The following is a 144,179-nucleotide window of genomic DNA, read 5'->3' as shown; positions in this document are numbered from 1 at the left end:
GGTGTGAAATTCACACATCAGGGTAGGCGGGCCAGTTCCTTTCCCTGTGACGGTTATGGTTTCCCAGGATGATATGGTACCTGAAAAATTACTTCAGCTTGGGTGGAGCTGCAGGTGCCCAGAGTGCCTTACCCGGGAATCGAACAAGGGACCCTCTGATCAGCAGTCCAACGCTCTACCCACTGGACTATCGCGATCCATATATATGTTTGTGAATATATATATATATATATATACATATATATATATATATATATATATACGTATATATTCACATATATATATATATATACGTATATATTCACATATATATAGATATATTTATACACATATATACGAGCGTCGCGGTAGTCCAGGGGGTAGAGCGTTGGGCTGCTGACCGGAGGGTCCCGAGGTCAATTATATGTATATATATATACATATATATATGTATATATATATATATACAAGTATATGTGTGTGTATATATATATGAAGTATTGAATATATCTATGTACATTGATACATATTAAGGCACATTCACTTCGCAAAAATAATTCGTCATTAAATTACCTATATTTGTAAATAAGGGAAAAATTTTACCTACGAAATATAGTTTGGGAGAACACAGTATTGCTGGGAGAGACTAAAAGAAAGAATGAAAGTTAAATAAAGAGCATTTTGATTGGGGATGGAATGTTGCAAAGGCTGTTTTAGAGGTCAGAACCTTACTAGGTTGAGGAAAAGGATCCGTAATGAAGGTAAAATACATAAAAAATTTATCCAGTAAATATTGGGTGGAAATTAGGGGTCGTGCATTAATAATGAGCAGTTTATTATAGTGCGGGGTGTCAGAGTCTGCATTCATCTGAAACCTACCTTGAACGATAGACTTTCAAATAATACATATAGGTTCAAATGTTTCATTCAGGAATGATATTTTGGGAAATGTAGTCGCTGAATGTTTATGAAAGATATCCCTCTCTTTTTATTGGCCGCCAATTAGCCAACCACTTTTCAAAATATTTTCTATATCAACCCCTTTTCTCCTATTTTCCCTAGCCGTTCTCTTACATACGCTCCATTACTCACGATTAACCCCGGAATGTGACTCAACGCGAAAAAATCGAAATAACTGACACAGAAATAAGCAGGTTTCGAGTTACAGTGGAAAAAAGGAAAGGTACAGTAGTGTTCTTAAGGGTTTCAGAAAACCAGAGACCCCATCGGATCCCCTGCCGTTTGAGCATTAAAGATTTAGATCTAGAACAATGTAGATAACAATGTGAAGTAACAGTCCTCGATGACAAAATGAAGCTACATCTGTTAATACCGAAAAACATCCTCGCCTAATAATAAATAACTAGTGTAAAAATATTATTTGTAAAAAGGTTAACCCGAAAATAAGGAGGAAACATTATAAAAGAACTTACTTGTGGTCAAGGGCTAAAGTTTGTTAGAGCATAAACTCTAGGCGTATTTAAAACCTTTACCTTTACTGTTCAAAATGTAACTTCAATATTGTAAATCCATTTAATAGCAAATACATATTTATAAGTATCCTTACTGAAAAGTTCTATCTGTGGCGAGGGATTTGCATAAATTGATCTGAATATTCTTAACCATAACACACATATAAACATTTTTCCCAAGCCATTGGTTGCCAATTTAATTTCAAAAGTATTGCCTTTGCTAAATATATGGGTACTGATTTTAGTGTGGATGAAATTCAAAGCCGAGGAAAAGAAAAATTTGAAGTCACCTATGTATAGCCAGGATATTGGATTTTTTCCCCAAGAGGTACTTTTATCTCCTTCGGTACTTTTGTCTCCTTCCTCGCACCAAACATCTTTTTCTCCGGGTTCAAAGACTGTAAGATCGCTATACACAGTTTCACTGACGGTCGGCACATAATATTGATATGTGGCATTCAATACAGTGCAGTAAAATGACACCACATGTTTTTTCCATCCTCTCGTAACATTCATAATTCATTCACAAGAAAATAAAGTGCAGGCCAAACTGGGATCGCTGAACCCACCTGGTTTTCGGCCGGAACATCACCCGCCTAAGTCACCCCGGAAGAGTTCAAGAGCGAGCGAGCGAAAGGAGCCACTCGCAACGGTGGAGGGTGAAAATTTGGAAATTTTCCACCAGGGTACGAAGGTATGGGTTCGGGAGGAAGTAAATTGAGTGGGATGGATAGGGAGGGGCAGGGACGACGTGAGACATCCTAATAAATCTCATATTCTCCGCCCTGCAACCCGCTCGCGGAAAATTCGAAAATTCTTAAGCACGCGATAATGAGGGACGGTACGACGGTGTCGTGAGGGAGGTGCTCAACGGGCAGGGGGAAGGGAGTTTGGGGTGAGTAACCAGGAGTAGAGAGGGAAACCCTGGGAGGCGATGGATGTTTGGCCCTTTCCACAAGGCCCTTCAGAGCTACGCGAGAAAAATGTCAATGGATGACGTCGACGCCTCTCACTCTCTCTTGCGCCAACCCGATGAAATTTCGTTGGCGGGAGGCGGAGTGGGAGGGTACGGTCACTTTGACCGGCACTCCCAATACCTACCTCACCAACCCCCATCATTTCTCACGGGCGAAGCAGCAGCTACGCCACCCTCGTCACAACAGCGATCACTGTGAGATTTGGGGAGCGAAACACACCATCGATCATCGGCGAACGGTGCCGACGGGACCCCCTCCGCTACTCCCACCCTCGCACACTCCACTCGCTCCCTCTCGCTTGCATACACCCGCTCAGAGTGCCATGAGGAGAGGAATGGGTTCCCGGTGCTTCCATCCTCACCTCATTCGACGCCGACCGTGAGCGACGTTTCCACCTTCCCTTTTTATTCTCCTTCTTCTCCTCCTCCTTTTTAATTGGGTGCAATTCACCGCCTCATTCCCCGCCCTCTCCCCACGCCTCACCCATCACCTATCCCTGGTCCATCGGACCCGATAAGATACGACATTATCTCTTCCGTGTGGACGGGAACGAGTCCCGGGATGAACACGCGGAATCATTTGTTTGCCCCATCGCTCGCTAGCGAAACCGTTGCGAAATTCGAACGTGAAATATAATTCAAGCAACCCTTCACCACACCTCTCTCTCTCATCCCACACAGTTCACGCCACGGCCTCTCCCTCAAGTGAAGCTTCGCTTTCATTGAAACTGAGAACTGTTGAGCATCGCCATTAGGATTGCTGTGAGATCTCACGGGGCGTGGTGAGTAATCCTACTGATCGCGTAAGACGTAATTTAAAGCATTCCGGTTGTAGTCTCGTTACTCACACATTTAAAAGTTGATCGTAGCACCTTAAAAAATAAACTATTCGCGAGGAAAATATAATAGCTCGTCAAAAATTTAATGTTGATGACATTTGTGTTGCATAAGTGACTGCATGCAGGCACTCCATTCAAGTATACCGCGTCACACTTGTCAAATATTAAAACTCAGATCTTTTTGAACGGTATAGAATAGAATATTTTTTTACCATCAACCATTACGTTGATGAGCATAGTAATTTCTTCATAGTGACTGGGGTAGTGTCAGAATGCAATTGACGATGCTGCCAAAAATTCAATATTTACTACCTGTTTGCGCCATCATAATCTGTCCGATTCCTCACTAGAGGTAGTTTACAAATAAGATATTTTATTGTCTATAAAAACTTGAACAGCATGGATTTCTATAATATTTCAGAATACCTTTTTCGTTGCATTAATTCCTCCCTTTGTACCTTATAATTTCTAAACATTGCATGTTATCATAAACTCACACTCTTTTCCTTCTTCTTTCTTCTTGGTTGAACTTCCTATCTGCCTATTGCATGACTAACAAATGTTTGTAATTCTTCCTATCAGTTCAGCTTATTTTCTCCAATCCTACACTCGCAAAAGCCTTCATCTTTCCTTATTCTCTTTCCGCAAGGATGGTTGCGGGACCGATACCAAAGGTTTCACTATTTGTTGTAGTAGTAGTTTTGAGGGGAGGCGACCGACAGCTAAGGTCATTTGCGCCATAGGGGATGGATAGGAAAGGATGAAGGGTGGAGAGAAACCCGGCGTCGGCATTAGCCTACTCTTTACGAAAGGCGCCAAGGGGTCCGCAGCTTAACGTCCCATCCGACGGACGCCGTACTCACTCAAAGTGCCCTCCACAAAGCACCTCAAGTAGGGATCGAGATACCTCTGAAAAATATTCAACACCGCCGGGATTTGAACCCGCGCCCTCAGGGTGGGAAGCCAGTACGTTAGCCCCCGCACCATCTCGATCCCCTCACTATTTGTTTTCCTTATATATTTTTATAAATGTAATTTTCAATAACAAATATCTTATTTCAATAACTTTACTTGTTTATTTCCCCCAAATAATGCTCAAATGTGTAGTGTTCCACCAGCTGATATTTACTTACCTTGCCAGCCTCAATGGCGGCGGGGTTAAATCCTCGCCTACCAATTCAAGAGGTCGCGGGTTCAATTCCCACCTAGGCGGGTTTTTCTCCACCAAGGCTGTTTTGCGATTGTCTTTAATGTAATATATAAGGGTTAGGTGGAAGAAGGAAATATAAAGTCTCAATCTCGCCCCAATGATGTCATTAAAAAAATTAATAAAATAGCGTTTTTCCATTTCTTTATTTTAATCTGTATTACTCCCAATGACAATAACTCCATAGCTGACCAAGTAACCAAAATGACCGTGTTCACGGAATTCGGAGATCACACATTAAGCCAAAATATCATAAAATTATTTTTCAATTCAAAGCCAGTCTCCAAGGTCACTAATGTTGCATTTGCTCCTACGAAAGCCGTAGGTTCTTCGAATTTCATCACCAAAGTATTGTGTTTCATCAATGATTAATTCTTGGGGCGGGAAAATGGCTATTATGGTGGCCAATGTCCACATAATGATACGTGAAGTTCATAAGATCATCACTACCAAGGGATCGTATTGGTGACCTTCGATGGTTATCATTCTAACAATTTCTCACTGTTTAAAAATGAATGATCTTCAAAGTTCATTATCATAACGATCAAAGCCATCGAACACACTGACTGGAGCTGAAAGATACACAGTAATAGTTAGTAATCAAATAAAAGTAATTCAGCACCCCATTACGAATGGCAAAATGAAATACGGTTAATTTATACTTAGGCATTTTATTTTTACGGCCTGGGTGTGAACATATCGCGTCACATTCAAAGGAGAAGGAACATTTGAATTGGTATACATGTATACAAATTCACTGGGTGGGGGTCCGAGATTTGTAAATGCAAATATTCAGACACATGACAGCTCAAATATTTTATGTCACCTGAAGATGACGCGATTTATTGAAGTCTACGTCCTGAAAATAAAAGTTCTCAGCGGATAATATTTGTTTCGTTCCTTTCCCATTCCGTTATGGAAAGTTTCGACGAATTCCAGCCTTCGACGATGTGTGGCGCTAAAAATAATCAAGTTCCCCAGGAAGGTTATTTTGTAATTCTTACTTACAATCGTCCTTAGTGAAAAAATGCTATTTCAGTTATGATATTTTCCACGGCGTTCTCGATTAATCGCTCTAATTAGGTCACCATTGCGCCGAGAGTACGCCTTCATTTTTTTACGTTAACGCACCTTTCTATTGTCTATTTTTATATAAGCACACACACGAAGTGATTCATTTAAGAGTGATAGTGACAACATTTATAGGAGTTTAGTTTTGGCACTTCAGAAATGATTTAAACCCCGCCCTAAATTGATTCAGAAGATTGATTGACCACATGGAAAAGTCATAGGTTAGTGTACTGTCGAAATAATCAATATGAGGGATGCTATTTTGTGAGCAATTTTCAAAGTTCAAATTTGATCAAAAATTATAAATCTATTTTTGATCAAAATTTATAAATTAATGGGTAAAACGATTCATAGTAATTTAATACAGAATTATCTAATCATTTTCAAAATCACTTGATCAAATGGCTAGTTTTCCTAATGCCTGATCCCCTAACCCGCTTGTCATATGTCAAAGAGGAGGATTGCATTGTAGTACAAGTGTGCAGGGGATCGAGATTGTGCGGTGGCTAAAGTGTAGACTTCCCGCCGAGGGCTCGGGTTCGCATCCCGGAGGCGGTAGATTTTTTTAAGTGATATCCATATCCCTACTTGAGGTGCTTTGTGGAGAGCACTTTGAGTGAGTTCGACGTCCGTCGGATGGGACGTTAAACTGCGGACCCCTTGGCGCATTTCGACAAGAGTAAACTAATGCCGACACCAGATTTTTCTCCGCCCTTCCTTTCCCATCCATCCCTAATGGCGCAAATGACCTTAGCTGTCGGTCACCTCGCCTAAAACTACTAAAACGAGTGTGTAGATTGGTTATTGTATTATTAGAGAAATTAGCTCGGGAGCATTTGCAAGTTTATGTCACTGGACTCTAAAAAAATGTAATCCTTGATGATACTTACTTGCTGAACCTTGCTGAAACTTACAAAACAATAGACTTTTGAAATAGAAGCCCAGAATTTGGCATTTTGTGGATATATAAAATCAAGATCAGCGCCATATAAGCTTTTATTTTTTTAAATAACATTCCCAATTACTTCTTACTTAACCTTCAATTCTACGTCGCTGAATCGTGTCGTCTTTAAAGGATCCTGGTATATTAACTACACATTTAATATTTTTTTATTTTACACAGGCAGTTAAAATGAAACCTCCTACGCATACCGCTTCAAGTAAATCGGAAATCTCGTTGCCTTGCAATTGTACTTTTCAACTATTTTTCTTAACGTCATTACGCATTGATTACCCATTTAGTCGTTCTCATCTTCGTCCGATCTTAAAACCTTGTTACTCATTTATTCGGAAAAATACTGAAACAGAGATTACTCTAATTCAGCATTATGTCCAATGATGCCATTAACTATCACTCTCCATCGGTAATCTCTATAATTACCGACCTAAAACTGATATATTTAACTCCATAAAATGCCTGTTCAGAACTTCTTCTAATTTTCTGAATTTCAGCACACACCTAATCATACGCTCTCACTATTCCATATTTCCGTTTTTAGATTATCACACACTTTTATTCTCCAATCTACTGAATTCAATATCCAAAGGAATTGACCCGTATTCACTACCTTCAAACACATTAATTAAAACTTGACCACAGGTCACCTCTTTGAAAATAATTAGCGCTCTCATTATCATCTCTTTACATGTCTCCTGACACTTTGTGAAGTTTATTTTTATTCTTGTCTCTCTTATTTGTTCGCTATATTCTGTTGTACAAATACCCCATTATATGTTGTTGGCGATACTGGCGTGAGTGGACAGTTTTCAAAATAAAAAGTAACACACTTCCAGTTTTCAGACTAAATAAAAATATTCCTCAGCATATTATTGCATAAAAGGATATTTAAGTTCGTCTGCTAATTTTATGGGAAAAAATTTCGCCGGCAGGCACATTTTGTCAATGGCGAAATTGAAATTCCTAACTCAAGATTTAAAATCAAAGGCGTGCTTCATTAATGGATAAATTAGTAGAGTACGAAAACTATTTAGATAGGAAAATCTTCAAAACTAAGTATCAAAGTTCAATCAGAAATCTTTCCCAATATATATAAAAGCTATGATTGAAAATATGGTAAAACATTTTCAACGCTTTTTATACCCAAAGTCTAATTAAGTCCTAAGGGTAATTATTCAAAACGATTTGGTCGTTTTCTGTAATAAAGCAGCATAGATTGAAATTTTGATAAATTCATTGAATTTTAGTGCAATTTCATTTTAAGTAACCCAGCTATCATTTTATGCTCGTGATGATCAAAATCGCAGATGATATCTTCAAGTCTATCGTAATCGCGGGGGTTCGCCAAAGTGGTTCTTAGGCAATTTCAATGATATTCGCACGATAAATTATCACCTTTAAGGGTAGCAATAAAATAACCTTTGGAGGATCCCATTGTTTACTTTACTGATAGCCCAAAGGCATTTTTTCAGTGGATAATAGTATGTCCCCACCGTATTAACGAAATGGATTACCAAACAGCATGTGATCCAGATGTTAAAAAAGTTATCATCGGCGTAAAGTACTAACCAGCAAAAAAAATAATTAAATAATCACGAGATTGCTGATAATATTTCCCACGACAAGATATGGTATTACAGAATCTTCAGTAATTAGTGTGCTATAGAGACAAAAGAATATAACAAGAGACAATTAAATAAATAAATAAAACTAATTTAAATGCCTTCGAGTTCTGCTACTTACAACGAGGTTTCTTTTTTAAACTACGCTGTGGCGGGGGTTTTGGACGCTCTACTTGGATTTCTTATAGCGAATACTTCCAGTTAAATAATATTATCCGGCGAATGTGACGTTGAAATACGAAACCGTTGGCATTAACAGCAGGTTAATACCTACCCTGGGTTACGTTCCAACAAGTTTTGTCTTTCTTAAATTCCATCGCCTCCGAACTAACAAACGCAGATAACCTCATTTTTAAATTACTTCCCCCGGTGTCTACACACTACTATTACCACATTGAAAATACCTCCTCTCCATTATATTTTATTCTAGCACAGCGCAAGATCAAGCATGTCGAAAATTTCTGACATCTAATAATTAATTCCAATAAATTCGTAATATCGATTGTGACTTTGATAAATTACTCACAATAACCCTGCCGCAAATAATAAAATTTGTACTTGACGATAAATCAGAAATTACGTATCTGACTTCAATTATATTTTATGTCAACTTTAATCCTAGAATTACAAATGTTCCTCAAAATTCATTCCTCATATTTCTCCCATGTGTATTCCCGCAACTGAAAAACTAATTTCAGCAGCACGACGCTACTGCACCGTCTCAAATTTTTTTTATATTTTGAGTAACAGTTTTGCGTTGATTTTGGTACATGATAAGATACTTATCAAAACGCGATTGCGATTGGTAATGAAATTTGACAAGGCTAGTTTGGAATATCTCCTTTAACGTGAAAGAGCTCTTCTGATAAGAGCTCACCATCACACTCCAAAATATTTTTTCCGAATATTTTTTTGTCCGATTCCCTCATATATAATTCTCTACAACTAAACATAAAAAGGATTTTGAGTTAAAACCTTTTCGAGGAAGAAGCGGTGAAAGTATTTCTACGAGGAGCAAATGCTAAGTAATAAATCTGAAATATCCATTAGGATAGCAGGATGTCTTACATATTCCTCAAAGGTTTTATTAACATTTCTATGGCCTCATTGCAATGGCTCCAGAGTAATTCTTAGTCAAAAAAAATAAATATATTTATTAATTTTTCTTTTCATGACTGGCATTCATGATTCGTATCGCAAGCACCGGATTTCCATGCGTGTCTTTGTCAAAGGGGAAATTTCAGATTTCCCCTACGGCTGGTTTGTTTCAATTGACGCAGAGCTTTTTGACTTTAGAAACATAAAGGCAAAGCTCATCAATCTCGTATGTTTTTGAATGATGAGGCGAGCACAATCTTGGCACTGCTTGCGAAATGAAAGTAATGGCTCCCTCGACGAATCACCCATAGCCCGGAGCGGGCTCCGCATTCACCACAGTTGTATTCGTGCGCTGCTTTTGTGAAATAATTCCCTCATGTGAATGAAGTTTGAAACGGTCGAAACCAATTGCGAAGTTAAATATATTAAATGCCAGTGTTTTTTTTGTATCCCTTCACCGTACATCTCCGAGCAAGGGGGTAGGCGCCCACGGACACAAGCCACCTCCCCACAGAAGGATCACAGTCGCCGCGAGGTCTACGTCTTTTGCTGTTCCGAAATTCTAATTACGGACCAAATTCGACGACAGTGCTTTTGAATCTAAACGCTTCAACAATAGCTCTTGTCCCTACATCTAAATCTCCTTCCATATATTTTGCGACTGTTCGTTTGGCATATCTGATCTCTGAAAACATCTTATACGAAAAATAATTATGAAATAGTAAGAGTTTGTACCTTTGGTCAAATTTGTTTGAGAAAAGGAATACACGTGAAAACGCATGGGGATTAGCTTCCAAATTATCATGTGGTAAATTGAAGCTCAGATTACCATCAGGACCCCAGATCCAGTGAGGGGAGATAATTTTTTTGGAGTATTAATGAAGAAGTTATTCATATAATTTTTCCTTACGATGAAGGAAGTAAAAACTTGAATAAATCGTCGTCAGGTTTGAAATAACTACTTACAGTAAGCGAAATATAATGTGGAGTCTACAATGTCAGAAATCAACCACTTGCTTCTTGCTTTACAAATAATAATTCTGTCCCATATTAACTTCCTTATATGTTCAAATTAAACTTTTGCAATGACTCATATTTCTCTTCAAAAATTTTGTTCGTAGGAGGGCGTATGGAAGGTTTTCCCGCGCATTCGAATATGCTCTTTAAGGTCCATCCTGTGCCCCCCGCTACGCACACCTACTCTTGCCATTCCAAAGTTACGAGGATCATTCGACATACAAAAAATATTTAAAAAAAACTACCAGCAAGTCTAAGCAATAGAGTATGACACCAAACCGAATAATACCAAATCATTGTTTTCCTAGGTATTCCATTTATTTTATAAATATTGTTTTAATATCCTTAATTGAAACGATCTCAAAAATATTTCTCTAACGAGAAAAAAACTAAATTAGCAAGTAATGAATGGAACTAAAGGTATAAAATTCAGCTTTTTACCGTCTCAAAGAGGTTTTATGAGGCAAATGAGAGAGAACTAACTCCTAACAAGCTACATTTCCCCACCAATGGAAAATACAGTAGCTACAGACATTTTAAAGAGTATTTACTGAACATTTTACTTTTTTTTCTGATATCGATCGTCGGCTTATTATGAGCAAATGCTTTAACTACACAACAAAACGCCTTTACGAGCATCCACATTGTGTGTGAGCAAAGATAATTCGTAATAGTTCTGTGGTAAGCCTTTGCAGAATTGCATATCTAACAAACCGCGAGAGAATGACGTCAACGGACGAGCGTCCATTACCCTAAATGGGTAATAAACGTGCAATTTAATTTATACGGACAACATACTTTCGGGATCCTCATCTCTACTCTCATTAATTCTATTTCAGAGGATGCCTTCACTCGAACATAGTTTTATCCTTCAGATATTGAGTCTTTCCAGTTGGGTGCCACATAAACATGCACTACCCTACAAACAACAATAATTGGATTTCAAACCAGCGAAACTATTCTTTCTAACTTCGTATTGGCTTTTCATTCATGAACGTAAACAAATTCAGGATAAAAGAATGCAAACAATAATTATCTTCCAACGGAAATAATGCCCCATTTATTCATTCCGGAGCCGATAGCTTCCTCTTAATTTCATGCACAATACCCCTCGTTTCTTTCCCCGGGATCACCTGTTCTCAAAAACACCGGCGTCGATAAAAGATCAAATCGTCGTTTGCTTCGTAACCCTTCGACGTGGCTTGTCCGTTCCACTCTGATAAGGCCAAATAACTTCCCCCTAGATTCCAAGGGCTCGGGTTGGTCCATGATGAGAAAATATGCGAGATCGATAACGATTTTTCCTCTCAAAAAATAGAAACACGTGTAGTCCACCGTAAAAAAATTACCTCGAGGAAGCCCCATAATGGAAACGCCTCCCGCGAGATAACACATGGATTCCTGCGGAAGCCGAGAGGGCAAAAGGGGGGAAGGAAGAGGGCGGAGCGGACTAAAAATACGCGCCTGCAGTGGAAAGTTCAACGGCGACCTTTTGTGGACGAACACCCGAGAACTTTCCGCCGAGGAATGAATCGTTTCCGCTGATTAAGGGAATTAAATATCTCTTTCGAGAATTATTGGAGACTGAGAACATGAATGGTGGGCCCTTCGCCCCTCTCGACAATCCCCTCTCCCGATCCCACGGATAGGTACTCCCGATAACCGGATCGGACGCTACAAAAGCCCCCTCGATGCTCGATGAAGAGAGCCTCCTTATCCCTTAGCTCTCTTTTTTTATCTCTCTCTCTCTCCCTCTATCCTTGCCCTCCGACCCTGAGTCCTCCTCCTCTCCGCAACCCCTACCACCCACACCACGTCTCACAGGTGCCCCACTTCAAAAACTCCCACACCCCCCTCCTAGCCCGCTCACCGGCATCCGGCGCTTCTAAACCCGAGGACCCACTCCAACCTGAGCACCAAATTGAATATTCATCGTGAGTCGTCCTTGGGCGGCGAGGAGGGCTTCTTATCGATTGACTTCCTGCCTCTCCTCCCTTGTTCTCCTTGCATCTCCTTCTCATCCTCACTCTTCACCTGCCCACCCACTCACTCTTCCGCCTCCCGCTAATTGCTGAGCTGCGATGGTTCGTGACGCTGCAGTTTCCACGCTCAGTGGGTCCGTGTGCGTACACTCGAGGGTGCGCACATATGTGAATTAGGCACGTATGACGGAGAACGTGAAATTTTGGGGTCTTCGATACGGAATTAACGACTGTACCCTTATTAACTGTTGAGCTCCGAAGGAAACGCAATATTAAATAGGAGCATTTGCATAGCTCTCTCACAAGGTATGGAAATCACGTGGAAAGTTAACGGTGCATATTTTTAATTAGGAATTTCATGAAATGAACGTTATCTGTCGTTCTTTACACTTAAAAATTGTTGCATTGTACTACCTTGAACAAAAAGTTCCCGGAATAACCACCGTGTGGCGCTCCCATCGTTCCGATTTGAGTTCTGTTTTTTTTGTTAAATTGGTACATCTGTTGTTGATATTCCCTTTAAATCTTAGTGTCATAACTTGACATTTGCAAAAGTTACGTAGCCAAGAGTACATCTATTTCTGTGTGTGTTGGCGATTTTTTACAATTTCAGAAATGGATTTAAATTTGCAACAACGAACTTGTATTAAATTTTGCGTAAAAACGGATTTAGTGGCTCACGGACGTTGGAAATGTTGGAAAAGTGTTTCGGCAACGATTCTCTAAAAAAAACGGTCGTTTACCAGTGGCACGAGCGGTTCAGAAGTGGTCGTGAGTCAATCGAAGATGATGAACGCAGTGGCAGACCATCGACATCGAAAGTCGGTGAAAAAATTGATAAAGTAAAAGAAATGTTGGTCAATAACCGCAAATTAACCATCAGAGAAATAGCGGAGGACTTGAACATTGCCTATGGATCCGCCCAAGACATTGTGGTTAATGATTTGGGTTTCCGTCGTGTAGCAGCAAAGTTGGTGCCAAAAGACCTCAATTTCATGCAAAAAAGAGACCGTGTTGACGTCGCAAAAGACATGATTTGCGAGGCTGAATCCGATCCCACATTCATCAAAAGGATCATTACTGGAGACGAGACGTGGGTTTATGAGTACGACACGCAATCCAGACATCAGGCAAGTGAATGGCGTTCACCAAATGAGCCGAGACCAAAAAAACCACGTCGTTTTCAGTCAAAAAAGAAGGCAATGCTGACGGTTTTCATGGATTACAACGGTGTAGTGCATCATGAATTTTTGCCAGAAGGCCAGACAGTAAACAAAGAGTATTATTTGGGCGTTATGAGACGTTTGCGTGAAGCAATTCGCCGAAAGAGACCAGAAATGTGGGCAGAAAACTCGTGGATTTTGCACCATGATAACGCACCGTCGCACAGTGCTATCATTATTCGTAATTTTTTGACGAAAAATGCAACAAATACCATCCAACAGCCACCGAATTCACCTGATTTGGCTCCCTGTGACTTCTTTCTGTTCAATCGAGTTAAAAAACCATTACGGGGAACGCGTTTTAGCAGCCGAGAGGAAGTAATGGAAAAATCGCAGGAAGCACTGATGGACATACCGAAAACCGACCGTAACTTTTGCAAATGTCAAGTTATGACACTAAGATTTAAAGGGAATATCAACAACAGATGTACCAATTTAACAAAAAAAACAGAACTCAAATCGGAACGATGGGAGCGCCACACGGTGGTCATTCCGGGAACTTTTTGATCAAGGTAGTATTGCGCATTGGCGGATGAGTCCGTTAAAAGATACCATGTTTTTATGACTTAGTTATCTGAAGTTCCTTGGTGAAATATTTGAATGATGATGAGAAAGCTGAACTTTGCAAATTTCCGCCACAAATTTATTACCGTACGATTTCACCAGGAATCATCAGGTACGAACAATTCAGAAAATACTCTGAAATATATAACTGATGACGCCGCATCAGGAAATCGTTCGTACAGCGGTAATAAATATAAAGGGTAATTTTAAAAATTTAAATAATATAAGCCGGCAGGAATTTACTCTTCTTCATTTCAAAATGCTCTTTACCCGAGTTATACTCTTTGATGCCAATAAAGTGGGTCATGAGATAAGGTCGTTATGTAGCCAATACGGAAGTACCGCAACTTTCAAAACGCTCACGGTTCCTGAACAGTAATTGACTTAACGACACGCCAAAGCTTCAAGAGAAAAATTGAAATTTGACTCTTAATAATCTTTTAGAAACGAATGCATTAATTCCGATGCAGAAAAATCTCAACTCAATCCCCCTTCTGCATAAAATTTCCTAATACTCAAACTGTTGACATCAGTGGTTGCTTGTGCTATAAAACTTCTTGGCCTGAAAGTCCTGTACTCGAGAAGGATTTTAATTAATGGTGTATATTTTATTATTTTATTTACCACGGTTTTTTATGGGCCCAAGAGATAGCGTGGACTAAAACGTCCGGGCTACAACAGCGGCAGAGTACAATTCCAACTGCACAATCCCTTCCATTAATCCCCTTTCTCAAGAAACACGTATCGGGAACTCCAATGGTCTCGGGCGTTATCAGTACCAGCTCTCGCAGTATTATTAACATTCAGGGTCTGCAATGGTACACGTACTAGCCCGGATATGTAAGAACCTTCTTTGTACGTATTTGCTTAATTTATTGGCAAAGATATTTAATGGGATTAAAAGTGACATTTCATTAACAAAAATCATTTCCAAACTCCTTAAACGCATAGTGGATGCATGTGCTGGTTTTATGAATAATGCCACATCATGGGAAAATGAGAAATGTTATAAATAACAAAATAAGAAATTTGTAAGCCTAGGTATCGAAATCACCGATAAATGAATACTTGAAATAAAAAATTATTAGCCATCGACAACCTGCCTCCTCATCTCATTCCAATTTGGCCATAAACCGATATCCTAGATCATTTGAGCAAAAATGACTCATGAGAAGGGAGAGTTGATACGCATTTTTCAAGAAATACCCTAAAGAAGTGGGTGACCTATTCTTAAGCCAAACCTGCAAAAATCTTTTACTTATTTTTTCAATATCATCAAATATGCCGAACCCACTTTGTTTACCATTTAACTCAAATGAGCTTCTAGAAGATTCCCATTTCATCCATCAACGGCAGAGACAAGGAGGGAATAAAATGAAGTAATCATATTCACAAAAATTGAGATTGGAGTAAACCCGCAGCCATCCCCCAGTACTCTGAAACTTATGCGAGGTGCCTCTGCTGACTGCTACCGTCAATTACAAATGGATACCTTCGCCACAACCTTCCACCGCTCACAGAAAAAAAAAACCCGTCGCTCTCCGACGAGCCGTGCAGTGGCGCTCGGGTCGTGTGGGGTTGGCTAGAGGTGAGTGAGCGAGCACCCCATTCAAGGCATTGATGTGGGGGCAGGGGTTTGTTCCGCTCCCTCACCCTCTCCGACGACCACGTCTCCCCGGCGCGGAACTTGAAACGCCCACGGCGACAAACCGCATCCTTCTCTCCTCCTCTCAGCATTTTACTAGCCTACGAGTATTATTTCTGAAATTCACACGCAATGCCATTTGATCACGGACACTGTTCTCAAAGCATCAAGCACATGATAGGACAAGTTTACTTCGGGTGTATTTATTTCGGAAATTTGAAACTTCTAGACTCTCAAAATAATCGAAATTACTTGTATATACTTTTTAAATTTTATGAATCTTTCAGGATCTTCAGTGGATTAGTATTAGTAAAATAGAAGAACTATCAGTCGCCAGACGGTCATTTAAAACCTTTATATGCTGCAAATATAGATCAATACAATGAAATCGTAGTAAAATTGAAAGTAGCGGGAGTTGTACTTGAAAATTGAAAGTAGAGATCGTCACACAAGCGTGCACACAGAAAAAGACCACAGGAGTGCTAACAGTGATTGTATGATGCAAACCACTTTTCTCGTGCTTTCCAAGAGCACAGAAAAATTTAAAATAATTTATTTAGTTTAATGTTTTAGCAGGAGCTTTTGCAAAAACATAATACGAGTATGATGCGACGGATGAGCAGTTAACATCAAAATCATGAATATCTGTTTTCCAATCGGCTATCTTGTATTTCGGAAATAAATAGGGTTGTCTAATTTTTTGAAGACAAGTGGATATGGTCCTCAACAAAATTGCGACGAATACTATATGCGATCATCATATCTCTGCAGAAATAGATTTAATGGAATCTTGCATCCCAGATAGGACTAAAATGGTAGGGCAAAATTTTGCCCAGGCAAATGGTTTATAAAATATCCGCTCACGCGTTGCTCATTTGGGGTTCCGGTGTTATTTATTATTGGTAGGGCAAATATCTGTTATATTTATATGAATTTTAGAGAAAACAGATTTAAATATTAAATTATTACGAGGGTTGTTATTTATATTTATAGCCTTGACAACACTAAAACTTTAGGCACCATCTGACGTTTCCATCTGAAAGTTTGACCATTTTAACGCTAACTTTCTCCAGAACATTTTGTCGTTTGTTCATAATTTGTGTTGTTTACAGTGATTTGAAGATTTTGTCTCGGCGAAAAAATGGAGTTAACTCGTGAACACTTTCGTGCAATGATTAAATTACGACTTCCGACGTGGATGATCAAGACAGAAGTGTATCGATCAACTTACTTCCACTTTTGACGATGAAACCCCATCTTTTTTCTCTGTGAAACGCTGGTATAATGAATTCCATCATGGCCGCCGTTCACTCAACGACAAAATTCGTGAAGGTCGTCCAAAATCAGTTGTTGTGCCAGAAAACATTGAAGTGGAGGTTCTAGCAAAGGAATATCGTCGTTTGACTTATCTTGAGATTGAGGCACCCTTGAGGATTAGTATGACGAGCATCAATAAGACCCTGCAAGAACATTTAGCTATGAAAACAATTTGTTCGCGTTGGATCCCGCATAATTTAAAAAAAGCTCAAAAAGATGCTCGAGACAATTAGTGCAAAGAAATGCTCAACAAATGCAATCGCGGTGTATCAAAAGCTATGTATAACATCCACACAGGTGACGAATTTTGGATCTATGCGTTTAAGCCCGAAACAAAACAGCAATCCACTGTATGGGTCTTCCAAGATGAGCTAAATCCGACAAAAGTGATTCGTGCACGAAGCACATCAAAGCAAATGATCGCCTGTTTCATTGGAAGTACTGGACACGTGGCAACCGTACCGTCGGAGCAACGTAGAACCGTGAATTCTCAACGGTACCCGAGCATTTGCTTGCCAGAAGTGAGTGGTGAAATACGGAAAAAGAATCGAACGAAGGATCATTCTTCATCATGACAATGCAAGCTCTCACAGATCGACTGAACCAACTACCTATCTGATTGATCAAAACGTCGAATTGGCGGATCATTCTCCGTACAGCCCTGATTTAGCACCAAATGACTTCTTTTCACTCCCTTTCATCAAAAAAATATTGCGTGGCCAACGTTTTTCGGCGCCTGAAGAGGCCGTTGATGTATTCAATAACCATGTTTTGGAGGTACCTCAATCGGAGTGGAAAATGTGCTACGAGGATTGTTTCGATCGCATGCAAACGTGTATTGATTATCATAAACAATACTTCGATAAATAATGAAGCCATTTCAACAATAAATTACTGTCTTTTCATTAGTAGGCTCAAAATATAAAAGGCAACCCTCGTAAAAGGTGTAAAAGAGAGTGCGATATAATGAGTCATCATAGAAAATAAACTAAATTCACCGATTGCGTTACATGACTGATACGATTTGTCCTTACAACTGCTTTAACTGAACTCCGTGTTTTTCTTTAGCAGAGTAAAGCTCAAAACGATCTGCGGCCCTGATTCAAATCTCTTTTGTCGGTAATAGCGTACCCCTGTATCTCGACTCCGAGAGTAAATCCCGATAAATACTCCTGCAAAGTCCTTAATGCAATGCCCAGAGTAGGGCTAACTTAACGTTGGGCGTACTCTGGGCATTCAGTTGCCCATTACGTACTCAGTATTCTCTCTCCTTCCCATTCATTTTTTTTATTTCCCCCCGGTCACCTCGATATGCGGTTGATGACGGAGATGCAGGCATGAAGTTCCTATTCGCGCGCGTGCCTTGCGAGCGCCCGCGAATGCCAAGCCAGAATGCCGCGGAGTGGAACGAGTGGCGGCGGCGAGCATTTGATTTGCATGCACGGTTTGTTTTAAATTGAGATGTGAACACGAACTTTGTGAATCATTTGGATCGGAAATGGAATGAATTATTCTCTCTCGGCCAAGAAAATTTGAAAAAAAGCGACGAAAACCCGCACGAATTTCCATGTAAATATCCCTGACGGATACAAGCGGTGAATACAATTGATGTGCTTTACCTTCGACGTCATCAAAATGCACAACGGGAAAAAAATTACGGCAGAAAACAATCCCTCAATTGGATTTTTTTTAAACATTCGATTTGCGCAAATAATTTCCTTTCTCGGCGAAAATATTACGATTCTCCAAAGAAAAATTCTTAATGAAGATAAAAAACCTCACCTATCAAGCCGAGAGTTGGCCTGATGCGTGAGAAGAGAATCTATTCCGCACTAAGTCCTACGGAGAGTTAAATTGACACAATCAGAATGAAGGGAAAGCTGTTTTCCTCTCGCCACAGTCACATAAATACATGGAAACCACTTTAGCATCAAAGAACTTGATTTTGGCTGAAAGTGTCCAAAGAAATCATTCAGATTTCCACACCGGACTTCCAAATGAGTAGAACAAATCCCCGACCACTATATGGCCACATATTTGATAATTATTATCGTTATTAGGTGTAGTAAATCGGGATAGTGTTTTTCGCGATGGATATTAGCACTGCAGGATACCATTCTCCTAAACTCTTAGTAACATAACACTAAGTATCCTTGAATCCGACACTAATTATTACGACCCATTCTATCATTCTGCAAACATACCTTCTACCTCCCTTATTCCCATTCAAAATTCCTACTTTTTCTTCCCTCTTCCTTGATTTCCGAACTTACTCCCCAGTACGTCTGTCTTTTCAGCATCCCATTGCCTCTCAACATCCCCTGCATCCGCATGTCTTGCCATCTTCGATTTTCTCTCAGCCAACTTTTATCTTCCCCTACCATGTCTGGAGCTCCATCGTTTGTTTTTCTTTCCGTCCGTTTTATTTTTTCCAGTCTTCCCCAAACCCACATCACAAAAGTCTCCAATTCACGCTTATCCCCTTTCCTCGACGACGGTTTCCGAGATATACAAAACTAAACTCCATACTAACGTTTTAACTGGTCTTTTCTTTGCATAAGATGTTTGTCATCAACTTCTGCCTCCTTTTAAAAGCTTTCTTTCCCATAATTAACTCCGTGTTTTTTAGGATAAATATTTGAGGTGTTTTTTCGTGGCATTCTACAGTCCAATGCTAAAAAAGCTGCCCCACTGGTTAGATGAGTAGGGGCTTTGCAACCAGGTCAAAGAGGAACAGACGCTGCGAGGATTTCGTCTGGCTCTTTCCCTTCTAGTGATCTGACATTGGTAACCCTTCCAGTAGCAATTATCACTGCTCTTACCCACACAGCTCTAGGGATCATCAGAACAAGCCAACCCTTCCAGCTTGTCAAGGTTGGAGTTTATGGGGATGGCTTTGATTATTGTAATTTCCCTAATAACATGTCGCATCAGGTTTAAATTACGTAGTATTTCAATGAAAATGTATGGTTCATCCCAAAATGAAAAAAAAACGAGTTCGAAAATACTAATTAGTCACGACCTTTAAAAGTCTTCAGGAAGTCGTCCGTCTGTGTAGCTATCTTTGATTATTCTATACAGATTTTTCTTGGCTTTGTTTCCGAGTGCCTTGATGATGTCTCAGTCGATTTTGTCTTTTCTGGAGCTTTTTTTTCTTAGAGTCTTTAACTGCTCTTAGGAAATTCGCTCCTCAGTATGTATGGGCCCTGGTTTTCGTCTCCGTTTCACTCTCGTCCTTCATCAGGTTTTCTTCCAGCGGCCTCGGACCCTGGTAGAGTTCTTCGATGCATTGCTTCCGTCTATACGCAATATCTTCACCGTCTATCAGCATATCCCCGTTTACATCCCTGTGGTTGTTGATTTTCATTCCCCTTTCTCCGAAATTTCTCTTCAACAGTTTGCATGCAGTGTCGGTATTCCCCTTCTTCATATTTTCGTTGATTTCCACGCATCAGCCTTTTATCCAATTCTCCCAAGCATTTTTGCATTCTCGGTTGTCTTGGTTCTTAAGCTTCTCGTAGAACTTTTCCTGATCATCTTTCCCGGTGTTCTTGTGATTTCTTCTATTTGTTCCCTTTATTTCGTCGTGATCCATAGTTCCCTTGTGTTGGCTCTCTTTCTCACCAGTTGCTCTTCTGCAACTTCTTCGATTGCCCTCTTCAGTTCATCCCATCTCTCTTCGGTGCCCCTTTCTCCTTCATTGCCTAGTTTGCAGCCACTGGCACCCTATGGCACGAAAATAACAACATGACAAATTAATATACATGCTAAAACTTGACCTGTTAGGGAGTGAGAGTAAGGTTAAACGAAATATAGTGGGAATTTTAAGAAATGTAACAACCCTAAACAAGGACCAGCGTACTGCCACTTTCAACCTGAAATGTAAAGAGTGTGTAAAAAATACCTGACAAGACCGTGATTGATATTGTATGCAGAGTGACAGAGATTTTTTCCGACGACGTATGAAGCAACAATTGACTCAAAAAGGTTGGATAACATTAGGACCCAGCAATGCAGATCACGGAGCAATAATATAATTCAAATCATTCCGTGTTACTCCATTCCAGAATAGAATTGTCAATCCTAATACGATTATCTCGAAAACATTTGTTGGCGAAGTCAAATTGTGAATACAATGCATGCTACATTATTATTACAAAATCTATAGAGAAGAACATAAATTGAATGCCAACAAGATGAAACCAGCTAAAGTTAATAGATAACGCTGGGAGCAGAGGCAAATTTTTAACTTAGCGGTGGAGAACGTAAAGAAAATAAATTGACGTGGGAGGCTTCATTTAGTATACACGCCGGGCGATTAAAGTCCTACTCTACTTTTAGTAACCACTTGCACTATTTTCTTTGGAAGAAATCTCCCCTGGGACGCCCGGGATATCTGTGTCATTCAGCGTTAATTCATCCCATGACGGTTCGCGACTCCGTTTTTCATAAGAGAAACATTTTCCATTCTAATGGAATTTTCAGCGTGACTAGAATGAAACAGAGGCCATAAAGCCCTCTTTCAATCTCTTTTTCATTCTTTCTCCCTCCTTATCCCTTTATCTCACTTTGCTCTCTAGCATTAAGCTCGTTCCCATGTTTTTATTTAATTTTCAGCCATTCTTTTAAGAAATAGTGGTGAAATACTCCTATCCCAAGTTTACCTCTGAAATTGTTGCATTGAAATGCACATTAGCGGATGACTCCGTTAAAAGTTACTGTTGCGGCATCTCCCGCAGTTTCTTTGGAATTTGTCAAAGGGAAAACACCATACATGTTTAAAGTTGGCTTTAACCTCGTGGACAGTGGCGCCTCGCGCACGACTACGAATACATGTGACATTGTATGTACGGTATTTCGTCATAACATCTAGTTCCTTTAAAAGCCCCAAAATTTCAGAGTTTAAGAGGACGCCTCGGTAGCTTAAGTGGCTAAAGCACTCGACCGGATATTGAGGGATCTGGGTTCGAGTCCCAGCCAAGGCGAATGATTTTTACGCTCTGAAATTGTTGCATTGAAATGCACATTAGCGGATGACTCCGTTAAAAGTTACTGTTGCGGCATCTCCCGCAGTTTCTTTGGAATTTATTTTGTAATTCAAATTCAACTAAGCTGTTGCTCTCTATTCTTCTAGAGGCAGTTGTAGTAGAAATAGGCATGCAAAATCTCAAACAAAATAAAAAAAATGAAACTAAATAGCAACTCTATTTTTAAAAAAATACTAAATCCACAGCGTGGTGATACTTATAATTAATTCAAAAATACTTGAATTTAATTTCTTTGTTTTACGAAAACTTAAATGGAATGAACTTTCATTTAAGAAACCGATTTCCCAATCGTCGATTACTAGAATATGCTAGCTCCCCATTGCTCATGTTGGAAAATAACGTCCGTCACCCGCCAAAGAAACGAGTGAGATCATAGAATAAGTATCACTAATAGACTTGAGAATAGTGACACCCAGAGAAAATATCCACTACATGCCTAAAGGAAGGCATTATTGTAACGTATATATATGACAATGTTTTATTTCATACCGCCCCAAATGAAGTTATATTAATCAATCAAAACTTCAAATCTCTGATAAATCTACCAACTTACTTCCACAACAAAAATTCTGAAACCTTTAATAAGTAAATCCTATTTTTATTGACGAATTTGAGTTCCCTTGTGTCCTTCCCCTGCCAGCCAGTTCAGCTCATGACTGAATAAATGTCATCTTGTAATTCTATGTTTAATATTTTTACTAGGTTCAGTTGATATAAAAACGCATACTTCTTTCTCTCAATTAATCCCAAAAATATAATACAAATCACTTGCTTAACTTACTGCGTAGAATAGTTATCAGTTTTAGTATCAGTAATTATGAAGGACTAGCACTACGTCTGCTCACTCTCAGTACCTACCAAATCTGTTTTAATCAAATGGGTATCATGAAAGGTTCGCGGTAGTCCAGGGGTAGAGCGTTGTCCTAATGACCGGAGGGCCCGGGTTCAATGCCCGAGCAAGCAAGCCTCTCTGCCCACCCAAGCTTTGTGATTTTACGGGTACCAGATCTTCCTGGGAAACCGTAATCACAAGAAAAGGATCTGGCTACCCTATTGTCTGAATTTCACATGCCGTCGGGCTTAGTACTGGGTGAACTCTACCATCACCCACCAAACCGACCTTCGGGCTGATCACTGTATTTATGGTTCAGTTAAATAGCTGGAAGTCGGTTACTTGGAAGTACCTCATCATTATGTAGAATAATAAGTAGTGATGGTTTACGCACACAATATATCATCAGCTAAAACAATCATACCAGTACCATGTCCCCACTATTTACATAAGTGAAGCAGTATTTTTTAAGGCATGTGCTCACCTAATGCTATCCACCGCATGGTAACCTAGGAATACATTACAAGTAATTAATTTCTGTGTTAAATGTTTACTCTATTGAATCATTTTTAATTATTATGATAATATAGTAATACCAAATGTATTTAAGTCCTATGAATTCATTAACTTTGACTTAAAGACCTATTTTTTGACTGCCAAATGTGTATGCATCTTAAGTAAAAATGTAACCTGGGTTACAAATCATTACCTATCAAATCGACTTTCGGGTTAATTACTGTGTTTATGGATATCATGAAATGCAACTTTTTATAACTAGACGCCGAATAAACGTCTTTAACATTATTTCACAATTTCATAAACTAATTTCCGGTGTACTAAAAGTCGATAATACATATAATTTTACAGTGTTTAAATCAATGGAATATTGAATAGATATTATTATTTATCAAAGGAAATATAGCCTTTGGAGGACTTAAAAATAATTTTCTCATAATTATATTTATGTTTATCAACAATAGTACGATCCTGAACCATCGCCTCTAAGTCAAAATCGTCAAGCAATCGGCTAGTTAATTACTTTATAAATGAAGTTCATTAATAGATTGATTCAGTACCTTTCCTCGGGAACCTAAATAATTATATTCTATGAAATTACTTCTCACATGTGTACGAACATAGAAGGTCTAAATCTACCTTCATAGTATTGAAGCTTCTATTTGTCACATAAATGCTCCAATTTGGAAATGATTAATTCAAAATGTTTCCTTTAATTACTGAGCTTAACCTAATTGACAAAGAAAATAATTATTTCGGACGGATCAGTGATCCATATCACGTTCAGCAAACATAAATCAATAAGGAAACAGAAAATAATTACATTGCTTCCCACTTAAAATGGGAGAACGAACCTAAAAGAAGCTCCAGATTGCAAACACTCCCAGACTAGTATTTCTGATATCATGGGGCCAGGCAGGAACCATCTCATGCTACCAACCTATTCTAATTTCAAAAAAGCACTCACGATTCTACCGACAGTATAATTTCCGTGTTTATCCGTTAACAATGCATAAGATAGTGAAAATGAGATGCCAACGTTAATTTCAATGTAATAAGCTCGGTTAAATTTCGATTAAGTTTCATAAATTCCTCAGTGGCACTGGACCTAATATAAAAATTTCTTTTTAAATAATAATTTTACCTGGAGAAATCAAAAATTGATTGGGGGATGGGAAATGGCTGGTTTGGAGAGCAAGAGTACGTAGAAGGGCCTCGGACGGTTTGGGAAACCGTGGCCGGTCCTCCCCTACTGCCAGAGATGCTGCTGATACCTAAGCTACTTAATGCCGCAACATAGAGGATGATTGAATTTTCCAGAGGCATAATCCGTGTCCAATTTCACCAATTAGGCGCATAAATGCTCCCCTCGTAGGCAGGAGGCCACCTTTAAGGGCGTCCAAATTCCTTAGGCAGCGATTGACCGCCGGCTTTGGACACCTATCATTGCCATCAGAAAAGGGGAGAGACGAGGGTATCCTTTATACGAGGTCATTTTGGGTGTCGCAACGTAAAAAATTACAACTTTACCCATCTTATGTCATGCACTGGCCAAAATAGGCACAGTATGTGTTGTGAAACTTTGAAGGGAAGTTCCGTAGCACGACGAAAATCATAAATTCATACACCGTATCTCCGTCAAATTGAACTAAGTTTTTTTCATTAAACATCCCACTCCACATTCGTTGCATCAAGCGAATGTCTTCCTAATCGATCCTCCCTTTAGTCATCGTCAATTTAGGTACGTCCTTTGACTAGAGAGTCAGGCATTATTCCTACTGCCTAAACGACTCCTATATTAGAATTCTGAGGCTTATAGGAAAGAACATTTTCATAGCGACGCCCGTATTCGGAGGGGAGATCTTTGTTTTCGCTTCTATAGGAATCGTGAATTTTTTTTGTCATAAGAGCCCCATTCTTTCCTCTTCCTTGGGGGCATATTCGTTGCACACTTTTTTTTAGAGGGCCTGAGAGCAGCAAATAGCGATTGGTATTTCGCATTAGCGCCGAGTCCACGATGCGAAAAAAACTTGCCGCTCAAACTCTTCCACCAGTCGGATTGAGTATGTATGTTCAAATGGCCTTTTCAATTAACTGGGTCTCGTGAAAGCCTAAATAAAAAAAAACCTCCGAGACTGAAGGACCATTCCGCTCAGACTGCTCGGCATGTGGTATCTAAAATAGAGAATGTTGGCCCATTTTTTTTGTCGTGAATGCCTCAGGAGTCAAAATAAAAAATCAAAATGACCCCAGCAATCCACAATTATTTGTGAATGGCGGTGCATGACTATCAATTCTGTGGAACTGAGGATGGGATAACAGATCTTGCATTAAATGATTCAAACGTTAGTGCTGTGTATGCTCGATAAACAATGAAGAATTTAACACTACACGCCTAAGCAGATTTTATTAATTAAACAATTACTTGGGTACAACTATCACATATGACTGAATGAAAGAAGATACAGCATATGTGTGGTTTTACCTTGTAGTAGTCAGTAACTGTGAAAATAATTATGGGAAAATATAACGACGAAAGGGAGAAGGGAAATGCCTTTTTTTCTTCATATTTCGGCGAGCATTTTGGATCATGTAAAAAAAATACATCCGAGAACTGAACGAAACGTTATAAAAAGGTGACTAGTTATTTAAAAAAAACCTGGACTTGAGGAACACAAAAAGGCAAACAATTACTAAAAAACTATGATGGCAGCCGCAAGGGATGCGAATTTCAGATTGTTTCATTTCTCACGGAAAAGTAATTTTTCCAAAACTCATTGCTTACTTATAAGCAGGATTTAGGCTTTGGAAAAATTTTGTATCACAAATGCAAAATTTTATTTGCACAAAATCAGATTTCATTGTGCAAAAATTACGTGTTCCGTCATCTCGAAACCAGCAGAAGCCAAATGCATCACATTAATGAACTTAGTCATTAACGTCAAAATAACTCGTAATAGTGAAGTGCAATACAATTATAACTATTAAAGCTAACTAATCCCCAAGTCTGGAATAAATATCAATTTTTTTATTGTAAGAGCTACCTTTAGACAGTCCACTCTTCCAAGTAAATACATTAAATACTCGTAATTTTACGCCAATGTAAAGATCAGGAAAATAGCTCACGTTACCCTAATATACAGACGCGAAAATATTGACCCATATCATTCATATTACTTCCGTGCAATATTTTTTAACTTATTCCTATGATAAACATCACCACTGAGCTTTTAAGAGGACTAAACCTTTTTTTTTTCAAAAAGATCATCACTGTATCATATGCGTATCGTAACATATCGAAAACGCGGCGGGATTAGTTAATTTTCGTCATTGGGGGAGAAAAAGACAAGTAAAAATATTAATATTAGGTATTTAAATACCTTCGATTAAGGGTTAGCAATTAGGGATCGTGCAATCACCATGCACACAAATTAAAATCAATTTGAATTAATGAAATGAAAAAATAGTAAATTGGATCCCGACTTCTCCATGCACACACAATTGAAGTAATAATTGACTGAAATAGCTCCGATGTTGTGCAATTCGTTCTTCTTTCCCGAGAAAACTTAATTGGTTCCCTCTTGATTTCTCGTTCACTCACACAAATGATATTTATTTTAAATGACCACCAAAATCAGTTTGTTCGCTCTAAATACGGTCACCTGTCGACACATTGATTAATAAAGAGAGTTCTGAAGTTCACTCAAGCGATTCATTATTACTGCTTAGTGTGACGAGTAATACCTGCAGTTTGAACATTAATTGCACACAAAAACTTTTTGACGAATAAATCACATCATGCTAGCACCAATATACATATACGTAATATAAATTTGACTACAATTTGTTGATCAACAATATTAAGAACGAATTCTGAGACATTATTATCTGTAAATCTTTTTAATTAAAAATTTGACAATATACACCTTTTTAACATCATAGTTCATAGCCGTTCATTGTAGTTCATAGTCTATTTCACCAAAATATGCCCATTCATAGCTGAACAATGCAAAGCAAATAAGAAAATTGTTCCGTCATATCGGTATTATAGTAAGCATAATGTGAGGCTTGTTAGCTCATCCCCCTAATGGTGAAAGCATCAGCAACAAATTAATATGGATCACAGCTGAACAATTAACAAAAAAAATTCAGCATTATATCTTTATCTTGGAAAGTGAAAACGTCATGCATGAGTGATCAATTTTTTCTTCCACGGTACATCAAGGTATTTATTCTGAAATATTACTTATATAAAAAAAAGTTGAAGTGGATAATTTGCCAAAGCAAAACGTCCAGGGATATTGAGACCTAAGATCAGTTTTGATTTCAGCGACCTTTCCCTACAATCTGTGAATAATGAAGACCGTTTAAATACCCATTTCTATTGCCCCCGGAATACATGCAATATTTTCATTAAAAATAAGCTTTTATTCAAAATTTTATTTCCTAAACTACAATCAAAGATTTTTGAAAATTCAAATATTAGCATGAAAATTATCTGATTCACTTTCTTTTTGTTAATATATCGGCCGGGAAAACGGATAGCTCATTGCATACTAAACGTCAATTGATTATAATGTAACTCAGCTAAATAGACTAAAATAATCAATCAAATGAATAATAGGTAGTATTAAATTGATCTAATTGTGTATTTCTATTTGAAAATGAGGCATATTGTTTAACCATTATTATGGTTAAAATAAAATAAACCCTCAGACAGGGGATGACGGGGGAATCGTTTACTCCATTGAGCTATCGATGCTCTCGTATATTCTAAATATACAATGATTTATTATGTTAACACAGCCATTTAAGCCAACCACGATTATATGCACGAAGAGAATGGTATCCATGTAAAAGGAGCCCGGGTAAATGGGAAAGTAATGATTAATGAGGAAGCTCCGTCGACCTTTCGCCCCCATACTCCTCTCCCTCCATGACAGCCCGCCAAGGCGCCTGCTAACCTCAACGGCTTGTGAAATTCACGCATTAAGGGTAGGAGCAGTGCTGTTTCTTCCCTATGCCGCGGCTGCTACCGCCATTCAACAGTCGAAAAACTTACTCTTAAAGTAATTTCATTAAGCAAGCCGGCGGAAGTGTTCTGCTGCAAAGGGAATGATATGGTGAATGGAAATAATATCTAGTAATGTGACGTGTGGTATTGAAGAATAATTATGAAAATTAAATGGAAGAAGCAAATAATCAATGGAGAAGTCCTATACACGGAGGAAAACAAATATAATACCTGAGAATGCTGCTATGAGGGAGAGAGGAGCTTAATGGAAATACTCATTTAAGTCATGGCATTGCAAATATAGCGTCTAGAAAGGAAAGGAGATTGGACGAATTAAGTTGTGAGGACACGAATGGAACGCGTCGAAAGCTATGTGTAATATGAGGTATAATTTCAAAGAGCATTCGGAAATATTAAAAGGCAATGAGAGAAAAGAGAAGATTACTGGATCAATTCAATAATTGGCTTAATATCTACATCCGATGATCTAAACAAAACGTAAAATAGAAGACAAATGAGTGATTTTCCAGCTACATTAGGATAAGTATGATTAGTTTTATAAAAGAAAAGTTCACCGACGGAGGACGAGTTTTGGAGGATGGTGGGCAAAGTAGTCGGGACATGAAAAGAATGACTGCGTTATGCGCAGAATCCTTAGAATGAGGCGGGAATGATGACGGGCACCGAAATTAAAATAAAGGATGAAGCTGTTAGCATGGCTGTGGAATAAATACGACTGTTTGGAGAAATTCGAAGAAAGTAGGACAATTGGACGCAGGAGATAAAAATGTAAAAGTATCTATGCTGAAGACTGCTTCGGGAGGGGAATACTGTTTTAAGAAAAGGGGTGAATGCTTGAAATGTTTGGTAGAGGGAGAAAAAGAAAAGTTATTTTGGATAAAATTAAGGGAGGTAGAAAACATGCAATGATGAAGAATGATTTATTTTATTTGACACTATTGTGCTGTACTGTATGCACCTGTTACCCCACTCGTCATCTTGTCAGAGTACCTACAACTACACAGCTCGGTTACCAAAACTTACACAAAAGATGTGTCAATGACGACAGGGCAAGTTATAAACTCAAAGTGAGAAATTTGACTGTAACATCAAACAGCAAATCTGGTATCACTGTTAGGTCTGTTACGCGCCAAGGGGCTTGCGTAAAATATGCATTACGCCACACGCTTATCTGTTTTCAATCCTGGGCACCTTCCCCCAAATATTACGTCGCACTACCCCTTGATATTCCAATATTTTTGCAAATGTTCACCAAATTTATAAACCACAGTGAACTATCTATCCTTTCACGAGAAAGAGTACGAGAGTCACTAATTTTTATTTTTTTGTATGTGTCGTTCAAAAGTTGGGCGCACTCAGTACGACGCCGAACTTTCTCCGACCCCATTCGTGCCCCTCTTTTCCGGGGAATTCCCCTCTCTTTGGTTAGACTGTCTAGTATCATATCGTATGGGGTATTTCCGAGAATAGTGCGAGTAAAATGCCTAGAATGGTCAAAAATGCAGCTAAATAGCTCAGGAAAACTGGTGTGGCGATATACATACATTGTAGGCAAGCACTTAAAATAACTAAGATACTATTATTTAAATGGCGACGCAGTCCGCCCTTGGAGTGTAAGTACAAAACCATTTGCATTTTTTGCAAAATCTAAATCATTTCTTTTCATTGCAGGCGAGTTACCTACTGATTCGCAACGAGGCCAAAATTCACTAACATTGGCGCTCGCACACATTTGTACACTGGTTTTGAATGATACATTCTCTCAATGCTGCATCCTCCCACACTGTACTTTCTTCTCTCCCGTTGTATGTCAGCATAAGTCGCAGCTTCCATGGGAATATTTTCTCCTCAAATTATGCATATTTTCAGGAAGGCAAAAATAAGTTTTTAATATTGAATCATTATGTCATTCCTTGGGAGGCGCGATGTCCTAGACGGCGAGGATGCGTAGGAGAAGTATAATTGTACAATTTCGTTTTGACCGTATCCCGAAAAAATCAATGTAACTAAGTAAAATAAATTAGTTGATACGAGTATGTTTCCATAATTTCCCACGCCTTTACCACATGAACGAAATGCCGAAGCACCCACACTTCCAAATTGAGCGTGACAATGTTTAGATAATTAGCTAATTAGCACCAATGATCGTAATTGTGTCAAATTAAACACAAAGTTGATTAGTATTTTAGAGGAATATTTATGCAATAATATACAATTAGTAAATCAAGACTTGTTCGATGAAGAAGAATAAAGATAAAAATTTCAAATTTTGAAAAATGGCAATCACTGATACCCATCACCTTTCCATTGCCATAAGTACACTGAATCTGGTCGACATAATGCAAATCGAGAAAATAATACAATCCTTGATAGTGCCACATTTTTTTGATTCGTCGAGCAGAGGAATTGGAGTTCGTTTTCGTGTCTTTCTGGGTGTGTATATCATGGTATAGTTCGACGATCTATTCAAAAGCTTATCTTTATGGGTTTCTAACCGAAGATTCGTTTGTAGTAGCCCTCCAATCCCACTGTTCTCTGGAATTCATTTTTCGTTTCCTATCCCCTCCTTGTCCTCCCCCTGAAACGCTTCCCCTCCCCTCGTATGTCTTCATTAGCGGTCTTCAATACGCTACCGTTCCTCAATACATAACCAAATGATTTCCCTCTTCATGTATATGTTCTCCATAGCCATATCTCTTTACCAGACTCAAGCCTACACTCTTCGAGGTGCTTCTTCAATTTTTGCTCTATCCATCAATTTAATTTTTAGCATTCTTCTGCAGCACAATAGAATAATAATAAATATTAATAAGTGATTTAACTAAGTGTTAAAGGGAGCGTACGACTTATTCTTTGGAACTATGCACAAAAAACCTTATGATACACCTAAGAAATCCTTGGATATACCAAAAATGAGTCAACGATAAACTTTTGCAAAGTAAGAAATAGCGGAGGTGTATTTGCCGCCACGATAAAATGAGTACCCTTGAACTAAAATTTAGAAACTAACAGAGATCCAGATTATCATCAACAACTTGAGAAATATTCAATTATTTTTCGATCAATCTTGCAAATACGAAATTTACTTAAACATGGGTGAGAGTAAGGACTATTTCAAATTTTTATCTTAAAATTTTATAATTCGGTCGCAATAAATAACGTCCCTGGTGCACTTCCGATTCCGAATCTTTAACGTACACTATAAAGAAAATATACGTCAAGTATTAGTACATATTTTCACCCTAATTTTACTTAATGCTTACATGCTGACGGAATAATTATGAGGTCCTCACGTTTCATCGTTATAAACTAAATCATAGAACTACAGTGCACATTGCTAGAATAGAGGTAATGAGAATTTAAAGGAGAGGTAAAAGGATAAATTATCCCCGTATCATTGCTAATCATTTGAACAATTTCCCCAGAAATATCTCGAAGATTTTAAATGCTCAATGGAAGACATGAATAATTAATTAATTCCATATTATGATACATTTATTCACGACTAGTAACATTCGCTAAACAAAAATTAAGATCGCAGGAGCCTCACTGTATGGTACAAGGTAACAAGGCCATTCAATAACAAAACTTCGAAACCACGAAGATCCCGCCGATGAAAAGCATACCTACACCACTACCTCATGCTGCCGACACGCCTGAGTGGATGATTGCATAAACAATACCTTCGTATAAGACGCACACACCGCATTCAACTGAATATTTAATGGGTAAGAAGGGAGTTTGTCGTCCTGGGTTGCATACTTTAAAACTTGACGCACGCACTTAACTCTCATCGGGAGTCTTACATCCATTTCAGGCGTATTTCTAAGCGTACAACGACCCCGTCCGGGATAGGTCGTCCGTGGCAAAATGAGTCCTTTTAGCCGAGAACGACTCCGCCGTAAAAAAAAGGAAAAAAATTTCCTTAATTGAATGAAAGACTTGATGCTTTAGTATCCAACGTTACTCTCACAAATAGACCCTTAATTCCGTCGCTCACCGCACCTCTGAGCCCGCATTAGCTCTCGCCTCCCACCACTCGGCAATTTTGTCCGCCTGTCTCCTGCAAAGCGGGTGCACGGCGGCGGGGCCGTCACATCGGTGGCGTCGCCCGTCAATGCCGCCGAACTCCTCCCGTCATCTCCCGCTCAGTCCCTGCGCTCTCACTCCTCACCTACCAGCGTCGATCCCCCCACCCACGTCGTCCGCTGCTTCCCCCGTCACCCGAATAAGAGCGTTCGGTTAAAAACCACCCTCCCCCCCCCCTTCCCTCAGCATGGGACACGGTCGACGTTATGATTCAGGACAGCTTATCTTCCGGATAATATAATATCGCGAGCTTGGAAGTTTAACGGCAATCTCGCTCAAAATTACTCGGGGTCCTATCGGCAGGTCCTTTTCCGTCGAAATTAAATGGCAACTCTCGCAAATTTTGAATGCTAGCTGCTCTAGCCCCGGGCATTCAGAGGAGGAAAGTGGGCCTCTTTTTTAAAGTGAAACGAGCCTCTGGATTTAAATGGAATCCTCGTTCGCTTTTGTTTGTAATAATTATCTCTCTTCATTATTCCACGATCGCCTCCGCCATGATTTTTTGGCCTTAAAGGGGAGAGGGCGATATCTTCCCGATGTCTTCCAGAACAACAACAGTCCCCTTGCGAGTTCCTTTGTTAAAAAACCGACAGTGAAATCTCGTTTCGTCATCACAATTTCATCTTTTATAAATTCACACTGTATACATTCGACCAATATACGTATATGGCGTGTATTTTTTAGTATTGGTTGTGATGTAGTGGAACTGTTAATTTGAGATAAGAAACAAGCTTCAGTTTTACACTCTGGAAAACTACAAGCACGTTTTTTGTTGAAAATGGCTTAATTGATAAAAACACCGTTATTGAGTCATTCATGAAAATACATATATGTACATTAAGGTAAACGAAGGGTGAGATTATTTGACTCCCAAGGAGAAAATGATGGATTCATATCACATATTGTTTGACCATTATTCCGAAGTGATAAATAGTGCCATAGGGAAAATTGGGGCACTTAAATGGACCGATCAATCAATACATTAACCGCTGGACATACGATTACGCGGGATATACAATGGAGAAATCAAATCGTTTTAGTAAAAGCTCCTTTAGTAATATTACTGAAAAATTATTTTCAAAATTAATATTGTTTCATTTCATCACAGTACCTACTAGGGTGATATACGCAATTGAAGGTTCGAACCCGATTCGCTAATATGTCATTTTGGAATGTTAGAGCTTAGCACATGTGGGATGTTCAATATAGAGTGAACGTACAGTTTTATTCGCATTATTTATATTCAACAAAGTAATTTTATTATTTCATCCTCTTAGTTTGTAATGTACACGTGGTACTAATTTCGCTGGTTTGTCTCCAGGATTGCGTCAGCGGCAGTAGTTGGAGCATGTTTAGTTCGAATGCGGTAACGACAGAGGTAACACGCAACGAGCAATACAGTGATTTGAGTTTTGCTTTTTCCCAAACAAATTTTCAACTGAGGCTTATATAATGCCACCGGAGGAATTTGGAGAGTTTTTTCTTTTCTATAGCGCATAGATTGAAGAGTGAATGCAATCAATTTCAATGGTTGGTGGACCCGATGCTCACACCCAAGTGAACATTAACACCCCTGCTGCCATTGTGAGAGAATATCATCGAATTACGTAAATTGCACGATCATAAATATTGAAAATTTCATTAGGTGCCAACCACACGTTAGTAACAGAAAATTAGCGCATGAGACGTGTTTTTACGTGGTATGTTCCGAGATTGTTCATCGTACAAACTCGGCCAGTTGATCATGCTCAAGAAATTACCATTTTAATCCTTTTCTTAATTTTTCCCCGGAATCTCTGTTGGCCGCTGGTATTTCTTTAAGCCATTTTTAGGACGCATCACGTGTTTTTCATGTGACTGACAACCAGTTTTGATTAGCACCCATACCCGAAGCGCGACTCTTAACTCCCGACCCGACCATCGGTGACCTTCGTCTGACCCTATAGAATATCGGGCTACTTTTATTTTTTTTACTTTATTATTTTTATATGCATACCATTTCAGCTAGGATATTGGTATGTAAGGGTCTGATGGCGGGAAGGATTGAAGGTTAACTTTAAAAGGGACGAATAATTAATAACAGTCACACCATCCAATGGGTATTCATCCTTATTCTGTTGCACGATTACTTAAGTTCCCAAGCATATAACTGTCTTCTTTTAGTCTCTAGGGGTAGTATATGTGGTGAGAAAGTAGAACCACGTGCCTTCTCCGGAAATATCTAGCCATTAAGAAGGAAATATCCTTGGCGCTGACTTCAATGCATCCTCCCTGCGTCGGGTTTCGAAGCTCCTCCCTGTTTGACCAATGCACACTTGGTCACACTTGTTGAGCTTCACCTAATACACTCCGCTTTTTCTTTACTCTCCATTGTAGTCTTGACACTTAATATTTTATAAAGTCGTCCTGTGGATCGGGATGTTGCGGTGGCTAACGAACTGGCTTCTCACCCAGAGGGCCCTATTTCGAATCCCAGCGGCGGTAGATACTTTCAGTGGCATCCCGATCCCTACTTGAGTTGCTTTGTGGAGAGCACTTCGGGTGATTACGCCTTCCGTCGAATGAGACGATAAACTGCGGACCCTTTGGCGCCTTTCGTCGAGGGTAGGTTAATGCCAACGCCGGGTTTCCTTCCACCCTACATCCTTTCCCATCAATCCCTCATGGCGTAAATGACCTCAGCTGTCGTTAGCCTCCCCTAAAAACTACTAGCTATACGATCAAGTCATCCTCCCTAATCTTTCTCAATAATGGCAAGACATTTGACGGAGAAGGTACATGGCTGTTCTTTCGTACCACATATACTACCCCTACAAGACGAAGAGAGACAAAAGGAAGACGGTTTGATGATTTGGAACGTTCAAAATCGTTCAGCAAAATTAGAAAGGCAACCCATTGAATGATATGACTTTCATTAGTCATTCAATCTTTTTTGAAGTAAACTTTCAGCCTCTCACGTCATCACACCCTCACATACCAGTATCTTCAATTGACTGATATATTTCACTTCCCCCGCTCCATCTTTTATTACTCTTTCGTATATACGAGTAAGATACCTTCTCAAAACAGCAACAACCCCTCGCACCCACTTTTATCCCTTTCTTTACTTGGCCTCACCCCCGCCCCACGCCCGCTTACACTAGTTCTCTATATAGTGTCGACTACTCAAATACATATTTGCATATATCTGAAGATGACGTAGTACCTTCGAAACGCGTCGTACATTGTAATAAAGGTATAGTGGAAAAATACACACTTAAGGCATTTATTTAAAATAAATTTCCACAAATTGAATACAACCACAGAATCCGAGAGGTAGGTATTATAGTTGGCTTAAATATTTATAACAAAAAAAATAAATTGTGATCTTTTCAAGAATTTTAGGTCGTGGCTTACAATAAGACACAAAATTTTGCAAATATTCATAACGTTTTCTCAAGCGCAGGTCGAAAAAAATGTATTTTGAAGGAGCGAAGGCACATCACTGTATTACCTTAATTTTTATATGATACTCTAGAGATTGGAAAATAATTTAATGAAAATTGCGAGAAAAATATGACACATTCCAGTCATTACGGCTTTAATCGTAGGATCAATGAACCCCCAACTAGACAATACTAGCAGAGAAGTCATCATATGTAGTATGAGCTTGTTGACGTCATCTTGGTGGAATAATCCATATATACAAAGGGTTATATACCGTATGCTCAGAGCTGGGGAACGCGGAAAATGATGACTTAATAGTCCTTAGCCCGAAACCCCGCGCAAAAGCAGCAAGATCCTCTTACCGTATTTTCGGGAAATCATAAGAGCTCAAGTATCCACAGTTCACCCATGTGCATAAGATGAACCATGAAATCCAGTAATTGTATTAAAATCAAATTAAGGGCTTTGGGTTTACTGATGCGATTACACGCTATCGCTACTCTGTCCTGTGTGTATATCATATTGTCGTGGTAATATAATTGAGGTGGTTTCCTGTATCCTCCCTCAATAGTGTTTCTAATACCTCACCATCTCTCTAATGGCCATTCCACCTTAGTAACAGCCTCACACACAAAAGGTGGTTACTATTACACAGATAGGGAAACAGCGACGAAGAGGTAATTATTTTTTACGCAATTGTTTACTTTATTAATCCATAGTGACTATTTGTTTAGTGGTTTTCAATGATAGCCTCCTTCTAGTCTTTAATTGGTAATACCGAAATAGATTTGCCGTCGTTTTAAATTATGACATAACCGACTCGAAAATAGTATATCGATAGAAGAGATCATTAGGAGTCGGTTTGTAATGAGACAGCGCGTAAGGGGATGATTTCTTGTCGTTGATTTGCAGCAGAGAGACGCGAGGTGCTGATTTATTTGGTCGAGTGATCATATAAGTCGCATTACTGCAACGGGTTGTCAACCTTCATGGCATTACCTCGGGAGAGAAGGAAGGATCTGTTCCCCCTGCCAGAGAAATAATCTGATTAGGTCTTCGCCATCTCTTCCAGAGAGGGGAATCATTGCCAAGCTCCGAATACCATAATGAAACGAGGTTTCATCCTCGAGAATGCTCTTGAATAAGACGGATACAATAAGATTCGCATATGGTTCGCAAAGCGACTAGATTCTCCCGACACCCAACCAAATCAAGAAATGAAATCGGAAATATATTACAATGACTTCATTTCATTAAATACATCCACGCTCACGTACCTCCACAACGAACGTATGGAAAGGACGTGAAATTAAAATAAAAAATTAAGCTGAAATACGTTCAAGAACTGCTCTCGAGAATCGTAACAAAAAAAATAAATTTTTCTGAGAGAAATTTCCGTTTGCACTAACCCAGGCTTAAAAAAAATGATCGACCGAGATGGAGAAGGGGAGAGAGAAAGGGTGGCAAAAGAAAGGAATAGACAGAGCTCTATTTCTCTCTTACCCTTCGACGAACTCCCCATTTAAAATGAACGGGACCCGAGAAAGGCATTCTGAACGGGAACTGTCAAAGGCGGGAGTAGAGATTATACTTACGTCCCCATTTCTTCCCAACCCCAATTCTATCTCTCTCTCTCTTTCTCTCACCCTCTAACACGATGGAATAAAGGGAGGAAAAGATTCCTCCATCATTTTTAATTCGGAAAAAGAAATAGAACGAAAATATTGGGGCCACCTTCGGGGAGTAGAAAAGGGAATGAGTTTGAGGACGTGATGAGGTTGGGGGCGAGCAGAAGAAGGTAGGGACAGGGTTGAGTGAGAAAGAGAGGTGAGGATTTAGGGGGAGAGAGGCAGAGAGAGGTGGCTAGCGGAGGTGAGGAGAGAGTCGCTTGTGTTCACAGCGTCCCGGCACCGGTTCGTCACGAGGGGAGGAGGTGAGCGAGGAACAATGAAATTTTTCACTCTCCCAAGTCGAAGGCGTGGACGGAAACAGGCAAGAGAACCAGCCCCCCTGAACCCAACCACCGCGATTCCATTCGCGTTCAATTGGCTTCGCTTTCGTCCTACCTGTGCGGCACCGTGCCTTACGGTTCCTGTGGGTCGAGAGAGAGAGGAAGTTCCCCCTCCATCCCCCGTTGCTGACTTCAAGAGCGGGCATGAAAAATCCCCAACGACGACGATATACAATGGTGAAGAAATGGCAAGCAAAATACATTCCCATCCGGGGCGGTATTCATAGGCTTTAAATTTATTTTTTTCTGTGCCGCTACTCAAATAATTACGACATATAATGAGTTTGAGCCTATCCTATTTCGGACCGGTCTAACTCATATTTTCGTGATTCTATCTCTTATTCTATTCTATTTCTTAAAGGAAAGGCTCCACCTCATCCTATTCTGGACTGGTCGAACTTATATTTTCGTGATTCTAATCCTTCTTCCAGACGGCTGGGAAGTGACAGTCAGCCCTTAGCCATTCATCTTAAAGAAGGGCTTGAAGCCCGAAAATTTAAATATGAGAGTTTCGTGAAGTTGTTTTCTGTATTCCTACTGTTAGTCCTGCCCTCGAGACAAGACTTGTGCATCCGAATGGCTGCTTTCAACAATTGTTATGTGTCCATATATACATCCTAAGGATGATGATCCTTTCTGTGTTTCTGTGAATATGTGTTCTCAACAAAGTTTTTATGTATTTGTGTCGCCGCTGAAGAGCATTCCTTATAGAAGATATATATATATATATATATATATATATATATATATATATATATATATATATATGATGTATGTATGTATATATATATGTATACTACCTTGATCAAAAAGTTCCCGGAATTTATTCAGCAAATTAAAAATACAAGTTTATTCATCTAAATCTATATTGTCCCCTTCAAAGTAATCCCCATCGACTGCAACACACTTATGCCAACGCTTGATCCAATCCTCGAAACATTTTTTATATTCGGTTTTCGGTATGTCCATCAGTGCTTCCTGCGATTTTTCCATGACTTCCTCTCGGCTGCTAAAACGCGTTCCCCGTAATGGTTTTTTAACTCGATTGAACAGAAAGAAGTCACAGGGAGCCAAATCAGGTGAATTCGGTGGCTGTTGGATGGTATTTATTGCATTTTTCGTCAAAAAATTACGAATAATGATAGCACTGTGCGACGGTGCGTTATCATTGGTGCAAAATCCACGAGTTTTCTGCCCACATTTCTGGTCTCTTTCGGCGAATTGCTTCACGCAAACGTCTCATAACGCCCAAATAATACTCTTTGTTTACTGTCTGGCCTTCTGGCAAAAATTCATGATGCACTACACCGTTGTAATCCATGAAAACCGTCAGCATTGCCTTCTTTTTTGACTGAAAACGACGTGGTTTTTTTGGTCTCGGCTCATTTGGTGAACGCCATTCACTTGCGTGATGTCTGGATTGCGTGTCGTACTCATAAACCCACGTCTCGTCTCCAGTAATGATCCTTTTGATGAATGTGGGATCGGATTCAGCCTCGCAAATCATGTCTTTTGCGACGTCAACACGGTCTCTTTTTTGCATGAAATTGAGGTCTTTTGGCACCAACTTTGCTGCTACACGACGGAAACCCAAATCATTAACCACAATGTCTTGGGCGGATCCATAGGCAATGTTCAAGTCCTCCGCTATTTCTCTGATGGTTTATTTGCGGTTATTGACCAACATTTCTTTTACTTTATCAATTTTTTCACCGACTTTCGATGTCGATGGTCTGCCACTGCGTTCATCATCTTCGATTGACTCACGACCACTTCTGAACCGCTCGTGCCACTGGTAAACGACCGTTTTTTTTAGAGAATCGTTGCCGAAACACTTTTCCAACATTTCCAACGTCCGTGCGCCACTAAATCCGTTTTTTACGCAAAATTTAATACAAGTTCGTTGTTGCAAATTTAAATCCATTTCTGCAATTGTAAAAAATCGCCAACACACACAGAGATAGATGTACTCTTGGCTACGTAACTTTTGCAAATGTCAAGTTATGACACTAAGATTTAAAGGGAATATCAACAACAGATGTACCAATTTAACAAAAAAAACAGAACTCAAATCGGAACGATGGGAGCGCCACACGGTGGTTATTCCGGGAACTTTTTGATCAAGGTAGTATATATGTATATATATGTATATATATACATATATATATACATATACATATATATATATACATATACATATATATACATACATACATCATCAACAGAAGAAAAAGGGGCAGACTCCTTGCCCCAAAACGTCCGTGAGGTTAGGAAAACTTTCTACTTTTCTCACAATGTCTTTCTAATGTAAATAATATAACAGGCCCTTCGCTTCGCCCACTTATATATATATATATATATATATATATATATATATATATATATATATATATATATATATATATATTTATTTATTTATTTATTTATTTATTTATTTATTTATTTATATGTATACACACATCTATACATACACATATATTTATATACACATATATATACCGATGTATATATATATATATATATATATATATATCCCTCCCCGGACTACAACCTTGACGTGGTGGAAGGGCTTGTGCGTTCCGATGACCCCTAGAGCTGTGCTGGCGGGAGTAATAATTATTGCTCCTGGTAGGGTCACCCATGCCAGATAGGTCGAAGGTTAGGAGCCAGACGAAAGGTAGTCCACGCAGCGTCTGTTCCTCAGTGAGGCGGCTGCAATGGCGTCTGACCCCAGTGGGGCGGCCAGTAAGTGATGGTGTCACGTTAAAAACACTATTGAGGAAGGCAACGGGAAACCACCTCAATTATCATTCCCTAGAAAAATATGATGGACAATAGAGATATTTTGAGTCCTGGCAACCACGGGGCTCGGCCCAATCGGCCGTGTGTCGTGCCCGGCAGCGGGGGAGGCAAGGCTTCCGCGGTCGTCATCCCACGAAACCCTTGCAAGGGAAAACCAGCAGCAGCAGGACAGAAGACGCAGGAGAAGAAGACCAAATTAGTTAGAATAGGAACGTGGAATGTTAGGACAATGATGAGGACAGGGAAATTGGAGAATGTTAAGCGAGAGATGGAAAGGGGAAATATAGATATTTTAGGTCTATGCGAGGTGAGATGGAAAGATAGCGGGGATTACTGGAGTGATAAGTATAGAATAATATACAGCGGTGGGGACGAGAGCCAACGAGGGGTTGCCATAGTATTAAATGAAGAGGTAGGAAGAAGCGTAGTCAACATAGAGCAGGTAACGGATAGAATACTACTAGTGGAGATAAAAGCAGAACCGACGAACTTAGTTATTATTCAGGTATACATGCCACCGAGCAACCATAAGGAAGAAGAGGTCGATAAGATATACGATCAGTTAGAGGACATGATCGCGTGTGTTCCTGCAGGGAAACATTTGATAGTGATGGGGGATTGGAATGCGACGGTAGGCGAAGGAAGAGATGGTGATGAGGTGGGCGACTACGGTTTGGGCACGAGGAATGACCGCGGGGAGAGAGCAGTTGAGTTCTGCAGGAGACAGGGATTAGTCATCACCAACACTTGGTTTAGACACCACAAAAGACGCAGGTATACATGGAAAATGCCAGGTGACTCAGGAAGATATCAGCTAGATTATATCCTGGTTAGACACAGGTTTAGGAATAGTGTGATAAATTCCCACAGCTTTCCGGGAGCGGATGCGGACTCAGACCACAATTTAGTTGTTATGAAATGTAGCGTACGTTTCAAAAAGATAAGGCAGGGGCGGCGAGTTAGAAAATGGAATGTAGAAGCATTAAATGGGTTGAAAAGGAAGGAATACAAACAGGCGGTAGAGAAAATCATGGAGGATGGTAAAGGGCTTATTACTATCGAAGAAAAATGGGAAATGATCAAAAAAGGGTTGTCTAAAGCCGCAAAAGACACTATTGGAACCGTTTACGCTAAAAGGACTAGGAAACCATGGATCACGGATGAGATGATTACAAAGATGGATGAGCGGCGAAAATGGAAGAATATAAATTCAGAATTAGGCAAAATGAAGTACAAAGAATTGAACAATAAATTGAGGCGGGCAACAAATAAGGCAAAAGACGCATGGTGGAAGACGCAGTGCGAGGATATGGAAAGTCTCCAGAGGAAGGGTGAAATCGGTGCGCTGTACAGCAAAGTTAAATCGTTATCGGGAAGTAAGAAAGGAAGAGCTATGCTAACAGTTAGAGATAAGGCGGGTAAGGTAATAGTTGACGCAGGAAAGATCCAAGAGAGATGGAAAGAGTATATAGAAGAACTGTATAGTAAAGAACTCAGACCAACAAAGTTAGACATTGAAAAAGAATATGACGTAGAGGAAGACAGCTTAGGTCCAGGCATACTAGACAATGAGATAGAAAGGGCATTACGGGAGACGAAACTAAATAAGGCCGTGGGGGTAGATAACATTCCCGTGGAACTTTTAAAATGCTTAGGGAAATGTGGGAGGAAGAGGCTATATGGGCTGATCCGTAGCATTTATGAGGAGGGAATCTGGCCGGAAGACTTTGTGAGAGCAGTTTTAGTTCCGGTTCCGAAAAAGGTAAAGGCCACGTCATGTGAGGACTATAGGACAATTAGTTTGATATCCCACGCAGCTAAAGTTGTTCTCAGGATCATAAACAAAAGGATAGAGAGTAGGGCAAATGATTACTTAGGGGATGATCAGTTTGGGTTTAGGAAGGGGAGAGGTACGCGTGATGCCATTGCAGTAATGAGATTATTAATCGAGAGGAATATAGAACACAACCAGGAGGTATTTGCCTGTTTCGTAGATTTCGAAAAAGCGTTTGATAGAGTGAATTGGGAAAAACTAATGAGTATTCTGCAGAAAATAGGAATAGATTGGAGGGAAAGGAGGCTAATCCGCAACCTGTACATGTCTCAGACTGCTCAGGTGCGGGTGGGAAACGGGGAGACAGGATGGGCAGTGTTAGGAAGGGGTGTAAGGCAGGGTTGCCCATTATCACCGTTGCTGTTCAACCTGTATGCAGAGGAAATGATCAAAGAGGCAGGGGAAGAACTGGAGGTAGGAATGAAAGTGGGCGGGGAATTCGTAAAATCAGTTAGGTTTGCTGATGACCAAGCTTTAGTTTGTCAGTCAGCCAAGGGGCTGCAAGCATTGGTGAGTGAATTGGAAATTCAGTGCGACAGGTATGGGATGAGAATCAACATTAATAAAACAAAGGTTATGCGATTTTCTAGAAAGAAAAAGGGCAAGCTTAACGTTAAAATAGGAGGGCAAAAACTAGAGCAGGTAGAACAGTTTACGTATCTCGGTAGTGTTTTGGACCAACACGGTCAAAGTAGCAGGGACGTAAGGAGAAGAATTGCGCTAGGCAAAGAGGCTTTCACAAGGAGGAGGGAGTTGATGACGGGGACTTTGAGTAAGGATGTTAAGAAAAGACTCGTAAAAACTTTGATATGGAGCGTAGCTATGTACGGCGCGGAAACGTGGTCATTGAAGCAGGAGGATAGACGTAGACTGGAGGCTTTTGAAATGTGGGTGTGGAGAAGAATGGAGAAGGTGAAATGGACAGAGAAGAAAACAAATGAGGAAGTACTTGGTATGGTGGGCGAAGAGAGGGGTTTGTTGGGAGCAATCCTATGGAGGCAGGAAAAGTGGATGAAGGGGGTGTTGACCGGCAGTGGGATGTTGAAGACTGTGATAGAGGGTAGAATGTTGGGCAAAAGAGGAAAGGGAAGGAACAGGATAGGGATTTTGGACGGGATGAAGGGCGGAAGAAAGTACTCAGAGATGAAGAGGGACCTGGTGTAGAGTAGAATTTAGGGTTGTGTTTTGTTAGTAGCCACAAAATATTTGTTTGGTAGTTGTGTCCATCGAAAAACCTACCTTAACCGGTAGATTACCTTAAAAAAAAATATATATATATATATATATACTTTGTGTTTCTATGGTTTAAAAATTAAAAATCTACATCTGTGTCTTTATATATATATATATATATATATATATATATATATATATATATATATATATATATATATATATATATATATATATACATACACTAGTACGTGTAAGGTTTGTGTGAAATTATTCACATATAATTCCCTTAATTTGAAATGTTTACCATAACTCTCATAATATAAACATAATAAACAATTTTTCACGCTAGCATAAAATTCGCGAGCGAGGGGGTTCGATCTTCCTCCACAGTAAACGCTAATGAAGCGAGGGTAAATATAGTATTCTGCACGACACACGATCCCACGTTTTTTGTACACAATTCTTCACTCTTTTGATGCACGAATGCAGCGGAACGTAAACTTTTCTTTTTTTTGGGCGAGCAAAATTCCGCGGGGTCAGTTTAAAAAAACATCCCTCCCTCTCCCCTTCACGATACGTTCTTGTTTTCTCTAAATGATGAGAAGTATCAAATTATGTTCTTGATCTAAATAAAGGCAAGTTATTCGCGTCGCACTCATTTATTCATACATGTATGAATTCAAAGCAAAAGTTCTGCCCGGGCAGCCACCTCCCTTGTTGTATCCCACTCTTTTAGAGCGCTGCAATACATGTGTGTGCTTTGAGGAGGCGTTGCTTTATTTAACAGGCCATGCATATTTTCAAGAGCATTCGAAAACTTTCGACCGAAATAAAACAAAACCAAGAAAATGGTAGGCAGCTCCCGAAATTAAGCAAGTGCATGGCGTGGGCCTATACACGTACAAAGCCTAAGTGAAGCGTTCATTTTCATCGTTATCCAACGCTGCATTTGCAACCCAAATTAGATTACAACGTCCCCTACAGCTGAATCTAATTTAAACTAAGGTTTGACGGAACCAGGCCTGTTACAGAAGTAGAAGAAGCGTTTCTTGATTGAAGTAATAAGTTCGCATTACTATTTGTCCCCGGTTTTCAAAGATGATGCAGTGAATATTTCCATCAAGTAATTCGCAGGTCAACGCTGCTTTCTGACCATTACCTAAAACATATCTATTCTCGTTAAAGACGTTTAATCCTTAAAATATTCCTTTGAAGCTGTTATTCATTTTGTAACAAGCTTAGATTCGCCTAATTACATTTATATACCTGTCAGCAATAACTTATAGCAAATAAATCGCTGCAAATCTAACAACACTCTGCCTATTGAGATTTCCAAAACAATTCAATCTAAGGCGCTGGCGTATAAAATAGATGTTCTATGCTTTTGATCTAACTTTGGCATGTTGAAGTCTTTCGTCACAATAGGTCAAATGCATGGACATTCAAAAAAACTAATTTAGCGTTTAATAATGCAAATAATTGCAAAATGACTTATCATTACGAGCACTAATTATTTTTGTGAGGAATATAGTCTTGAAATCGCTTAAATAAAGGACCCTTTTAGATACTGAAATGCGTTCTCCAATGCGCCTGGCTTGATTTCAGTCAGAGAAACTATGTATGCCTACCAGTATTTCATTTATCCTTGTCTGCCATGTATTTTCAGATAATACTTATTTCCACGTGCTAAATTAAACGAAATCATTATGCGAAAATACTTCTTCCCCTATAGGTGTATTTATAGAAATAAACAAACAGCAAATTAACCCTCAAATGTGAACACATTAGCGCAGAGAGCAAACCATATCCAATTATAAGTTTATTTTTGTCGAATACCAAAGGAGATAATCAAGGAGCCACAACAAAAAGGGGAAATATTCATGATAGGTGTCACCACCATTAGAAACGTGTTCCGTTGGCGGAAAAGCGGGACGAGGTGGGCTGCGATTCCCCCCGTAGCGATCCGCAAGACATTTCTCTCGGCCGAATAAACCAAAGCATGGAGTGAACGTTTGATTGACGATAATGATGGCAAAGATATATATCACAATGAGAGGGCAAACCAATTACGGTCATCGACCTGAAATTTGATACGCGGCAAGAGTTCATACTCAGGCTCCATCAACAACAATGATAACCAAACTGGGTGACAGCTTATTTGGGGGCATCGAATCTAATTAGTAGAGATATAAAAAAATAGAAAGAAACAATGTTAACATTTCACTGTATCCTCTTATTAACTTAATTCGTAAGTCAGTTTTCATACAAGTGAAAATCAATAATTTGGCAATAAACGATTGCTTTTCTTTGGTCATTTCTTTCAAATGGTTATGTTAAACTTATCGAAATTTATTTTCACAACTGAGAGCTACTTGTGGCGCCATCTTAAAATTGCATGAATGATTTGAAGTCCTATCTATTTTCTTAAGTTCCACATGTTCCCGTTACAGTCCGACTACATTTCCCCAAAAGATCCTCCCTCCTGAGCTTTTTTTGGACGAAGAGAGTCGTGAATAAAAAATATCCAGAAAAACTTACGCTCTCTTTTACATTTACAGCTCAACAAAAGCCGAATGGCGAATGGTATTCACACATTCAAGAAAGGGTGTACCTCATCCCTTCCTTGTGCTCTCTTCGGCTTAACAGAAGGTTCAGGCAGTCGGAAAATCTCACAGATCGGGCCGAGCTCAAGAACATGCATCAACCAGATTTGAACCCAGGACCGGCCGGGCGCTCTGCCCAGTACGCAGAGCGTCCTACCTCCAAGATCCCCAGGAACGCCCAAACAATTCCTTAAAATATTTCATCTCCGTCCCCGTAAAACCGAAATCTTAAATCACTGGAAGCTTTATTCAACGCCTTTTATCCCTCCACGACGGCGACACATTCCCTGAATATGAAAAGCGCATCTTTTAATGAGAATGTCTGATGCAAATGTCCCTCGGGGACGTTCCCGCATGGACCGCGTGGTTTCCGATGACGCCTGCGACAACAAAAGGGAAGCACATTGAAACGGTCCTGGCGTGACAGTGATTAAAGGAAAAAAATAAAGAATCGACACGGAAATGGGTCAAAGGAAAGGATCCCTCGGCTTGGTCCTTTTGTCTCTCACTCCCCTCGTGCCATCTCGTTGGCGAGATCCCACCCAGCTGTCTTTGCCGTGCCTTGTTCTCACCCCACTCTTTCCCTTCAATCCCAAACCCTCCCCCCCTCTCCGCAAGGCCTTCACGCAAATGAGCTTCCCCCGGAGGCACCGCTCGGGCCCAGACGGACCTTTCCTTGCCTCCTCCCCCATCCCCGTACACCTTACCTCCTATCTCCAACGACTTGCCACTATAACGCAGTATGCAAGTGTAGGGCATGAATAAAACGCAGAGTACAGAAGACGGGACAAAAAAAAAACAATGAGACGGAACGGGAAACTGATTGTCGACGCGAAGAAGCAGAGGCATGCGGGAGGCTCCCACTGGTTGTGTCCTGCACTCGAAGAACCTCGGACCGCCGTCCGAAAAGTAATTACCAAATGTTCTTATTGCCCCAAGTATCCGTTTCGTTGGTCGTGGAATGAGTGAAGATATAGCAATGCACCCAGTGGAAGACGATGGGTGCGTACATAGAGAAGACCGCATCCTGTTGCACTAACAACTAAAACTTTAACCCGAGGACAGAAGATCATTTAAATGCCTTCGAGAAATGTGGAGAAAAAATGTGTTTTCCAAACACCTTTCAAACAATGTACACAGTAAAGATTTTAATTTTCACTTACTTGAATTGTAGCAATAACAGTTCTAGAGCCTAACACTCTAGAACAGCTGGAAATTTTAGTGAGACTTTGGTAATCTGATATTTCCCTCATTAATGAATGCTAGTATCCTGTACTTGCCCCAATTTCCAAGGTAGTCACCTATTGACTCCCATTTTCTTACCTTCTTTCTTTAACATTACTTTCTCTCCTGTAACCCCCTTCTTCCCAATAAACTATATAAAGCAGGTCTCCATGGTTCATGTTTTTGAAGAAATGGTTTCTTCATTTCTAACACGGGTACTTATTGAACCGCCCTTATATAAGGCCAAAATTAGGCTTCATTTAAGCATGCTTGGTGTTTCAAATTGCTTTGGCCATTGGGTCACATGTTTAACTCATCTATTTAGGCCATAGAGAATTCTAATCAATGATGGGCATTACCTTCAAGCTTTCATCATATAGCAAAATTCTCATGCATTTTTAAATAAATTATCACATGTTAAGACATGTTAGACATGTGAAAGACTTCTATGAGTAGATATCATAGAAATTATTGAGAAAATATGTTCCATTAATGACATAGCAATGCATATATTGCTAAGATGAAAATTTGATTTAAAGATATTCCTCTCTTCCCAGATCTGTCATGGACTAAGTATACATCACAAAGCCAGTTGTGACAATGCAATTTATTGCTAGAATGTAGTGCCAACATAGGCATTGCATTATAATGGGTTAGTGAAGGGATAACTACCTACGAATAAAAGCAGACGTGTACTGACAGATGATCCCTCTACATTTCCCATAGAAAAAAAAAGAAAGACTATACTTGAAAACTGGATAGCACATTTTAAGGTGAAAATAAAAAGATACTTTTATAAAAATTACTTATTATTCTAAATTTGTAAAGTATATTTTCATTTTCTACACTGATCCTGAGACACACATATTTACATTTCACCACCATTTATCCGTAACCATACAACCATTTACATTAAGAAAAATGTAGCCTTCTTTTATTCCACACATAAACGTTCAACACTACCAATCATGAGCCTTTTCATAATATTAAACATAAATACAACCTATACAAGATGCAGTCAGTTCCAAAGGATGATTTGAAAGACAATTGTAAATCGTGAATCTTCTGAGCAAAGAGAGAAAGTTTCATTAAGCCACTTTTAAGCTGCATGCTAAGCTAAAAAACTTGGAATTAAAATAAGCTTTATTTCCAAATTTCTTTGCTAAACATAAGCATTTTATAAATTATTTTATGAACACCTGGATGGATTCATACTGCTTTTGACTACCAGTGGGAATGTTAAAAACAAATAATGTGCAAATTTTATGACCTTAAGGCCCGTGACATTTCTATGACATACTTAATAATGAGCTTGAGCTTCTATTTAATAAAATCAATGAAATATCATTTCATTTAATAGCTAACAAATTTCTTCTCAACAAATGAAGACATTATTGCTATAAAAATGCATTTTTAAATTAGTCAACAAAAATTCCAACAAAAACGTAAACAGCAACCCACATGGACCATCTCTGTACAGTTTAAAGAATTTAATAATTGTTAATTCAAAATGAATATCCAAGTCCACCTAAACCTTACAAAGTTTAGGGTGGTCCACAAACTCTGTGCCATATACCATGATAAAAGCAAATGTTGAAGCAACCATGCTACCCCAGAAGAGCAGAAATAGGAGTGACTCTGTGGTGTATTCTGCAAAGAGAGGACAACTAAGTCAGTCATTTATTAAAGAGAGGACAAACTTTAAAAGTTACTACACTATCAAAAAATATTTTTGTGAACAGAGGAAAACTAAGTCAACCATTCATTTCAATATTAGCATATTTTTGGTGGAAATAATATTTTAATGGTAATGGCATGGAAACTACATGAAAATTGCTAGTGAAACATCAATACAATGTATGTACTTCGATATTACATTTCTAAATAATTGCCATTTCACATTATTGATTTAATTGGTTAAAGTAAGCCTACCATTCCCTTATCTATTTGCCTATGAAACTCGTTAAGGCCAGGTTCTATTAAAAACGACAACCCTTTATCACTGGTGTTAATTTACTGGTCAATGTGATGGCCAAAAAGGGGGAAAAATGTACTATTAACAATGAATAAGGATGACAATAATGAGTAATTTTTAAAATCTTAAACCGGGAAAAATCAATATTCGAAAAATGATTGGGGACAAACAGATGACTGGTGGATAAACTTTTGCCGACCCTGGTGATGCCACGGTACTGGCTTATCGTTTCTCTTTCCCATATTATAATGCACTTTTATGTCATACATTAGAATGTCTGACAAGCAGAAATAGCGTTATTTTCATGAGGGTGCATTCAGTCAATTAAGCTCATCTGTAGTAGCAGTATATTGAATTGACTTGAATTTTGAACTTAAGTTTTGGTTACTCTAGCAAACAAGACTGATTCCACACCTTACTTATTCCCACAAGTATAAATGGTCCCAACAAAATTGGGTATTATCATCAAGATTTCATCAGGTAGCAAAATTTTCATGCATTTTTAAATAAATTATTCAGAAAAAAGAGCGCATAAACAAGCAATTGATGAATCAAGATTTGATGAAGCTATGTTGACAGGAAATAAAACTCCCAGCTCTTTAAGTGAAAAGGCTCAATTATCTTTCTGCTAAGCTATTAATCACCCTTTAACTAACATTACTCAATGAATGATTATTTATTCAAAATATTTTTCAATAGATGGAATCACTTTTTATTGCAAGTGCTGATGATGAATATGTCAAAAACTCACAGGTACTAAATCCAACTTTCATTACTTAATCCCAATCTAACCTCATTCAAAATATGCCCCTTGTTATGCACAGGAATTTAAGTTTAATTCATAATTTTGTTTACTTCCAGGGACCATCTCTCAAAGGTACACATCAGTTTTTAAGTCCTCATATTATTATGCTTACTCATTTACTCCAACCCTATTGATACCACTAGATGTTTAGACATTTATCAAGTATACTTATGAGATGGTACATATGTTTTTTTTAGAATTCTATACACTTACAATAGTTTTCAAATAGTAGAACTAGCTCCAATAGTGAGAAAAAACAAAATTTAATGCACATCTCAAACTCAAAAAAAATATTATAAGTGAGGTTGAAAACTTTAACAAATGTAATGTTAGCTTCATAATGCTAGCAATAATATATTCCTAAAATATAGCTAAAATATATTCCATGGCAAACCTTCAGGATTACCTAAATATATTCCTTTGCTTCATTTTTCTTGTAGTTCATTATCTGAATTCAAAGGTTTCAAGCTCTCCTTAGTGAAAAATCATCATTACTGAATAAGTAAACTTTGTATTTCTTCACAGTCAACTTTATTTCAATTCTACCAGTTGTGAAACACAGAATTGAAATAAAGTTTAAGAGTGAAGAAATACAAAGTTCACTTATTCGGCGAGTACATAATCTATTCATGTCCCATTTTTAGAACAGATCAATCATGTTTTACTTTTATGACAAGAGGTAACATAAACCATTTAATGCAGCAGAAAGAAGTGCCAAGTTTGATATTCTAAATCATCATTAGGCAAGAGATAAATGACCTATCTCATATCACTTCAGACCTGAATAATCTGACTGCAATGCCAATAAAATGGACATGGTCAAACAGAATAATGTGGGAGCAACCCAAAAATCCTGGCGTCATCTGTACATAACCATGGAAGCCTTGTTAACAAATCTTAACTGTGTATGGTGACTACAGGATCTTTTTCAGTTTCTTTGCCAATAAGAAATGCTATTATTTGGTAGAACTAAAGTCAAAACCCCTACCTTTCCAAAACAATATCAATATAAATATGTACCAGGGCACTACTGATTAAGCATTTATGATTAATTTTACCTGTACCAAGCATACCTGAAGGTGTAAGAACACTGGCAAAAAACATAGAAATTGCCACCAGCAGAACCAATGGAAACTGAAATGTAACGAAAGGGAGGTAGATAATAACAGCATTCCTAATGCACTGAAATAATTTTTTAAGCTATAAAATGTACATAGCAAAAGCCATCATACATTAAATCCACACTAATTCAGACCCATTTAATCCAGATACACAATTTGTGTCTGACCAGAGCAGGTGGTTTATTATGAGGGCTCAACATACCTGCACTGAAGTGCTTTGCCAAAAAAATATGTATTGGTTGAAATTTTCAATGGACATGGATGAAAGCCACATTTAAATCAATCATCACCTTTCCAGTTGTGTTGTAAATCATGAATTACCAGTGCAGCATGAAGCAAATAATCCACATGATCAACAAAATGCCACATGTTATGTAAATATGACATTTGTTTACAATAAATGGTCACTTCTTTAAAAGTGCTTTTGTGACTTCTGAACCAGATACCTAATTATTTTGAGTTATTCTGGCAGTAAAACGAGTATTAAAAAAAGACAAAAAAGTGTGGCATTAAAATAGAACACATAAATTAGAACTAGTTCAGTTTGTGAGTTTGAAATCACTAAACAGACAGTCAGATCTGAAAAAGAAGAAATAAAATAAAGGTAATTGCTCCCAAGTTACATGCTAGCACCCCAGGATATCAACTAGAAACTTCCAAAAACACAAGATGAAAAGCAGGAAGAAATTGTCCTGCGGTAGTATGCACAGCAGCAATTTAGTGGTGTAGGAATTAATGGTACAAAAATTTAAGATGCAGCACAAAAATTTGCCAAGCACCTCCCTGCAGAGAAATTCAAAGGAAGTAGTGGTTGGTTATCATGGTTTAGGAGACAATTTTTGTGATGAAAGTGTCTGGTGAAGTCATATGTGGGGTGAGAATGATTCAGTTGAGTCTTTAGGATAAAATTACACAGACTATTGGCTGAATATAATTTACAATTATATCATTGACATAATACAGAAGTTAATAATTGACAAATTGGACACATACATGCAAATGATATTATGGACAGGTTGTCTTTCGATGGAGAACCAGAAGAAAACTAACAGATGACAAGAATGAATTAGTACCAACTCTAGCAAGTTGTACACTTTAAATACCGGTGGGGAATTTTCCTGGGTATAATGTGTCATAAACTGATTTTTCCAAAACATAGACCAAATTCCCAGGGATTTACAGAAAAACTAAGTCCCCTTAGTTTTATAGGTTGGCAGAGACCCTGATCATAGGGGGTTCCATAATTTAAGAATAAAATTATTATGTATTTATATTTTGAAGAATTTTTAAGATTTCAAGGAAAGGAAATATTGGCCTACCTAATGAAAAATAAAACTTCCCTCCATACAAATTCACTCATATTTTTGGGACAAACTTCCAAAAAAAAAAAGGAAATAAAATACAAAATTTATCACATTCACACAGATAATTATTGTATTTTTATGTCCAGCACTTATTATTTTCTGGGCAAATAAATTAATGAAATGAATATGCACTCACGGTAATATATTTCCATCCTTTTTCAACTTCCAGGGGACATGGTTTATTTAACCCCTCACCCTCTTCAACCACATAGTTGCCAAGGAGAAGATCAATGGAGTCCTGGAAGAGCAAATTTTTAAAAAACCTTTAACCATTATTCTATCAACAAAATACGCCAACAATTATCACAAACAAATGCAAAAAAGGAAAATAAAATATACACAAGCTTAAGTCCTGAATCTAAAGAAGCAAGAAATAAAGTCAGCAAGCAAATAGCTCAAAATATAAAACAAAATCATTAAGATATTATCTTCTCGCAACACTGCCATATTTATCACGCACAGGCAGCACAGCAATGTCATGAAAATGCAGTGTTCTTTAAATGTAATTATCTGAGTAATAATGATGTATACCTACATTGATAAAAATAATTTTTATCCATCAACATCCAATGCCTTTAACATTAATTTTTGAAAAATATGCATCAGGTCAAATGAGAACAAAATAAAAATGCATATGAAGGTAATCCTTCTCCCAATGAAGTCGTGTCAATTGAACTGAAATCTTGCCTTTTTTAACTTAAAAAATTTCAACAAACACTAGATGACCCAACAATATTTATAGTATTGAAGAGCTAAAAAAATATTCAATAATATGGGTTAAATTCAGGGTATGGAAATGGGCACGTTTAAAATGTACCGTCCTCTTAGGTCAAATTTGCAGGAATCATGTTTTAAAGATGAGAACTGACAATGCAGTGAGTGTCAGTCAGATCAATAGAAACATTAATACATAATGATGAACCCTATGGGTATCAGACTAAAATAATAAATTGTACCAACAATTATTCTTAACCATGGAATGTCAAGTTATTGTGCATTACTTTGAGTAGTTTTGCAAATAAAGATACAAAAATATACATCAACATCATTTTCGATAGCTCTAAATGACTGGGTACTCCATAACCTAGAGAAGAATGATAAATACTGAATAGATAAGCTAAAAATAACTTCGAATATTTCACAAGGAATGCATTACTCGGCTGGATTTTAATGTGACATACGTTATTTTCACAAGGTAAAAACACCAAAAGATCATTTATTAGGCATTCCAAAAACCAAAATAACCAAGCAAAATAACACATATTCACAACTAGTCAATAGTATCCCATTTCAGAGCTCATGACCAGAGTCAAGGACTCATTGTAAATTAAACTATTGTCCCATTGATGCACACACTAACATTCCAATTTTTTTAGGATGGTATTAGTATTCACCTAATTATGTCCATTTTACCGAATATCTGTCTTCCTCATAAATAGTTGCCAGCCCTGGCGATGGCATGGTAACATCTTCGCCTGCCAAGCCAGAGGTCGTGGGTTTAATTCCCTACTAGGGGGGTTTTCCTTCACTTAGGGCATGGCAATTGTCTTCATTGTAATGTGTAGGGATTAGGTGAAAGAAGGGGCTAAGAAGTCTCAATCTCACCTTAAGTTTTTAAATAAAATATATAAATAAATACTAAGAGAGTGCAAAATTTTATTAAATCCAGTTATAATAAAACCAAGAAAAACCATCGGGGAGAATTATTAAATCTAATTCCCTTGTCAGCCTGCCATCTCGAATGGAGGTTATCAACCTAGCTTTCCAGAATTTCTGGTTCCTAGATATCATATCACCTCTCAATGCCTATAGCACATAGATTCAGCATTCATGGACACTTGGTTTCTCCAGACTTGACAGTTTCTGGAACAAAATATTCTTTCATCCAATATTTTCATTACATTGGTCCTAGGAAACACTTTTTAACAATATAAATTCCACTGATATAGTTTTTTAAAGCTCTTTTACTCTGTATGAAGATATTCCACAAATTCAAGCTTGGAACATAATACTACTTTTATCCTAAATTTGCTTCAAAAGAATTGGGTATTTAAAATGTTGAACCACTAAGATCTTCTGCACATTTATCCTCCTTTACCTAAGTCTTAACAACTCTAATTATCATATTCCCACCGAATTTATTATGGATGGATATAATCTTTCTTCATTAGCCTCTAAGATTGGAACTAATCACCAAAAGTGAAAACCCTCCAAGTCTACAGCATTATAAATATTCATTTAAAGAATGGAATCAAATATACTTCTTATTATTATGCATTATATTTAAAATATTTTTAATACAATTAAAACTTCAGCATACAAAAACATCAAATACTGTTGAGCAGTAATTTACATAAATACTACCTTGATCAAAAATTTCCCGGAATTTATTCAGAAAATTAAAAATACAAGTTTATTCATCTAAATCTATATTGTCCCCTTCAAAGTAATCCCCATCGACTGCAACACACTTATGCCAGCGCTTGATCCAATCCTCGAAACATTTTTTATATTCGGTTTTCGGTATGTCCATCAGTGCTTCCTGCGATTTTTCCATTACTTCCTCTCGGCTGCTAAAACGCGTTCCCCGTAATGGTTTTTTAACTCGATTGAACAGAAAGAAGTCACAGGGAGCCAAATCAGGTGAATTCGGTGGCTGTTGGATGGTATTTGTTGCATTTTTCGTCAAAAAATTACGAATAATGATAGCACTGTGCGACGGTGCGTTATCATGGTGCAAAATCCACGAGTTTTCTGCCCACATTTCTGGTCTCTTTCGGCGAATTGCTTCACGCAAATGTCTCATAACGCCCAAATAATACTCTTTGTTTACTGTCTGGCCTTCTGGCAAAAATTCATGATGCAATACACCGTTGTAATCCATGAAAACCGTCAGCATTGCCTTCTTTTTTGACTGAAAACGACGTGGTTTTTTTGGTCTCGGCTCATTTGGTGAACGCCATTCACTTGCCTGATGTCTGGATTGCGTGTCGTATTCATAAACCCACGTCTCGTCTCCAGTAATGATCCTTTTGATGAATGTGGGATCGGATTCAGCCTCGCAAATCATGTCTTTTGCGACGTCAACACGGTCTCTTTTTTGCATGAAATTGAGGTCTTTTGGCACCAACTTTGCTGCTACACGACGGAAACCCAAATCATTAACCACAAGGTCTTGGGCGGATCCATAGGCAATGTTCAAGTCCTCCGCTATTTCTCTGATGGTTAATTTGCGGTTATTGACCAACATTTCTTTTACTTTATCAATTTTTTCACCGACTTTCGATGTCGATGGTCTGCCACTGCGTTCATCATCTTCGATTGACTCACGACCACTTCTGAACCGCTCGTGCCACTGGTAAACGACCGTTTTTTTTAGAGAATCGTTGCCGAAACACTTTTCCAACATTTCCAACGTCCGTGCGCCACTAAATCCGTTTTTTACGCAAAATTTAATACAAGTTCGTTGTTGCAAATTTAAATCCATTTCTGCAATTGTAAAAAATCGCCAACACACACAGAGATAGATGTACTCTTGGCTACGTAACTTTTGCAAATGTCAAGTTATGACACTAAGATTTAAAGGGAATATCAACAACAGATGTACCAATTTAACAAAAAAAACAGAACTCAAATCGGAACGATGGGAGCGCCACACGGTGGTTATTCCGGGAACTTTTTGATCAAGGTAGTACGGAAGCCATTCATCTTTCTCTAAATATTATCCAGTATTCAGTGAAGGTTTTCTATTATGATAATGCAGACAAACCTGGCGAAATCCATCAGCGAAATTATTCTTATAGTATCGAATGGAGGAATTGACACCATCTCTTAGGAGCCCCCATCGAGTCCTCTTTCCAGTACGTGTGAAGTCAGTTTTCAGGGCACCAGTACCAGAATACTGAATGCTAACTATATCAGCATTATCAGCCCAAACATTTTTAAAAAGTGTTTCAAATCCAAACTGACTCTCTACCTGCTGACCAGGTGCCAAGATGTCCAATTTCTGAAACATTGAAACAAGTTACAAGTGAAAAATTAATTCACCATTGAAATACAGAGGTAATACAGCAATGCAAGATGTTTTTGACAATATTAATCCAAAGCTTTCCATTCAATTAACTCTAAGTAAGCATTATTAAAATTTCACTGTATCTCTTAAGAGTTTCATCAACCAGAGGTTTTAATAGCTGCAATTTTCACCTTAGCTTTCCTGTGCCCTATTGTTTATTGCAAAGAATGTTTGAATTAGAATACATTGGATGATATTAACACCTTCAGTAAAAAATGAACGTTTTAAATTATGAAACAATATCCCAGCAGTTAATAAACTAATAATACAAAGCTATAACCCACCAACAGATTAATGTAATGTTTTTGTTTCTGTGAAAAGAAATGTATGGCCACATTGTGACAAACATAAATAAGGACATGCAATAAACAATTAGACAATAAATATTTTGCAACCTCTTTGTATGACCAATTATCTGAGATACAAACTGATCATAAATCTAATTGGTCTAAGGAACACTGGTGATTTGGACAAAATTGGTGTTACATCTTATTGCAATACACTACATACTTCAAGAACACGCTGAAGACTTCTTCTGGCAAGCATGCTCTGGACTACATTTGTCCGGTCCAAGCAATCAACACAATTTGTTCTAAAAACTCCATCCTGTTGGGAAACAACAGCACCATCTCTTGTCTGCAGGAAGCAGCCCATTTCATCCTGCTCATGGGCAACTCGGTCAACCAAAACAGTCAACCTGTCCCACCTCATTTTACGACATTCATGGTGGAAATCAAATGACTCATATCTGTAAAAAAAATCCATCTGATTTTAAATATGATTCCCTGCTTACAATTTCAGTCAATTTTCAAGTCATCATGACTATATATCATTAGGCAAAACATTTACCATATATCATGGCCCATGAGATGCACCTTTTTACTCCAATATATGCTCTAAAATAAGCCCGCATTTTATGGTCCATATACAGGTAACTTCGACCTATAAGCGCAAGCTGATTTTCTAGAAAACTACCTATACAGTGTTTTTTACCAAATCGGGCAGAGAAAATTGTTGCCTTGATTACAAATTTTGATCATAACGGTGATTTGAACCAGAAGTAACCAATGAAGTAAAAATTTAGTAATATTTAAAACTTTAATAGTTCCTTGACAGTACTTCCTAAAAAAATTCCAAATAAATCTTAAATGTATATAATGTAGCACATTTAGTTTCATCTCACATGAGGTGCAGCTGCAAAACTCAATACACATAGGGCTAACAGGAATGTTGCCCCTCTGCTAATATATACATACATTATACCTCTCATGACTAACTCCCAGTCTACAGACATTTAAACTTTAGTAGTAGGAAAGTGTTGTAAATGCATAGGAAAATGGTTGCTTTTAATACAAAGTTCAATGATATCACAATAATAACAGACACTTAGCATCACATAAGATAAAATGATAAAAACCTAATGGGATTTTAAGAGAGAAGATTTTTACACAGCATTGCATTTAAACGATAGTTTGGTTATACTTGGGTGATAACCCCAGTGAAAATAATAGTGGAGATGATTTAGGAACAGTGATGACAAATTTCTAGGGTTCTACAATTAGTAACAATAGTAAATATAAGTAATAATAATAAAATCGATTTAGGTGAAGGTGCTAATTCTTTAATGTATCTAATCAATTTTCTTCGATTTAGATTTTTTTCGATTTACATTATTCTATGATCCTTTTCTGTCTGATTTAAGTATTTTTCGTAAATTCTAACCTCAAAAATCAGGATGCACCTTATGCACCCTGTCTTATGCTGCGCATCTTATAGGCCGGGAAATATGGTAACCAGGGCCTGAACCCACCAAGAACTCTAGCTCTGTGAATGATCCTGGGATTGACTTCAAAGCAATGATGCCCAGCTAGTTCCAAGATTGATTTTTCAAATTCTAGGATCCACTAGTACAGGTCAGAATTTGACAATTTTTTTCTCAGCAATTAAATGAATAAATTACCATATTTCTGGGTTACGCTGTTAACATTTGGGCAGCCAATTGAAGAAGTCAATAGTAGTAGGTTTAGGGTAGGTGCCTGACAGCTGAGGTCATTTGTGCTATTGAAAAAGTTCCTATGAAATTTGTGAATACAACCATAAAAAAAGTTGAGCTATAAAAATTAAAATTTACTCTACAGGTAAAAAATGGTCAAAAATGACCAGAAAAAATCCTAAAATGCACCATTAATAAAGGGTTATATTAACCCCCTACTCCTTTAAGTTAAGCTTAATCAGTAAAGCATTGAACCCAGTGCAGATATTTCTTTTTTGCTAACTTAATTACTTGAATTTGAACTGTGATCTTGGCACTTGAACTAAAATACAGCTAGACTATTCTAAAATATTATTCTAAGTCTATTCTTTAAGTCTATTCCATTACAGGTAACAATCCCAAACCATCAAACAACTTCTTTCTAACATGCACAAGGGGCAATCATTAATGTATATGAAGTCACTTCTAAGCAATCACTGTCACTTCCACTCGAAGTTTCAACAGGAGTGGCTGAATATATTAGTAGCTGACTAAGGAGGAATGTAATGAGGGGGAAAAATACCTCAATTTTAATTATCATATCAACAAAGAGAAAAAAGGAGGTCCAATATGTCTCTGTGGGACACAATCTACAACACATGAATCAAAAATATTTTAACCCAGCTTAATAAAGATTTCTCTGGTTCAAGATTAATGTAGAACAAAAATTTAACAATCATCAAAGTGTTACTCTTTTGTTTCATCTATATCGCAAATCATTACACCAATAAACTAAATTGAAAACAATATAATATGAAGAGTGATTACCAATTGCAATTTCCAGAACAATCTCACAAGGGCATTCATTCTCATTCATATCAGTCGTAAAACTTAATGGATATTGTGACAGTGAACTTAAATTTGCACAAAAAACAAATGAATACATTGGAGGTAAAGGTATATTGCAGAGTTAGAAAATATTTCAAACACTATACCTAATATTTGGGTTTCCTAGTCTGTCTACTTCTTCTTTAAAAGCCTTTTCAAGGATATCTTCTGCTCCCCTATGGTCTATCTGAAATTGATTATCATTTCTCATTTAACCACAAAATTAAATTATTATTTGATCAAATACATACTTCTTTAAAGATTTACACCTACTGCAATGACTAATTCACTACCAGGAAGTTACAATAGCATATGTTCAACTTCTGGTTGTGCAATGAGTTTTCTCCAAAAAAATACACTGCTGGCAATTAATGACACAATAGCTGTTAATAAAGGAAACTAACTTAAATTAATCATACACACACATATATGTATAAAAAATTTTATAATATTATGAAAACAATTTTTCCAACTTTATTAAGACTTAAAAGAAAAACATTGTAGAATTTCATATTTTAAAACCACATAAATTTGAGATTGAAAGTGATAGTACACAGAGAACAGAGAGATAAAAATGGATCCCATACTACCTATAACGTTTTTAAACATTTTGATGAACTATGTAATTTCCAGCAGGTAGCTCTAATTCTAATTATGAGTAATGAATTTAATTGCAAGGGTATAGCCTTCTTATCAAATGTCTTATGCATGCTAGAGGTGGCCAAATTAACCAAAAAACTCAAATTTTCATTCATAAACAGCACCGCACTAACATTGCTATTGAGGTGTTGGACTCTGTCCACGACGACCAAAATTTCCTCGATGCTATGCTACGATTGACGAGATAAAGACTGCATCGAAGGAGGAGCTGAACAAGATCACAAAAAATGATTTTTTGATGTGCTTTGAGGATTGGAACAAACATTGGCACAAGTGTATAATATATATTGGGGACGACTTTGACGGGGACAAAATAGATATTCATGAATAAATAAATAATTTTTGAAAAAACACCAAAGTCGTGATACTTTTTGAGCAGACCTAGTATATGATAAATACCAATAAATGTTAGTTCTAAAATTCAGCTGAAAACATTATGGAACCAATTCATCATTTTGGTGAGTAATACAATGAGGCAACCAAGATTTTTGTTCTCTAAATATTTTAAATTCTATAAACAGGGACACAAGTTTTGCACAGTCAATTAATACCCGTTTGACTTTCCTGGATATCTTTTCATAAAACTACTTAAGAAATATGGTTGTAACTACTCAGAGAAAGTAAGAAAATCACTACAGTTAACAATAGTTTAGAAGTAACAGAATGTGTCAAAATTCATTTCATGTTATCTTTTGATTTTAACTTTTTCATTTAGGGGCTTAAAATATTGACTTAATTTATAAGTTACTGAAAATATGAAGATTACTCCTTTGACTATTCTGACAACCAAGATCTTTCTTTACCTGGTGATTATTTATTTTCAGAATGAGTGATAGTCATTGTTGCATGTAAATTCTCCCCTCTATGCTATATCAGTATTTTTTGCGAAATACAAAAATAAAATAGGTACATTATAGCAATTAGTAAATAAATATCAGAGAGAGGGATAGTTTTGAAAAATACACATAACAAATAAATAAATATAATTTCAAAGGCCACCCCTAATAATTACCATTATTTTACTAAGCCCACCTTCTGACAACTGTAATTTACTTGCACAATATTAAAATTATCTGATTGCTTCCTTTCGGATCAACTTTAAAACCTTTGACCACTCTCTCTATTTAATTTCTTTTACTCTACTAGATAAGCTTCATTAATGATGATCTATAACTATGTATTTGCAAATGCAGCGGTAAGTGCATGGATTTCAAAGTGACCAAGAACAAGCAATATAGGAGTCTCTCAGGCATCACTCTACAAAAATATATGATTTTTCATTGCAATGAAATGATATACCACATCAATTATTATAACTAATTTAGCTTACAAAACAATACTTCAACAAACAACATGGTTTTCAAAGTAAAATTTCAGTTAGGCAATCTCATATTTATATCTAAGGGGCCAATAAATGTGAATTTTACCTTAATGAGAGCACTCTGGTAAGAAACTATGGTCATTTAATTGACTGCGAACATTTTTTCTTGTGAAACCTTTCTTTCACAACTTTATTATAATGGAAGATTAAGCAACAATGAGGACAGCAAATGCCAATGTTTAGTGAAGTCAACAGAGTAAAAGATCATAAAAGTATGATATATGGTGTAAGAGTAAAATAGAGCATGCTATGTGCAGGGGGTTTTGCGGTGTGTCCCTTGCTGTCTCTTTTAAAGCAAAGACAAAGCAGGACAATGGGTAAGCTCCAGGAGCCTACTGCCCACCACTGAAACCACCGGTAGCTGTACCACAGGAAAATGGTTTTGTAACGAAATATTTCAAGTCTTACCAAGTTAATCAGGACCTGTTTTCCATAGTTAAATATCAAATTATCAAAATGTCTACAAAAAGCTCCTCCATGGTTAACATTCGGGCTCAGTTTTGGCCTAGGCTTGTACTTCAAATTGGGATATTGACTCCAGAAGAGGGGAATAGAGCCTCTGATCTGAAAGGAGTAAAAAAAATTAATTGAACAACATACACTCAGCTAAATTTAAGTTGCATGACTTGCTTTCCCTTTACATCACAAACCAATGAGAGTTTTAAAAGATTTCATTATTATTTTAATTTAAAATGTAAGCATCCAAAAAGGACAGTTCAATTCATAGAAATGCCATAGGAATAATAGCAGACCATTATAACAACACTTTCTCATAACAAATAACAATGTATCCGACATTATTCAGCACAATACTTCTTTTATACCAGCATGAAATTGGATGTGGAAAAGTTGGGTGAAGTTGGCCTCAATCATATCAGATTTCTTGTGGGTGGTTGGAAAATGCTTGATAAAAACAACTTGTCAAATTTTGTGGATATTTTCAAGGGCAGATGTCTCATCACTCAAGACTCATCAATTTCAATCAAACTTTGACTACCCTTGAAATGTGAGTGCCAATCTTTAAGCTGTCTACCAACTGAAGCCTGATGAACAAAAGCTTGACAAAGTAGTCCAGGTGTCTCTGTTTATAATTTTTCAAGCTTTATACAGAGACTTGATACACACACACTGACTCATTTTTGTAAGACATCATGATATGTGTGGATACTGACTTAAACATAAAAAACATAACACAATTCACTGATCACATCAACCTTCAACTTTATAATCAATGAATAATAAAGTATGCCTGAAAAGTTTGACAGGCACATAAACTTGGGAAAAAGAACTAATGACATGCAACTGCTGCCTCAATACTAAGCAGTCAATGCATTCTGACCAATAAGCAAACTTACAGCAATTAATACGAAATAAATACTTTGCCCTTTTTTATAACCCTCATGAGTAGTTCAACTTGACCACTAAAAGACTACAATGTTTAGCCACTTGAAAATGAAGGTCACAGACTCGATGCATTGGAGTAGTAGTAGTTTTAGGGGAGGCATCTAACAGCTGAGATCATTCACACCTTAAGGATGGACAAGAAAGGATTAAGGGTGAAGATAAACCCTGCATTGGAATAAGCCTACTCTTAATGAAAGGAAACAAGGGGTCCGCAGCTTAATGTCCCATCCAACAGAGAGTGTACTCACTCAAAGTGCCCTCCACAAAGCACCTCAAGTAGTGATCGAGATGCCACTAAAAAATACCTACTACCTCCGGGATTCGAACCTGGACCCTCTGGGTGGGGGAAGCCAGTACATTAGCTACTGCACCATCTCGATCCCCTTGATCAATTGGAGTAGTTGGAAATTTTAAAACGTGTCCGTTGCAAGGATGAACTTGTCATTGAAATTCTGTATCCCTACCACTCCCCACTTCTAGATCTACCCCTCTTTCAAATCCAGTGCTCCCCATCCCAAACAAACCCCCATCAATAGCCAACAATTGCCACCATTAGCTGTAATTCCATTTCCCATCCATTTACATTTCAACCTTTTCAACCCTCCTCCCTCTCTGACCAACCTCCCTCCTCCAGTCAGAAGGCATACCTTTATACAAAGTTGGTTTCTGTGAGTACCATCTGATGATGACGTTCAACATCGAAACCTGGGTCATGTTCTAAATAAAGTGTGTGTGGAATTACAAAGTCAATAATTTCATTTCAATATGTTATGTTAATTCCATTAAGTTAAGTCGGAGGCAAAAAATTTTACAATGATTAAGACCAATTCATTTTCTTTGCCAAGTATTTATTTGGGAGCCATAATATTAGAGCTTTCCTACATATTTCCACATGCTGAAGCACTACTGAAGAAGAAAAATAAAGATTCAGCTTTCCTTTACAACTTATGACTTTCAAAATGGACTTATGATAATTTCTTAGAATTGCATTGTATTTTTTCCTGTGAATTAATTTTTAAAGTAAGCTCCATGACGAGGAAGCATAATTTATTTTAATGTTTTGTCTTTTCATTGTTGGCTTCACACAGCATGGATTTGAAATCTCAGGATGAATATTATTATATAAATATGGCCACAGCTATTTCATTGAATAAAATCTCAATTAGGTCAGTCATCATTAACTTTTGTGCTAATTTATATTGAAATAAACACCACTATTCGCAAACAACAACTGTCATACTATTAACTCATGCACACCAATTTTAAGTGTTATTCTGATACTAAAGGCATTCGAAATATTTTTTCAATGTGCAACACCAGCATTTTGATACAATCATAATGATAAATATCACTCTCTGTGAAATATGTCATCAGAGTACCATCACTCAGAATGTAAACATATATTAATGCTGCAAATTTGAAAAATTTGATATCAATTAAGTATTTAAAAGGAATTTTGATAATCAAACAGAAACAAAAACATGCTACAACCACTAGTTACAATACTATACATTCAGCAGTGGTTTTTGAAGCATGCTAATGAGCTCTTAATCCAGCTTTAATATAGAAATTAAAATCCATGGTCGTAATGCTTAGGTTACAAGGCATCTCTCGAAGAAAACTCAAAATGGTGGGGAAAACAGCTAACTCATTATGAAAGGCCCTCCTTAGGAGAAAGACCAAGAGAGAAGGTGAGGAGAAACTGAGAAAAAGGATAAGTGAGATCAGGAAAGGGAGGAATTGTTGCAGGGCAACACATAGCTTCAATATTGTCAGAATCTTAGAATAAGAATTTCACATAATACACTTGTTTGCTCTTAGACATGGATTTCAAATGCTTTTCAATTATTCACAATGATATTTTTCAAAAATAAAATTTCTGCAAAAATAAAAAGTTCTGCCAAAAAATTTTCATCTAAATATATTTGCATTTAAAATTCAGACTTGGAGAACAATGAAAATATTCAAGTATTACAAAATCCTTTTGATGCATCACTCACTTCTGAACACCCTTCAAAATATTTTATTTGCTGATAGTAATTTATATCATTACTTAGAGTGATCTACATGGAAGTTTTAATTGAAAAACATGTACTCCCTCCAATAATTGTTTGGTGGAAAAGTTCCAATTTTATTCATTATCCAAGCTCAATGATAATGACATTGGCCTCAAAAAAAAAGATAATGGAGCCGTCCTAAATAATCCCTGATTAATCTTCAAGGGTCATCATTTACTTTCAATTGATTCATTTACATTTAAATAAGTACATATATAATTTCACTTTGGTCATAGTCTTAAAAGGATGTAAAGACCTATTTACAGCATTCAAAATAAACTCACCTGCACAAATGAGCTTCGGTCACCATTGTACTCCACAATTTGTTCTGTTTCTACAAAATTAGCTACTTGGCCCTCAGAATCCACACCTCTCATGAAAAGCCTTGTCCCTGCTCTGTAGCAGCATCTCCTGGACACCAAAGTCCATGTAAAAGGCTTTGCATTCAGACAACCCTGATTGATGGAAATAACTGATATATAATGTTAAGGAATATTTTTAACACTTCCATTACCAGATAATGCACTAGTTTTAAAAAAAAATGAGAACCACACTGAAAACAATAAGTAATGTACAATTGCAATATCAAAAAGAAATGAAGGAAAATTTTGCAAGTAACAACAAACAGCAGGAGAGTTTTCATTGTGGCAACACAATCTTATGTTCACCAGACAAAATTGTAGACTAAACGCACTCTGCATATGCTCTTAAAAAAGTTGTGCCAATAACCTTCACAGTTGTAGACCATGTTTGGGATCTGGAATCAGGTCTGGAACCTGTATGGAATGTGTTGCCATTAATGCACTAGAAGATTCTACCATTGGGACAATCTCATACAGGTCTTTGACCCTGAGAAAAGATATGCATTAGATCTTCTACCAATAAATTGTGATAAAATTGAAACAAGTAGTGAAATGAAATATGGGTGGACTGGTGGAAAGAAAATCAGTACTGGAAATAGTCTGCTGATGATGAAAGATACCAAGTAGCCCACAATTCAGTGTCCCATTAAACAGACGGCACACCCACCCTGACGTGATCTCCATATGGCACTCAGATAGGTACAGCTATTACTAATAAGTTTTGACAATGCGAAGATTTGAACACAATCCCTCAGGAAAAAGCCACCACAGTACCCAATCCAAAAACTTCATTACCACTTTCAGGGATTTCCTATTTTACCCACAGAAAAGGAAATATATTTCGAAGCTAAATCATCTGAAACACTAAAATGGTTCAGCCATAGAGACAATTTAGGCACAAACTACTCTCTCAGATTTTATTATTTTTGAAAGCCATGCATGCAAACTACAGAAATCACAATAATTTTACCAGTGCACAACAATTGCTAATCCAGTTATGTATAAACTTTTTAAAAGGGAAAATAAGGATGTTATGAATATTTTATAGGTCAAAGATAAAACCCATAATTAAGTGAACACAAAATTCTAACTCTAATCCCATATCCTCATATTGGAGGTAGCTCCACATTTGCCAAACTTACCCCAAATTTTAAACAAACCCTTTACGGCTTAAGGAAAAAACATTTAATACAGTCTTAAAAAATTAATAAGAACCTCAATTTCTCCTTTCCATTACCACAACTTATTAGTTCAAAAAAATAAGAAATTCAATGGCACACCCGATGAACCTTAGTATCCACAAAAATGTATGAACTCTCTGAAAGAATCCAAATACATACCACAAATTTCCTCAATGAGTTTTCATATTATTCAGAATTTTGCTACTGATGGTATGGCCATGGGTTCAAATCCAAGTCACTAGTTTCTAGACACAGTCAGGTAAATCTTCGTCTTTTTGATAGAGTATTTAATTTTCTGAAGACACTTTAGGAGAAACAAGGAAAGGAGATTGCTCCCATATCTTGATAAATGAATTTCACATGCCATAGGTTTATGACCAAGGAGAGCTATGCCCCCGCCAGTCAATCAAAACTTGAGCTAATAGTTGTGGTATGATTCAATATAGATTTAAACTGAAATGATTGCTTTTGGTAGGTATCCACTTGAGTGTATTTTGGCATGGATGTATCATTTGGTGCATTCAAACGAATAATAAGTCATGTAAACATTACTGTAGTACTTTTATGACTAATCGTATTGACTATAAAATCTTAAACATATTAAGGCATTGAAAATGTGATATTCCGCTTAAAATGAATAAACGATCATTTCTCTAACGAAATATGAGCATATATTCAAGAACGAAATAAGTAAGGATACAACCATGCATCACCGGCAAACAGTATGGGTGAAGTTCTTGCTGAACGGAAAACTCCTGTAGCAAATGGCCATTCCACACAAATCTAGTATCAGCACGTTCATGTATGGGCATCTGAAACATCACAAGACATTAATGGATGGTTTGGCCAACAAAACTAAATTCCCAAAAGATCCAATACAATGTTGTCTGCAGAGGATACATGGCAACTCGGGATTCGTCAAATACCTGTAAGAACTCCGGTGAAGTATTGTGAAGCCTTTGCAATGTGTGAGTAATATCATACGTATATGAAAAATACAGGAATGGGACGTTCAGGGCAGCTTCAACCATTGAGAGATAAACTTTATTTTCTTGTATCTGTAAAAAGTACTGTTTATTAGCGTCGTAATTACGGAAGAACACAATTATTGAAAATTATATCACCTGACCTGTTTTTCAGTGATATGTGACAACGTCCTCGTATACGATATAATGTCACATTCTGCAACTTGCCAGATAGATTGGCCATTAATTTCTCCTACTTTATTTTTATTGGTTATAACTATTAAATACTGGCCGGCTAATAACCGTATTGTTCCCATTACTCCACATATTGGCTTCCCACTAGATATCGGAAGGGTTTGTCCCTGATTAGCTGAAAATTAAAATTGTTGAAGATAAAGACACACTGTACTCAACTATTTATATCTAAACAAACATGCGGAGGTAAGGATCAATTCAAATTTAATTTAATTTTAGTTCCAATACCTTTAACACAGACTTCTTGGCTAACTCGGTCAATAATAAGAAGTTCATTCGAAGCACAGGTTGGTTCGATGAAAAACTTTTCTGGAGTAGTGTATCTGAAAAGGAAGGCCATGGAAGTGAAGGATAATATTTGTGGCACAATAATAACCAACAGACGAAAGAGTAGCTCAGTAAATTCCTTACAACATAAAACCATCGTGTAATTTGGCTAAATAAGCCATGACTGTTCAAGTGTACCGTAATCAGCTGGTTTGCGTACGCAATTTTCGCTTCGTGTGTGAAAGAAATGACACACGATTATGTCATTCCAAGGGTAGGTCATCACAGCCGTATGGTTTGAATCCAGCGAATTAAACAAATTGAATTTTAGAAAGACATTAAATAGCAGGTAACAACTCATATTGAAGCTTGCAACTGCTTTAAAGGTTTTATCCTGTTGTTTTGCTGCTGAATAGTATTTTTATTCCAATGCTTAGAATTGCTGCTGGTGTACGTTTATCTGGGACTGGGTGCTATTACTTATCAAAAGACTTATTGGCAGTCATGGCCTCGAAGAAGCGACCAATATCTGATATGGCAGCTTTCCGTAGGCAATTGGAAAAATCTAGGAATGTAGTAATTCTTAGTGGCGCTGGAGTTTCCGCAGAGTCTGGTGTCCCTACTTTCAGGGGCGACGGAGGATTCTGGAGAAAATATCAAGCGCAGAATTTGGCGACACCAGGAGCTTTTACTAAAGATCCATCATTGGTGTGGGAATTTTATCATTATAGAAGAGAGCTGGTTTTAACTAAGGAGCCAAACCCAGTTAGTTTCTGGTTTTTGTCCGGAATTTTAACAAGCAATTAACATTCCAAGAATGTATAAGGTAATATAAATTCGCAGGCACACACAGCAATTGCTGAGTTCCAAAAGAGATTCTTCAATGAAGGAAAAAAGGCTATCATTATCACGCAAAATATCGATGGTCTTCACCAACGGGCAGGAGGTCAGAATGTTATCGAACTTCATGGTTCCTTGTTCAAAACAAGATGTACAAAATGTGGTTCCGTTAAGGTCAACACTGACAGCCCTATATGCCCTTCGCTGAAAGATAAAGGGTAAGTATTGATCCCTCCTTGAATTTGCAGTCGCACATAAGGGTATTAATGTTTTATATATTTCTTTGAACAGAGCTCCTGATCCTGGTGCGACTTCTGCAAATATAAAAATAGAAGACCTTCCTCATTGTGATGATTGCAAAGGGTTATTGCGTCCTCATGTGGTCTGGTTTGGCGAATCTCTCTTTGATGATGTTTTGGATGAAGTTGGTTGGTATCATATTACATGTATACTCATTCAGACAAATAGGAAATTACGAATCCTATTAAATTGTTTTATATCATACATTAAATTACTAAGTTAAGTTTCTTAATTTATTTCAGCCGGCCATTTGAATTCATGTGACCTCTGCTTAGTCGTCGGTACATCATCTATTGTGTATCCAGCTGCCATGTTTGCACCTCAAGTAGCTGCCAGAGGTGTCCCTGTGGCAGAATTCAACCTTGAAACAACACCTGCGACGGATAATTTTCAGTGAGACATATTTCTCATGCATATCATGGTTAAATGAATATCTAGACAAAAATACAAATGATCGTAATTGAGTTGACCTGTTGGAACAGTTCCTATGTTTGTTCTGAATAATGAAGGGAAATGGGAGAAAACATTTCTAGTAAGGAAAAGAATTGATATAGAAATATAAGCATTTACAAAAGGAGGGAATCAATTACTATTTATTAAACTTTTTAAGTACATAAAATACTGACTAAGAATTTGTTATAGCAGGTACCATTATAATGGTGGTTTATACTCAAGTTTTTTAGAAAACAGGTTAAACACAGTAAGGATTTTGTTATTGTGTTCAAAAACAGTTTTAAAGTAAGCTTGATATAGAATAACACAAGTGAACTATTCTGTACTTGCAGCTAGAGAAAAGAAAAACTATGAAAAGGAGAAAGAGGTTTTGAGATATCAGATTAAGTAGACTGTTGGAGTTCTAGAAGTGGATAGGAATGCAAAGAAATAGGGTGCTTCATGAGTTTTTGAAACTGTGGTAATAGTTTTGCGTGATTTTCGAATCTTTGGTTTTATGCAGTAAAGCTGTCTACATTGTAATAAAATAATTCCTGATTCTCTGGATTCTTTATATGTAATTTTTCATATGCTTAAGCGTGTTCTTTTGGAAAGCGTTATTTTCCAGTTCACTTCTTTAGATGAAATGTTGTAGTGAGAAATATTTAAATATTTATCTTCATTATATATCGACATACTTAAGTTTTAAAATTTGCTTCACCTAACATCGTATCCCATGTTTATTAATATATCCCCTTCATTGAGCATGTTAACCACTGACTTCATTTAATGAAGCTATAGCATAGCTGTTTTAAATTTACTATCAAAGGTGTCTTGTTATTAATTGTTGGAGTTACTGTGTAGTAGTGGGATGTGTGTGTGTGTGTGTGTATATATATATATATATAGTACAATACACAGTAACACGCAATATAGAAACACAAAAAAAGAAGAACACTCACACGTTATTTCTTGATATTTCGACGGAAACAATCCGTCTTCCTCTGAAGATATAGAACTAATAACTGCTGGAGTTGTTGAGGTGAGGGGTGCGAGAGAAAGGGAAGGGGGCCAGGAGAAGGGGAGAACGGGAGGCAAAGGAGGGGTGAGGGTGGGCTTCCACAAAGTAACAATTTTAGGCCACTCCCATCAGTGAACGACATTGAGGCCCGGATGCTGATAGGCCATACAGATGTAAATGAATGCCATTTCAAGTGTTTTTAATTGTATAGGGTTATCGGATGTGGGAAGGGAGGCCATGACGGAAACATTGTAGCACAGGTTGAAAGGGGTATTATGATGGGAAGCATGTTTAGGGATGGGGAGACCTGCGGACGGGGAGGAGGGATTGCACGAGGCGCGGTGGTTATTAATCCTAATGTTAAGTGGTGTGGAACATTGGCCTATGTAAAATGACGGGCAGAGTTTACAGGTAAGAAGATAAACTACATTCTTGGAAGTGCAAGAGGAATAGGGGAAGGGCGGGAGAGAGTTAAATGGTGGGATGGAGTGGGGTGGAGTGGTGAAAATAGGGCAGGTTTTGCATCTTGCTCGATGACATGGAGTGGGTATGGCTCTGGGGGTGTGAGGGGATTTTGAGAGCGGCCTGGTGGATTTGAGGATATTTGCTAGGTTGGCGGGACGTTTGAAAGTGACAGAGGGGCATTTGGGAAGAAGGTTGGAGGAAGTGTTGTGATTTTTGAGGATGGGGAATAGGTCTTTGAGGATGAATTTGAGAGACTGAATGCCTGGGAAGTAGGTAGTACAGATTGAGAGAGGCTGGGAGTCTGTGGTTGAGGCAGGCTTGGGGGTGTAGGAATGTTTAAGTATTTTTTTATGGAGGAGGGAATCAGGGTATCCTCGTTGGAGGAGGGAGTGGTGAAGGTTGTTGAGGTATTTCTTAAGGGATTCGGGATGGTTGCAAATGCGGTGACCGCGGATAGAGAGGGAGTAAGGGAGGGAGCGCTTGGTATGGGAGGGGTGACAACTGCTGTAATGAAGGTATTGCTGCTTATTAGTGGGTTTGGTGTGAACAGAGGTAAGGAATTTGTTATTGCTGAGGGTAATATTAACATCGAGGAAGGTAATCTGAGAGGATGAAATGGTCGAGGTACATCATCAGGTGATGATGAAGCGCAGCATCGAAACCATGGTCGTGAAATATTAAATCTTTATTGTGAAGGTGTAAAGTTTCTTTTTTACCCTCATCATGAAGGAATTCCACAAAGTTAAACCTAAAACTGTTATGTTTAAGATAGGGATGTTGGATTGAAAGTAGGGAGGAAGTACTTATACAGAGATTAAAAGGAGCTGGTTGTAGTGTGGGATTCTGCGTCTGTTTTTGGTCGGAGAAACTAGAAATTTTAATTGGTATTTGTGTCCATCCAAAACCTACCTCAACCAGTAGATTACCTATTTTAACACATTAATGTTTTCGATAATGGTTTCGATGCTGTGCTTCATCATCAGGTGATGATGAAGCGCAGCATCGAAACCATGGTCGTGAAATATTAAATCTTTATTGTGAAGGTGTAAAGTTTCTTTTTTACCCTAATTCCTATCTTATTCTTGCCCCTCTGTCATTTGCCTAGCATTCTTCCCTCTTTCGCAGTCTTCAATATTCCATTACTGATAAGTATGCTTTGCATCCATTTTTCCTGTGTCCTTATGATTTCTCCCAATAATGCCCTCTTCCCCCCCCCCCCCCCCACTTTGCCTAGTACCTCCTCATTTGTGTTCCTTTGTGTCTACTTAACTTTCTCCATCTTTCTGCGCAACCACATTTCAAAAACCTCCAATCTTCACCTATTATCCTACTTCACTAAGTGACCATGTTTTCAAGCTATACAATACCATGCTTAATATCAAAGGTTTGATGAGCTTTTTCTTAATGTCCTTACTCAAAGCCCCTTTCATCAGTTCTCTTCTACTTGTGAAGGCTCCTTTGCCTAATGCACTTCTTCTCCTTACGTCCCTACTACTTTGTCCATTTTGGTGCAAAACACTTCCTAGATACCTAAACTGTTCTACCTCCTCTAGTTTGTGCCCCCCTATTTTAACTTAACCTATCTCTTTCTGGGAGAATGAATAACCTTTGTTTCATTTTATTCTCATCCCATATCTATTAGTGTATGGGTTAAATGGAAGAAGGGACCATTTGGTCTCAATTTTGCCCAAATAAAGACCTCTATCTATCTTTTGCAGTCTTTTTAATGCATTCAGGAGAGTTTGCAACCTCTTGGCTGAATGATAAACTTAAGCTTGGTCATCCACAAATCTGATTTTATAAATTCCCCACCAACTTTCATTCCTATGTCCAGTTCTTCCTTGCCTCTTTAACCATTTCCTCCATGCATGGCTTGAACAGTACAGTTGACAATGGATACCCTTGTCTTATTCCCCTTCCTAACACCGCCCGTCTGGACTCTCCATACATCACTCATACCCGAGGTGTCTAAGACATGTACAGGTTGCGGATTGGTCTCCTATCCCTTTAATCTATTCCTATTTTTTGCAATATGTTTATGTCTATGTATAATTCTTCAATTTTCGTGTATTGAATATTCAACATATATTATTTGCACAGTGAAGTAAAACTGATTTCTTAACTTAAAACTTAATTTTGTGGGTCCCTTCCTCACTAGCTATGTAAAAGAATATCAGAGAGTAAACTCATTTCTCTAGCAACACCACTACACAAAGTTATGTATCATATGTAATGAAATGGGTGTGACTCCACATCAATTTTGACATTCTTGAAGGAATTTGAAACTTCCTTGAAACTTGTAGCGCATAAATATAGTTTTTCTGACAGAATAGCAACCAGGCAGCACTGAATAGGCTAAGTTTTCCATAAATTGGAGTTTATATCTAACATCTCCCTTGGAATCTTATTTAAGATAATACTAAATGGTTAAGTAGCCTTTCATAAATTAGATAAGCCATTAATGTCCAATAATTATAAATTAATATTCTCATGCTCTATCTGGTTTACTTCATAAATGTAGCATATAATTATGTTCCTTGATGAGTGAAGCATTTTCTCACTAATTTTGTTGGGCATGTATACTTGATAAGACTTTAGATAAGTCACCTTTACCTTTTCAGATTCCACTTTGAAGGACCATGTGGGAAGTCAATGCCTATAGCTCTGGCCCCTTGAACGTTAAAAAGGAAGGGAGACCATTATAAAGTGAGTAAAATTATGTGACAGATTTGATAAATTTGTGGCTATATTTAATAATGTACTCTACTAAAACCGAGAAAGAAAATACTCTCTGTGCTGGATAATTAATACTGTTATCATATGTGAGAAGCTGAATCCTTTGAATATATATATCCTGATGCAGAGTGATAAGAAGTATTTTTATGTATTACTTTCAGAGTGCAAAATTAAATTGGTTTCTACTTCTATACACCATAGTATTTCCTTTCCGTATCTTCATATGCTGCTCTTTTTATGTGGCAATTTTCCTTTAAGAAAAATGAAAATGTAACCTAGTTAGGATGTTGGCAAACTGTGGAGTGTATTCGAGTTCTTTCATTTGGTTTTTTGAAAAATATGTAAGCGGTATGTTTAAATAAAAATAGGGAAAGCAAACCATGGCTTTTATTCAGTGAACCACAGAGAAATATTGTATTTACTATCCAGTGCCGTGTTACACTACAGCATTACTGCTGCAAAGGAAGCTACATCCTCCCAACATTTCCTCCACAAATGATACAGATGCATCATGCCTGTATCTAAACTTAGTCTTACATATATACTTTACATTTTCATGTGCCACTTGGGAGAATTGTTTGATGTCCATATTAAATGAGTTTGTAATTTTCCTTGTATCTTATTTTACAGTATGCAATTCACAGACTCGCAGCATTATCGTGTCGTTCAAACTGGATAGGAATTTCAAAACACAAGCTCAAGAACACACCAGGTGTCGCAAAAAGTAAAAACCCAATTCCCTAAACACCTCTGAGATTGTAAACAGAAGTTCAGTTTTTTCCCAGAAATGCTGCATATCCTCATTAAAGGATTAAAAATGGATGCTCTGAAGCTGAACGAGATTAGTAGGTATTTGGCAGGCCACAGGTGTAGCAAAAAGTAAAAACCCAATTCCCTAAACACCTCCGAGATTGTAAACAGAAGAGCAATTTTGTCCCAGAAATGCTGCATATCCTCATTAAAGGATTAAAAATGGATGCTCTCTAGCTGAACGAGATTAGTAGGCACTTGGCAGGCCACAATGCAATACTTTGTAATGAGCAATTATACGCCCATCCCTCCCCTCACCTCGAGGGTATATAAATCCAATGATTCAACGTACTGAGTTGCATCTACACCATGACCAGACTATGTAACGTCACAAACCAAGACACCACCATTTTCCATTTTGTTTTCTCTTTCCTCGACCACCAACTTTCACTTCCAAAAAAATCAGCACAACCACCTCTCTCCTTGAGGGTAAACATATCCAAAAGTTCTACATAGCCATCTGCCCCTAGTCCCCACCCCCCCCATAACCCTGAACAAGACCTGATGCAAAGTCACAAGTGAGGCGTCACTGCCTCTTCTTCTCTAACTGGGAAAGCCACGACCACCGACTTTGAAGTACCAGAAAACCCGACCACCCACACCTTCAACTTCCCCCTCTCCTCTGTCCAAAGGGTATACATTCAACAGCTATATGTGTACCTTGTACCTGATAATTCTGAAAGTCGGTGTAACCCATTGCACCATAAAATAAAGTCTGCGAAAAATAATAAACTCATTTAATATGGACATAAGTCTTACATGATTATTCAAAGAAAAATAATAAACTCGCAGAAAAGTCAACAACATGATTTATTTAATGCTTATGAATTGGATGACATATGCTTAGATGTGAATTCAGATTATTAACAGATTTACAGGCGAGAGAGAATGAAGAGAATATAAATCCTGAGTCACTGTTCTTGTCAAGTTGATTTCACCTAAATCCCATTTTTGCTGAAGATGGCAGTTTATTTTTTTCTGAAAATCCCCGAATCTTCCATAAATTCAGCAAGTTAGCTTTCACTAAAACTGTGTGTCTTACGTGCTGTCATAAACACAAAGTCCTTAAAATATTAGCATTTAACAAAGCACTTCATTGGCTCGGTGGATCCTGGATCATTGCCTCCTCTGGTTCATTTTTCACTTGTTCTACTTTAACAACTGAAGGAGAAGATATAAACATAGACTTTACAGCAACCGTGGAGCCTGGCTGGCCAACCTGCACAATTAAATGTTTTGCTAAGAATCATTTGTAATCTATAAATATGCATATAGCAGGCCTAAGCACTGCTTACATCCATACAAATATTTTAGTCATTTCAGAATCAAGCTTAACCATCATCATCATCAAATATTATACTGCAGTTAAATCACCTGTGTGATTGTAGATGTAGATGGAGTTATCGAGGCAGTGGCTTGCCCACCCATTCCAACGACTACCAATTTTGGAGTGCCGACAGACTGCTGCCCTGCGTTTGACATCACCACCGTTGGAGAAGATGCAGACTGTACAGATGAGGCAGGTGTGACTGAATGAGCCGAATGGGATAATCCTACAATGCTCACAGCCTTCTGAGTGATGCCACTTCCAACAATGCCAGCTCCAGCACCACCGAGCGTGACAACAGCAGTGCCTGCTGCTTGCCCCGTGGTGTTTGAGGCCTGAAGTATCTATGGAAGAAATTGCAACTTCAAAATTTAATGGGAACCCCAAGTGATGCAGTTTTGTCGTTGTACTATCTTTTTTAATATAGACAATTTTTTCTCACAAAACAAGTTTGTGATAATCTGGGGACAATGCCATTCAACTTCATTCTATATATACATACAACAGTCATGCCCCTTTCAAAGTTTTTGAAGGAATATTTTAACATTTTAACGTTGAATTGAAATGGCTCACCAAATAAGCATCAATGAGTCTGGTGTGTAAGGCAATCAAAATCCAGTTGTGGAATAAAATTGAACTTCTCCAAGGGATGGCAATTAAGATGAAACTCATCTTTAAAATATTAATGTACTGAAATACGATAATTCCAGGTTAAGGGAATCCCTCTGTATAATTGTATGATGCAATGTTACCCTGAAATTAAAAGGGCTGCAAAATTTGTACATTAAATAAAACCATAATGTGGTATGTTATACCTTAAACATTGAGAAAACATCTTTTCCTCTTAATAAAAGAAACAGTGCCGATTAATTCAAGGTATGTAAATCATTTCCAGAAATAAAAGAAATCGAGAAAAAATTTGTAACATGAAAAAATGAAAAATTCATAAGATACTAATTAAAAAGTGCTCTGAAACGTCTTTAAGCATAATTTCAAAGGAACTGAGAAATGTCACAAAAGTAACCGTAACAGATGGGAACACACATGAAAGAATTTCAGTGTAAAAAAATGATTTTGTCACAGCTTGAGAGCAAAGAGTACATAAATATAAAACAGTAAATTCTCGATCATATGTGCTAATGGATATATGATGATGCACAAATAATCAAAAAACACTTAACCAAAATATGTAGAAAATATGATCATGATATAAACTTTTTCAATTCTTATTGATCAAAATAATTTTTTTAAGCAATTAACTGTAATTATGATAAAATGATCTCTCCCTTTAAATTACTTGTTAATAATTTCAGTTTATTAACAATGGACACAATTAACAAAAACAAATAACACATTTTATCTCATTTTTTTAAGGGTAGATTTACTGTTTTAGAAGAATAAAACCATCACTAAGAGGATAGCAGAGTGTATTGCCTGAAAGCTATAATAAACACGTAGGCAGAATAATTGGACAAAATAAAAACAATTGTCTAAGGACGAATACAGACAAATTCGTCCCACCATACTCATTAAAATAATGCCACACTTAATTAATGGCATATTTGTTGCAGACAAAACAACAGGAAGGAGTGAATAGTACAATAACAAAGAGAGATTAGAAACAAATAAGCCACAAAACTGATAATTGGCACATGAATTATCGAGAGTTTACAGTACCAGGTGATGCACTGTGTACAAACTGTTTTCTACAATGCAAAATGATTGTTGTTTTGCGGAAAATTATTAAAGGCAAAATAATAAAGCAAATTTTCAAACCAGGCAAACAAACTAGTATAGTTAATTACTACATACAACTTTTAGCACACTTCAATTGCAAAATATAAAAATCAGCATTTCCAAGACAATTCCAAAATTTCTAAAAACATGACCTGTAGAGAGGTTTACTATGTGATCAACCTTTCTAGGGGTCACAATATTGGAGCAATTCATATTACCAGTGACAAACATCACCCACCAATAAACCCATTACTGGCAGGAACTCTACAACTGGAAGCTGATTCTCCATCTGGTGCATTGGTGATGGATATTAAAATCATTTCGGTAGAGTAAACACAATTTCTGACTTGCAGATATCAGCCAATGGAGAATGAACTTGAGATTTAATAATGAAAAATTGACGATCAGGTTGCAATTTCAAATGATGTTAAGGAAAAATATTAATTCTACACGCTTTGTATTATTTCAACAGGTAATCTTCAAATACATGATGTAATATATGTAGGGTGAAATCTAAAAATTATAGCCTTGTTTATTTGAATAAGTGAATTTCCAGTTTTATCTTATGCTACTGTCGGTATTGAACAGGAATTATAATTAACCACAAACATAAACAGGCAATTGATAAAAATTTGCCTCATTTAGAATACGCATGTAGCGTATAGGATCCGAGTAAAAAGGCTTCATTCGAGAAATTGAGAAGGTTCAATGCCCAGCAGCCCATTTTGTTAAAAATTCTTTCAATAAAACGAAAAGCGTCACCGAAATCCGAAATACTTATGGAGTTTGGGTGGGAATCATTAGATGAGAGACGATGCAATGCAAGATTGAAATTACTAAATAAATTCAGATCTGCATGTTTCAGCACCAAGGTCTTGCAAATTATTTGCACTGTTACATACATTGGTCACTTGGATCATCATATAAAATTCGGGAAATAGATGCCAGAACTAGCCGACTCAAGGACTCCTTCTTCCCACGGACAATACGGGATAGCAACTGCAGGGTTATAGATAGCAAAAATTCCACTTGCCACCCTCACATCTAGGGAATAATTAGTTCTACTCAATTGCATGCTCTTTCACTAACCTTGCGTGTTTTGTTGTCATAACTCATTCTTCCCGAATGACCTCATTAGGGTTCTGTTCATCTGTTATTGAGTCTCCCCTTCAATCCCTCCCGCGGGAGGAACAGCCCGCTACCTGCAACGTTAGGTCGCATTTCCTGCCTTTGACAGTCTCCTCGGGAGTGAGAGCATTTTGTTTTGCATGTTTATGTAGTGATAGAGTTTCGCATTCTTGCTTGTGTCCTGGCTTGCATGTAACAACATACAAGCCAGGACGGCTTTTGTGCTACATCCTGAGGTGCAGTTGTTTGTTGATTTAAGGTATATGTTATATAGGTTTGCATGAGTATTGGATGAAGGGATTTTTGCATGAGTGTGTTCGCTGCTGTGGGTTTAGTTTTCCATGTTGTTGTTTTGGTACTGTTCCTTTTTATGGGTGCCGACCTAACACCCCGCACTACATGCCCTTGCAGCAGCTTGTGGGGTATTATGTAGATGTAGATGATCATGGATTGGGCTGAGCATATGCAATGTGAACTTCATTTCCTTTGAACCCTGAACTTATAAGAATAAGTCCTGAGAAAGTGAGTGTTCCTCGTATGGCTTGCCAGTCCAACTACCTTTAAACTACAGAATTTTTAAATATCTACAACCTGTCCAATATTCCCAACAGCCCTGAGATTCATAGGCATGCCACCAAAGTACCCACTGATCCAATTTGAAAAATGTAATTTAGAATGTTGCTTAACTATAAATATTTACACACTATAGAAGATATTCAGTGTTAATCTGTGAATAGGTATAAATGATGTCACTAGTACGTAGTTTGAATGAACGGCAGAGAGGCTTTGGTAACTATCAGAAATGCCACATTACTACTGAGGTCCCATTAAAATTTATTAAGAGATTATATAGTTGTGGTACTTACTTGACTTGGCGTTGATGGTCTTGACGTGACAATGACATATTTCTGAGACCCACCCTGTGCCTGCACAGTTCTTGAGCCTGGACCCCCTACCACAGCATTCACACCTCCAGTCACACTGCCAGCAGCACTCCCTACTACTATAGTTCTTGTCGCTTGAGGCTGCACCTGCTGGTTTGCTGTGCCTCCGACTGAAAACCCAGGCAGTTTACTGATTTGCTTGATAGCTAGTTAAAACCAGATGGAAAATTTTGTGAGTAGTCGGAGGAAAATAGCTTAATAGAAGAGGGCAACCACAAGTTCCCAGAGAGAAGCAGCTTTGATTAATGCAAGCCCAATCCCATTAAGCTGATGTGCACATAATATGTGATATAGCAACTGATGATACATAAATGTGAATGTGCAGAGATACAATTTAATCCTCAAAGTTATACATGCTAATCTGGGCCTGATTTATCCCTATTGAGGTAACAACCCAAATTGCCACTAAATACACTAAACCCTATAATCAATGCCTGGCTAATCTGGACTCCCAAACAGTACCGTCATGAACTGCCTGTCGCTCATCAAGGGGTAACAAGATGCAGCAGTGATGTGCTCCACGCCCCTTACTTTCCTGATCTCGCTCCATGCGATTTCTTCTTGTTTCCTCGAATAAGGAGGGATATGACAGGACAGCATTTTGATAATGTGGAAGCATTAAGAAAAAAAAGAGGCAGGAGCTGTCATGCATCAAAACAGATTACTTTAAAATATGTTTCCAGGAAAGGAATTGCAGATTGGACAAACGCATTAAGTGTAACAGACTTTACAGGTGATAAGGTTGTTTTGTAAAAAAATTTAATACATACCTTTTAAAAGATAATTCTGGATATTTTTTAGTACCCCCTTTTATTCCTTCAGGTAGTGTTTGTCAAAACCCTGGTTAATCTAAATTTTGCCTCATCTAGAAAACCCCCAGCCCAATATGGTCCAGATTAGCGAGGGCTTACTGTAAATCATAAATAAAATCTAAGCTGGAGATTCATATGAAATAATAATTAAGTGACAGTGCAATAAAAAAATGTGATTTTCAGCTTCATCAATCTCAGATAACCTATTTCAAGTTAACCAGGCCCTGGTTTAGTTGATTTCCAGCTTCATGCCATAAATTATATTGATTAAAACTGTGACCTTCACAATCTTAGAATTGTGCATTAGCATAAGCACAGACACCTGCAACCATATCATAGGCAACAGATATTAAAATTATTGGGATACAGCAGAGTTACAAAATGAAATGGACTGAGCAGTGTTAAAGTGATATTATCTCCAATCAAATTTCAAAGGAAAGAAACCCAATGTGCCAATTCTCAAATATAATGAGGAGGTATTTTTTTTAAACAAAATATGTCACACTCCATACAAAACTCCCACTTCATTAATTTCAAAACCATTCACCAATGTCCATGCAAGATAAACACTATATGTTTTTACAAAAGTTCATGGCCCCCATGTCTACATGGAAGAAATGCATAATTTACCCATTAACTCATACCAAAATACTTATGCACATTCCATCTGAAGTAAAACCTTGCAGTTATATATGAAGAAAAGAGGTGGGAGAAGACCAAGGAATGTCATGAATGAAAGGAATCAAGGGTTACAGTGTAAAAGAAAGACAGATATGGTCCAATTTGATAGCTTCGAATAGCAATAGGCTTTATCAAGAGGTTAACTTCACTCTCTTTGTTCTCAAAATAAAAAGAAAAAGATCAAAAATTTTTCAACGCATGTAATTTGACCAGGGTCAAATTGCACCTCTATAATGAATACCTGAAAGTTTGCAATTGAACCTATTGCCAAAAAGTCAAAGTAATTTTAACATTGAAGTAAAACCCTATTTCAATGTTATACAAACTATTCAACATAATTGATAGTTTTAAACAATTATACGGTACAATAGGGGTAAAAAATGGAGAAATAACCACTTTTTTGCTGGAAAAGATATTTAGAGCACTCATAGATTTACTAAGTACATTGCGACTATACGAGGGGGGACCCAAAAATAACAGGAATGTTGTAATAGATTATTTCGTTCTCAATATATTTACATTAAATTTTGTTCACCTTCTAAGTATTCCCCATTGACCACAATGCACTTCTCCAAACAATGCTTCCATCATTCGAAAAATTTCTGAAATTCATATATCAGGATGTCCTTTAGGCCTTCTAGGGATTTTTGTTTTACCTCCTTCACAGTGTCAAAACGCTTTCCTTTCATGTGCCTTTTGAGTCTGGGGAACAAAAAGAAGTCACAGGGAGCTATATCCGGTGAGTAGGGGGGTGGACAATCAATGTCATGCCGTTTTTTGTCAAAAACTGCATCACAGATGGGGCAGTATGAGCCGGCGCGTTGTCATGGTGGAAGAACCAGTCGCCTGTGTGCCAAAGATCTGCTCTTTTCTTCCGGATACTCTCCCTCAATCTCTTCAAAACCTCAAGGTAAAACTTCTGGTACACAGTTTGACCTGGGGGAATGAACTCCGAGTGCACAATACCTCTGCAATCGAAGAAACAAATGAACATTGTCTTGAATTTTGATTTCACGTGGCGAGCTTTTTTTGGACGAGGAGAGCCAGCTGTCTTCCATTGGCTTGAATGCTGCTTCATTTCAGGATCGTATCCATAGCACCATGATTCATCACAACTAATCACCTTGGAAAAAAAATCAGGGTCCTCTTCAAGCTGATTTTTAAGCTCAAAACATGCCTGAACTCGACGCTCCCTTAGCTTGTTAGCGAGATGGCAAGGGACAAATTTGGCTACAACCCTTTTCATACGCAAATCTTCAGATAGAATCCTCTGAATTGACTCCATGACATCCAGACATCTCACAGAATTGATCGATGGTTCTGCAATGGTCTTCACGAATGAGGGCATTGATTTTGTCGACATTTTCGTCAGTTCTTGATGTTGAAGAGCGCCCTGAACGGGGTTCATCTTTAATTGACATTTCAACCATTTTTAAAAGATGTAAACTACTCATAGACTTTGGTTTTGCTTAGGGCAGCTTCCCCATAACCAGTCTTGAGCATTACAATAGTTTCCGCAGCCAATTTCCCCAACAGGAAACAAAATTTCACTGCAGCATGTTGTTCTTGATAATCCGCCATCACATTTTTCGCTGAAATGATAGAAGTTGTTTCACTGAAACAGCTCTCACAGATGGACCAATCACAGCGACGGCGCTGGGCATACTGATGTAGGCAAGAGCCTGACATACGACCGGCCAAGCAAAGGCTTCCCCCACTCTCGCTTCCCACCGCAGCCCAATTCCCATTACTTTTGGGTCCCCCCTGGTACATTTTTGTGCCTCAAGTAGTACCCTATTTGAATTCATATACCCTAATGAAAATGATTACATTATAATGAATGTCAAGGTACTGAGAGGAATACAACTACAACAAATAATAGAGAAACATTACTTGCATGTACATGAAAATGCAACTATGCACACACCAACTACTACAGATTAGGTGTAGTAACTGAAATTCAGAGATATTTAAACTAATCACCCTTCAATTATTTTGTTCCAGGGAGTAAAATCTGGAAATAAAACTATTTAAGGAAGGCAAAACCTGAGGAATTCTATGAAACTGGGGGAGATGCCACAACAGTAACTCTTAACTGAGCCATTCGCTTATGCGCCTTACTATGCAACAATTTCAAAGTGTAAAAATTATTTGCCTTGACTGGTTTCAGATATTGGTCAAGGTGAATAATTCTCACACTTTGAAATTTTTGCATTGTAAAACCCAAGGAATTTAACTTCAGACAAAATGAGGCCAGAGCCAAAATTAGTTCATGCTAATGAAAATGAACGTAATGCAACAAAACAAGAGTATATTCTTTTTTGAGTTCCATATCCTTACAACATGATTCATATCGACATAATGAAAACTTCGTTGCAATTTTCCACAGTTAAAACTTTATTGCCGACCATGGTTTCGATACACTGTATCATCTTCAGGTCAAACTTTTCGTTCATATCGACAATTTACTTTTTATGGCATGCCTGTGAAGAGTGAGAAAATATTTGGTTGAATTTAATATTCCCTGGCAATCATACCTTGAATTATTATTTGTTTACCTTATGCAATAAAGTTCAAAATAGTAAAATATTAGGCAAACAACATTTGATTTCTTCAAATTCAAAGAAACTCAGGGGATACAGCAACAGTAACTTTTAACGGAGTCATCCTCTAATAAGCATCACAATGCAACAAATTTCAAGGTGTAAAAATCACTCGTTTTAAGGCGAATGATTTTTACACTTTGAAAATTGTTGCATATGAATTCTTACACTATGAACACTATATATTTTGACTTCAATTCCAGCAAAAAGGTTTCTATATTATTTCATGCTTCATAATATAGATATGAATGGAACTACAACACTACTGCATTAACTACAGAAGTCATGGTAATGAAAAATGTGCTTAAAATAGGTACTGTAAGTGATTATGCTGCCAAATGTGTTAAAAAAAGTCATATTAGCCGTGTGCCGTCACTGTAAGATCTTTCATGCCAATAATGCATACAATGTTCTTGCTAGTGCAGTCAGGCCAGAAGGTTAACTGTAAAAAATTACATTAAAAGAGGCCATAGCCTTTGGAAAATTAAAATTGAGTTAGGTCAGTAGTTTTAACCACGGGAAATGAGAATTGTTCATAGAAGCTAATAGGACAAATGAGTCTCCTCTTCCAGGAAAACCCAGGCAAGAAAAGCAAGCATTTCAATTTGATTCGCTTCTCAAAGATTCCTAACAATGAATAGCATAAAGGTATAGGGAGTTAATATGCACCCATTGCAGGGATTAAAATATTAATTAGCATTCAACCATTTAATGTATTACCACAGAGTGGCTCTGTAGTATACATTACACTTACAACATCCTTCTATTATCATGAGAAGAATATCTGTGAATATTCAACTTTTAAATGTTACAATTTTACTATATCAAATAAGCATTAGCCTCACATGTTTCAGTTCTTGAGATGATTAATCTCTGTAAAATAAAACTATAATAACTAAAATAATAGAAATTTTTCGATATTAAAAAGCTAATTCTCTATTTCATGAAGTAAATAAATATGTTGGTCATTCTAGAGGTCCTTAGAAAATCCAAGAGATGGCACTAATAGTATTGCAAAAGGTTTGCTTTTAGTAAGCCTCCTCTCTTATTTGAATGCTGTTCAAGTTTCAGCCACATCCTTCAAGTTACTTCCTTTTGGTAGTTGATTTAAGCAACAAACATTTTTTTAACCAGGAAAAATGAAAATAAAACACGTATTTGAAAAATGATGAGCCGAAAGTATCAAAAAAGCTTTCAGCTCAGGCATTTTCTTAACAATGAGCATTAAACTCAGGGTAGCAAAATTTCTACATTGACACTAAATATTTATCTTATATAAATCTTATATTTTAACATGAGAGAAGTGTACATAAATACACTAGACATAGGAATTTAGGGTATTGGATAATTGCTGCATGCATTACTCACTCAATGAACCTACTACCTTGATCAAAAAGTTCCCGGAATAACCACCGTGTGGCGCTCCCATCGTTCCGATTTGAGTTCTGTTTTTTTTGTTAAATTGGTACATCTGTTGTTGATATTCCCTTTAAATCTTAGTGTCATAACTTGACATTTGCAAAGGTTACGGTCGGTTTTCGGTATGTCCATCAGTGCTTCCTGCGATTTTTCCATTACTTCCTCTCGGCTGCTAAAACGCGTTCCCCGTAATGGTTTTTTAACTCGATTGAACAAAAAGAAGTCACAGGGAGCCAAATCAGGTGAATTCGGTGGCTGTTGGATGGTATTTGTTGCATTTTTCGTCAAAAAATTACGAATAATGATAGCACTGTGCGACGGTGCGTTATCATTGGTGCAAAATCCACGAGTTTTCTGCCCACATTTCTGGTCTCTTTCGGCGAATTGCTTCACGCAAACGTCTCATAACGCCCAAATAATACTCTTTGTTTACTGTCTGGCCTTCTGGCAAAAATTCATGATGCACTACACCGTTGTAATCCATGAAAACCGTCAGCATTGCCTTCTTTTTTGACTGAAAACGACGTGGTTTTTTTGGTCTCGGCTCATTTGGTGAACGCCATTCACTTGCCTGATGTCTGGATTGCGTGTCGTACTCATAAACCCACGTCTCGTCTCCAGTAATGATCCTTTTGATGAATGTGGGATCGGATTCAGCCTCGCAAATCATGTCTTTTACGACGTCAACACGGTCTCTTTTTTGCATGAAATTGAGGTCTTTTGGCACCAACTTTGCTGCTTCTCGACGGAAACCCAAATCATTAACCACAATGTCTTGGGCGGATCCATAGGCAATGTTCAAGTCCTCCGCTATTTCTCTGATGGTTAATTTGCGGTTATTGACCAACATTTCTTTTACTTTATCAATTTTTTCACCGACTTTCGATGTCGATGGTCTGCCACTGCGTTCATCATCTTCGATTGACTCACGACCACTTCTGAACCGCTCGTGCCACTGGTAAACGACCGTTTTTTTTAGAGAATCGTTGCCGAAACACTTTTCCAACATTTCCAACGTCCGTGCGCCACTAAATCCGTTTTTTACGCAAAATTTAATACAAGTTCGTTGTTGCAAATTTAAATCCATTTCTGAAATTGTAAAAAATCGCCAACACACACAGAGATAGATGTACTCTTGGCTACGTAACTTTTGCAAATGTCAAGTTATGACACTAAGATTTAAAGGGAATATCAACAACAGATGTACCAATTTAACAAAAAAAACAGAACTCAAATCGGAACAATGGGAGCGCCATGCGGTGGTTATTCCGGGAACTTTTTGATCAAGGTAGTATGTCCTTTTAACTTGAAAGGATATTAACTTTTCATGATGTCATGATTTACATCTATTTATACTAGAAGCACAAGCTTCCCATAATGCATGCATATTATATATTAGCATAAGATGTGAATAATTTAACATTATCTGATCAGACAATGAAGATATTTGCATATTAAAATTAAGTAAAATGGGATGGACTACTTTTTCAATTGGTTCAACATACTTTTGGGCATGACAGCTTGTACTACTTTAAAATTATTAATAGCTTATTCCAAATCCAGATCACTCTACTCCAAATTAAGCTATAAATTTAGATGATTGCTACATAAATCTTTCAAGATTGAAAAATAAGATCAAATACCTAAGCTTTGACTTTGACCAGAATCCCTGTTCCTCTACATGCAAGTCCGACATAAGACATACCAGAAGAACCACCAACTGATGATGATGATGGAGGAGGCGGCTGTGATCTGGCTTTCACAACTGCAGCATGTAGTGCAGGGCCCAAATAACCATACTCAGCCTTGTACTCTTCCACTAGATCAGGAGGTTGCCGCATCACTTTTAATAATGGAGGTAGAACTTTCTGTCATAAAAGAAATACATTATCACAAAATTTTGCATTTCCTTTCCAATGATCCAGGTGGCCGAAGGGCTCACTGAGAATCTTTTAAGCCCATTTTGTCTTGCCATTAAGTTTCCCCGGGGTTGAGCCATTCAAGCTGACACCACACATACATTCAAGGAATTGAACCATGACCTTTCAGTTGGCACATGGGCCTGCTACCAATTATACTGGCACAGCTAGTAATAAGCATTGGTTTAACAAAATACTATTTTGAAAAATCAGATGGAATATGGACCGAATTCTTTTTTGATTTCCCTATCAATGTATCCATATCATGAGAATTCATTTATTTTAAGTCCACCCTATAGAACAATTAGATTGTAGACTTTTTTAAAGCACCCAAGCCCTAGGCTGAGAATAACTAACATAGATGCAAGGCAAAATGGGGGCTGGGAGGATGTTGTTGAACAAAGAAATCACCAGATTTTTGACAACTTTTTGGCCTCTGAATAAACTAGAATGTGTCTAGTCTCCTCTAATTTATTTCATTTCAAGTTGAACTCCACATCATTCCCTTATCAGGATGGCCACTTATTTCATGGTTTCTCATTCTCTAATTTTCCCTGACAAATACGGCATCCTTTTTCCCAATCGTTCGCCAGAGCGTGGAACCTAATCAGGTATTTTTTCATGGATCATCCTCCTTTGCATGCCACCAATAACACTGAATTCTATCCAAAACTATAATTTTTGTTTCTTCCTGGACCTGCAAGCATGATAGCCTATGGCTAACATGAACTGGTCTCTGAACTAAACTTTGGTCCCAAACAATTAAAGGATTATCATTCCCAATTCCCATATCATATTCCATATTCACATATTAAATTCTCCGCACCTCTCATTTTTTCCCAAAATTGGAAGTAGCGGACCTTTTCCCGATTTTCCCGACAAATATGCTGTTCTTTCCCTGAATTTTCTCCCAAGTGTTATAAATTGAGGTATTTTCTATTTGGAACATACTTATTCACTGCACAGGCCACTGATATCAATGAAGTTCATCCTACTTTATAGTTTTGGTTTGTGCCTGCATGCATGATGCCCAATGACAAACAAACTGATACCACAAGTAAAGGGAACAATATACTTATCAGGAATTTCTGATTCACATTTTATAATTGCAATACGACAATAAAATTCCTGACTTTTCTCAAAATATTAGGCTCTTTTCTCATTTAGCCCCTAATTTAAAAAATTAAGTAATTTCCAATTTTTTCTCAATTTCCCGACTGACTGAGTGGCCACTTAGTTACTTAGGACCTCTTTGATGAACTATTCCTTTTCCATTTAGGCACAAATTATCTCAGAGCAAATGAAATTGTATGCATGAAAAGGGATGAAAATAATTTTTCTACAGATTTTTAATAAAGCAGACTTGAGAAATGATGATTGACATACAAACATATATTTTTAAGAGAATGGCATATTAGAAGAAATTATGTTACACGATTTATCTAAAAAAGAAAGCTGCAGATAGGATTAAAAGGAGGTATGCCAAAAATCATTGTAGCATCAACTATAAAACATCACTTTGCTCACTTCCATACATAACCTGCCTAGTCCTGATTAATTACACAGGATCAGATGTCAACTGATGGAGGCAAACCTGCCCAACAGTAGCAATTAAAATTAAGCATAACCATAATTCAGTGACTGAAATTAAATATGTAATTATTCTCTGTCATTACTTGCATGCAACCATAAATTGTAAATCTTACCACAAGGAGATGCTTCACATGGCCAGCAGCAATTTTATCAACATTGCTGAGTAGAGGACCTTCTAGGCAAGTCTCTAGCCTTTCTGACACAACTTTTAGCTTTGGAACTATAAAGGCCTTCATTACTTCGGGACCCAACTCAGCAAGTCCTGGAAAATAATGAAAGAAATGCATGCATAGTTTCATTTATCAGCTTCATACTAGTCATGATTGAAATAAGGACCAGAGTTTCATTCTTCAAAAGAAGTAAACAGTAGTATTATTCTTTCAATGGGTTAGGGGCAATTGACATCTTGGGACTTCTGATGGAGTGATGAACAATGGCAATGACTAGGTTAGGATTAATTGTTGATCTATGATCCAACAAGCAACTAAAATTTTAAAAATATTTTTTTACAGCCATTTGGCATTAATATACCATGATGTTCCTGAGAACTTTCTTCGAATAGCATTTTACAGTTTACATTACTTTTAGCCACAGAAAAATTAGGGTTAGGTCACATTCACAGTTGTGGGCTCATGTAATCCAGTTAGTCTCCGTAAAATGCAGAGTAGAATCAGGTATGATATTGTAGAATTGGAATACAAATAATCACTGAAAATTGCACTTTCCCACTGGGTTGACATATCTCATATTAATGCAAAGTCCCTTTTACAACATCAACAAGTGATATTATATGATCATTACAATTAATTCTTTTAAAGGAAAATTGCATTTCTTTGGACTTTCAGTGGACATTTTACATGTTGATATCATCATGAATGACTTTAAGTAAAAAGAGAAGGTACTTTACATGCCTTAGGAGTGAAATAGGTACACTTGTGAATAATTTTCGATTTTTAGAAATAGCTCAAATCTAGCTTGAATTTCTCCTTATTCTAAAAAAGTATTGTGGCCAGGCAACTACATTCATATTGGTTGTTCCCAAAAATTGCCAAAATACGGGTATTAATAATAGAAGTTCAAAAAATTCTACAATGAATTCAATGGAAATTTAGTCAAATTCGGATGATGATGAAACTTCAACAGAATGTAATCCTAGTAGGTTGAGTATTTTTTGAATAAGAAGAAGGTGTCTCATTGACAATCTGGGTAAATCCATAAAATTATTATGGTCTATGATCTGGTTGATACAACATTGTAGACAGCAAGGAAAAGCAACTAGCCTTCCTACACTGAATATGTTTACTTCAAATCTACCATGAGTTACTAAGATATGAACAGGAACTGAAAATTTTGATGCATTTTAGCAGAAAAGGGGAAACACATTGGGAAATTAAGAATGGGTTGATTAGAGGGTTCTGACGGTGAGGTGGCTTATGTACTGGCCTCCCACCCTGAAACTCCAGGTTTGAACTCTTGAAGTGGCAGGGTTTTCACTGATATTCCGATCCCTTCTTGGGGTTAAACGTTGAAAGTACCACAAGGAGTACTCCACCAATTGGATGGAACATTAAACTCCGGACCCCTTGGTGCCTATTGTTAAGAGTAGGCTAATGCTGATACCAGGTTTCTTTTTACTCTTCCTTTATTCCCTGAACACCTCACCCTAAACAAATTAGCCACCTATCCCTAATTGCCTCATCTGTCAGTCATCACCCTTAATAGCTAAGTGTTGATTATTTATGAAAATCAGTAAGCTGCAACTTTACAAATGATCCTTCTGATGACAATACAACTGAGAATTGCATCAGATCCTTATATGATGTTACTCACCTTCCAAAGCTCCATATAAAGATGCAAGAGGCATTTTATCTCCTTGCAATGCTCGGCTAAACATCCTAGTCACTCTTGTTTGTATATTATTTGTAGATGTGTTGAAATTTTTACAGATCTGAGCCATGAGACGGGATGCAAAGTCACGGAGGGCCCAGTGGTTATCCATCTCTGGCCTCATACAGAGCTGACGACTGACTATACATGTTGCCACTGATGGGATCAGCTCATGAAGCTAATATAAATTGCAAGATTAAAAAGATAATTACTATAAATAATGCTTTCACAGAAAACTAGAAAACTATTACCAGTACTAGATTCAAAGACAATATGACTACAATGAGTTTCCTTGGCCTTCACTGATATTGAAACTGAGGAGAGTAATCCATGCACAAAATTATTCTGCACACTTCCTAAAGCAGCTGGCAAGAAATCTGGATGAAGAAAGTCTTGGTCTTAATAATTATGAACTTAAATTAACTTTATTACACACAAAGAGGAACATATGATCTAACGGCAGTGAAAAGAAGACCACGGAAACACTCAAAGCGCATTGTCTAATGACTTTTGTGTCCATTACATACTACTCTACATGGTAAAAGGTACAGAGAATTACTCATAAAGAATTATTTATTAATTTAAGATATTCTAGGGTTCCATGAGCAAACAAGTGACAGTTACAACAATAATGATAAGATGCATGGAGGACACTCAATTTAAGATTCTATTGAGTAAGGACTTTTTTTTCAATTTCTTCACAGGCACTGCCAAAATCCTAGTACTTAACACTACTTTTCAGTACAGTTTTGCAATGTTGAAAGTTAAACATCCTATCTCCCAAGAAATTACAAATGTGATCTATAAAGGGTGCGGCAACATAACTTCCTTTCTTCAAAATGCAATAAAACCCATGTTATGAAACAGAATCTTATTATTATTATTTTTTTTAATGTAGGGGCATATTTAAAGTTTTGTTGCGCAGTTTTGAAAATCAAATCAAGTAGGTGATGCCCCCCATTGTCCATACACTGAATAAGCCCATTTCTGGTGTTTGTCATGACCCTTACCAGCATAGCAGCGGGTATGTTGGCAATATCTGACCAGATATTGTCTTTCCGGTCTTCTAGGGTCTATAGCCCCATTAAAAAATTGCAAGGAGCCAAATTGTAGGAGCACGCTGGCCACTCCAAATCGCCCTTTATTGAGATGAGGTGCTCTGGGAAGCGTTCCCTCAATACAGCCATCAGTGCCCTTGAAGTATGAGCCGTTGCTGTCCTGTTGGAACCAAATGTCCCCAAGTCCAATTCATCAAGTTGTGGAAACAAATTCCTCCAGCATGCTTACATAGCAGTCTGAATTCACTGTCACTGCGACCTCTTTTTTCTTCAAAATACCAACGACCAACAATACCGACTGAAAAAATTGCACACCACACTGTGACTTAAGTTGAACGCAAAGGTATTTCATGCAATTCTCGGGGATAGGTGTCAACCCAGTAGTGCATGTTCTGTTTGTTGACATATCCACTTCAAAAAACAAAATTGCATCCTCAAGAATGTTTTCAAGAATAGACTCACATGCGCTCCTCCAAAAATTGAAATCACGTTCGGAGAGTTCCTGCACAATCACCAACTTGTAAGGATAGTAATGAAGGTCATTGAGAAGAATTCGCCTCACTGAACAATGAGAAAGTCCAAGGGCTGATGCATGTTTGCACGCAGAACACTCCGGGGATTGCAAGATGGCGGCTCTCACTGCCTCAATGTTCTTAGGTGATCTGATGGGCCGAGAGACTCGTTCTTTGTCTTGTTGCACTCACGGGTTGTCTGAACGTAGTGACCCACGTAACAATTGATTTCTAGTCTGGTACAGGGCCCAACGGTGCCACATTTCAGCAAGCAATTTCCGAAGGCCTGCTAGGTTGCAATCACAGAACTTCCATTCAAAAAGTAGGCCTCGACGGCAAACACATGCACCTTGTTGTTCCAAGACAAGATGGTGACTGACCGGGGTGGGGGCAAAACTTTAGAACCCCAGCTATCAAATGAGACCACTCTTACCTAGCTATGACCTCTACAACCTGATTGGCGTGCATTTCAAAAAGGAAGTTATATTGTCTCACCCTGTATATCATAGTTATCAACCTGAAAGTTGATAATGACAAGCAAGGGTAGAGCTCACCATGTACTTGGCCTTTCTAACAACCAATTGGGTTTTATGTGGGGTTGCTGGTCATTAGCTCCAACCTGTACTCAACATGCTAAACATATGGCATCAAGCTTTGATGTTAGGAATAATAATGTTGGAAAGCCATAGAATTAAAAGTGGAAAACTTACATATTTCTCCAAGTAGAGTGAATGGTTATCTAGGAGAGCCTTCACCATTCTCATGAGATAAATTAGAAGAGCCAGATTGCTTTGAACTACATTCACCCTAACTCCCTCTGCAATAAAAGTGCTCATCCTGGGTAGCATTTCATGAAGACCAGGATCAGAAGCCAAACTCTGAAGTGCTTCCTGATAAAAAATAACATCAGTAAATATTGATTATTATAGAATAAATTTTCCACTAATCCAAGAGTCACAATGATATCCATAACAAACAACATGGCTAATATCATTTCTTCCAATTTTTCATTCCTTGAAATTATACAATCAACTCCAAAAGCCATTTAGAATCTATTACTATTATGATGTTTAAACAGATCAGTTATTTATAGCAGTTTTGCTGCCTTATTTTACATTAGTCAGCATATCAGGCGTGAATATTACCACAGATGACTTTAACTTGCATACACAATAGAGAAAATATGGAAATTATTTTCACAGAAGAAGATTGCAAATGGTAACATCTCATTTAGCTGTCAAGATTCCAGCATTTATGGTTACACATCATCCAATGTATAGTGAAAATCAACTGGCATACACCAACGAGACAAATTAAATATTTTGCATTGCTCCAGGTTATTTATGCAAGCAATTATTCGACATTAAGCCTTACAGTTGAAATAAAAAAGGAGGTATGAATTATCAGCATACTAAATTCTCCTGTCAACCCTAAATAAATAGACTCAGGTTGCATGCAACTTTCACACTGGATAAAAAATTGTTTGAGATAAAGTGAACATTTTTCTAGCATGGTCACAATACTTACCGCCCTTCTCCCTTCATCAGAGCCAACACAAGCTTCTGTGATTTCCTTGTAATAAAGTTGTTGCTCCACAGATAGCTCATGGGTTGCCAATTGCTTAACCATGACTGTTTCTACATTCCTTAATTTCTGTGCTCTCCTAGAGGAATGATAAACAACAATTTGGTTACAATTTTATAAGGAATTCTCCATCCTTTACACACACATTTTAGAGTGAAAATTACACTTCTTTCCAATTAGAAAATTTAATAAGAATGCATTTTATCATTCTTATCTCTTAGCCTAGTTTCTGTTCCCAGACTTTTTTATCAAACCCTTCTCTGATATTTGATAATTAGCTGAATACACCATAATTACTCAAGTTAAAAATTATTCTACGCAATTCCATTATAGTTGGATTCAAAACTCACTAGATCTGCAAGAGACTATATGTAATAATGAACAATTTTCAACAGAGAGCATTTCAAGGTCTGGCTACAGTTTTTACAAAATTCCTGTGTCATTTAAATTCACTTGCGACATGGATAATATTGATAGTTTAATGTACACATTTCATGCTACTACTTGTGTTCAAATGAGGCAAAAGGAAATGGTTTGAAAAAATATTATCGTGCATCTAATTGCCAATCAAAATTCAAGAAAAATATTTAATGAATAAGTTGTCAAAGCAATCAAAAAATACATTCCCAATTGGTGCCTTAATAAATGTAACACATATCAAGAGGAGGATTTGTAACAGACCAACCATCAATTCGAAAATAGTGCACTGTAAATAAATGATTTGATTCCAAAGGTAATACCTTCAAATGTACATCGGAAACTATTGGTTTTGAATTTAGAGAAATGCCAATTTCTTTGCTATGAATAATACTTACTAGCATAAGGTAAAGAAATGATAACAAGATATAGGGCAAGGGAATATGAGGAGCAGACACTCCAGATATTGAGACATCTCCTCTCCTCACTCTTTAGATTCCATCATTCTAGGAAACTATCATTTAATTAGTAGGCTAATACATTTATATTCTAGCCTACTGATTTTTGGTGAAAATGCAAAAATCCAGGACAATTGCATGATACTTCTGGTTCAGGAAAATATCCTCAGATTATCCTGATATAACTGAATGTCATTCATCATAAGGAAGAATTAAGACACTAAACATACCCAGTGGTAGGCTTTCCAGGAACAGAATCAGCTCTATCATTTTTGGCTGATTTCCCAAGTTTGCTGGCAGGATCGATTCCTTCAAGTTTCAGTTGCTCTTTGGATATAGGAGATGGATTTTCAGGTATTGTAGGCTGGACACCTTCAATGCTCAACCAGTGAGCTAAGAAATCACAAGATGAGATACTTCGTCAAAAACACATATACAATACAACTAAATTGGATAAATTACACCTTTCACTGAAAAAAATACATTGGAACCTTGATAAAAACAGCATGGTATTGAAGTATAGTGAGAAAATGTGTTAAAAACATTACCCAAGGTAAAGTTTATTGCCCTATGGTTTACAGGTATAACAAATAATTAATAGTGAGGAGTGAGCATGTAACTTGCTGTGGTTATTCGATATTATGAGTGATTCAACATATCTGCAAAAATGGAAATTGCAAAATTATATCTTTCTTTTACAGCCAAGGGCACATACATGTGCAAAATGTTCAACCATTTCAGACTGCCTGTTCATTATTTCATGGCAAATGTGCTTATTGTGGCTTGCTTTTTTCTGTGGGACAGAATTTCAGTTGGTTTGAAACATCCCCACTACTCGTAAATGGGTTTGAAATAAAACTGGATATTACAGAACTGATTTTGTCATGATATCAACAGCCTGAAAAGGTGTTCAGAACCAACTATATAAGCAGCATAAGTGAGTCACCAATTATGGTGAAAGATGGTACATTAGTTACAGACAAAATATTTTGATAACCCTAACTTCGATCAAAGAGTTAATGTGGTTTGGTTGCCAAAGTCTGACCCATATCTAAGGAGGATATCAAAACAAATAAACTCAATTTGGCCTATGAAATGGCAATGAAACATGATTTTGTCCACTTCTATTAACATAGCAACAGCAAATGTAAATGGCATGCAATTTTGCACAAGAAATATTACTAAAAATATGGCATGATATTTGTACACCGCTAAGAAATATTGGAACTAGTGTTTACAGGAAATGAATTACATTTTTTTAAACCGAACATTAAATTGTTAGTCCCTGCACTAATGCATTACAATATCAACCAATTCACTTTTGTTATAGCTAGCCAATGTTAATGAAATAGATGCATTGTTAGTGAAATCAAACTAGAGTAGTCACTTAGGTTGACTGCTAAAACATTTTATACATATTATTACAATGGCAATTAAACTAATAAAAAAATGCATGACACATTTTTAGTATTAGTTTCCTGGTTTTCATGAATCTATCAAGTAAACTGCCCACCTTAATGGCTATAATATCCAGGAGTCATAGGTATTCACTAATAAGTGAAATTACATACAATAGTAATGCCATTTACAGAAAGTACCGCATACTACATTGCTAACTGAAACTAAGTATATTCCAGGCCCAAGTATTACCTAGTGGCCAATGTAGGATGATGACATCTGATTATTAACTCAGGCCATTTGTTACTGAGTATTCCTATGGTCAAATTTATTTTCTTGGGGGATCTGATTATTCAAGATAACCACATCTTTTCCCCCATTAAAGGCATAATTATTTCTTTATCTCCCATCCAATTTTGGCCATTTGTTATCCCAATAAATAAAACAAATGAAGCCCCATGTGGGAATACCTAACCTTTAGGCTTTCCCATGCGTTGGTATTGGAAAGGCATTCACTGAAACTAGAAGTTCAGGATAATGGATTCTTCTCCCTCAATGTCCTTCATCCCAGAAACATATAAAACTCCACTAGAGGACAAAAATGCTAAGCTGAATGTTGATCATTTCCATAAAAATTAGGCTGCCGTTGAATTCTTATTGTGGAATTCTAATCATTTTAGAAGGTTTTTACAATATTTCAGTCTATATCATATGTATTCTTGTGGTAAAATTGGTAAATTTTCAAGCTGGAAGCTTTGGAAAATGTGTGGGGTGTACTATCAGGGCAAAAGGGTTGGGCATACTATTGAGGAAGCTGTGTGAATGAATGTGGTGAAATTTCTACAAATATCTACCATTATTTAATTTATAAGATTAAAGTTTCATTCTGATAAAGAAAGACTGCTTTGAACTACATAATCATTTGAATAACATGAAACACTAGTTAAAAAACACATCAATTATACTCAAGTAACAGCATGTGCATTTAAAGATAACACCCTGGATAGATCGAAAGATAACACACACTGATACAATGCAAGGAAAATCTGTTGCATAAAAAAACCCCATGAATGAAACCGAAGTCAGTTTGAAAAATAAATCAGGGGAACTGTTCTTTGATTCATTTTTGTTCTCCCAAAGTGTTTCTTTGCCATGATATTATACCTACTGGCCACAAAGTTAATCTATTCCCTGAACTTCAAATTGCTCCTATTGATTAGTACATGAAATTACATTATTTTAATAAGAAACATATAATAAACTGGAACAAAAAGGTCAAAATTCATCCATAAAGATTGGATATTGATGTTTTGTCACACAAAAATTAGGAAAATATACAATAATTATACATTTTACGAGATACACTGAATCTTTCAGTTTTACCTCTCAGAGTGACGTCCAAAGGTAATTTAGGCAGGGCTGAGTTGGCTACCTCACTTAAATCTATCTCTTTCTCATCGTTGAAATGAAGCTCCCTTCCTCCACCAGATGCAAACCGAAATGGTATATGGTCCTTAGTGTTAAAACCATACAAAGGCTAAGGGAAAAAAATAACATGTTATATAAAATATTTTCAAGGAAAACTCATAGAATATGAATTATAAATTGGTAGATACGTGATAACAAATTAATTGAAGATGAATGTTTAAATTGAATATTCCCAGTTATAAGGATGCATTAAGCTCAGGTAATCATGTTAAATCAATCATGGATAGATCTAGTATACCAAGCATAATGTTACGGGCAACGTACACGTATGAATGTAAATATAAATGTGCTATGAATATGAGAAATCTTATCGCAATGATTCTAAATGATTATTAAGACAGGAGTAGCATATTGAAAAATTCCCGCTGTTACGGTAATAAACAAAAATAACGGCTCCTTCTTCAAATGGATGTACAAATCATGTGTGTTCCAGATAATCAACCTAATTCTTGTACAGGGGGAAATTATTCGGCGATTTCACCCACTTTACCCGAGCAATTTCCTGTAGGAACACTACTCACTGTTTTTGCCACATTAGTGACCATAAATTTAAAAAAGTAAAATTGTACCAAACTCAAACCACACAAAATTACCAAGAACTTAATCTCATAATGTAGCTTAAGACATACCTCAATGTTTTTAATTTTCAATGAATTATCGACATCAGCAGTTGTTAATTTCTGCCGCTTTCCGTGATGCATGAATTTAGCAGCATCCTAATTGGATGAAGTAACAATTACATCACTTATGAATAACGTTCTATTTATATAAAAACTCACGCTAAAAATACCCATTTCATGCAAAATTACCTGTATGACTCTCTTCAATCTGTAGGATACATCGTCGGCTAATTCTTTTGCTGCTTCGTCCGGTAAGTTCGCAATACCAATACTTTCTGCGATTACTTTCATCGATTCCAATGAAAGATTAGTTCCGATTAAGTCATTATCACCCATTTTTAGCCACTTTGAAAGGATATCATCGAAAGTACCTCGTTAGCGTCAGTCAAACAACGCCATTAACCTCCATGTAAAACGTAAACAATAACAAACCTAACAAACGAAGTCCGCCCAGCGCATTAAAAATGAAGTTTGAGTGTGTTGAAGCTGAGGAACTCCGGTGCGGATTAATAATGAGGATAATTCCGAAAAATTTCAACAAAACTAAATTATAAAGAACTTTTCGTGACGGAACTATTGTAGAGAGTAAAGAGATTTTAAGAATAGGGTGCTTTATATTTATGTATTTCAGCAATGTAAGGCTAAGGAAATAACAGCGTAACCGTTCACTCCATAACCTTTATTATGGAGTGAGATGTTCAAATTGTCAAGAAAAGGGATACAAAAATGACCTCATCAAATTCACTGAAGCTCACAGTTTTAGCTGATAATTTAATTTTTTTATTGTTTCGCGAGCACAAGCGCTAATAGGTCGATCTTTTATTTCGATAATTTTTGTAGAATTTAACCAAGAACTTTTTATGGTATTGCTAATTTCCATCAAATGCGAACGATGGATAAAGAAGAATATTTCTTTACTCTTATCATACGATAGATTTCGGCAGTTCAGAGAGTAGCATTTTCTGGTTAATTAATGCGTAGCATAGTGGACAACGTAATTTGCTCGATCAGAATCTGATCAACGTGTAGCAGTCACGAACTTGATAGCAATGTAGGAACCTCCTTTTTACTGTAATGGGGCATGCCCAAGACTTAATATCAAAGATACTTAATCTATTGAAAAAATCATTGTTAATATGGTGGGTCCACATCAGCTTCATCTCTAAGGAAGTACTCTGAGATGAAGAGGGACCTGATGTAAACTAGGTTGCTGGATTTTGTTTTTTTAGGAGTCACAAAATATTTATGTTATAGTTGTGTCCATCAAAAAACCTACATTAACCGGTAGATAACCCTATAATAATAATATGGTGGGTAGATTTGTCGAAATTTAAAGATATCCAAAAGGTGTTATAGGTTTTCATTCACTCCAGGAATCCATCAAGCAATTTATCTGGACAAAGAAGATTCTCTTCTGATGAAATGAACACTAAAGAAAAGACTTGGTTTAGTCAGAAATGATGAATCCTTAATTGTAGTGTTTATTACGCAACGAGCCTTGCGGCTCCAGCTCCATCAGCCTATAGCTTCTTATGCCTTGCTTTGCTGGATAATTTCTATGAATCCTTTAGTGCATAACAGAGGGATTGTAGTGACCGGTTAAGGTTGGACGATGATGCCAAAACATTCCGTGGAACTTGTTGAAGGAGACCAACGCCACTCATTGGAAGTTGTTAACTACTGTTAATTTGAGGCATCTGGAATCACCCTACATGTTGGTCTTGCACATTTCAATATGTAATTTTTAAGCTAATTTCATGGGATCGTAAATATCGATGCTCGTTTGAATTTTTACTCCCGGTCTTGAGGAGTTGCATGGCAGCGTATTTGTAATTGGATAACTCGGCCGGACATCGAAGGATCCGGGTTCGAATCCCGGTCAAGGCGCTTGATATTGACCCACCGAAAGTTTCCATTGTAATGCACACTGTGAATCCGTAAAAAATACTGTTGCGGCATCTTGGAAGATATCTAGGGTGTGCAGATGATTTAGGTCCAATTACAGTGTAAGCTACCCATGATAATTCTATCGTGTGATAGTACAACGTTGACAGGCCAGGTATGGTCTGTTTGTGGCCGGGGTTATATTGTTACTTGAATGATATTGTTATGGGATTGAAAGCCTCCTACACTATATGGTAAGCATTTGGGGTTGGTGAAGAAAGGAGAAATTTATTATATTAGAAGTGTTGCAAAAACGAGCCCTCCAAATTGTGTTTATTTGGGCTTTCCAGACACCTGCATCATTTGAAAGTCCAGTAACTAATGTTTTCTGTTTAAATCTATTGTTCAACGTTCCTCAGTAACCCTCACCCTTAAATTTAAATACGCCCTACTACGCTCAAACAGTGCAATTATTCTGGATTCTCCTATACATGACCATGGTACAAGAACTTCCATTAATGCACATGTTTTTTATCAGCAAGAAATGGCCTTAAGTCCACTTGGTCCGAGGTTATTAAAACAATGATCAATCTTATGGCATGAAATATATTCATTCTATTAGAGTATTCTTACATAAATTATGAAGTATCAACAGGGTTGTCTTAAACAATGTTTAAATGGCTGTGCTACGTAATCATTTATTATTTTCTTTTCCTGTAATCAGTCTTTACTACTCACCTTAGTAAATTTTTGTCCTTTTCACGTTTTTTACAGCTTAGTTTAAGCCAATTTGCTGACATTTTATTTTAGATCTGTCATCAGAAACAGTTTCAGTGCTCCACTGTATCTATTACTTGCTGTGTTCCTCTATAATCTAAAGGCTCCTTGGAGCATGCATTACAAAATATCCTATTTTGTATAAAATTGAATTTTATTGAGTTGTAAAAATATGAAATGATAATATGAGTAATCAGTTTCCCCTCTTGTTTACAGTAAACATTATATTTTTATGACTAGGTGATTATTTTAAAGAATTTATCAGTTGGACTATGTTAAATCAAGAAACTATATTTAAAATGTATATCAATGAAAGTTTTTATCAAAAATCACACGGGAAGGTCCTTTTCTCACTCTGGATTTTCTCTTCTGCAGAAGACATTATAATGTTAAACCAACTTAAGGTACTGTCGAAAAATAGGTTCTATTTCATATAAATCTCTTCCTTAATCTTTGATTTGTATATAATATCAAATAACCATATCATGTGTGATAAATAAACTTTGTTTATCATGGTGCTTACCAAATGACTTGATGCCTATGAAGATTGTCAAAAAGTGAAATTGGTCATGATAAACTGTTTATCCCATAGTGATGTTTACCATTTGTGACTCAATTTAAAGAATATACAGCCAATTTAAAAAAAAACAGTCGAAGGAATAATGATAATAATATGTCGTGGACAGGTGATGTGGCAGTCCAGTGGATAGAGAAACAGTACTCTTGACCGAATGGACCGGTTTTGATTCCTTGGGATGCCTCTGGGTACCCTCAGCTTCATACAAGATGTATGGTTTTTCTGGTACCGATCTTCCTGGGAAACCATAGGCAGCACAGGGATAGGAAATTGCCTTAATAGCTTGATGTGTGAGTTTTTTTGCCATTGGGCTTATTAAAGGGTCAACTCTACCTTCACTTACAGGACCAATCTTTGGGATGATAACTGTGATTGCTTGGTTTATTTTATTGACATTTCATTTTTGCTTTTAATTAAATTATATTGTTTCATTTAGGGAAGAACAACTCTTTCATTTTTCAATACATATTGGATTTAAACTTGGTGTCAAACAAATTTATTTTTTAATGCAGTGGAAAATTTATCAATTGGTTGTTGATATTAAATATCAGTATTTCATAATTTTCCCTATGCCCCAGGTGACGATGAACAAATTAGTAGTCAAAGCTGTTAGGTAAGCTTCTGGTATTTTTTATTACCTGAAATGACTGCAGATAGAATGATGAATTGGCATTAACTGAGTGATAGGAGCCAATTATTTGTTAGTAGTTCATAGCCATTTACCTACTAGGGACGTATTTTGGGCAGTCCCTGTAGACAAAGCACTAACACAAAGGTAATACTGTCACCTTAGTGACTTTATTTCACATCCAACTTCATTACAAATTTGATTTGTTTTTGTGGATATTTAGGATAAAATTGTATTTCTGATGCATTGTTCAAATTCTTCATTTCAATTGCTAATGATCTTGTTTTTCTATCCGGTCATTTTAAGTAATTAGGATACTAATGCCATTGTAGAAAGGAGTAAACAAATCTACTTACTTGGCCTGGACTCGTAAGAAAGATGAAATATTTCCAGGTGTTCACAAGCTGACATGACAGATGCTCATTGACTGATAGACTTGTGGTTATCCAGTAAAGGTATTCATGGGGTCCAAAGTGTCCATTTGTGCTAATGAAACCTAAATGACATCCCACAAGCCACTGGCAAGGTGTGTGGCAGGGCCTTTTCTTAGCATCCTTACTCATAGTCCCTGTCATCAATTCCCTCCTTGGGAAAGCTTCTTTGCCTAATGCAATTCTTCTCCTTACGTCCCCTACTACTTTGACCATTTTGGTCTAAAACACTTCTGACATATGTAAACTATTCCACCTGCTCTAGTTTCTACCCTCCTATTTTAATGTTTAGCTTAGCCTTTCCCTTTCTGGAAAATTGCATAACCTTTGTTTTATTGATATTGATTCTTATCCCATATCTATTGCACTGAATTTCCAATTCACTCAGCAATGCTTGCAACCCCTTGGCTGACTGACAAACTTAAGCTTGGTCATCCGCAAACCTCACTGATTTTATGAATTTTCCTCTGAATTTCATTCCAGTTCAGTTCTTTCAATGCACCTTTAACCATATCCATCAAGCACCATTTCTTTTATGTATCTTAATTGAGCCTGTGTCTTTGCTCCTTTTTGACGTGCCTTATATCATGTACATACACCACCTACCTGGTATTTTTGTATTGTGATCTCTGGGCAAATAAAAAGTAATAATAATAATATTCTGTATGTACATGAATATGTTGAACAGTGTGTATGACAATGGATGCCCCTGTTTCACTCCTCTTCATAACACTGCCCATTCACACTCTCCATCTGCCACTCATACCAGAGCTGTCTGATATATGTACAGGTGGCAGATTAGTCTCCTATTCCTCCAATCTACTCCTTTTTACTGCAATACAATCATTAATTCTACCAAATTCACTCCATCAAATGATTTTTTCAAAATCTACAAAGCAGACGTAGTATTCTATGTTCCTCCCTATTAGTGACCTCATTACTGAAATGGTATCAGTGTCTATCCCCTTCCTGAACCAAAAATGACCATTCCCAAGTAATCATTTGTCCTGCTCTCCATCCTCTTGTTGATGATCCTGAGAACCACTTTAACTGCATGCAAAATCAACTTATTGTTCTGTAGCCCTCACATAATGTAGCCTTTGCCTTTTTTTTGGAATAGGAAGTAATACTGATGTGACAAAGTCTTCCAGCTAAATTCCTCACTCAAGTAAATCCATAAAAATTAGTCCTTCCACACTTTCCTAAACCATTAAGTTGATCTGCAGGAATGTTTTGTACCCCCTCGGCCTTCATTGAGTATAATTCCCTTTATGTCCTTTCAGTCTCACCGTCAAGGAAGGCTTGGACTTCAGCTATCCTCATCTGCATCAGATTCTCTCTCTATGTCTGATGTCTCCGGTTTAATTTCTTTCCCATACAAAATCCTCTCTCTGCTGTTAGTTTTTCTTTGCAAGAATTTTGTGAGATGCCTGTGGAAGCTCCTGTAGCGTACCTTTTCATCCTCTCTGTGGTGTACTATCATACTTGGAAATTTTTTTCACCAAAATATATTAATAACAATTTTCCATTAAATAAACAGTGAATCTAGATTAATTTTATTATTTTGGCATAATAAATATTACAGAGACACAATACCATCTGTTTTCACCGCATGTGAGGAATAGGTTTCCAGAGAAGGAGCCACAGTGAAAGGGTGAATATTTCTTAAGTCTTCATGTATCCCAATTAACTTTGCTTTAGGGTCCTTTGAAAACACATTGTAAATGAAAAAATATCATAAATCATGATGGTGCTCAGCAAAAAATTGGCATTGTGAGTCACACATTTTTCTGGTTCATTGTAGTGTATCTATTATGTATTGTAGTTATAATGCCAAATCCACTAAAAATGTTTATTTGACCCATCAATGTTCATGTTTAAAATTTTTTAACCGGCCAAATGAATTTGGCAATTCCTGCATGAAAGAACCATAAACATGGGATCCCTGACGTTGGATCACTTCATGAGATTTTAGTGATAGTCATTTCTAACATTCTATAATAAAATGGATTTTCAATTATTTTGAATTTTAACATTCATATATTGACTTACCCATGTGCTGTATATTTTTAGATTTTCTTTAATTATGCCTCCACTCTTTCTGGACAATAATTTTTTAATAATGGGGTATTTTATGCATATGAATTTCAACGATGACAGCAATAATTTCTGAAGAGAACATACTCTCTAATCAAATTGATTGCAGAGTTGGTTTCATGCTATTAATATAGCATGTGATTTGACCCAATTAGTAAACAAAAGTTAATGCCATTAATTTTTTAATATTTTAATTGAATTTGTAACATTTATTTACACATCAATCATTGATGGATTATCCTAGAAAAAATGGTTATTATTGATAGTTTAGGCCATTTTAAAATTGACAAATTTTTAATAGTCTAAAATTGAGCAAAATATTTAACCGTATCAGTTCCTTTGGAAGATAGTTTTCTCAGGCAAAGTCTTCCAGTGGGTGAGCAGATTTGCTATTTTGGTTGAAAGGAGGCCATCAATGCCATATGCAATTGTTTTTCCACCAGAAAGAAGTGCCCCCCATGTCCCAAATGAACCATAATCCAATATAGTGTGGTTGCACAATGCCATCAGAGCGAGGTCACTTTCAGGCACCCCTGCTAAATTCTCTGTTTTCTCCTTCCAACCCTCAACTGGATCCCAGGCTATGAATATATTTTCATGAAGATGCATAATATTATGGCGACACCAGGAAATATCATCACTTATAACAATAAATGCCACTTTGTCCCCACCAATGAAATGGTGGTTGAAAATGTTGATTGCTTCCTCAAAGTATGAGATAGGAGCAAGTGATGCGTTGTGTTTGGAAGAAAGATAATCACTGTAGTCTCCACGACGAACATGAACACTGATGAAGACTGAGGCCTCAGTCTTTTGCATAATTGCAGCCAGAAATGACGTGGCTAAATCTGTGAGATATGAGTGAAATCGGAAATCTTGTTCCCTTAAGAGGGTTAGTCGAGGAAGAACCAATTCAGGCAATGCAACCCACCTGAAACATGGAAAAAGGAGTGTATGGTACTCAAGAGTGACAAAAAACAATTTTAATGCATTCTCAATTCAGTATATTATTTTGTGATCATATTCACCACATTTACAGATTTCTGTCTCTGTTTAAAATTACCACTGAGCGTACATGTACCAATATGCACCCATCAGTAACCAAACCATTGCGTAACCAACTTCGTAGAGTTTGGGAAAGTAAGGTCATGGATAAAATTTTGTTGGTATTTGTTCATTGGTTTGTTTCATTAAAATAAATAATCATTCATAGCTAGGTGTTTTCTTGGTGCATATAGATATATACTCTCAATTTTTGATAGCATGTGAGGCACTTTTTCCAAAAGAATTACTTAACAAAATCTCCAATGGGTGTTGTATATGAAAGTAAGGCCTTCCAAAGGTTAATTCTTGCCCCGATTATCACTGCTGTAGGCTAATTTTACCCAAAATGGTCAGCAGGCATTACTTAACCTGGTCCTAAAATATTATGATTTACTTTAATAATGTTATTAGTTTTATTATTACCAGTGCAGCAGTCAATTCATTAGGTGAAGTGTTGGAGTGTAAAAACCATTTTTTTCCTGAATGTGCCCTCCTTAAATTAGGGTGTGTCTTATATGCCATGCATATGATATGCTGTTAAATATGGTGCATATTAATTAATACATTTTTAGCAGAAAAAGTTTTCTAGTAGTTTCATTTAAGCTTCAACTAATAAATTGATGATGGACTCAATATTTCAATGGGTTATTGGACTACTGACTGGAGGGCCCAGGTTCAATTCCTGGGATGCCTCGGGGCACCCTCAGCATCACCCAAGCTGTGTAATTTTTTGGGTACCAGAACTTCCTCGAAAACCATAGATGGCACAGGAAAAGGAACCGGCCCCCATTCCCTGATGTGTGAATTTCACATTACATTGGGCTTAGTAATAAGTTAGCTGTGCTCTCTCCCTTAAAACTGACCTTGGGGTTGATAACTGTGGTTTTGTAAAGTAATGGGATGGATCTTAACTAAAATGTCCTTCGAAGCTGCTGATGCCATTGATATAGGAAACTAGTTCATGAAATGAAATTAGTGATTCTTGAATTTAAGTTTTATTTGCCCAGTCTATAAGTGTTGGAACAAACATTGGGTATGTTTCTTGACAACTATTGAAAGTGTTGAATAATGCTATGGTGAATGTTCCAAAGACTTTTTTATCATATCATGAAAATATCATTATGGCTAAGGACAAAGAGGAAGGCTAAAGATATTAATTCCATAGCAGTATTATCAACCACTTAATTCCATCAAAATTTATTTTCTACTTGAAAAGCCATGGTGAATTGATATTTTCATGAATGTTTTGGGTAATGTAACATTTATTTCTAATTTTAAAAAACAATTAATTTACAAAATGTAGTTTTTGTAGGTGAGTGCCTACTTCATATTGTACTTATTTGCATTCAACTATGTGACCTGATATCCAGTGGCAGATGTTAATTTTTGCCAAGCAAAATATTTTTATTTGTTGTATTGCTAAATCTTAGCAAAAGTTAAATAGACTATGTTAGTATACTGTGATGAACTTTGTGTAAATAAGATTCTCTTGGGAACTTTTTTAACCTCTCCATTAATATTTTTTTTATAAGTTAAAAGAATTTTACAATATGACCAAATGATTCTCACACAGGTGAACCATGGTTTTATTGAATATGAACATGAGAATATTATGAAATTCTGAAGCTGAACCTGGAAAGCTATCATATCAATGGTACCCACCCACCTTATGGTCTATGAATGAACCATGCCCAGAAAGATTCTTTCAATCCAGATAATGACTAATATGGAAACATCTATAAGGTAGGAATTTAGTCAAAATTATATTGATATAGCTTATTATTGCCGGTAGCCATAGTCATTAAAAATAATGAAATTAATATTTCGAGAGACACAGTAAGCTTAATACAAATGAAACTAGGTAACTAATGTGTCGTATGGTTTTGATTTGAATGTGATTTGCTAATTTGTCCTAGTATTCATAACCTGATGAACTTAAACTTCGCAAAGGAATATTTTGCACATCAACATAGTGTTGTAATATTTTGACAGACTTTAAATAATTTGGGCATGTTAGAGTGAAATATTGGTTTTTGAAATAATGAACAATACTTTAATAGGGATATAAGCATGCACATGCATTTCTGTGGTGGGTCTATCAAGCATTTGAAATCTTCTTAATCACATAACTCCTCGTGTGCCAATTTTGAAGAGAAATATGTTAATATATTTTTGTATTCCAATTTAATACCCAAAGAATATGCAGGATTTCATCATGAAATCAAGTTTTTTGGGAGCACACACACTGACCTTGGAAAAAATGCATTCCACACTATCAGTTTTGAGAGCATGAGGTTGTTCTCATGGGTTGTCCCATGTGCACTCACCAACCTCCAGTAGTGGTGCAATCATGGTAGCATTACCATATTGGAGCCTACTCACCTCTCTAGAACCATGTTCTGTTGGCAATGAAATGAATTCTTCTGGCCAAAGTGAGTGTCGCTTCTTTCCTTCTGGCAGTCCTGGAGGACCTGTAATACATCCTTCTGGGAGAGGGTGGGTTCGGGTTGAGCAATGACCCCACTGTTTGCGTTGCATCCCCTCTGAAGGGTCGGGACCTTGAGCTCGGGCAAGGTCAGGAAAGGGAACGCGTCGTCGATGGCCCTCAGGAGGCACCGCGGGATGGCGGGCGTCAGCCAGGGCACCTCCATGGCCAGACCCCAAACCGACGCGTATTCCCACATCTGATTCCCGAGTCGCCCCCCCTGCTGGACGGTCAGGATCCCGGCATTCGGGCAGAGGTGGAGAAGGCCCGCTTGCTGCTCCTTCGCGGCCGCCTGTCTCGCCTCGACGAACCACGGGAGGTCGCACAATGCGACGCCCCCGGGTTCCTCGAGTACTGGGATGGAAGGCGAGAGCGTCCCGGCCCTCGCCGCCCCGACCGAATGCCGCAGAAGGGATGAGCCGGGGATCTGCATCATCGCTATTTGGATCTTGAGGCTCAGGCCGAAGAGCAGGCACAGGGCGACGAGGATGAGCATCACTAAGACCCACCATCGCTTCGCTCGCGTTCTCATCATCACGTGGAACGTGCTCGCTGCCTCGTCAGGGCATTTCTCCTCCTTCAGTCGCGGACTGTGGTGCTATCCTCGCCGGTTGACGGGGATAAGGCTACTCGCAGATCACTCGACGCCGACATGAGCCTGTAACCCAAGACACGTCTCGGAATTAAGAACGCGGGTGTCCCGGAAACCTTAACCCTGATCATCGCTAGCTTTCAAAATGCCTCCCCTTTGCACCCCCTCCCGGCGACCGCATACGCACAGCTGATGCGACTCACTGCGATCAATAGTGTTGGGATGTTAAGGACGCGTTGCTGTCCGATCAATACAATAGAAATTGACAGTACCAATTGTATGTGAAGTGAAGCATCACAATAGTCGGGCTTTCGCCGGCGTGTGAATTTGCTGGAGCATGCGGGTTTTTCATAAATCAATAGTTTGCGCGTATGTCTACCAGGAGCAGTGCAAGCAGACGAAATCCTAACGGCTGCGCTGATGGCGGGATTTCAAAGCAGTGCTGAACTTATCATGCCAAAAAATCACAAAATTAGGAATGTGTTGGAGGATCTTTTGCAAAAACATCGATTAACCTTATTGGGTAATCAGTTGCTATTTTTTAAAAGTCACTTTTATAATTCACAATGTTCTCAATTATTGCTCTACAAAGTATAAAACTAAACAGTTGTGTTATGGTTTCTCAAGTGATTTCGGTTCTGGTAGTGTCACGTGATTTTAGAGCAGGAATGAGTAGGTGAAACTGTAAAAATAAGAAACTCATCCTAAAATCTATCGGCTTTAAATGCATATTCCTATGCATCAAGAAATGGAAATTTTGTGAGCAATACGTCTCGAAAATGGCATCTGTTTCACCAGGCGGCAGATAAGGATGCATCGTGGAATTCATTTTTATTTACTATTTTGCGCGACGATAAATTGTAAAAATGAAAGATTTATTTTTAGAATTGCGATGAGCTGGTGCTTTTTTAATAGGTGTCCCATGACCCTCAAGCTAGAACGTTGAAGAGGCACAAAAAATCGTCCTTTTAATAATTATTGTAAAATATTTTACGACTCGTACGTAGTTTTTCAAGTCTTTTGTATGTTATTTAGAAGACTCAATTTAATAGTTTAAATAACAAAGAAATTCGTATTATTTTTTAGCAGCTTTATGCCAAGTATTTTAAAGCGTGAAATATGTATATGTACTTCGTTAAAAACGAAGTCATAAGCGTGGTGATACTTTACGGTGAGCATTGTACCTCCCAGCAGTGATTGATCATGTAGAAATCTTTTTTTCGTGAACATTCTACCTTAAAATTCTCCCCTATCGGTAGGAGATAACCTTAATGCCGATTATCATTTAGCAGATAGAACACTTCATAGTTAAGCAGCATATTTGGGGAAAGTTGGTGTGAAAATAAGGCCATTTGTAGAAGGATTGCGTTGACAAAAGAAACGTTTGCAAAATAGTGGGAATTAATGACCTACGCCAATAAAGAGGCAATTAAGATATCATCAAGAATTTAATATGGAGCCTAGCTCCGTTGGGTCCCGAAGTTTTGTCTGTGGGACGAAGGGATGAGAGTGGATTGTAGGCTTTTAAGATGTGAGCATGGAGAAAACATGGTGAGCAGAGAGAGTGAAGCTTTACATTTAGTGGGGAAATAGAGGTAGCTGATAGTCTTCTATTTTCTTCAAGCGTTAGGCATTAAGTTTGTTACGACTTTCTTCTCTCTTGGTCTTCCCATCCCTTGCGTGAACTTCCCATAGACCTTTTGGCTCTCGCTCTGTATTTCCTTATGTGTTTGGTATTCTTTCCTCATCCATTCGTTCTACGTGTTCTATCAACGTCTGCATTCTCGTATCGGTTCGCTGATGCTTTGCACGCTGAGTTCTTGTCTTGTGCCGTGTGTTTCTTTTCCTGCCCATTCGTTAATAGCTAGCAGCTCTTCCAAAAAATTTAATTCCAGATGTTTGCAATCTTGGTTCATTAGCTATTGCAATTTTTATGTGATTTGTTTGCGGAAATAATTTTCAAGTAATACTTTTGTAATTGTCCTGTTCTCATTTTCCTATTATATTTTACAAGGAATTGGAATTGCAATCGTTGTATAAAAGTAACCGAGGTGTCTTTTCTTACCTTATTTTTTTAAAGTTCGCTGTATTGTATCGTATATGTAGTTGAATCTGTCAATTTTATTTCCTCTCCATTTTGTGACGGTATGATAACGATTATACAAGATAGGTAAAATGTGCGACCGATTGGTCCAAGAAAGGTAAAATATGTGACCGATTCTACATCTTGATTGTTTAAAATTATTTTATTTCTGACTGATTCATCGCTTTTGAAATTCGTTGCTCATTGCTTTGATTTTTTGGGTCGAGAACTTGTTGTGAAAGGTTGTATTTTTGTGCCGTCTTGAGAAGCTTAAAAGCGGATGTCTGGTGTGCGTTTTCGTCGTTGGCTATTAGCGCTTGGTTGTCTTCAAATTGTAGCGTTAAAACAAATTTTGGGCTGTTAAGATTGTGTGTGTAGTAATTTAATCTTCTCATCCATTGTCGTACCATGTCATAACATCAATGCTTAAATGAAAATATATGGGCTAAAAACTACATCATTGCCCAAGACCTAGAATAACTAAAGCCGTTTTATTTTCGTTGCTGGCTATAGTGATTTATGATAGTGGTTGTTCATATTTTTTATTACTAAAATTAAATGTGACAGCAGTCCTATCTGCTGTAAATTCCCGAAAGTAGATTTCTGTTGGCTCAGCCAAAATTTTTTTGTATGAACTACAAGTAACATGTGTTTCTGTATTTAATTCTCAGTGTTTTTCAATGATATTCGTAGATGTACAAACATTGTCGGTGTCGTGTCCGGCAGTTTTAATAATTTTTCCACCTTCTTAGTCATTATCCTAATTCCCCAGTGTTTTCATTTACATTTTTTTAGTTTTCTTCTTCTTTCGTGAACAGATTATTAAAGTAGCCCAGCAAATTGTCGTGACTTATGGTCTCGTTCTCAGCGTTATCTACTTTAGCTATTGAGAATGGAGACAGACAAAAAACATGGACGGGGGCAGTTGGATGTTGACGACCGTGGTAATGTTAGGCCATAGGGAAGAGAGAGAGAACAGACTTTTTAGGTTGAGGGAAGGCTGGAGGAAAACATATACTGTGTAGAGAAAAAATTTAGGGCAGGTAAGAGTTTTGGCATTGGAGGAAACACTCAGCGAAGATGTGAAATTTTGTTTACGAACCAAAACCTACTTCTAATTGGTACTATTATTTACGATTAACTGCTAAGGGATAGAAATCTCTAATCCATGAGAAGTGCCCTGTGTTGTGAAATAGTTTTAAAAATTAATCTGAAACCAACCTCTCATGTGATTTTGGCAGCGGGGAGAAATGGTACAACTATGCACACTTGCGGAGCGTCCGTTTCTTCAGGATCGAACATTGACCCATGCAAAGGTAAAATGTCAAAGTTTGACCTTACGTGAACGTTGACCTCACAGCAGATGACTTTTTATCTTTCTTTCCACTCTTTCCCCGAGTTAACTACAGCAATCATTCTGAAGGTTGCTTTGTTCGTTGGAGCTAGAGCTCACCTCTGTATAATAACAAACCCACCGGCATGTAAAATACGCACATTAGGGAACGGAGGCGTAGTCCTTTTTATGTGCTGCCTCAGGTTTCCCAGGATTATTTTTGGAAAAAGTATACAGCTTGGTTAAAGCTGGTAGTGCCTAGTAGAGAAATGAAAAAATAGTAACTTTTTGATTCCACTGAAAATTTATAACGATACGACCCGGGTATAGACGTTCAGCGTCATCTTCAGGTACCTTCGGGAACCTGAAGATGGCGTTGAACGTCGAAACTCGGGTCGTATCGTAATTAATTATCAGTTAAATGGCAAAGTCTCTGTTTTTCATTTCCATTATGAATCGATTTCATAAAGTTACGCCGGAAACCATCATTTATACACAGGAGGGTATCCATCTGTCAAACCTATGGGTAGTAATGGAACGCTCTACCTACCCACTAGGTTATTAGGCCTCACAGTACCTAATTTGTTTTACATCACGTTAAAATTATATATATTTTCCACCAGTAGGTATTATGTTATTCAGAAAACTTCATTATTAGAAAAAAATTGCATGATACAATAAATATACTCGTGTTTCATCATGATTCTTGGCTTGAAATGTCATTTTGATTCTGTTTTCGGATTTGCCAGTTCGCTTATCCAGTCAGAGTCCAGGGATGGCAGTTGTCGGCTAAGAGGAAGGGTATTGTATGCATATATCCTCACTGTAGGGGAAAGGGAGGATGGTGAAACCCTATGGATTCCAACGATCAATCATATAACTTCCTGCTTCCCTAGTTTCGGCGAGCTTTCCGCCAGTAGTATGAGCAACATCCATTCTTTTGTGCAAAATAAATGCTCGTCACCGCAAGGGCTGGCCCCTTGGTCAATAGAGTAAAGAAACCCAACCTTCCGCCACATCATAGGTCCTACATAGTCGACAGAAAAGCAATTGTCATCAGTCGGTGAGGAAACATACTCCGTATTGTATAACGGGTGGAAATAATGCACTCCGTTCAACCGTTATGCCAAGTTACCATTATGATTGACGGGCTTCTTCGCTGAGCAGCCAGTCTCTGACTGAACAATCTTTAGGCTTTGAGGAGCCCCTTTTTCCTCTTTCGCTTTATTTTCAGGGATCGGTACCAGTGCTGGTGGCTGGGAACTGATAATTACTTTGGATGTTGGCCCTGGATACCAGTACCTTTAACAGAGACAAAGCAAAGCTTTTTCCACCGTTATCTATCCAAGCGACCAGTTTCGCCGGGCAGATGACATCTTCAGGTACAGATACAGGTAGTTGACGAATATATATGTATACCCAGATGGATGTGGTTGGAGAAGATTGGTAGGTGAAAGGGGAGAGGTTGTTGAAGGTTGAGTTGTTAAAGTGGTGAGAGAACTGGAAAGTTTGAGAGACGAAGAAGAGAGAGAGGAGATGGGGAAGTGAAGGAAGATGCCGATTGTTCGACGAAGCCGGTCGTTTAAATAAAAAAATGTAGAACCTATAAAGTTTGTTTTGTCCATATTCATCATGAAGTTCCACGAAGTTGAACTTAATATCATTGAATTCACCAGCACCTTGGATTGTGGTCCAATCAGGCAGAGAGAGTTCAACAGGCATCAATGATAGGTGTCTTATCAAAAGAGGCAATGCAGAAATGCATTAGTACTTAAATATCGGGTACTTAGGATTCCTGACCTGGATATTAGGACCGAAGTACCTTTACCTACTTTTCTTAACCTTGGAACCATTGCTGATGTTATATTTCAAATGGTTTGTTCCAATGTAGAAAAAAATTTATTAATTGGTATTCCGTCCAGATATATTAATTTTAGCTACAGAGATTCTTCCTCGCTACCGAAGGATGTTACCCTGGTCAATTACACACTATCATAAACTTGAGCAGTTGCCAATATAATTTATATTTTAAGCAGGATTGTTATTGACAATGGTGCCTCGGTAACGGGAACCAACTAATATTGCTACCCTGGGCTACAGTTGCAAGGTAACTGCCGGCACCTAGGAATATTGTCTTAGGTACTAATACTGAGATCTTAGGTTTCTTTCCCCAGATATCAGCGCCTGGATTTTTTCTCTGCCATCTATGATACAATGTTTTTAGCCGCTATTGTAAAGTTTTCCCCGAAGGAAAAATTCCTATCTCACAGTTAGTTCATGCTACGTTTTTATCCATCGCGATCGGCTCACTGTCCCCACCCTTGCCCCACTCCATGCGCCAAGCCCCGACCACAGTCGTGACAATGACGCAAAGGCTAACGCATTCCCCCTAGCCTTATCTTATGCCGACGGGAGAGGTTGAGACTGGCGAACTGGGGATTCACCGCCGACGAGAATTACTGATTCCTTTCTAAGTTCCCTCGCTCGCCGTCTCTCTCCCTGCCCAGTCGATCGCTCTGACTATGGAAGCAATTTTAAGAGTCTTGAGGATGAACAATTCGAGATTAGCATTCGCAGCAGGGCCTGAGTCAAGTTGGTCGCCTGCCATGTGAGATGACGCAACGAATCGCTCGAACCCCCGCATTCGGAAACGGAAGATCCTTCAAACGCCACTTGTTTTCCTCTCTCATCAATATGCCATTGTCATTGGCTGTTCTTCGCAAGCAGCGAGCGTTTATTGCCTATTGTCACGGCCGGAGTGTCATCCAGTCGTATTTGTAGTTTTTTTTTCGTGGGGTAAACAAAGATCAAGCACAAGTAATATCTCCGTGCAGGTTGCACACTACCATTTACGTGCACTGTATTATAGTTTATTCAGATTGATTGTGGCATAAAATTGCGAAAGAGGTGTTGAGAATACAGTTCTAACTTCAAGTATAAAGCAGTCATAGGTTAGAGAAATGATAGTCCAGCTAGTTCACTGGGTAGAACGCTCGACAACTGACCCGAGGACTCCTTTGGGCATCGTCAGCTTTACCCAAGCTGTACGATTTGTCGGGTATCAGATATCCTGGGAAATTATTGGTGGCACAGGAAAAGGAACTGCCTACCCTGATTCAGGTGAGCTCTGCCCTCGCCTTTCAAACCGACGTACGGAATGAAAACGGTCAATGGGAGAGTCGAGTAATAAATTTAGCGTAAGATTCGTTTGTTTGAGATGAGCCCGCCCTTATTCTGAGGGCTTCTTGGTTGATAAAACCCCAAATAAGGAAAAGGAATGAAAATCAATCTCATTTATTTCAAGCGTCGCATTCCTCCAGCCACCGCAACCCAGAAACCCATTTACTCGTATTAAATTGAATTATATCTCCACTTCCGTAATTCCCTTCTTTACTCCGGAAAAATGTGTCAATAAATCCAACGGTTTCTGGCTTAAGTAATACCATGCTATTTCGTAAGATCTACTCGAACCAATTTCTCACAAAAAAATACGGTGGATGAAAATTTTGATTTACACTCGATTAAAAAAGGCTAATTAATTTTTGGCACAATGAATGTTAACCTGTCTTGGTGAATAGTGTCGCATCAACGAGGAATTTGAAATAGACAAAACTGGGTATTAGTGCACAATTTTCTGCTCCCCACGAAGCATGGAGCCCCCAATAAGTAATAATATAATTCTTGAATTTGAAAAATGTCACCAAGTAAATACTGATATCTCACCAAACTTCTACTATTTCCTACTTTTTTTAATAAGATCACATCGTAGAGTTTGAGCCATTAGATCTTGATTGTCATGTATGATATTCAGTTCGTTATTATTGTTAACTCGTGTATCAAGTTTGTATGTGTTATCGAAAATCTATCAAATATTATTTATAATAACTTTCATTATTTTTTGCTATGCGATATCTACGAGCTCGTATGCCCAAATGTGCAGCATAGAGTCTTGAATACAATAGCTTTTCATGCTCATCGCAATGTAAATTGTTCTGGGGTCCTCTCAGAAGATTAGATTAGGAACTCATCGCGTATTTTGTCAAATATAAATTGTAGCAAGGAAGTTTCACGTTATATTGATCATAATTATTCGTTTATAATCACACTTTAAGGGAGATTCAATGTAATCTTCGCAAAAGGTAGCCGTAAAAATGGTTCAGTTATGATATTCAATGAATATAAAAATTCATAATGGCCTAAACATACAAACCCCTCAAATTTCCGTCGCTCAAGTTGGGATATGTTGCTTTATATGCTTGGATATGATATATGCTTGGATATGTTGCTTTTTGGAAATTAGCGCTGTGGTTTTGATTTGTTTTTGGACCTCTTCACGGAATGAGGTTGGTCAATAAGGTAAACTATAAGATCAAGGACATCTTCTCCATGTGGTCCCACATCCAGGCTGGATTTCTTCGGAATTGCAAAGATAAAAATATAAGGCTATTGGACGTAGTATTGATGTTACTATTTCCCTCAAATGGGGTCCTTGGGGTTATTTGCATAACAGATACCCTGCCCTAGACATATCTAAATCGGCTGACAAGGCGAAGAAAGAAGAATAGGTATCTGACTTTGGCTTCTCAAAGTATCATTGTTCTCCGGTATCCCCCTCCAACGCCAATTAATGTTTTATTTGTGGGTCCAAGCACATTAGTTTGCGAGTCGGTGGCTATTGGCCGTGTGTGACCACCACTGTTGTAGACGATCAATCTCGATACTAACTGGTGAAAATATGAATATATACATATATATATATATATATATATATATATATATATATATATATATATATATATATATACTACCTTGATCAAAAATTTCCCGGAATTTATTCAGAAAATTAAAAATACAAGTTTATTCATCTAAATCTATATTGTCCCCTTCAAAGTAATCCCCATCGACTGCAACACACTTATGCCAGCGCTTGATCCAATCCTCGAAACATTTTTTATATTCGGTTTTCGGTATGTCCATCAGTGCTTCCTGCGATTTTTCCATTACTTCCTCTCGGCTGCTAAAACGCGTTCCCCGTAATGGTTTTTTAACTCGATTGAACAGAAAGAAGTCACAGGGAGCCAAATCAGGTGAATTCGGTGGCTGTTGGATGGTATTTGTTGCATTTTTCGTCAAAAAATTACGAATAATGATAGCACTGTGCGACGGTGCGTTATCATGGTGCAAAATCCACGAGTTTTCTGCCCACATTTCTGGTCTCTTTCGGCGAATTGCTTCACGCAAACGTCTCATAACGCCCAAATAATACTCTTTGTTTACTGTCTGGCCTTCTGGCAAAAATTCATGATGCACTACACCGTTGTAATCCATGAAAACCGTCAGCATTGCCTTCTTTTTTGACTGAAAACGACGTGGTTTTTTTGGTCTCGGCTCATTTGGTGAACGCCATTCACTTGCCTGATGTCTGGATTGCGTGTCGTACTCATAAACCCACGTCTCGTCTCCAGTAATGATCCTTTTGATGAATGTGGGATCGGATTCAGCCTCGCAAATCATGTCTTTTACGACGTCAACACGGTCTCTTTTTTGCATGAAATTGAGGTCTTTTGGCACCAACTTTGCTGCTTCTCGACGGAAACCCAAATCATTAACCACAATGTCTTGGGCGGATCCATAGGCAATGTTCAAGTCCTCCGCTATTTCTCTGATGGTTAATTTGCGGTTATTGACCAACATTTCTTTTACTTTATCAATTTTTTCACCGACTTTCGATGTCGATGGTCTGCCACTGCGTTCATCATCTTCGATTGACTCACGACCACTTCTGAACCGCTCGTGCCACTGGTAAACGACCGTTTTTTTTAGAGAATCGTTGCCGAAACACTTTTCCAACATTTCCAACGTCCGTGCGCCACTAAATCCGTTTTTTACGCAAAATTTAATACAAGTTCGTTGTTGCAAATTTAAATCCATTTCTGAAATTGTAAAAAATCGCCAACACACACAGAGATAGATGTACTCTTGGCTACGTAACTTTTGCAAATGTCAAGTTATGACACTAAGATTTAAAGGGAATATCAACAACAGATGTACCAATTTAACAAAAAAAACAGAACTCAAATCGGAACGATGGGAGCGCCACACGGTGGTTATTCCGGGAACTTTTTGATCAAGGTAGTATATATATATATATATATTATTAGGTAATCTACCGGTTAAGGTAGGTTTTTGGATGGACATAATTACTAATATAATAATTTGTGACCCCTAGCAAAACACAACATCCTACCCTACATCAGGTCCCTCATCAGCTCTGAGTACTTTTTTCCTCCCTTCATCCAGTCCAACATCCCTATCCTGTTCCTTCCTTTTCCTCGCTTGCCTAACATTCTCCCCTCAATTACAGTCTTCAACATCCCACTGCCGGTCAGTACACCCCTCATCCACTTTTCCTGCCTCCATAGGATTTCTCCCAACAAACCCCTCTCTTCGCCCACCATACCAAGTACTTCCTCATTTGTTTTCTTCTCTGTCCATTTCACCTTCTCCATTCTTCTCCACACCCACATTTCAAAAGCCTCCAGTCTACGTCTATCCTCCTGCTTCAATGACCACGTTTCCGCGCCGTACATAGCTACGCTCCATATCAAAGTTTTTACGAGTCTTTTCTTAACATCCTTACTCAACGTCCCTGCCATCAATTCCCTCCTCCTTGTGAAAGCCTCTTTGCCTAGTGCAATTCTTCTCCTTACGTCCTAACTACTTTGACCGTGTTGGTCCGAAACACTACCGACATAGATACAGAGATACGTAAACTGTTCTACCTGCTCTAGTTTTTGCCCTCCTATTTTAATGTTGAGCTTAGCCTTTTTCTGTCTAGAAAATCGCATAAACTTTGTTTTATTAATATTGATTTTCATCCCATACCTGTCGCACTGAATTTCCAATTCACTCAGCAATACTTGCAACCCCTTGGCTGACTGACAAACTAAAGCTTGGTCATCAGCAAACCTAACTGATTTTTCGAATTCCCCGCCCACTTTCATTCCTACCTCCAGATCTTCCCATGCCTCTTTGATCATTTCCTCTGCATACAGGTTGAACATCAACGGTGATAATGGGCAACCCTGCCTTACACCCCTTCCTAACACTGCTCATCCGGACTCCCAGTTTCCCACCCGCACCTGAGCAGTCTCAGACATGTGCAGGTTGCGGATTAGCCTCCTTTCCCTCCAATCTATTCCTATTCTCTGCAATACACTCATTAGTTTTTCCCAGTTCACTCTATCAAACGCTTTTTCGAAATCTACGAAACAGGCAAATACCTCCTGGTTGAGTTCTATATTCCTCTCGATTAATAATCTCATTACTGCAATGGCATCACGCGTACCTCTCTCCTTCATAAACCCAAACTGATCATCCCCTAAGTAATCATTTACTCTACTCTCTTTCCTTTTGTTTATGATCCTGAGAACAACCTTAGCTGCGTGGGATATCAAACTTATCGTCCTGTAGTCTTCACATGATGTAGCCTTTACCTTTTTCGGAATATGAACTAAAACTGATCTCACAAAGTCTTCCGGCCAGATTCCTTCCTCATAAATACTACGAATCAGCCCATATAGCCTCTTCCTCCCACATTTTCCTAAACATTTCAATAGTTCCGCGGGAATGTTATCAATCCCCACGGCCTTATTTAGTTTCATCTCCCTTAATGCCCTTTCTATCTCATTGTCTAGTATGCCTGGACCTAAGCTGTCTTCCTCTACGTCATATTCTTTTTCAATGTCTAACTTTGTTGGTCTGAGTTCTTTACTATACAGTTCTTCTATATACTCCTTCCATCTCTCTTGGATCTTTCCTGCGTCAACTCTTACCTTACCCGCCTTATCTCTAACTGTTAGCATAGCTCTTCCTTTCTTACTTCCCGATAACGATTTAACTTTGCTGTACAGCGCACCGATTTCACCCTTCCTCTGCAGACTTTCCATATCCTCGCACTGCGTCTTCCACCATGCTTCTTTTGCTTTATTTGTTGCCCGCCTCAATTTATTGTTTAATTCTTTGTACTTCATTTTGCCTAACTCTGTATTTACATTCTTCCATTTTCGTCGCTCATCCATCTTTGTAATCACCTCATCCGTGATCCATGGTTTCCTAGTCCTTTTAGCGTTAACGGTTCCAATAGTGTCTTTTGCGGCTTTAGACAACCCTTTCTTGATCATTTCCCATTTTTCTTCGATAGTACTAAGCCTTTACCATCCTCCATGATTTTCTCTACCGCCTGTTTGTATTCCTTCCTTTTCAACCCATTTAATGCTTCTACATTCCATTTTCTAACTCGCCGCCCCTGCCTTATCTTTTTGAAACGTACGCTACATTTCATAACAACTAAATTGTGGTCTGAGTCCGCATCCGCTCCCGGGAAGCTGTGGGAATTTATCACACTATTCCTAAACCTGTGTCTAACCAGGATATAATCTAGCTGATATCTTCCTGAGTCACCTGGCATTTTCCATGTATACCTGCGTCTTTTGTGGTGTCTAAACCAAGTGTTGGTGATGACTAACCCCTGTCTCCTGCAGAACTCAACTGCTTTCTCCCCGCGGTCATTCCTCGTGCCTAAACCGTAGTCCCCTACCTCATCACCATCTCTTCCTTCGCCTACCGTCGCATTCCAATCCCCCATCACTATCAAATGTTTCCCTGCAGGAACAAACGCGATCATGTCCTCTAACTGATCGTATATCCTATCGACCTCTTCTTCCTTATGGTTGCTCGGTGGCATGTATACCTGAATAATAACTAAGTTCGTCGGTTCTGCTTTTATCTCCACTAGTAGTATTCTATCCGTTACATGCTCTATGTTGACTACGCTTCTTCCTACCTCTTCATTTAATACTATGGCAACCCCTCGTTGGCTCTCGTCCCCACCGCTGTATATTATTCTATACTTATCACTCCAGTAATCCCCGCTATCTTTCCATCTCACCTCGCATAGACCTAAAATATCTATATTTCCCCTTTCCATCTCTCGCTTAACATTCTCCAATTTCCCTGTCCTCATCATTGTCCTAACATTCCACGTTCCTATTCTAACTAATTTGGTCTTCTTCTCCTGCGTCTTCTGTCCTGCTGCTGCTGGTTTTCCCTTGCAAGGGTTTCGTGGGATGACGACCGCGGAAGCCTTGCCTCCCCCGCTGCCGGGCACGACACACGGCCGATTGGGCCGAGCCCCGTGGTTGCCAGGACTCAAAATATCTCTATTGTCCATCACATTGTTCCTGGGAATGATAATTGAGGTGGTTTCCCGTTGCCTTCCTCAATAGTGTTTTCAACGTGACACCATCACTTACTGGCCGCCCCACTTGGGTCAGACGCCATTGCAGCCGCCTCACTGAGGAACAGACGCTGCGTGGACTACCTTTCGTCTGGCTCCTAACCTTCGACCTATCTGGCATGGGTGACCCTACCAGGAGCAATTTTTATTACTCCCGCCAGCACAGCTTCAGGGGTCATCGGAACGCACAAGCCCTTCCACCACGTCAAGGTTGTAGTCCGGGGATATATATATATATATATATATATATATATATATATATATATATATATATATATACACAGTATATACAGTATATACAGTAATCAACCCGAAGGTCGGTTTTTAGGTGATGGTAGAGTTCACCCAGTACAAGTTGTGAAATTCACACCTTAAGGTAGGGGGACCAGTTCCTTTCCCTGTGCCGATTATGGTTTCCCAGAAAGATCCGATATCCGAAAAATCACATAGCTTGGGTGTAGCTGTAGATGCCCTTTGTTTAATTTTAATTGTAATTTTTTTCTTATAAAAAATATACAGATACGTGTGTGTGTATAAATATATACATACATATACTATATATATACACACACACACACGTATCTGTATATTTTTTATAACAAAAGAAATTAAAAATTTTCTTCTAATATGGCATCGATGAAATTATGCTTTCTAATTTAATCAATTGAAATTAATGTTAACGGTCTCAAAACTACGTTTCTGGATCTTGTGTCTACTTTCAAAACTCGGGGTCGTTCAATTTGGACGTTTGAGTGGCGTTAGTAAATTTCGCTTAAATAATATTTAATGACGATAGGAATTTAGCACAATATAGAAACTTTGCCTTCCACAGAAAATATTTTTACCCTGCAAATAGTTTCACTACAGTGTAGCATCTTCAGCCTGAAAAATATTTATCGTAGTGACCCAATAACGCGATGTCTGCGTATTATGTTAATTTCCTATTATCAAGGGAATTCCTCAGTGTCAGCCTTAATCATTATCTTACATTATCATATCTTACTTATTATATCGTTATCTCACATAATGATATAATGCTACGAAACACTACTTCAGCGAGTAAAATATTCCTCGCGAGCCATAATTGTGAGTTAAATAATTCACATCGTGGACTTGCACCACTTCGAAAGGTCTAAATCATACCAAAACGTATTTATGAATAAGAAATTAGATTAATTTGCTTCATCTAGAGGACCGTGGGTGTACCACTAAAAGGAATTTGAATTATTTGCAAGATTTGCTATTGTTTTTTGATCACCCAATTTTTTCTAATTGTTCTTCTTTATCTCTCCCTACTTCATTATTGACGTTCACTTTAGGCGTCAGTGATGCCGTGGATCGCGGGGCTGAGGAGATTCTACGTTCCTTCAGGGAATTGAACTCAGAAGCGAAACGGGTGGGTGGCATCGATGGGGTTGATGTGATGCTCGCGATCTGTAGCATTGTCCCGAGGGTTGATCGTGGACCTCTGGTATGCCGAGCCGAGTAGTAGGCATAAATCAGAGGTTGCGTCATTTCTGCATGGATATCGGGGCGTCCTTTGTTGACCTTCACCCGGCGATCCAATCGTGTAGTAACCCTCTGATCCGTTCTTGGGTTCAATACATGTCTGAGGCCACCAGGTGTGTAGCGGGTGGGATATTAGAGCAATTCAGGGCATTTTTAGATTGACGTGTTGGTCAGCGGGTAGATCAAATAGTGGGTCTCTAAATCCCTATTTGTCAAATAGTTTAGCTTTTAATGCATTGAGGATTAGTGCTAGATAAGCATACAATAGATCACTTAATATGATTCAGATAGCGTCGGACAGAAAATTGTATGTGAGATTCGATAATAATAAAAAAAACGATCCCTGTTAAATATTCGACCAACCGTAACTTAAAGGTAACATCATATTTGTTCGTAGTTGATTGCCGAAGTTTAAAAAATGAAGTCACTGAATATCATAATCTTATACAAAGCACAGGTGCAGATATAATTATTGTAACTGAAAGTTGGCTATCCACTGACATCACCGGCAGTGGAATTTTGCCATATTCCTTTTCTGTTACAGAACTGATAGAGTAAATAGAATCGGGGGGATGTCTTTATTGCAGTTAAAAACTCTTTGAGTCACAGGGCTGAGGAAATTCCGGGTAATAGTTTGGAAAGCGTTTGGTGCTCAATCAAAAGTCCTCAATCCAAAGCAATTTATGTATGTGCATTTTACAGATCGCCAGTCGACAGAGACAATTTAATACTAGAATTAGATCAGCAAATCAAAGGTTTCTTATCCCAACATAATGATCGCGATGTTATAATCAGGGGAGATTTCAATATCCCACGCCCTTGATATGTGTACATATACTTCTAATTGCAGGATACTAAAATTAAAAAAATAAAGATTGGGCGAAAGACAAAAATACCTCGGAGGCGCTATTACATTCATTTACGTTGAACGCCATACATCAACTTGTCGCTTCACCACCTAGGAGCGGTAATATCTTTGATATGTTAGCAACGAGCATACCCGAGAAAGTCCTAACTACAGAAGCTACAAAAATAATTAGTGACCACATAGAGGTAAATACGTAGACGCTTTCCTTATGAGGAGTCTAAAATAAGAATCCTGGAAGAAAAATTTACTTGTTTAAAGAAGGGGACTATAATGACCTAAAATGCAAGCTACAGAGTCAATTTGCAAATTTTAAGAAATGTAGTAGTCACCAAATTACTGAGGATACGTGGAATCACTTTCTTGACATCACGCGCTCAGCAGTCGACGGGTTCATTCCAAGTAAATATATTAAAGATAAAGCGGAACCTATATGGTGCAACGCGGAGGCTAGAAAAGCATTGCGACGTCAAAGGCTATAAACCATAAACACAGTAATCAACTCGAAGGTCGGTTTTGTAGGTGATGGTAGAGTTCACCCAGTAAAAAGCCCGACGGCGTGTGAAATTCACCCATCAGGGTAGGGGGCATTCCTTTCCCTCTGTTGGTTAAGGTTTCCCAGGAAGAGCTGGTACCCGAAAATACATAGCTTGGGTGGAGCTGCAGGTGCCCAGAGTGCCTTGCCCGGAAATCGAACCCGGGACCCTCCGGTCAGTAGTCTAACGCTCTACCCCCTGGACTACCGCGATGAATTTCGGAAAGCGTTCAACGAATTCAATTGAAAATTATCGTATTAATAGAAAATGTAAACGAGAATTCAAAAGGATTTTGGTCGCATGTCGGAGAGGTTCGGGGAATTTAGTCTACAGTTAATTAACACAAAAACGATAAAGGGGAAAGAGTAATCAGCAGTTTGGAAGAGGTCAACTTATTAAATTCCTTTTTTCGAAGCGTCTTCATCAATGTCACATCGAATGTATCAGATAGCTTACCAAATCGTTCCCGCCAACCAATAAGCCTAATCAATCCTCTAGGCCCGATCAAATACCATACCCGCTCGCATACTCGTATTTAAGGAACGATCATTGGATATTGCACCCTATCTAGAAATTATATTTGAGAAGCCCTTAGTAGATCACAAGTTCTCAGTTACTGGTAAATGGCTAGTGTAACACCTATATTTAAAATCCGAGACACCGAAGAACCGAGTAATTGCAGACCTATTTCCCTAACATCCGTTGCATGTAAGGGTATGGAACATATAATTTTAGTTCGATAATGATACCCCCCGATAGTTAAGAGTTATTGAAAACCAGCAAGGTTTCCAAATAGGTAAATCCCGTGAGATGCAGCTTGCGCTTAATGTTCATAATATCTTTGCTTCGGAAGAGGGTAACGTACGGGTACCAGTGGACGCGGTTTTTCTAGATTTTAAAAAAGCTTTCGTTTAATAGTCCAGAGAATTAGGTAGCCTTAGCCGACGACCGCAATGCTAAACAGCTTTGGTGCCACACGTGGAAATTAGAATTAAACTTTAAAAAAGTGTGTAGCGATGAATTTTTAGACTAAGAGTTGTTCCCTCCCGAATCAGGAATACCGAAATAGAAAGTGAATCGATTAAACGCATAGGCGTTACCCTCACTCACGACCTCTCTTGGGTGAAACGTTCCGGGTATAGTGAGCAGGCTAACAAAAATTAAGATACATTAGAAGAGTATATGGGAAATGTGGCAGAAAGGTTAAAGAGCAATGCTATCATACGCTGCGCATAATTTTGAATAGACTGCTTGGCCTCATTTAGACTATATGGGATCCTCATGAAGTTGGATTTATTGCCAAATTAGATCGCGTGCAGCCTAGAGGAGCTTAGACATCAGCAAGTGTCTCTATTCAATTTACTGCCGCGTAATTTTGAACAGTTTCTTTAAATTGGTGCTGAATTCATTGTTCCAGAACGCTTTATTCTCTTTTGAAAACGTTTCGAATGTAAATTAAACACCATAAAGAAATTTGACTGCGTGACATAATCGGTGTGAGCACAAGCGTTGCATCAGTAATCATGCAAGTTTTTCATGCTTTCCTGCATGAATTAAGAATTCACAGGTCCTTTAAAACTCCTTGTTCTTATGGTTAATTGATAGGTAACCACAGAAAAGGGCCGCGAAAACTGAAGGCAACTATATAGCTTAGACTTCAATGAAACACGGGCCTCGGAGAGCACTGTTCACATCTCCTCAATCAATCTTTTTCCGATTAGGTTGTTATAACCTAAAGTGCTCGAATTGGTAATCATTTAAGTCTTCATTTTTGTCGCTTTCCCTCTCAATGGTCACTCCAATTAAATCCTCCTGCACAATATCTTCTAAATCTTAAGATAGAAGATCAAAATACATTGGCGTTGCTAACATAATTGTAACACATTAGGAGCATCCGCGAAGCTGAATTACAGGAATTTGATTTTATAAAACAAACAGTGTGGAAATACTGTTGCTGGGAAAAGTCAATGAGATTTTGTGTCAGATAGATCTCATTCAGAATATGCGTCGTGCAGTTGGCACACACGCAGAAGTACCTGTAGGTGATTTATCAGTTCAATGAGATACAAGAAAGTGTGGACCGCATCTTGGGAAATCGTTATTAATGGACAGAATTGCACCATTGTTGAGAATCCTGGGAATGGAGGTTGGGAGTCAGGCGAAGCAGGAGAAATAAATGCGCGACTTGAACTACTAGTTTAATACAAATGGCGTGAGTTTATTGCCAACACCAAGGGAATCGTTCCAGCTCCGCATGACATCGGTAGGCGAGACTAAAGCAAGGAGTGAAAGGGAATTGACTGGCGGACAGACTGACATACGTAAATAAATAATATTTTTCCTTTGCAAAGTTTTTTTTCGAAAAAGTAGAAAACTTCCCGCAGAGAAGTTCGAAATACCCGAAAATAAAATGCTAACTAATTTTAAATATCACCATACACTCCAGTTTCTCGTGTCCGAGAACCCTTTCCCATACTCCATTCCGAGGTTATCGCGATTATCTTTAATTGTAGATTGATATATATATATATATATATATATATATATATATATATATATATATATATATATATACTTGTAGCTTTCTAATTTGTGTCCTAAGTATATGTTCATCGGTGTTTCTCATAGCACAGTTAAGTTCCGGAAATAAGAAAAATTAATACATAAATCACATATAGTAAATAGGAAAGTGCCAAGAATTAGTTGATTGTTATTTTTGTTACATTAAGTGCGTTATTATGTTTATTGTGTACTATTTTACTAGCATTCAGGTGTAAGTGTGGTTATTAATGTTTGGTAATCTTTTGCGAGGCAGGCATTCCGAATGGAATTTCGACGCGCGGGTAAGACGGAACACCGGAGTAGAGGGACTCCACTCCGCAATAAGAGTATGTGTTACTGAAAACTATGGATAATAAGAATTGATATTAAAACAAGATTATTTCCCTATTATCCTCTTAAATCATCCTACGGTGGAATTAAGAGTTTATATTGAGGGTTCCTTCATAATCCTCACGCCTGATGTCAGATGAAAAGAATCGGCTGCCATACCATGAAGTTCCCTGTAGTTTATGTTGCATCGAAAAGTTCCACGGAGGAATGAATCGAAACGATATCTTTTCAATAAAAATGGAACCGGATTTGATGTGGAGTTAAACCGTCGAATCGAAAATCAGTTAAATGAAATTGCGTTCGGGGATTACATAATTGAGATTCCATTCCTAATGAATTCATCATCATTCCAGTTTTGGTACTCCCTAGTACTTAGTGCCATCGGTAAGGATTGTTAAATGATTTCTGCCATTGTTTGCATCACACCTTGCGATTTCCAGTAAATGAGAATCACCAGGGCCGTTTCATCAGGTTCATTTAGGGGTTCGATTACAACGGTAATCATCATTCAGCAATACCAATTTTCAATAAATCAATGTACCTCGAAATAATATAATATTGCAAACAGTGGGCAGCGGGCATGATAAATGAAAAAGACATACGAGTACTCATCGATCAAAAGGATAAATTGAGGCTAAAATGCGATGACCGCGGGTTAAAAGTTATGGACATATAATGGCCATTGGTTATCGTTTGATAAAGAAATTCGTTCAGTAAATAAATTTAAATTCTACAAATTCATTTGTTTGTTCTAAACCAAATTCATATCAAAATCTAATTATGTATTCTTTTTCGAAAATGTGCGTAGACTTTCTGGAAATATTTCCCGAAAAAACAGCAATCCTAAAGCCCCACCACCAACAATGTGTGCCCGGACTCAAGCAGAAAAAAAATCCTTATTGTCCGTTTTGGTTCGCTGGAACATCCTCGCTTATGCCTCCGTGTTCGCGTGGTTTCGTATCTTAACTGCTTGCCCTCGCCGATTGCTCCCTCCCGGCTCCCGACAAGGGGCAAGCACCCCTCCAGCCGCCTCCAATTTTGCTGTTGCCAAGCGATGGCGTGCCTCGCCCATTGAATGGGCCTCCACCCCTCTCTTCTCCCGGCAACAGAGGCGGCCGGCTCGCCGTCTCTATTGGCACAATTCCACAAGCGACGCGCGCGCGAGTGCTCACGCGTTTGGGTCCGTGTTTGTCTTTGGATGGTCGGAGGGTGGAAAGGGTTCCTCCCAGGCTTCTAGAAGGACATGGAAGGTCATTGAGTCATCGGGTCATTGATACTCACCCCTCTCGTCGCCTCGCCGCCGGCCCGGTCGCCGAGGGGGGCGCGAACTGCTTAGCGCGTCCCTGGGTTGGAGTGTGTGCTGTCCGAATTTGAACGTCCAAGTAGATTCCATATATTGGATATCGCAAAAAGTGTGGATGTGTTGACATTGTGATGTAAAAGGAAGGTACACATGCGATGTTGGCTCGAATGGGTGTTCACTTTGAAGCTCAACTTGTGCAGCTTTGAAGCCCACTCCTTTTACATGTTCACTATCGACCACGGCTGGGTTCCATACTTAAAGTCGGCGTCCTAATCGCTATACGAGCGAGAGTGATTATTTTGTTCAAATCGTTCGGATGGGAAGAGTAAACAGCGTGAAGCCCTCTCATTTTATTTGTTTTTCCGAACATGAAATTAATTATTGAGGTATTTAACTACCGATGTTTCATATACGGGCAAACATGTACCTGTAATTTTTGAAAATAGAGTATAGTTTCACCGCTGCAACTATGTTGGTGATGGTGTTGGGTGTTGTGGTTATTATTGACCTCTCAATTTTCCATTTGATAAAAATTAACCAATGACGCGCCTTGTATGCCCGAGACTTTAAGGGGGTTAACACGAAACTGTTTATAATAGTACCTCATAGATATCGCAATTTCTGTGAGCAATTCTTGCGACCGGCAAGGCCATATCGTCAATCGAAAAAGATAGCTCTCTTAGTATTGGTAACTAGGTAACGAAATCTAGTTGCCTAATTTCATCGCATAAAAAATACGCTGTTAGAGTAATAGTTGCTATTAGTTTGAGAGGAAATATTTTCATTCGTTCAGTTTTTTTATCAAATGCCTCTCCAATCTCAAGTTTAATGGTGCTCTTCAGTGGCATATAATTGCAGTTAGCAAGCTGCAGTGTATTTTTCAAGGTCATTGGTAAACAGAAATAATCGATAAAATAATGATTAAGTACAAGTTTATCTTTTGGGAGTCAATATGAAAAGTGAACATTTTAGGCGAGTAGGGAAGTGCGAAGATAAGTCGCGGATTAACCAGCAATGGTAGATGATGTTATCGACTGGCCATATGCGTTTTCCAATAAAAAGTGTGTTTAGAGACTTTGGGAAACATTGCCTTGGATTTTTTCATGTTTTTTGTTGATATAAATGCATACAAATCCTTCATGTCCTTCTTTTTTTGGGGTATGCTGCTTCAAAAAAGCCTAATTTTTTTGCTATAAAAAGAACTTTGCCTTCTTTTACGGACTTAAACCTTAAATACTATCTCCTCAAATACATTCATAAATAGTTTCACCCATTTTTTTGTACCTGAGATTCCTAATATAACTTATATCGAGAATCTTATTTCAACCACGTTCACCAATCGGTTTTTCGTCCCCTTACTTCCACTCCCAAACCATACGCTCTTCTCTCGGGCATACTATATTTGGTGATTCGCCTCTCATCCATTCTCTCGAATTGACCAAACCAGTAAAGCACACTTCTTTCATATTCATTTGACACCTCTATAGCCAACCCACATTCTTTCATGAACCACTCCTTCTTCACACTCTCTCTTTTCCATATTTATTCGAAAACACTCCCAAATTATCATACACCCATTAAATTTACCCTTAAGCTCATACTGACGTACCTCAGTTTAACTTCCATTCATTGATGTGGAGTGGATTACATCTGCTGTATGCATATAGTTTGGTCGACTTAGTTGGACATTCATTTTTTAATATACTCCACTTGTCGAGTCTTCTCAATCTCTCCTGCCAGCATTCACTAGACTTCTGTCAACGTATACAAAATCGTCAGATCATTCAATAATTTCGCTGTTTACACACGCTATGAAGTAATCCATCCTTCACGTTATTAACACAGCTGTATTTTTTGTTTCAGCATTTATAATTAATTTTATTTTCGCTGTTGTCTCATTAAAGTTCAAATGGGCCTCTGCAGGTCTTATGGATACTCAGCAAGCAGCATTGCATCGTCGGAATATAATAAAACTGGCATCTCTCCATCCATTGGTAATACTTCTTCATGAACTTAAACATGAAACAGCAATGGTAGCATTAGGCTTATTTTTTCACGCCATACTTTGTTTTAAACTTGTCACTCTAGCACAGACCTTTACCCATTTGCATCCATCCATATACTTGGGGGGATCGAGATGGTGCGGGGGCTAACGTACTGCATCCATCCATATACTTGGGGGGATCGAGATGGTGCGGGGGCTAACGTACTGGCTTCCCACCCAGAGGGCCCGGGTTCAAATCCCGGCGGTGTTGAATATTTTTCAGAGGTGTCTCGATCCCCACTTGAGGTGCTTTGTGGAGGGCACTTTGAGTGAGTACGCCGTCCGTCGGATGGGACGTTAAGCTGCGGACCCCTTGGCGCCTTTCGTAAAGAGTAGGCTAATGCCGACGCCGGGTTTCTCTCCACCCTTTATCCTTTCCTATCCATCCCCTATGGCTCAAATGACCTCAGCTGTCGGTCGCCTCCCCTCAAAACTACTACTACCCCATATACTTGCCTTAACCACACGTATTTTCATAACTCATATGTCATTTGCTTCCTCCCCATGTACTATAAAACTTATCGTGGCGGATGGGCTATTGCATTCTGATGACTTAAAGAGCTGATCTGGCGGAGGCAATAATAATTACGCTCGGTCACCCATGCTAGTTAGGTCGAAGGTAGGAGCCAGACGAAAGGCACTCCGCGCAGAGTCTACATACATATTCCTCAGCGAGATGAGTGCAGAGGCGTCTGACCCCAGTGGGACGGTCATTTTAGTGATGGCGTCAAGTTAAAAACATCATTGAGGAAGACAACGGGAAACCACCTTAATTGTTTATCCCACCAACTTATAATGGACGCAATAATGAATATGAGTCCTTGCAATTGATGGACTAGGTCCACTGGGATGTGCGTCGCGCCCGACACTGGGAGAGGAGATGATAGATAGAATTCCCGTAGGACTACATAGGGGTTTAGGAAAACGTGAAAGCAAGAATTATAATGGGCTAATTCATAGTATTTACGAGTGAGGAATTTGGCAGAAAGATTTCGTTAAATCAATGTCAGTTCCTATCAAAAATAAAGGAAATGCAGCGAAATGTGAAGACTATATATCAATAAGTTTTATTTTATATACAGAAAAAGTGGTACTTAGGGTCATCTATTAAAACATTAATGGGTAGATAAAAGATTACTTAAGGGATGATGAGTTTAGGGCAGGAAAGGGGGCGCGCGATGCACTAGCAGTAGTGAGGTCACTAATAGAAGAGAACATAGAATAAAATCAGGGTGTATTTAGTTCTTTCTTAAATTTCCAGTAGACGCTGGAGAGAGTAAATTGGGTGGAATAAAGATTGTATTACATAAAATAGGAGTCAATTGTAAGGATCGGTGACTTATCTGTATATTGTAAACGTCTTAAATTGCTCAGGAGCGTTTGGAGGATAGAGAGTTGGAATTGGTAGGGTAGGAAGATTAGTTGTAAAGAGATGTCCATTATCGCTCCTTTCCACCAAAATTGTAGGAATTAGTAATGTACTGGTCACATTATTGAAGTTTCGGTAAGCTAATTACTTTTCATCTTTCTTACGAGCTCTTAGAAACTCTTCCATATCGCGCTAAAATGTTTGCCGTCATATGGGTTGAAATCTCAAGGTCTTAAACCTGAAGGTTGTGCGATTGCGGATGTACATTTATATTTTGGGGTTTTTAGAGGCTGTTTATTACTGAAACATGTATAAATGATATCCAAATCTTGGAAAACTTTTAAGGAGGCGAGATACGAGATAGACTCACACCTCCATCATTCGAAGAAATAGCATTCTTCCTATCTTCCGACACGCCCTCCCAGGGGAAATTTACACGGTCCATATCTCCCTTTCTGTTTTTATGAGACGTTCAAGCCCCGTTCTCCTAGTGAAGCAGATTCGTTCCTTACTCTCTCTCCCCCTCGGAAATTCCCAGACACAATGTATCAGTTCAATCATCTTTATAACCACCTCAAATATTGCCCAAAAAGTAAATAATTTAAAACACCATTTTAACAGGCCAAATCCCGAGTAAGTAATAATTTAAATGTAAATTAATATCATTTTGAAATCTCTGTAATACTATCGCGAAACAGACAAACGCATTTATAACAGCTCATTTGTGCTTATGGGCAAATATTTTCATTGATATTTCAGAAGAGTGTTAGTGGCCAAAAATATTTCCCACATTTTGTCGTTGGCGTGATTTTTCAAATGAAATGACTATGCCACGGCAATCAATCCGAAAATCAGTTGGAAAGTCGAGAATAGAATTCATCTTGCACCACGTCAATTGGCCTGGAAATTCATACCTCAACATAGGAAATATTCTGTTTTCCATTTCCTTCCGAGTATCTGTAATCGAATGAATCCTGTATAAAATAAAACAGTCTATAAACCGTTACTCATGCTCATGCCTTCGAAATACTAGAATATCCTTGAATGAACTGTGCGTGAAATTTACATCTTCATCTCTTTCCAAATTACTTTCTGAATTCTTTTCCATGACTTAAACTCAAAAGCCTCTGATCTACGCTTGTCCACTGAATTCCAAGACCATGTTTCGTGTCCGTACGATAATACGATCTATATTAAAATCTTTAACAATCCTTTCTTCACTCTTTTACTTGACCTACCTATCATTAGTTTACTTATTTTTGCGAATATGTCTTTCGGCAATGGTATTCTTTTCCTAATTTCCCCATACTACGCCCTTGTTTTCTTGAAAATGTTGCCCAAATGCGTTTGCTGCTCCACCTACTCTAGTGTATTCCCTCCTTTGATGTTCAATTCAGCCTTCCTATTTCTTGAGATCGTCATCATTTAGCTTTTATATTAATCTAATTTTCACACCATATTCCTAGCTCATTTAAAGCACTTGACAAAAATTGCGATGGCTTGCCTTTCTAAACAATGCTGCTAATTTGCAAACCTAACTGAGTTAACCACCCGAGGCCCATTTTCACCTTAAAGTCAAATCCATTTCATGCTATCCTAAACATTTCCACAGTATGTGAGTTAAAAAGTATCGGTTATAACGGGCAATGGATTCTGACTGGCCTGCCTATCACAACCCATTCCGATTCTCTATCCACTGCTCTTGCCTGTGCCGTAAGAATTCATATTACAGACTCCGAATACTTAAGTAGCCTAACCATCTATTCTACTCCTATATTCCGCAACTCTTCTGCTGTGAGCGGAGTTAACAATTTTCTGTTTTCAGGACAAATATATTCACCATTTGTTGAAATGCCACCTCTGATATAAAGACTACATAGTATTGAGTGTGCTCACATTGCGCCAATGCAAATATTATTCCGTCTTCTTCGGAAATACTTGCCAAGGGCTCTCAAAGAAAACGACAGATAACGCGCAAAATAGCTGAACTTTCAAAAAGTAAGTTCGTAGATGCAATTACGTTCCTATTATCGAGATGCGTCAAAAGTGAGGAAAGAAAATATTGAGATTTCTGTCGTTGAATGACCTTGAAGACTAATAGCGCGGGGAGGTCGTGTCATAATCAGTTTTTATGTTGAAACTTCATTTCGGAATGTCATCTGGGGGGATCCCTACTTATTAACAGCTTACTGATAAGGAGAGTTTAGCGGTTGCCGAATCGTATTGCAGTAAATGGGTAATCCCAGTAGCCTCCTACAAAATATTCTTCTGTGAAATATGCCAGGGAATCATCTGCGGCCGGGAATTTCTTCTTGGAAAATTCCAGCCATGCATTATCACCCATTAACCGGGCATTTTATTCTGTCATTATCTGTTGTTTATCACATCCAGTGTAAATAGATAATAGCAACAATATTTTTGGTTATTCGCTAATATTTGTCAATAATCACTCTTCTTCAAGTTATATTAGAGTTAATAGCAATCGATAGTTGATTGTTTTATTACCTCCGTTGTCAACAGTATGTGTCGGCTAAAATCGGCTTTAATGTATTGCCGAAAGTCAATTGAATAGCTAGCTTTCAACTACCGCTTTCAGAATGGACAATTAAAATCTTAAGTCATTAATGAACCGATTTTTACACGATTTTATGCACTTTATATGAAAATATAACTGTACATTTTATCAAAAATTATTTTCAAAAGAAATTCACCGTCTGTACAATTTACCATCTACTTAAACGGCAGTAAAAATAATCTTTCATTTTCCATCCCGAATTATTTTAGGGGAAACGAGTATTGCACTTAAATGTTTATTCTAAATCTCTTTCACGTCAAATTAACAATACCCACACCTAAAAATGGTTCATCCCTTACTAAAAACAAGCAGAAAGTGATTTAAGCATTTATTACTAGATTTTTTTGGGGATTTGAGTATTTATAGGGGTTGACCCCTTAGTAAATTGTCAACCTATCCCCATATACAAAATTCATGGGTAATAGAATCCTGGTAACGAAAAAGGAGGGAGAGACTTGTAAGAAAAAGCATCGAGGCCTGCTATAAACAATCGTTTTGGTCAATCATGTGTATTTAACAACACCGTTCATAGAACATGTTACCCTGCAAATATTCCCTTTGCATGTAAGTCTGCAAGTCCCTCCACTTGGGCATGTACCACTTCATGTCAGGACGCGTGACCGTAAAACTACGCGCAAACATCATATGTTAATTTTCTTGTCACTAAAAGTGTCTAAATCAGTGATGATGAAAAATAAATTTTGGTGTCCCTATTTTTGACATTTTGATTTTTAAAGCTAAAAATCGATTTCATCGGTCCGTGAAAATAGCTATCCATCAAAAAAGTCTATGTATACTGAAAAACAAAAATCCATTTCATAGCTTCCGATTTGATAAAACCATTTGAGCAATTGTCGACTGTAGAATGAGTGTTTTATTTAAAGCCAATTATGGATTGCCAAGCATATTACTTATGATTTCATTTAAACAATCAGTCTGGTCTGGGAATCACAGGAGAGGAGTTGCAGGACAATGTAAATTTCTTCCGCTATTGTTTATTATTGATTAATATTTAGATAATATTATGTATATATATTTATATACTATATATATAGAAAAATGAAAATTTTATATATCCGGAGAAGAGGTCAAATGTGCTCAGATGCCTGCCCCTATAGGATCTGCTGCTGCTACCTATTTTAAATATTTCTGTCGGTAAATATAACTTCGCAAGCAAGTTTTACGCATTTTGAAAACGTTGCTTGTTAATAGGGTAATAGTACTTATTTTATTACATTTAATGGAATATTAGTGTACTAAGAGTGCTGGCGAGTGATGAAAATATACGAATACTAATAAGAGTCACTATGAGAAAGATTAAAGTAAATATTCTGGGAAAATATTAAGAAACAAGCATTTATAGCCTCTATTGGTGTTGGGTAATTTTGATGCTCCCAGATGAGTAGAAACCTTGAACTTAGATATCGTCGAGGCAATAACAATATGGCTTTTAATTTAAATTCATTGGCTGTTTTGTGCTCTTGCATCACACATAATGGAAACAGTGAAATGGAAATGATCACACTCTAAATGCTTACCGAGAGGGAGTTTTTAATCAAATTATGAAACATTGGAGAAGTAACAAAGGGCATTGATTTTAATAGGACATATTTTCAACTCAAAATATCATTATGATTGCAAAAATACCTCAAGTTTCTTCAAATAAAATTTGTGATATAAGCATATTGTTTTCCAATTATTATTCGGAATGAAGTCTGATCCAATGATTTTTCAGGGTCTTTCAGATGTGCTACACGTAGACATATAGGCCAGGGGAAAAATTGGTAAATTTTGAGAGTTAAGCGACGAAAAAAAAAATGCAGAGGAAAATTTATCAATTCAATCCCGGGCTTGGATGCATTTGAGTAACTCAAATGAAACAATCTCGTTCAAATAATTCTAAGAGTTATTAAAGTAAGTAGTCTTAACGTCTAATTAATGAGGAAGCACCCCGTTTAATGCCCAGTGACAGAGTGTGCGGGTGTGTTTATTCGCTCCCCCCTCCTGACTACGCCATCCCTCGCCGTTTCTCCCGATGTCTACATCCATACGATTCTCAAAAACAAAATTATTTTATAAAAAGAAGCAAGCTTGAAAACCTACTATAACTGAAAAGCTATAAGCGTGAGAAGTAGTAAATTTTATATTTCATATCTTTCTTAAAAGTAGATTAACTGATTTGATTTTAACCCAAATTCAACGACCTAAATTGACCGTTCATGCGTATCATTTAGCGTGCACCAATGGAACCGAGATAAAAAACAAAACTAGAAGGGGAGACGTTTTCGAGACTATTCATAAGATTGAATGCGGAGGCCTTAACTTTATGAACTTTCAACTCTATGTTAACAGAAATAGAATTACTGAGTAAAATTTCATAATTGAATTTTGAACATGATTCGTTTTTCGATTTTAAGACGTCATCATATATCATTTTGTATGTAAGTACAGGCTGTGTTATAAAACATTTCACTGGACGATGAAGTTGAAACGTCTAAACTCGTGTAGTGTTAAAAAATGAAATGGGGAAATGTTACTCATATATTTTATTTCTGCCTTCATTTTGCCTTGCAGAGGCTCTAAAGAAGAATTCTCAATATACCTGGGTATGTACGAATCAATATTCGTATGCACCTGCGTGTCAATGCAATAAAACACAGTAATCAACCTGAAGGTCGGTTTAGTAGGTGATGGCAGAGATCACCCAGTATTAAGCCCTATGCAGCGTGTGAAATTCAAACATCAGGGTAGGGGGGGCAGTTCCTTTCCCTGTGCCGGTTATGGTTTCCCAGGAAGATCTGGTACCCGAAAAGTCACTTTAGCTTGGGTGGAGCTGCAGGTACCCAGAGTGCCTTGCCCGGGAATCGAACTCGGGACCCTCTGGTCAGCAGTCCAACGCTCTACCCCCTGGACTACCGCGACCCACTCAATGCAATTAGTCACCTTCAAATACTAACACTGTCTTTATCTTTGGTCATTAGAAAGAAAACTATGTAGAGAAAATAATATACAAGCAACGTCAGAAGTATATGTTCACTCAATACCGCTTATGTCATATTAATTTAAGTTCTTTGACATTTATCAATTTTTACTTGCTGCACATAAGTTTTAAATAGAAATGCAAGTACATATGCGGAAAGTTATTATCTGTGTACCTCACGTGTTTTGAATAATCAAAGGAGAAAATGTGAAAATTTGGTAACGGCGACGAGGGTTTCGGATAGGCAAATGTGTCAGAAGGAAAAGGGATATTTCGAAATCAGTGATCAGGAATGCGCACTACGTGTCTTTTTTATTTTAATTTCAAGAAAGAGGATGAAAAATTCGCAATGAAATCATTTTCTGTTAAAATTAATTTTATATTTGTAAAATTTCAATTTTTATATGCGTGCACCGAATTTTCGATCAAATTAAATTTCCATGGGAAATGAAAATTGGTAAAAATCCAATTTTTTGACATCTTAGATCTCGCCCCTCGATTCTTGAATTGACTTCTAAAAACCAGAAAATAAATCCACTCTCGGCAATGTATTAGTGTCTCATTCAGCCGATAAGCTTTTCTTAGTAGTTGAACTCTAATACTTTAGGTAAGATTTCAGGTAAATCTAAGAATTAAAATTTGCGAAGCTTCGTGCATTAAATCATTCCCAATATTGCATTTGGATTAAATGTTTACAATAACGTCAGCGGTATCCATTCTGTTTTGGTAAATATTTCCGCCGGTTAGCGGCTGTCCTTACTTATCTGAAGTATATTAATTTTAACATTTATCTATTGCTCTCCTCTGAATTTTTCTTTTACCTTGAGTTTCTCTTCGCTGAGCTTATGTATTCACGCCGCCTTATTTGATTTTTTAGCGTTTTTCTTCATTTATTTTCTGTTTTTTATCATTTTGCTCCTTGGATCTCCTTTCTAGCTCAAAATCGCTGCTAACAAAAGACAATCTGCTGATGTTTTCTCCGAGGATATCTTTCCCTGAGAAAATTATTTTTAATCTTTCGTGGTATCTTGCAGTCTAAATAGTTGAGAAGAAAGTGAATAATGCTTGCTTATTTTCTCCTTTCCCTTCTCCTGCTGCAAAGGGCTCACAAATTAGAAGATATGTGAGTCGGACTAATGAAACTTATCTTCATGAGGCGGGTATTGCGAAAGCGTAATTTCAAAGAAAATAAGTGGTGTTGTTTGACATTTTCGAGGCTATATTTGGAATATGCGACACATTTTGAATCCATGGGAGAAAGTATTAATAAAAGAATTTAATAAATTAAAAAGTTGAACGAAGATTCGCAAATATTTGTTTTGAAAAGTAAACCAAGGGTAACGGGATTGCCAAAAACTTGGGTTGAAGTTCATGTACTAAAACATGGTACGTACATACATAGTGCTACATAGGTCAAGAAACCAAGGTATTTTTCGCCACATGCATGCCAATACTAATCCCTGGTAAATGGCAATTCACAGAAAATATGTGCCTCATATAAATGAGCATAAACACTAGCTTGGTTCTCCACATTACCGTAAGTTCATGCGACCAGGTTTTCGTTGCGACGCAGCATCGGCAGATGCAATAATTTGGGTGCAATTTTTCAGTTGAATTTGATCTGATGACGTTGCTTCGCAGCAAAACCCGGGCCGTACAAAACTGAAAGTGATGTGGAGAGCCAAGAGAGCGTTTGTGCTATTTAAAATTCAAGCAATGTCACCGAGTCCGCCTACTTAATTTTAAAACTTAAAACTTGGTGGCGCTGGAGGTAACATTCAAGAAAACAGGAGCTAGTCGAAAAGATCTCTCGACTAGAAACCGGTCGACCGGTTTGGCCGAGAGCTCTCAATTGTTCCTGTCGTTCCCCGCAATCATGCCGCTCCAAATTGTGGCGGGAATTGCGTTCCCCCTTCATTCTCTCCAATTATCCACTTCCACGGGTTGAAGTCGAAGAAAATGAGGGCTTCTCCCGATGGCAGCTTGAAAAAAAATCTGCAATGGATGAGCGAATGGGGAACGAATCGGTCAGGACGCCCTTTGCACATCGATAGGAACTCATGAATATTGTAATCCATTCTCGCCGTGTTTTTTTGTGACTTATCACTCACCGTGCGGCAATGAGCCATGCATCCTGAATGGCGTTCACTTTTCCTGGTGCATCGCTACTTGAGAGGACATATGAGATCCTCAGCATCGGGACGAGGAAAGCGAAGACGTATTTAATAGTTCGGGCAAACTCCCAACTTCTCGGATTGGTTCTGGGAAATAAGGGGAATGGATAAAGGAGCGCTGCACGTTTTATCAAGTAGGATTCCCTCAAGGCTCATCTGTTTCAAGATGAACGACGGTGAAGTCATTGCACAAATCGGAGCAAATTTTATCGTTTACGCGAAGTGAGCCAGCTGCGTTATACGAGGCATGTTCATAAAATAAGGGCTGATTGGTGACAAGAAAAAATATACTCATATGAAACACATTTTATTGGCACTGTTAGTTAGCTACAAACCTACTTCACTTCTCTACATAATCGCCGTTCAGCTCTAAGCATTTTTCGTATCGCTGCACCAGCTTCTTTAACCCCTCTGCATAGAAGCTCGCCGCCTCAGAGTTGAACCAATTGACAACGCCGTTCTTGAGTTCCTCTTCGGTTTCGAAACGCTGTCCATCGAGCCACTGTTTCAAGTGCAAGAAGAGGAAGTAGTCGCTAGGTGCAAGGTCAGGACTGTACGGTGGGAGGTTAAAGAGTTCCCAACGAAAACCTTGAATTTTCTTATTGATTTTGGCCGCAGTTTGAGGACGCGCGTTATCGTGGAGGAGAATTATGCTTGATGATAGTTTTCCCGCGTCGTTTGTTTTGGATCGCACGTCTCAGTTTGTTGAGCGTTTCGCAGTACACATAAGCTGTAATTGCTTTCCCACGTTCCATAAAATACACTAAAAGAACACCGTTTATATTCCAAAAAACAGTAGCCATCAATTTTCGACTTGTGTACGGAGTTTGCTTAAGCTTTCTCGGTTTTGGTGAATATGAGTGTCGCCACTGCATCGATTGCTGTTTTGTTTCTGGATTGATGTTGGATATCCGTGTCTCGTCCCCGGTAACAATGCGAGAAAACAATCTCCATCTTGTGGGTAACGGCCCAAAAACTCTCGTCCAGTGGACATTCTTTGCTCTTTGTGGTGGTCGGTGAGTATTTTTGGTACCCACCTTGCACACAATTTTTGGTTTCCGAGGTTTTCCGTGACAATATTGTAGACAGTAGTGCGTCCAAGTTGAGGAAATTGTTCAGCCAGTCCATTAATGGTCAATCGATGATCACATCGCAGTGTTTGTTCCATTTGCGAAACAATTTCATCGGTCAGAATACTGGGCCTGCCACTTAGCTCTTCGTCATGGACATTTGTTCGCCCATTTTTAAGATCACGGCGCCATTGTCTGACCTTTCCTTCACTCATAACTGTAGGTACATAAACTAGGCATAACTCCCGATGAATTTCAGCAGCCGACAATCCTTTTGCATGCAAGAATCGTATGACAGAACGCACTTCACAGCTGGCGGGATCAACGATTGTCGCGGACATCGTTGTTTACATGCACGGACAAGCAAGCGACTTCTGAAACGAAGCAAATGCTGCTATAGCTTTTCAATGAATCAGTGGATGGCGCTACAGGAGTAAAACTGTGTTCTGAAGCACCAATATTTAAATATAAGTAAACAGCCCTTACTTTATGAATGTGCCTCGTATTAACCGAACCGACGGTGAGTTTTGCCCATTGAACGGTTTGGTGAGGCATCAAAAAAGTGCATTATTTAGTGTTAACATTAAGTCAGATATTGTGTACAGTGACTTTTATTGTGAAGAACGTGATTTTATGTGCAGGTCATATTTTAAGGCACTCAACAAGCACCCAAATGTCACACGAAAGGATATTTAAAATATTTCTATAGGGCATTGTCGATGGGACGTCCATGCTAAGAGAATATGTAGAAAACTGCGTTACACTTACTTGGCACTCTAAAATGGTGAGGCATAACATTTTTTATTAATATGAATATGTAATAAGGTATAATTTTAATGTGTAAATTGGGTAACATTGGTGGAAAAGAGGCTTAACCATTATCATATGAAGAATTGATTGAATGGGTGACAAAAATACATATGCTATATTTGTCATACGAGGCATAGCATAATGTTCATCGTTAATGCCTTAGGAAATACTAATGGCATTTCAATGTGGAATATATAAGGTCCACTATATATAAGGCCCAAAGTAATGCATATTCTCTTAGAAAAATAGATTCATTGATCGTACTCGTACAACTGCTTAAAATTCTTCAAAATACTCTCCGACTGCATCAATACATTTGCGGAGACGTGTTTGCCACGCCTGGAAGGTTCCTTTCTTCAGTTTGATTTTATACCTTAGAATTGATTCCGCAGTCTAACTTTAATAACTATGTATCACCACAAGACAGGACACTAAACGGACCCACACGAAGTTTTTCAATCGCTCAATCACGAAAAATGTTGTCATTTGTAGTTTTTGCATCTTCAAATCTCATAAGAGACCCGCTCCGCATCAGCCAATACGTCAAATGCTGTTTCGAAATCATATCCTTACGTAATATTGTGTCCGAAAGCTCCCAGTTGCCCTAGCATTAGAGTTCATGTTGGCAATTTTCTAAATAATTTCATGCAACAAATTTCAGTGAGTATAGTGCTTTTATACATACAAATTGCTTCGCTGCGATATGTTTTTATCGCTGATCACTGCTAAACAAATCAACCAGCTAATACGTAGTTACAGGGCAGTTGATAACAGGACAGGGCAGATGATAAGATGAAGACAAATGCGCCAATAGCGACGGAAAAATAAATTTAACCACTTCGTCAAAACTGAAGAATATCGGCAATGGCGTCTTGCTCATGAGTTTAGAGCTATACCTTTGATGAATGGTGGTAGATGAAAAATTTTATTAAACTTGAAGGGATGTACGACATCAACCGCATCGATGCACGTGATGGCAATATTAAATGCTATGCGGAAAACTTATGAATCGAGCAAATTTTATGTCTGCTTGATTCACCTCCTCAATGACAATGAGTCATGTGGATGTAAATCTACCCGTCTTCAGACATCATCAGTGGCGTCCACGGGTTTTAACTGCATTTAAATTTTACATGTTTTCATTCCGGTTACATTCAATAAAACCAATTGGTGTTGCTTTCCACAACTCCTCAAATTATTTAGAAATAATATATATCCCTACTGGCGCTTGAAGAACAAAAAATGTGTAAACTCTAAAATATCCGTTACTGAGGTGATGTATTAATGTTTCCAAGTATCATTTGACATTCTCGCCCACAAAAATACTGTTATGGTTTTTTTCATAACAAAAATCGATTTTGCTGACGATGAAAATGATCTCTGAGCTGTGATAGAATTGCGATTCCGGTTGGACGATTTATGCATTTACAGATAAATGAAAGCATGTTCACTGTAATCATCATCACCAAGCTCAGTCCACCGAAGGTTATCCAAATGTCAGCCCATTTTTTCACGGGTGAATGGCATATTTTGTGTTTCATGTTTTCCAAACGGCTTCTCGTGATAAAGTCCTATGATACAACTTCTTGAATATTCTGCTGCTAAGAACCAAAAAATCAAAAATAACTCTCTATTCACCCAATAAAAACTGAACCTAAATTATTAATTACGGGTTTCGACCCCATGTATGATTTAATAGGTAAGGATATCGATATTTAATGATTAATTAATGTACGTGTATGTGTAAATATATAACCGTAATTATGCATAAATGACTGTTACCCAGAGATCACCCGCCTCACACCCTTCGAAGGGGTATTGTTTAGATGCTGGGGCAAAAGAGTTAGATGAGATAACAGAGATAAGTTAAGGGAAAATCGACTTCAGAACTGATCGATAAATGGTACTATTTTATCATCCCAAGATTTGAGACAGGAGCAGTAGGGAGCTGTGTTTACATTATTTGTGCAAAGCAGTAGGGAGTATAATTTACTCCAAATTGTACTTATCATAGGTCATTAATTAGTCTGATGGCAGGTGGCCAGATTCCCCATTCCACGCACCCTCGTGGTGGCTGGAAGAGCAAGATGTAGATGTGGGCATCACCACGTACAGTCAATATTCTAAGGCACACCTGGTAATTCATGCATTCAGGGTTTGAGGGACAGTTCACATCTCCGTGCCTCTTGCCGTTTCCCAGAAATATTTAGGGCCCATTACGTGTATTACAAAGATTTGGTTAGCAAAGGCTTCACTCGGGTTTGAATCCGGAACACTATGTGAGTTAGGTTAACGTTCCAACCACGAACGTAATATCCTATCGTCTTAATGTACCCTTA

At 37.9% G+C, this 144,179-nt stretch overlaps 4 protein-coding genes across 9 annotated transcripts; 1 reads left to right on the top strand and 3 right to left on the bottom strand.

Annotated features, from left to right (window-relative positions):
- Window positions 1–48,383: 48,383 nt before the first annotated feature.
- Window positions 48,384–68,559, bottom strand: Sac1 (Sac1 phosphatase). Of its 2 annotated transcripts, none has more exons than XM_071592901.1 (13): window positions 68,440–68,559; window positions 68,257–68,351; window positions 67,938–68,143; window positions 67,735–67,866; window positions 67,509–67,620; window positions 65,550–65,737; window positions 62,213–62,368; window positions 59,871–59,950; window positions 57,414–57,651; window positions 56,601–56,837; window positions 52,968–53,069; window positions 51,405–51,480; window positions 48,384–49,216 (listed from the first exon to the last, which is right to left on the bottom strand). In XM_071592901.1, exons 1-13 carry the CDS (start codon window positions 68,475–68,477, stop codon window positions 49,095–49,097), a joined length of 1,782 nt encoding a protein of 593 aa, XP_071449002.1. In that variant the 5' UTR covers window positions 68,478–68,559; the 3' UTR covers window positions 48,384–49,094. The 2 variants fall into 2 exon arrangements, with proteins under 2 accessions (XP_071449002.1, XP_071449003.1); XM_071592902.1 differs by having other exon boundaries at window positions 51,420–51,480.
- LOC139694384 (NAD-dependent protein deacylase sirtuin-5, mitochondrial-like) lies at window positions 68,557–76,402 on the top strand. Of its 4 annotated transcripts, XM_071592906.1 has the most exons (7): window positions 68,557–68,644; window positions 68,733–69,060; window positions 69,139–69,353; window positions 69,427–69,563; window positions 69,678–69,828; window positions 73,975–74,059; window positions 76,214–76,308. In XM_071592906.1, exons 2-6 carry the CDS (start codon window positions 68,800–68,802, stop codon window positions 74,027–74,029), a joined length of 819 nt encoding a protein of 272 aa, XP_071449007.1. In that variant the 5' UTR covers window positions 68,557–68,644; window positions 68,733–68,799; the 3' UTR covers window positions 74,030–74,059; window positions 76,214–76,308. The 4 variants fall into 4 exon arrangements, with proteins under 4 accessions (XP_071449007.1, XP_071449006.1, XP_071449004.1 ...); XM_071592905.1 differs by lacking the exon at window positions 68,557–68,644 and having other exon boundaries at window positions 68,651–69,060; window positions 76,288–76,402; XM_071592903.1 differs by lacking the exon at window positions 68,557–68,644 and having other exon boundaries at window positions 68,651–69,060.
- Taf6 (TBP-associated factor 6) lies at window positions 75,613–98,902 on the bottom strand. Of its 2 annotated transcripts, none has more exons than XM_071592900.1 (12): window positions 98,674–98,902; window positions 98,494–98,580; window positions 97,760–97,913; window positions 95,209–95,371; window positions 94,047–94,182; window positions 93,230–93,409; window positions 90,893–91,127; window positions 89,176–89,324; window positions 87,256–87,418; window positions 80,011–80,181; window positions 76,274–76,570; window positions 75,613–76,118 (listed from the first exon to the last, which is right to left on the bottom strand). In XM_071592900.1, the coding sequence occupies exons 1-12, from the start codon at window positions 98,818–98,820 to the stop codon at window positions 76,054–76,056; spliced, it is 1,947 nt and encodes a 648-aa protein (XP_071449001.1). In that variant the 5' UTR covers window positions 98,821–98,902; the 3' UTR covers window positions 75,613–76,053. The 2 variants fall into 2 exon arrangements, with proteins under 2 accessions (XP_071449001.1, XP_071449000.1); XM_071592899.1 differs by having other exon boundaries at window positions 75,616–76,118; window positions 79,958–80,181.
- Window positions 98,903–104,363: 5,461 nt separating this feature from the next.
- On the bottom strand, window positions 104,364–109,319 carry LOC139693821 (galactoside alpha-(1,2)-fucosyltransferase 2-like). Its single transcript, XM_071592113.1, has 2 exons — window positions 108,305–109,319; window positions 104,364–105,809 (listed from the first exon to the last, which is right to left on the bottom strand). Exons 1-2 carry the CDS (start codon window positions 108,940–108,942, stop codon window positions 105,209–105,211), a joined length of 1,239 nt encoding a protein of 412 aa, XP_071448214.1. The 5' UTR covers window positions 108,943–109,319; the 3' UTR covers window positions 104,364–105,208.
- Window positions 109,320–144,179: the final 34,860 nt, after the last annotated feature.

This window comes from Hetaerina americana, unplaced genomic scaffold, assembly GCF_022747635.1.
Source record: "Hetaerina americana unplaced genomic scaffold, ioHetAmer1.1.p SCAF_5, whole genome shotgun sequence".
Taxonomy (NCBI): Eukaryota; Metazoa; Arthropoda; class Insecta; order Odonata; family Calopterygidae; genus Hetaerina; species Hetaerina americana.
Note: the sequence above shows the minus strand (reverse complement) of the source record. Positions and strands in the feature narration are given on the sequence as shown.

Bases quoted from the DNA above. Each gene is read 5' to 3' on its own strand.
- LOC139694384 (XM_071592905.1), top strand. From the start codon at position 68,725: ATGCTTAGAATTGCTGCTGGTGTACGTTTATCTGGGACTGGGTGCTAT. The intron at 69,061-69,138 runs GTTAGTTTCTGG...ATAAATTCGCAG, and splicing joins TAACTAAGGAGCCAAACCCA to GCACACACAGCAATTGCTGA. The intron at 69,829-73,974 runs GTGAGACATATT...TTACCTTTTCAG, and splicing joins CCTGCGACGGATAATTTTCA to ATTCCACTTTGAAGGACCAT.
- Taf6 (XM_071592899.1), bottom strand. From the start codon at position 98,820: ATGGGTGATAATGACTTAATCGGAACTAATCTTTCATTGGAATCGATG. The intron at 91,128-93,229 runs GTAAGTTTTCCA...AATTTATATTAG, and splicing joins CACTCTACTTGGAGAAATAT to CTTCATGAGCTGATCCCATC. The intron at 87,419-89,175 runs GTAAGATTTACA...CTTTTATGACAG, and splicing joins ATGTGAAGCATCTCCTTGTG to AAAGTTCTACCTCCATTATT.
- LOC139693821 (XM_071592113.1), bottom strand. From the start codon at position 108,942: ATGATGAGAACGCGAGCGAAGCGATGGTGGGTCTTAGTGATGCTCATC. The intron at 105,810-108,304 runs GTGAGTAGGCTC...TCCATGTTTCAG, and splicing joins CAGAACATGGTTCTAGAGAG to GTGGGTTGCATTGCCTGAAT.
- Sac1 (XM_071592901.1), bottom strand. From the start codon at position 68,477: ATGGCTTATTTAGCCAAATTACACGATGGTTTTATGTT. The intron at 67,867-67,937 runs GTCAGGTGATAT...TACTTTTTACAG, and splicing joins CACATATCACTGAAAAACAG to ATACAAGAAAATAAAGTTTA. The intron at 59,951-62,212 runs GTAAGACTTGAA...AATCAATTTCAG, and splicing joins AACAGGTCCTGATTAACTTG to ATAGACCATAGGGGAGCAGA.